Genomic DNA, 144,179 nt, shown 5'->3' on the forward strand with positions numbered 1-144,179 from the left:
TTTAGACTCTTTTGCTTTCTTTCTCTTTGAAACAGTAGTAAAACATGAGGTTCCTGTATAGATTATTACTAGTGCCTAGTAAGCAGGCCCAAACAAATAGAACATCAATGAGAGGCTCTGATCTGTTGATGGGAGAGTGGATCTACCTGGGTGTTAAATCTTCACCTGTGACAAAGACTAGCCTACTAGAACATGAGATAGCCTATGTCTGTGTAAGCCATGCAATGTCCTTATGTTATAGAAATAATCCTATATTAGCCCATATAAGATCCCATATGATGTGTACACTTGTTTGTGGGTCACTTGAAGGGAAAAGATACTTTACTATATTTAATTGGAAGTGTTAATAAATAATGCATCCAGCTCTTCAAGCAAGAGGCTCTTGATTACCTAAAGCTCTAATATTGACCCTTGAGACTTTACTGCATCCCACAGGATATCATAGAGGAAAATACTTCACTTAACACTTAACATACAAACCTGCCACTTCTACTTATAGGGTTCAAGTTGCTTCAAGTTGTTTCTGTGGTTTTACATAGACCATAATGCCTAGTGGCTCTCAATGATAAGATAATACATGCTGGAAGTAGCATCCATAGCAGGTTACGTTTAACGCTAACGCACTTCTCATTAATTAAGGCCCCATGAATTCCTTTAATTAGGCTACTTCACAAAAGCATTATAATTTCCTGCATAATCCTACATACATATTTTTCTACATGATCACAAATTCTGAAAAATAAGATGGAAGTGTGTTTGACTATTCAAGGAGTAGATGCTATGCATTATAGTCTGTGGATTTGTTAAAACCTTGTAGGCTCACTTAAGATATTACAGGAAGCTGGAAAAGTTCACTTCCGGTGTCCTGCCTGAGCCCCCCTGCAAGTGCCTGTGCAGAAATGTTTGTTTGCTCAGCGCTGTGCCTTTGTGTGTTAAACCTGTGTGTAGTTATCTTTTGTAATGGGTGCATAATGTGCGCTAAATTTACGTACGTGTCTCACATGTCACTTGGTTATGGGCGCAATATTCTTACTGTACGTGAATAGCGAGGGAAGTTATTTTTGGTGTGCCACTGCCCCCCCAGCCTCCTGGTGTAAGGTGGCCCTCTGTCTGAGGTCGTGGTAACCATAGCAGGGCTTGGAAAGTGAAATGTGATGCGGTGGACCTCTGGGCTGTGTTTCTGAATCACAACCCCATAATGAGCTGGCAGAGTACAGGCAGCATCAAAGATGCAGCACCCCGGTATCTGTTACAGTCCACAATGTAGAACAATGTGGTCTCACCTGAGCTGGGGGAGTGGAAGGGGTGGGACTAGTGGAAGGAGAGACAGAAAGCTGTTGCCCTGCCGTCACATTGTTCTGCCTCTGCTGTAAACACACATGCTCACACAAACCCAAAACATCTTCTGCACATTGACCTGCGCCTGTTCAGTTGAACACTGCAATTATTCCAATGCCGCGTCCGCTAGTCTTCTTCATGCACATTAGCTCATTCACTGCCAGATTTATTTCTGGCTGTGTGTTTGCCCACTGACAGCAATTTTCGTTTTTTTTAACCTTTCAACAGGTCACAGAAAATGTATATTCATTATGATCACATGTCCGATCGTTTGTAAACACACACGCTAATCCGTGCGCGTCGCCCAGACAACAAACATTCCAACCGGGTCGGCCCCTTCTCATGTAGCCGCATGTGAATATACCATCTCTCGCCAAAGATGCACGCTTCTCTTACCGTTTCAACTGGCCACAGAAAATGTATATCCCTTATGATCGCTTGTCCGACTGTTTGTAAACACACAGGGTACGTGTGTGTGTCGCCCAGAAAAAAAATATTCCTTCCGTGACATTTCCTTCTCTTGTAGCAGCACGCTGTAACAACGTGTCTCGCGGAACACGCCGAAAAAATAGTCAACTCGAGATAGAGACGTTTCAATGAAAAAGTGAGGGGAGCGGACGGAAACGGAAATCTTCGGATGACGTCATTTCCGTATCCGTGTGAGTTACAGTGAAAGTGGTGATAGAGAACAGTGCGATCTTTTATAAAACCACAAAAAAACTAAAATCACTTTTTTTACGTCCGGCAGTGAATGAGTTAAATACACTGAGTAGCTTGCTGGTTTTAAGTATCTGTGTAGTTCTTGTGGCCGATACTGTTCCATACTTCACCCAAGCATGCTTTTTTGGGTGTTTATTGGATGTCTTTTTTCCCTTTGAGGAAAGGATTTGCATGTATGTTTGAATAAGTCTTGTAAACTTATAGCATAGTCCTGCCCATTACAGCGGAGACTAGATGTTCAAATCCTCTGCGGTGCCTCCGGCTTGGCTGGACGCTCCACAATCACCTCAGTGCATTAGTGTAGTCCCAGGTTGTTTGTTTGATTGGCTTGGCAGCAGATTTGAACGTGAAACACAAATGACAAATATGCTGCCAAGCCAAACAAATGAAGCAATAAGAAAATGAACTGGAACAGGAAAGGGGGATGCCACCTTATGGTAGCACAGCACAGGACTACAGTTATGCACAGAGCCTATTGGCCGTGTTCAATGGTGGGAAGCCGGCTGGGGAGGACGATCTCTGTCACTGCATCAGTGACGCCTACAGAATAGCAGAATTCTAAATAGGGAGGAAAAGAAGGGGAGAAGAAAATAACTTGTAGAATAGCATAATTCATTAATAAAAAAAAATCTGGCTTTTTTCTATTTAGGCTAGATAGTAGATACACTGGAATGGTAACACAGGTCTCCACCTAGGAATCGAACCTGGAACTTGTGATGATATTGTCAACACTATCCTGTCATCTACAGGTATGCCCTGAAGCTCCTCACCATCCAAAAGTATGATCTTTACCATTTTTTATTTTCTCCAATTTAGTCGTTGAGGAGGATGTCTCCTCTGATACAGCTGACAGGAATTTCACGTAGGACGTAATGCATGGTGGAATGCGCTATCCTTCCCAGGTCCGCTCCCTGTTGAACAGGTGCCCTCCCTGACCAACCTGTTAGAGTTGCTAGTGCAGTGACAGAGATCGTCCTGGCATCCCCACCTGGCTTGCCACCCGCAAACACGGTTCGTTGGGAGTGCCCACCGCCCGGCCAAGCCGCATGTACCGTGAAGGATTCCAACCACAGTCTCCTCCACGGTGGTGTCCTTGGTCGTGGTCGGGAACTTTACACAGCCGCTGCCCACCGCCCGGATGCCCCAACTGATAGAGAGACCATTTCTCTCAAACGGTTGATGACAGTCAATATGGAATTCAACGGACCTCTCACCTTTATGAATATTTTGACAAAGAAAATAATATCGGCAATGTTGTAGACACAAGAATCTTCTCTTTCCTTTAATTTATTTTTTTGTTTTTTTAAGATGTTACCTGGAGTAGAATTGGTACTGTCAGGACTAAATAGTCAGGCTATAAGTCTGTAAATTCAACAAATAACAACCTGTGGGTGTTTTTGACTGAAGTGCTTTTGTTTTGTCTCAAACGGAAACATAGAAACCTTCCAATCAATAATTTGACTCTAATTTTCAATTTCTTCGTCCCCGTTATTTTCATTCATATTAACCCCTACTACAACCAGGGATCATGGTCTGCATATGTTTATTATTATTTATATTTTTTATTGAGTCTATTATGGGCAGTTTTATGCTTTTTCTTTCCTCCGATAGGTAAATGTACAGAAACAGGAAACCAAGGGCAGAGAGGAGAGACATGTGAGATAATATGGGGGTTGAATTCGAACCCGAGGCTTGGACTCACAAGGAGTAGCCTATTGTCTGTGCACTAAGTGGCGGAACCACCAGTCTTTATGTTATTCAAAATGTGTTATGTCACATGGGTGTAGTAAATGTCATACATGACAAGAAAGACATTGCGTTATATGGTGGGGGAAGATTTGTTGATCTATACAACGTAACAACAAGCGGTATTGCAGATCCATACTGGCTTTCAACTGTTATTAGTTATTGTTTAGTTTCCTCTGCCCTTGATTATTGTATTTCATCTGAATTTCAGTAATTTCTGTCATCCTCATTTTGTTTGTCATATTCAACCTTTTGTTGGTATTGGTGCTGCCTCTGCATTTGTTGCTACTGTACTTGTGTCTTATCTTCATGTCTAAACAGATTGCCTACTTTATACAGATGTACTGAGTTAACATGTTGGTGCCCATATTCTTTTCTCACATCTCGGTTTCAAACTGACAACAATGAAAGTGAACGTTCCAACCATAACTTCCAATCTGTTACCTACCACAAACAAAGGTAGAGATGAACGACACACTATTTCATTGGTTGATGGCAATCACGTGATTATACCGCGCTGTCAGTGATTAGTCTGGGCATGTGTTTGGTGATTTTACGGTTTGGGTGGATTTGAAGAGAGTGTTTAAAGTGCCCGATGGCTTAATAGCATTTCCTTTACCAATCCTGTGCAACGGCTTATCCACTGTTATAAAAAAAACCTTGTTGGACAGCTGCTAGTAGTGAGCAAAAACATTACTGGGAGAAATGAACTTGGTTGCACCTCATGACTGACACAGCCTTGAGTAGATAACCTGGCCTGGTGTAGATTTGCATTCAGAGGAGTGCACTTTTTCCAGCGGGCGGACCGGCAGGCGGACCTCTGACGTCACGCTCATGTCGCCAAATATGGAGTGTGTTGTCTAACCTCATGGCATCATGTCGTCATCAGGCACAAACAAATCAGTCAGCTCCATATATGGGCTCAAAAGGGGGCATGCCCATATATGGGCATTTCTGATGACATCAGGGATCTCCATATATGTGCGTAAAAGGGACAAAGACTGACAGATACAGAGATCTCCATATATGGGCATATCAGTCAGCTCGGCGGTACGTCGTAGGTGTGAGAGTTGCGTAGCGCCCTGAACTCTAGATGTTTTATATGGCCAGATATCATACATTCACAAATGTAAATTAAGACAAACCACCAAGTCCTAAAAAAAGAACCCAGCCAAACACCAAGATGAAGGTAGACCAACACTCTTCTCAAGGTGTGAAGATCAGAAGATGTCTGTTATCAGCTGAACTTAGGGACTGAAAAAAAACACACATAACAGAGCTGCAGAACAAGTGTACCTACTACCTAGGTGCACATAGACATAGACAAGGAAAAATAAAAATAGAGCACAAATGTTAAAGGAATATTATATGAATATAATATGTATAATAGCAATATGTTAGTGTTGGTGTCGTGCGTTGTCATGCATCCAGTTTGTGTGCATAAACTTTTGATTTGGCCTCTTAACTCATTCCATCTCTTGGCTGAGTAAAGGGTGGTTCACACTTCCTCTAGGTTCTAATATAGAACTCTGTGGCTGCTGATGGCAACACCTGCTGGAAAAGGCACAGCACACAACCACAACGTTGCACATAAGATACAACACCAACTGTAATACAAACACATTGCCATGAAAAGCAACACTAATATAGCTACATCAGTACATTATGGCCATTTGATACAATGGATTGAATTAGTATACAATGGGTTTGTTGTAATTATGTATTTACAAACCTCCTGTCTCGCAACATATTTCACACAGTATTTCACTTCATTCCTTGTGTTGTCTAAAGCTTGAAATATACTTCACTCAAGTGTGCAATCGCAGACACTACAAGCCACGCGATTTCATGCATGGTTGCATTCTGGAAAATGTACACAAAATGTCTTCGCTAAACTCAAGTTGCCACTTAAACCCATATATCCTTAGTTGACTGGGGTCCCCCAGGGCTCTATTCTAGACCCGCTCGTAATTACAGTCTACACAAAATGTCTTTGCTAAAAATTGTCAATCTACAAGCTCACAACGCACAGCGTTGCTATGGGTTGTGAGCTTGTAGATCTGCTACAGTAGTTACAAATGTTCAGACTAGAATAGGGATGCTAGGGTTCAAGTGGTTGAGGAACATGGAAATGAATTATATAGGCCTACCTTCGTCAAAGCCTAACTAACTGCCGGCCACTTAAATGCTGCCGCCATTTAATGGCAACCACAGGTTCTCTAAGACTAAACAACCTGGCTTTAGTTTCTCCGTGAGGTAATTTTAAGGGCAATTAAGATGGATTAGGAGGGGTCAATTTACAGTCTTACTGCTAATATCAGTCCTTGTCTAGTCCTCTCTCCTCTGTGATGGTGGCTATGGTAAAACAATATCTGGATAGCTGTACAGCGCTATACTACTCTAAATAAATCTCTAAAACTAAGTAGGCTACTAATGAATAGTATACCATCAGTTGTGTTAAGCTAGCAGGGAGGAGAACATCCTCCAATAACTAACCAAAGCTCTGTGCCTCTGTAGGTCTGTGCCTCTCTGTAGCTCTGTCTGTGCTGTGTGCAAAACAATTGCCCAGTTCTCCTCAGTGCCTGGATTGAGCCATAAGAAAGTTCAGGACGTGAAGTGTGTGAAATCCGTCCCAACTAGAAATGTCCAATGCATAGAATATTGTGACAAAGACAACTGGAATGGTACAATGTGTTTGTACAATGATCAAACTCAGGCAAGAGCTGAAGTTCCCCACTGGTCAAAGGGCAGGGGCTTTTATTGAATACCAAAAAACTAAACATATATATGTTGTTGTCATTAAAAACAATACTGTCTGGTTCCTACTGGAGCTCATGGGTGGCCAGTCATTAACTAGGCTGGGCCACTATCCAGCTTATACTGGTTAGAACAAAACTCTGTTTCCTCCTAGGCTTGTCCATCCGAGCTGAGCTGACAGGGTATCTTTCTTCCACAGCTGACACACAACTATGGTAGTTGACTGGTTGAGAAGCCTGAGCTAATGAGCTCAAGTAGAGAGTGAGATATCTGTGTGTGTGTGTGTGTGTGTGTGTGTGTGTGTGTGTGTGTGTGTGTGTGTGTGTGTGTGTGTGTGTGTGTGTGTGTGTGTGTGTGTGTGTGTGTGTGTGTGTGTGTGTGTGTGTGTGTGTGCGTGCGTGCGTGCGTGCGTGCGTGCGTGCGTGCGTGCGTGCGTGCGTGCGTGCGTGCGTGCGTGCGTGCGTGCGTGCGTGCGTGCGTGCGTGCGTGCGTGCGTGCGTGTGTGCGCGAGCGCGAGCGCGTGCGTGTAACTGTCATTAGTCCATCTGTTACCATAGGGGGGAGCCAATGAGCTGGGATTTGGCAGCCTTTCATGTCTCAGACAATCAAAATATAGTTTTCATTAATAATTACATTTAATTCATTCATTAATTTGAAAATGATTTAATACATTTCATAGCGACTCATGTACTGTATCATATTATGTGGCAAATGTTATGGACTGCTCAATAGAGCCGACACACAATTGATAATACAAATATTTGTCTTTCTATAATTATAGTTATATACATACAGAAGTCAATTATGTATTGATCGAATATGATCAAAATGCAAAATGGTCCATAAAGTAGCAACTCTCTAATAAGCTCTTGACTCTCTTTTTCTCTCCTCAGGAGAGTCTTCTGACCCAGCTGCTGACCCCAGGCAGGCCTCTACCTGGCTCAGGGATACTATGGGACCCCTCCCCTCTCCCTCCACCTCTATCCTCCCTTTCGCCCTCCTCTCCCTTCTCGTCCTGTCCCACCCTTGCAACTCCGCTTCCAAGCCCCAGGTGGTGTTGCGTGCATCACCGTCAGACGGCCAGCAACCCCAGCCCAGCGCCGGTAACACGACGGGCAAGGACAGAAACGCAAAATGTTTGACTGAGGTGGTGTGTAAGCCTGGTGTCCTTCTGCCAGTGTGGTTGCCACTCAACCCTCCTGTGGGGGAGGTGGCAGGGAGGGCAATACTGTACTTCACCTGTCTCATGTACATGTTCCTGGGTGTGTCTATCATCGCAGATCGCTTCATGGCTTCCATAGAGGTCATCACTTCTCAGGTACTGGGACTGAAACCCTTCTTCTTTTTTTTTGCACCTTTATACTTCGGTTGCAGTTTGGGTTGTGTAGTTTACTTGCCATGATGTAACTCCAAATATGGCTAGATACAGTATGTATCTAATAACAAACAATGAATCAGTATTGGAAGCATACCTGCCAGATCTTCTTCCTAATTCAAATAGAAATAGAAATTATTTGTTGATGGCAAGATACCTACACCACTCACTAGACTTCTACCAAAGTTTAATTAAACTTTAAGCCATTCCACTTAAAGTTTACCAATCAAGTCCCTTAATGTCAAGTCATTTTGAAGGTTATCTGTGAGTTGTGTTAACTAATAAACATAATAACAAAAGAGACGGAGGATAGGCAGCTGCACTGGAGTTATTGAAAAAAGAGTTGGGAAGAACTGGGCAAAAGTTGATTTGAAATGTTATTGTGGGGGGTATGGTTGTGATACCAGATTTACTCTTCCTCCTGGTGTAAAGGTCTTGATTTGGCAAGACATAAAATGTATCATATTCCTACGGCGGTCATCTTGCTTTTACATCTGATCATACCCCTCGGTATGATGTAAGAGCAAAATGTCTGCCATGTGAATATGGTCAATAGAGAGGGCTCTTGATAATGGAGATGACGCCTCTTGTCTACTTAGAATTCATAGAGACAGTTGCTCATCCAGAATGGCTAATAAGTTACATCCTATTTGCTAATAAAACATAGCCCTAGAGTTGTGATTTTTGCATAGATAATAGGGGTATTCAGTTATATGACATTTTGTGATTATATGAATAGCATTGTGGATTCCACCAGTTATGTTTTCTTCCTGAGATGCTGTATCTGCAAACGTATTTATTTCTAGGAGAAAGAAGTGAAAATCACCCAACCCAACGGAGAGGTAACTGTGACTACTGTACGAATTTGGAATGAGACCGTATCCAATCTCACACTCATGGCCCTGGGCTCCTCGGCACCTGAGATTTTACTGTCTGTCATTGAGGTAAACAGGATTCCCAGCGTACTCTTAACACTTACGCTTCTACTTACGAAAAACATCACCTTTCAGTTTCAGTGAGCAGAAATGCATCCAAGATTCTATATGAACACATGACCTCTCTCCTGCCTCACCAGGATGCAGTGTTATTAGTCCCCTCAATGTTTTGTCACCGTCAGGTAATCGGGCACAACTTTCACGCAGGGGAGCTCGGTCCGGGCACCATTGTGGGCAGTGCGGCCTTCAACATGTTTGTGATCATTGGAATCTGTGTATGGGTCATCCCTGAGGGACAGACTCGCAAGATAAAACACCTGCGAGTGTTCATCATCACAGCTTTCTGGAGCATCTTTGCCTACATCTGGCTGTACCTCATCCTGGCTGTCATCTCACCTGAAGTCGTAGAGGTCTGTGTAATGTGGTGTGTGTATTTTGTGTGTTGGTCTTAGGGCTGCAACTATTGATTATTTTCTTAGCGATTAATCTATCGATTAATTAGTATTTATTGTTTTATTATTATTTTTCTATATATTTTTTATATATCAAGGAATTGATAAGTGTGATTGACCAGTTACTTGCAAGTACTTTGTCGTAGTGTCCCGCAAAAATGTGATGTGTTGTGAACTTGTAGATCTGTATTTTTGTTAATTTTTTTAAATTAATTTCACATTCATTTTATAATCGGTTAAAACTATTAGTTCGATTAACTGTTGCACCCTAGTTCGTCTCTTGTCTGTCTCTGTTCATTCAAGCTAGTCGTGTGATATACCTGAATATCGTAACTGCTGCATTCTCAATCAAACGTTGAGACTCAATTGTTATTTTGTGGACCAGGTGTGGGAGGCTATAGTGACGTTGGTATACTTCCCAGTGTGTGTGCTCTTGGCTTGGATTGCTGATCGTCGACTGCTCTTCTACAAATACACGGGCAAGCGTTACCGTGCCGACAAGAGGCGTGGTATCGTTGTGGAAATGGAAGGTGACCTTTCGACAAAGGGAATTGACGGGGTCATGGATGGGAAGTTCTCTGACGGCAACGCCTGTGCTGGCAACTCGGCAATTGCGACTGTCTCTTCCCAGACAGACAACGAATCTAACCCCAACAAGGATGAGGTAGGAAAGGTTGAGCGTGTTGTAGTTCCATGTTGCAAAGTATTTGCAGTTATGTCTTCTTAATTACAGTATGTGTTACTATCCAGTGTCACACAGTTCCTTCATGTGGCTTTGCTTCAGCACTGTTGCGCTGAAAAATGTATCACAGTTCCATTCCCCTAAAGGCCCTGACACACTGAAAACACACTGGGCTGACACACAACAGGTTTTGAAAGCTCCAGTGTGACTACAGCCGTTGTAAACAATGGGTGTGTTTGATGACGAGAGCGTCTGATGCTTTCATTGTGTTAGGGCCTTGTGTTAGGGCCTGAGGCATGCAGTAAAATCCAGTGAGATAAGTCAAAAAGAGATTGCGCATTAGACCAGCCCTAAGCTGATCATTAATCCAGTGCAGGTATTTCCTTACTATTTATTTGGGAGCCATTGTTAAGAGGTGCGCCTACGTAGGCAGGTACACTGCTTCCAATCAAAATACATTAGAATTCAACAGAACACTCACGTTCAACATGGTAGGTGACATTTCTCGTGTACTCAGAAACAGATTTTGTCCAAACATCACGCAAATCGGTACACATTATCTCTATAGTCATGTGATCAAGACGGATCTGTCCGATTCATATTCCATCAACATTGCTGGCCCACAATAACCTACCTGACCTGGCGGAGACCTGTGCTCCGAGCAACACCTTTTCTATTTTTTTTTGTTTTTGTTTTTGGCTTTTCTGCCATTGTTAATAGTTTTCAGTGAAGATCGACAGGAAAGAGGGAGAGAGAGACGGGGAGCGACACGCAGCAAAGGTCGTCGGGAACGGGACTAGAACCCGCGACGCGCTGTCAGGCTACATTGAGCCTAAGTGCCCGGACCGCTAGACCAGATATACCATTTACCATATACTATTTTTCAAGCACTGAATTTTTTATTATTCTTATTAATAAGAAATAAAACATGTGGTGGGGAGAGAGAGAGAGGGAGAGAGGGAGAGGAAAAAGAGATGCATTTATTTCAGTAAGTAGCTTGCACTTTATGTTGCCCAAATAATACAAAAATAGGGCACAAGTTAAAAAATCTGACAGTTCTCCTTTAAATAACAATGCACAATGGTTCAGGTGCAACTAGCTCTTAAACAACGGAATGATTAGACGGCACTCTGAGTGGTCTAATATATATGTTATGCCCAAAACACACAGAGATTATAATTATACAAACCCTTTGCGCCATGTGCCTTGCTTTGCGCCAAGAGAATGCACTGCTAAACTAACACCCACAAACACATTTGCACCCTGTGCAATATATCATCAAAATAGGGCCCTCAGAGTTAAATAACACTGATAATCTGTGTCCTAATCATAGACTGTATAAAATGAATGGACAGCGTTACGCCCCTAGACTCTACAGACCGTAAATGAAGCCGATTGTTCAGCTGTGTGCAATCCGCCATCTTTCAATATCACGTCATATCGCGTCATATCCGGCAGAATGACACCAGACCAGTATCGGTTGGGTAGCTTGTCAATCAAAAGCGGGGGTGGGGAATGAATGCTACTGGTTGTGTAGCTTGTCAATCAAATCATCCCGCCCCTCGTAGAGCATAACCTACTTTATCGTCAATTTTAGAATAAATGGGACCATAGTTTACCAAAACGCATATCATGATGATTGAAAGGAGACTTTAAACTAGCGACTGGAAGCATATAGTATTTATGACAATTTTTATTAAGGTGAGAAAATCTAGTCTAAAGTTTGTCAAAAACCCATCCGCTTGCGTTAAAGTAAATTCTTTCTGACACCAGCAGGGGTAAAACAGCGAAACTACAGGCCATTCATATGAACTGTCTCTTCCATATTGGCATCAATGTAAAAATCTCAGGCTGGCCCCTTGGTCCTAATGCATATCAAACAGGGGGTACTTGAAATGACAGAGGTGGAGAATCACTGTGAATCGCAAGTTGCTTAAAATGGATGTTGCATTCTTGTTTCCCCCCTCATATTGCTGTTACTGTATTTCCATTTCTTGATCAGGTGGTTCGCATTCTGAAAGACCAAAAGGAGAAGCACCCCGATGCAGACCTGGATCAGCTTATTGAGATGGCAAACTACTCTAACCTCGTTCAACAGAAGAAGAGCCGCGCCTTCTACCGTGTTCAAGCGACACGGTTGATGATTGGCGCTGGCAATGTGTTAAGGAAACACGCCGCGGCACGACGCGCAGCCGCCAACATCGACAAAGCCAATGAGGATGACACGGCCACGTGCTCCCACATTTCCTTTGAAAAGACCCAATACCAGTGCACAGAAAATTGTGGTACTCTGAACATTACAGTGATCTGTGTGGGAGGCACCGGAGAGAACACTTTCTATGTGGACTATCGTACAGAAAATGGCTCTGCCAATGCTGGATCTGATTATGAATTCAGCGAAGGGACTCTGGTATTCAAACCTGGAGAAATACTGAAAGAGATTAAGGTGATCATGGTACGGGGGTATGTCAAAGTAGATGCTTCAATGGTAACAATAAACTTGTTACCATTGAAGCAATACAATGGACAATAAATAAAAAAAGAAATTATTGGGAACATTGTATTAGAAAACAAATGCATAATTAATTAAAGGTAGTGTAAGTGATTTTCTTTTGTTAAAGTAAGAGTGAATTGGTCTATTACCATACCATAGTAAGTAGTATATATAAAATATCACTTACACCATCTTTAAATGGCTGCAATTTTAAAATCTCTGCATTTAAAACGATATAAGCATCAACCCTTCATTGCTTTTTGCTCCAGGTCAATATCTTGGATGACGACGTATTCGAGGAAGATGAACACTTCTTTGTGCGTCTTCAGAACTTGAGGTTGGATGAGTCTGGCAATGAAACTGGGACAGGAACTCCGCCCAAAGGGCGCCTGGTGGACCCACTGCAGGCTACAGTGACCATTTTAGATGATGACCATGCTGGCATCTTCACTTTCCGCCAAAAGTTGCTGCGGGTGAGTGAGAACTCCGGTGTGATGGTGGTGACAGTGGCGAGGAACTCGGGCTCCAGAGGCGTGGTGACAGTGCCGTACCATACGGAGGACGGCACTGCCCGAGCTGGGGTGGACTATGATGAAGCCAGAGGGGAGGTGGAGTTCAGCAACGAACAGACCAGGTGAGCCAGGTCAAGGAAGGACAAGGAAATGAAATATTGTTCTTGGAATGGAGATCTATTGATTACCAGTGGCAGATATTATCAATTTCAAGGATTTACCGACCTATCAGCGACTCTCAATAGTAAATAGCAGCAACTCAATTTGTGTAAAAGTTGTCTGTCCTTGGTTGTATTAGTTCTTCAGTGCTTAGAACATCTTAAACCCAGAGTAAAGCCAAATCTATAAGCTAACAACATTGTTAGAACTATTCTTTTCGGCAAGTGACAGCGACATACAATACAACAGAGTATAAATTAGGTTTAAGATTAGTATGGGCTAGTCCTCATTTCCAAATAAGGGAGGTCCCACTGGAAAGAATGACTTGACACCCAGGGGCGGATTAACCCTTCGTGGTGCCCGGTGCTTGGACCCGGTTCGGTGCCCCCCGGGAGCTTTGTCAACGGGGGGGGGAGGGGGGGGGGTCGGGCTGATGCCCTGCTTCTAAATTTCTGCGTTTATACGCCGTTTGGTGCCCCCCCCAAGGTTGGTGCCCTGTGCTTCAGCACCTCAAGCTCGTTGGATAAGCCACCACTGTTGACAACCCATCAACTGATAATCCCCCCCAGATTAAGTGAGGGAATCTCTGAATCAGCTGGGTGATCCTTTTACCATTAATTTTTCATGGTATATGCTGTGTTTGCACAGTGTGCTAACTGCACATAGTGGGGCACTTTGTTATGTAACTACAGTACGCCCAACAACCGTTTCTGGACAGTTAAGGCATTTATGTGGTTTTGAGTGAAATAACGTTTTGTTTTCTTTTAGCAATTACCGGTACTTGTCACATATGTTATGTTGTAAACTTTAATTGAAATCATGCAATTATGGTAGCTACATTTAGAGCTCAGCTTAAATTTGAGTTTTGGAAGGCTTTTAATTAGTATTTTACGTATACCGGTTCTCATGTTATTCATGTACATACTGGTAGTGTGTGTGTGTGTGTGTGTGTGTGTGTGTGTGTGTGTGTGTGTGTGTGTGTGTGTGTGTGTGTGTGTGTGTGTGTGTGTGTGTGTGTGTGCGTGCGTGCGTGCGTGCGTGCGTGCGTGCGTGCGTGCGTGCGTGCGTGCGTGCGTGCGTGCGTGCGTGCGTGCGTGCGTGCGTGCGTGCGTGCGTGCGTGCGTGCGTGCGTGCGTGCGTGAGTGTGTGTACAGTATATGTGTGTACGTATGTGCATGTGCACACGTGCACACGTGCAGGCTCAATTATTTAGACGTCCTATGTGATTAATTATTTAGGCCACTTTAACTTGCGATGTGATTTAGATGGGACGGGAGAATGTAAATATTTAAGCGGTAGGGGATTGTTTGTGGATTATGTGACACTTTGTGAGTTGGTATGAATATATGTGTTTATGTAGCATATATTTCCCCTAACAATTTTTTTACAAATGAATTGTAAAATATTTGTCTTTACGTGTGTGCACGCGTGCCTGTTTGTGTGTACATATATGTGCACCTGTGTGTGTGTGTGTTGTGTGTGTGTGTGTGTGTGTGTGTGTGTGTGTGTGTGTGTGTGTGTGTGTGTGTGTGTGTGTGTGTGTGTGTGTGTTCTTGCATATCTCCACAGCCAGACGCTACAGGTGCGTGTTATTAATGTGGCGGAGTATGAGAAGCAGGAGAACTTCTTCGTAGTTCTGGAGGATCCCAAGTGGCTCAAGCGAGGAATCTCGGGTCAGTGCATTTCATGATCTGTAATCTATACTGTAATGATTGGTAATGTAGTTCCTTTAACCGTTTCATCCCTAGCATCCCTCTTCTAGGGGAACGTTCACAGAAAATAGCCGATCTACAAGCTCACAACTTTAGTTTTAGATTGGCTATTGTCGGCAAAGAAATTTGGTGTAGAGGTCAAATCCGGTCAACTATTTGTTTACTAAGTGGGTTTAAGTGGTTAAAACTCTTTCCCATCAGTTTCAACATTAGTTAGTGCAGAATGTCAAGCTGTGCCATTCTCATTCCTTCCTATTCAAATGCAGTACTGCACAGTCCAAACACAACCCAGCAAGATGTTGAAGAGGATCAAGTGTCAAAACAAAAGCATAATGGGGGGGCTGACTACTCTGCACCTTGTCACACGCGGTAACCCAAGATTACACACTGACACTCAAGGCTATCGCGTTTTCAGTGGTGCACAGGCGCTGCAGCCAATTATGAATTTTGAATTGATTGCCTGTTCCCTACAAACCCCCCACATGCCAAGAAGGAGATGCGGTAATTGGATATGTGCTTGTCAGAGGTGGTGAAACGGAATCGATTATAACGTTTTGTTATAAATTATTCACTTAACAAGAGGGGGAGTTAAACAAAAAAAGTGGATAGTGCGTACTGGACTGTTATCCTATCTCTTTATTTTAGGCAACAGACAAGCAGGGAAGTGTGTCCGTGGGTTTTATAAATATTTAACCAATGAAAATAATAGCTGCATTGGCAATGATACTTAATATTCTATAGTATAAAAACACAGATAGGATATCCAGACAATAGGAAAATAACGGTAGCCCAAGTGGTTTTCAGGAACGATTTGTTTGTGAGTGCGGGTGTAGGTGTAGGGGGAAGTGTTGACATACTGTAATGGTATGCATACCATTGCATTGAATCTGTCACTGTTCTTCTCCACAGCACTGCTGCTAAACCAGGGTAAGATAGATTACAGTGGTGTTGTGGTTTGAATAGATAAATATGCATCTATATCAGCCTCATTCACACATGCACTGCAACCTTGAAGTTATCTAGACATTACCTGGTGGGGCTGTATGTGAGAATGCAAATGTTCAACTCTGGATCTGACAAGCAACAGACTTGACACTTTCAACTCCCTTGAGTTAAGTCATGGTAATATCCGATATAGCCCGATGTGTGAATGGACTATTTACAGGTAGTCTACATCACTGTTTCCCAATGTCGTTATCTACATTTTGTTTTTAATTATTATTATTTCAAAGGATATTTAAAAAATCCCCCCAAAAAATCATTTTGAACGGTTTTCTAAATAATTCCATGAACCAAAAAAAACAAAAACAAAAATTCATTAATTAGAGGGAAAAAATACTTTTAAGAACTAGTGAAAATAGCAGATCTACAAGCTCACAACACGTCGTGTTGTGAGCTTGTAGATCGGCTTGTAGCTATTTTCACTAGCTTTCTCTTTTGGGTCCAATTCCTATACATATTTTACATTTTATTTTCATATCTGACATATTCTGTGGAGGGAAATTAAGAAAAAATATCACATTTTGTTTTTGAATCTCTCCCTCATGCTGTTTAACCAAACTCTCTATTACAATTATGGGAGAACACATTTGACATGGACAGTCTCCTGCTGTGTGCTACGTGTGTGAATGAAAGGGCATCACCGGACAATGTCCCGACCTGATTCCCTGCATTGTCCAAGGTTCATATGTGAAAGAGGCTATAGCGGCTGTTGTTTGGGTTTCGGCTACGCATGCTTGTGTTGTTGTGATGCATTAAAAACACATTAAGTACTTGAGTTGTATTTGTAATCACTCTTCCTCCTGACAGGCAACCCCACCCCAGAGGAGGAGGACGCCAGGAGAATCTCAGAGATGGGTAAACCCATCCTGGGAGAGCACAGCAGGCTGGAGGTCGTCATATTGGAGTCCTATGAATTTAAGGTGTGTGGATGATGGCCATTGGGTGGCATTACATTAGGAGTAAGCCAAATGTTCTGGCAAAAAAACACATTTTAATTCAAAGGTCAGGGATATAGTTTAAAGATGTTTTTAACATGTTTTTGATCCTGGTAGACCCCTGCGGACTCGCGGGGTGAAGGGCTCGCTAGTGCGTGTGTGTGTGTGTGTGTGTGTGTGTATGTGTGTGTGTGTGTGTGTGTGTGTGTGTGTGTGTGTGTGTGTGTGTGTGTGTGTGTGTGTGTGTGTGTGTGTGTGTGTGTGTGTGTGTGTGTGTGTGTGTGTGTGTGTGTGTGTGTGTGTCTCTCTCACTTTCGCGCGTTCTCTCTGTCTCATGTGTCCAGTGAAAAGGGAAGGGGCTAAAATTGTGACCTGTAGTGTGCTCTCCTCAGTTCTGCTGCGCCAGGAGTTGCAGGGTGGCCTAGCGGCCAAAAAAAAGGTGGCTAAAATGTACCTGAATAAAAATAATGTAGTTTTATATTAACTGTACAATATGTAAGTACATTGAAGGTGGGGAAAGAAGCCTAGGCATTAACCAGAGCACTGACCAATAGTCTGTGGCAAGTTTGGAGGCAATTGGAGTGCTCGTGTGCTGGGCAACCTGGGACGTACACCACAGCGTGGGCATTTTAATTAAAGTAGTAAGATGTTGTCATAGGACTGTTTTCCAGTGTATAAATGTGGATTAGCAATCAAGTTCACTGAGCATTTCAGTGTTTGAAGTAAATGTTTTAGACAGTACTTTTATAGTAATTTTGTATTTGTAGATAATACTGAAAGAAAAAACTCCCGCACACTGTCTTCAAAAACAAGAAAAAGATTTAATGGGAATACAGCAACATTTTGGTCTATTGGACCTTCATCAGGTTATCTTAATAATCCATAAGATAACCTGTTGTCTAATTGACCGAAACAGTGTGCAGAATTTTTTTCTTTCAGTGCGTTGGGGCCCTCGTCTGGTCTTCTCCTGCGCACCTGTCGCATTTGTGGTGTGCAAAAGACTTGTTTTTTATTTGTAGATCATATACATTTCATTCATAACCAAATGTGTTATTGCAAATGATAGAGGTGACTGTGACAGTGTCCAGTGTGGCCTTTTAGGGAGCAGGATTTGGAATTAATACATTTGAGCCACTTAGAGATTAAGTGTATTTTAAAGCTGCAATCCGAGACTTATTTTAATGAATAAAATGTTATTTTAACCAATCTGTAAGGTAGAGTATGTTAATACAATGTGACTAGCACATCTGCAGTGGCTGGAGGTGGTCTTCCATTGAGAAATCTTGACCCTGGTGTCAGTTAGGACACCTACTGGTTCAAGTAGCCCTGCCTGAAGCTCAAAAGCCCAATATCCCTTGCCACAGGAGGATTCCCTCTTGGACGAGCAGTAGATATTTGGTTTCTGGGAGACCTTGGTCTAAACAGTAACCTTAGAACGGATACAGTGGTATTTTTGGTCTAACAAGTGATAGTATGTAAGTTTTTGTGTGTTTACATTTCCCTTTATGACACCCATCAGATTGCACAGAGTATGGCTGCTGACGGAGTGCTAGACCCGGTACTGTTTGTGACAGCATGCAGTGTGCTCAAGATTTATTAGATAGACTAATCAACTCCTTGCCTTTGCAACATTCCCAAACTTTTTCATTTCTTTCTATTGAAATTATATTTTGTGATACTACACATATTTTTTTGTCTACTGTCTTTCTCAATGTAGAATTATTTCATGAATTGTGGTTTTCGCTCTTGCAATTCACACTGAAAATGTGTGGGCATTAGAATGAAATATAGTTAATATAGTATTTTTTTCTTGTTTTGTGCTGGATTATGTTTTAATGTTTCCCCTGTTGCTTTGTTGCTCTTTTTCTTTTGTTGTGGTTCCTTCAATGTGAAGGCATGCATGTTTTCCCTTTTGCCTCTATGGGACGTTTCATGAACCAAATAATGAAATTGTTACATTATTAATGTGCAAAAAAAAAAACTATAAAACAAAGTAGTTAATCTATATTCCATTAAAAATGTAACAATGATACATGATAGAGCATTTATTCTTTAAGTTAAGAGAACCACTTTTACCACTTTTTTTTTGGTGTGGAGTTTGCTTGTTCTCCCCGTGTTCCCTAGGGTAGGTAGGTACCCTCACAAAAACCTGCAGTAATCCTGGTCACTATACTGCCTCCCCCTGGCCAGCCGGGGCGCCTGATGGAGGGGAAGGGAACTGGTTGGAATAACGTGTTCCTTCCACGCGTTACGTCCAACCAGGGAAACTCTCCCCTGTCAGGTGACAAGAAGGTCAGTAGGCTCTCATGCATTGAAGGAGGCATGAGCTCGGCCCTGGCCTCCCTAGGTTGGCAGAGGGAAGGTAGTGCCCAGGATTACATAGACAATTGGCACTGGGTGTAAAAAATGGGTTTATAAAATCGTGGGATAAAAATTTAGTAAAAAAACAAGAAATGAAAGAAAAAGAAATATTAAGCACATTTCGGATTTAAAGTAAATTGTGTAAGTGGGTTGAACTAAAAGTGAGATGGCACCATGCATGATGTATTTATTTGAAGAACTTGTACTTGTGTATGTCTCTTTACTAACTGTGCTTTGTTCCAACAGAACACTGTGGACACGCTCCTGAGGGACGCTAATCTGGGCACAGTGATTGGCTCTAACTCCTGGAAAGAGCAGTTCATTGAAGCAGTCACAGTCAGCGCAGGTCACTGACAGTCATTTTAATTTTGTATAATTTGTATTGTGTTCTGCTGTAGTTGTTTTCTCTCTTTCACAGAAATACAGAAGATAAGAGTGTTTAGAGTTGTTCAGTGTTTGTTCAGGGCCATAGATAAAACAATATCGACAGTAGGCCAAAGAAGTAAATCCCCAAATATTTTTCTTTGTTATATCATTTTTGAAATATTTAACTTTTTAAAACTGACATTTTAAGTAAATGGAAACGTCACGGTGATATGACACAGTGTTATATGTCAGAGAGAGTCAATATGACATCATCATCAACATGACGTCCGAGATCAACATGGACACCACGTCGTTATTAGATCCCGTCTTGTTTATTTGATATAGAACACAGGTATTCAGAGCAAGAAATGCCTAAAGCAGACTGCATTGTACCATAGAATAATACATATAAGCATTTCAAAACTCATTTCAAAAGCTTACCTCAATTATCGGTTCTTGTCGGCAAGCGGCACCGTTGTACGATGGAGTAAAATTACTCTTTTGTTGCAAACATTTTTCAAGGGTAGCATAATACTAACTAACCTTGTTTAACAGGTGGTGATGACGAGGAAGGACAGGAGCAACGAATGCCAAACTGCGGGGACTATCTCCTGCATATAATATCAGTGTTCTGGAAGATTCTGTTTGCCTTCGTCCCGCCAACTAACATCTGTCATGGCTGGGCCTGCTTCGTGGTGTCCATCTCCACCATTGGCTTCCTGACGGCTGTTATTGGGGACCTAGCTTCCCACTTTGGCTGTACTGTAGGTCTGAGGGACTCGGTGACCGCTGTGGTGTTTGTGGCACTGGGCACCTCCATCCCTGGTGAGTGAGTGAGCGTGTATGTATGTGAGAGACAAATTTTGTTTCCCTGCTGTATACCTTGTTCACATTGTAATGGATTACATTTATGTTTTAACTCTTTAACTCAGATACCTTTGCCAGTAAAGTGGCTGCCACTCAGGACGACACCGCTGATGCTTCTGTGGGGAATGTGACAGGAAGCAACGCTGTCAATGTGTTCCTGGGCATCGGGGTGGCCTGGTCTGTGGCGGCTGTATATTGGGAGATCAAAGGTGAGGTGTTCCGTGTGGACCCGGGCTCGCTGGCCTTCTCCGTCACAATATTCACCATCTTTGCTGTCATCGCCGTTTTTGTGCTGATGTTTCGCAGAAAGAAGTCTATAGGTGGTGAACTGGGAGGGCCCAAATCGTCTAGAGTGATAACTACACTCTTCTTGGTGGGCCTTTGGTTCCTGTACATCCTATTCTCTAGCTTAGAGGCCTATTGCCATGTACAAGGCTTCTGAACAGCTACTGCAACATGCCCTCAAACCCACACATGTACTGTATATCTGGGAGTCAATCACCTGGGACAAAACTTAACATTACCCTTAGAGGAGAGGCGTCTGTGGTGAGTCTGCGGTGACTCATAGGAGCGCATGCGGAATTGGGTGCATGCGCAGGCACTCACTTACCTACTCGCACACATGCATGCTCTGGCACAGAGAGAGTGAGAGAGTGGGTGTCACATCCACTTTGTGATCATTCCAATCAACAGACCTGATTGTGACAAACAGACCATTTTCACCAAAAAGAAGTCAATGATGTGCAATGACAATCTTTGAGTTAAGAATGTCAAATGATCAGTGTATTCAGTTATGTCACTGCGTGTTACAGGTTTGATGCCTCATGATCCGTAGACGAGTATTAAGTTTGGTCTTGTTTCTTCTAACAGAGAGATTTTGAAACTAGGTCAAAGAGCTTGGCAGAGAAGATAGCTTATTAGCCTTCCAATTTAATGAGTAAATCAATAGCAGCACAACCGATAAACCACATTGGGAGATGATCTTCTATTGTATAATTTCTCTTATATGACATAAAGGTTAGGAATACAGTGTGCCCCTAATTTTTTTTATTTAACTCACTATACATTTTGACGCTTCAAATGACCTACAATATATACTCAATAAAGAATAACACACACAGTTGATGCTTAATCAGCTTTGGCAAAATAATGTAATTGCTATATGCCAATTGGAGTCACTGTGTGAAAAGAGATGATTCATCCTCTCAATACATTCAGTCATATTCATTTATTTATTAATTATGTAATTTAATGTCTTTGTAATTTAATGTATATGAGTTGAAATGGATAAAAAACAATATTGTAATTTAAATATTGTAATTTAAAGTTGTCATAATTACAGAGATTGCAACTGTGTAAAGGCTTCATTTGATCCATCGTCTACACAGGTCAGTGATGTATGTCTAAGAATGGCACTCACTATTTCTTTAGTACAACATTAACCTTACATTGCATTCTACCCTTGAAATTAGCTACAAAAGCTTTACAATTTATACGTCATTGCACAATGGTGGCGCTTGCTGACAAGAACTGATTTTCAAGGTATAAGCTTGAAAATCAGTTCTTGTCTGCAAGAACCACGGTTGTACTACAGAATATAAATTAGGCTAAAGACAGCTAATAGTTGCTTTTCAATGAGTTTTGAAAGGCAGATATTTGTTTTGTTTTTTTCATAAAGAAACACCTTACATTGAGGAATTTGTTCTGGTACAATGCCGTCTGCTTTAGGCATTTTCTGCTCTGAATACCTGTGTGCCATATTAAATAAAATATTAACTTTTATTTCACTTCTACAGAGCCTATGGAATAAAAAGGGGTCTTTAAAGATCTTTGAACTTGTACTAAGAATATCTGACATGATGTTAGCTTCTAAAGCAGAGAGACATATTCTATGGCTATCTGATTCAGAAATCCTTGGAGTCTGAAAACGTGGCATAGAATTTAAGCTACAGTATTACAATTTTAAGATTTTGCATGTAAGATGTATGCTACCAGACCCTACTGCAACAACCCACACTAATGACACTTCCAACAATGATGATTTTATCCTTGGCATGCGGATGCAGATGATAATGATATGAAACTGTGACTTCAAGATACTGAACCATTTACTGTAACAATGCTTTTCCAATGTAAATAGAGCTGCAGCGAAACTTGAAGTCCAATCACACCGCTAATATTACACCTGAAAAAGAGTTTTGCAACAGTTACATGGAATATTTATGATGATCCATTCCTTATGTAAACTTTTTGAGTTATCCCAATTTCAAATTAAAACGCTCATTCAAACTACATGTTTTGGCAAGTTTCTTCATTGTACTTTACTACCAAAAGCAACAGCAGCACAAATAAGCTTACAGAATGTTGGGAAGAGTCATATGAACTTGGGTAACATCTGCTCAACAGTTTTTCACAGCATGACACATTTGGTAATAGCGGTTCAGTGCATATGTAAATTTTCACAAGGTGTTCAAGTACTATAGTGACACACAGCAATGGAGCAGTGTGACAATTTATTGTGTAAGTTTTTCTAAAATAAAAGTCATCTTTGGCTATTACAAATTTTAATGAAGAATTATGTTCTGCATGAATATGTGTTCCATACTTCCATTCAATGTATCCATCATCCTTTTATTATCCACTTTTCCATAAACCCTCTTGCGCGGCTGTAACAACCAATAGGGCATAGCGGCCATTTTGTGGTGCCACATTCATTTTTCCCATAGAGATTTCCGAAAATATTTATACTCCAAGCCATTCAACATATTTTAATATTTCTTTATATAGGCAATTACATACTATATTTAATAAAACATTTTTTTTTGCTGGTTTCAAATATGTTTTTGACACAGAATCAAATGTTTTATGGTCATGATTCACCAGCCTGGATGGCAATCTCTATGGGAAAAAAATAATGGGTTTTCTATCTGTGGAACCACAAAATGGCCGCTTACTGCTATGCCCTATTATTTTCTGAAAGAAAAGGGGCAAGTTATGCTAATAGCATAGAGAAATAAAGAATTATTATTTGTTTTAATTAAGGAATATATTTTGGTAGGTTATTAATTACAATGTATAAGGGAAGCTTATGTCTCATAAAATATTGATAAATTGATATTAATCCACATCCCCAAATGCTGCATGAGCATGTATGAGAGTCTCTTCTTGTTCTAAGGTCAAGCTTCAGAGCTGCATGATATACCCGCATAAACCAAGGTAAAGAACAGAGTGCATGTACAGTACATGACTGCCCATGGCACCAGCTGTTCAGAAACTTTCTTGTACACAATGTTAACCTTTTTCTGAGGGCTACATCCTACGTATGTATTAGCTTGATCTTCATCTTTCATCAAGCATTATGTGCTATTTCTTATTACCCAGTTTTTTTTGCAAATCTTTTCAAAATCCTATGACTGAAGACATTGCGCCCTATAACACTTCTGCCACAGTCAGATTTCAAGCATGACAATTTCCTCATGTTACAACTTACAATCAAAATCTCCTGTGTTACTATTTCATTTACAGTAGCCTACAGCTAGCCTATCTCTTCCAAAAAACACAAAAGGTGCATAAAACTATAGCAGATGGCATGGAAAAAGAGAGAGAAAGAAAATGGGAGGCAACAAACTGCAGTTAAAAGACCTCTGAAGGTCTTATGTCAAAGAAATGTAACTCACGTGCTGTGCTGCACTTCTTTGCCATTCACATACAGTAGCACGTCACGTGGCTGTTACATGTGCATTGTGCATGCATGTTCGTGTATGTTGCCAATTATTAAACAGGTTTCTGCACATTAAAGGGTAAGACCACTTTGGTAGAGGTTTGGTTTGTGTAGTTACCTTGCCATGATGTAACTCCAAAGGTGGGCAAGAAATCAAAAATAATTGCTCCATTGATTAGAAATTGATAATTCAAAATATGACATTGACTTACATTGTACAGTAAAACAGCTCTCAAAGTCACTCTTTTAGCACATAAATGAACCCAAACATAGCTGATTCAGACAATATAGAGCATCACCAAACCCAGTACTGTTTGTTTTTTTAATAAAAATTTGAACTTCCTGTTGATTTTACTATTTGAAGATCTGGATCCGGATCCGCCGATCCAGTCCGGGTTTTCTACTTATTAAAAATGGCAAAATCAACAGGAAGTTGACATTTGTATTTTTAAAAAAAACAGTACTGGGTATGGTGATGTTCTATATTGTCTGAATCAACTTTGTTTGCGTTCGTTTTTGTGCTAAAAGAGTGACTTTGAGAGCAGTTTTACCGTACAATGTAAGTCAATGAGGAGCATATTTTGAATTATCATTTTCTAATCAATGGAGCAATTATTTTTTATTTCTTGCCCACCTTTGGAGTTACATCGTGGCAAGGTAACTACACAACCCAAACCTCTACCAAAGTGGTCTTGCCCTTTAAGGATGAACGCAGCGGCAGCGCTCTTTACATTATCTGGAATGCATCCTTTAGGTCTTACCGGTATCTTATGTAGTTTGAGACCCTTGAGGCAAAGTGTTCACCATCACACACTGCAGCTCATGGCTCTATATCTGACTCGAAACAGTTTATTAATCTCAGCTGTGCATGTTTCTTTTAAAGTGGTTATGCACCCTGAATGCGCACACGCCCAGTTAAGTTTGTAAACGGCCATGTTATGTTAGGGGCGGCCATAGCTGAGTGGTTAGTGAGCCCGCCTCGGGAGCCAGAGGCCCTGGTTGCCTCAGATACGATTCCAGGCCAGGCCAGCAAATGTGTTGATGAAATGAAATTTGTCCCTGAGCAAGACTCTTAAGGGCTTACAGGCCCTCATTGGAAACAAGACCGTAAGGACTTTCATGAACGGTCCTGTTAAAGGAATTATCCTTATCATTAACAACAAACCTGTCTATACTGTACATCCTCCTCTGTGTTGCCCACAGAGAGTGAAAATCCGAGAAGGTAGATGTTAGTATGGAAACTTTATAAATTATATATGTTTAAGATCTGCCATGTCTAGTTTAGGATTGTCCAGTTAATTTGCTTTGAATGTTTATATGATCTAGGTTCGGTAAAGGTCGGTCTGTACCACATGTTGACCCTATGAATACAATCTATACAATGCCACACTGTTCAAACGGTGCCACTGCCACAGAGCGGTCAGATATGCATGGCTGGGCGAAACCAAAAAACTCATGAAAGAGAGAGGTGCATTGTTGGGGTGCACCACCTAACTTTTGGTTTTTCAAATACTTAAAATGTACAAATTCGAGGGTTCTTTATGATATTTTGTGTTCTATAAACAATACACAAATGTGCATATTTTTCAATTCTTAAAAAAAGCCTCTCAGCTCAGCCTAATTGCTTGTACATTTGCTATTTTCCAACATTTTCAAAAAGATGTTTCGAGAATTTTGAATAATTTTGCATTTTTAACACAAATCTTCTCTTCTGGGGGTCCCTGGCACAAAATATTTTCAGATGGGGTTCCGCGGCCAAATATATATACATTTTGGGGTTCTTGTTGACATGAAAAAGTTTGAGAACCACTGGCTTAAGCAGCTTGCTGTGTGTGCAAATAACCGGATACGGAAGGCGGACTCTAGACCGGATCACACTGGATAATTGGGAAAAGAAAGAAGCGGGTACTAAAGGCTGGTGACGGTAGGCTGTGGGTGGTGTAGTAGAATGTACTGTACTGTTCCTCTCGGCATTTTGCGACCAGTCGCGCGCTGCTGTCGGACAGACAGGACAACAACATGGCTGCTGCTACTGCGGGCCGATACTACGGAGAAGGTGGCAGAGCAACTAAAAGACAGAAAACGGAGGACGGGGGGATGACAGCGGTGTGTTATTATTATGTTTTTATAGCTGTCGTATTTAAGTTAATAATTAAGCCAGTCTTTTTTCCCCGTTTTGTTTGTGAATTTAGCTATTTATTGTGATGCTAAACTACAAGGTGGCATGCAGTATGGGTGTGTAATGTTAGCGAGTTAACCAGAGAAGAGCTAAGCTCCTCGTGTTTCATTTGCTGTAATCAAAGCAAGGACACAACTATTGCATTGCACTGGGTAATTGATATCTAAGCTTCTGTTACTTTAGTCGTGGAAATGCATCTCTTTTTTATAATTAAAACGAGTTGCGTTCAAATAGCTTGATTTGCTACACCGGCCGGGGCTAGGTCTGGTAGCTAACCTAGACCTGGTCCACACTGCGTTTAATAGTGGGTTCCCTCTTAAGCGCACTGCTCTGCTCATAGACCGAAAATTCCACTGCCGTGCGAGGTCTCCAACTTTAGTAAAAAAAAAATAAACACCTGTTTCGCTAATCACCGGGAAAGGGCAGTTTTGTGTTGTTGAAAGTCTATTCTCCAGGGTGGAAAGCCTCTCAGCACCCCATCTTCTCTGTATAATACACTTTTTGGGCAGAAGATAAAATATGTCCGCCAGATGGAAATTATTTTATTTACTCCACTGCGCCCTCTACCGATCTGTTCAATATAAATTACCATTGACCAGATCTGTAGAGGGCGCAGTGGAGTAAATAAAATAATTTCCATCTGGCGGATATATGTTGTTTTCTGCCCCTAAAGTGTATTATACAGTGAAGGTGGGGTGCTGAGAGGCTTCCCACTCTGGAGAATAGACTTTCAACAACACAAAACTTCCTTTTCTTCGGTGATTAGCGAAATTTTTGTTTATTTTGACTAAAGTTGGAGACCTCACACGACAGTGGAATTTTCGTCTATGAGCAGAGCCGCGCGCCTGGCAGGGCATTAGAGAGAACTCACTAACGATCTGGACCAGGGCTAGGTTGGGTGCTAACTGCTGCAGCCATCACATTACCCAGGTTAAATTACACGAGTTGGTGCATTTGTTTGTGCTTCATGTGAGGCTGACGTGTTGGTTTGGTTTAAAGGAGGGTTATGATGACCCTCATAAGACGCTCCCCTCCCCCGTGGTGCACATCCGAGGCCTGGTGGACGGCATTATGGAGTCTGACCTGGCGGAGGCCCTGCAGGAGTTTGGAGCCATCAGGTACAACACCACCCATTTCCACTATACCAGGGCCCAGGGGTCTTACACGTTTTTCAGCCCAAGGATCCATTAGCTGAGACAGATAAAGCAGGGACCCCAGCTACATATTGTATAAAATTGTGTTGCAGATTAAACTTTTTCATAGATATTTGGATTCATGCTAATGTGTATTTTCAGATAGTTAAACGTTTAAACCCTGAATATTTAGTCAACTTGACCGTTGGCTCTGAACTTGGTCTGTTCTTTTTCCCAACCAACTCTCCGGAAGTAGCTGATCTACAAGATCACAAAGCCTTGCAGCTTGTAGATGGCTAATGTTCCCCATATACAAAGATTTTGCGGTCCTGCTACTCCATACATGTACAAATTCTAAATAGAAAGTGCTTGCCCTCAAGCCACAGATGTTACCCATCGGGTAACAAGACGTTTTCGGAAATAAATCAACACTGATAATTTTATTGAATATTTCCTATGTATTATACCCCAGTTTAGTTTCCATAGATCTCAATAGCTGTAATCTTAAGAATGACATATATGGTTGTTCATTTAAAAAGATGATCCATTATACTGCTTAGCAATACCCATACAACACCAATGGTTGTTATATCCACCCAACAGCCTCTCCATAGTCCAAACTAACCTCAAAAGTAACTGCCAGTGAGTGGAAAACAGCAGTGGACCTTATTATATCATCTATTCTCTGCTCCTTAAGTATTAGATCATGTGTTCTTTAAGTTAGCAGGTGATCTACTTCTAAGATAGGAGTTAGTGAATGAAGCTGACAGTTTTAATTTAGATGTTGCGCTCAATTACTGTTATTACCTTCAACTGTGTTTACTCATCAAAATGAGTAAACACAGCTAGTAGATTGACTATTGTTTTCATAATGTATTTAAAAAATCTGAAGTTTGTTAAGCGATTGTTATTGTGTGCATGACATGTTGTTTTCTAGCTATGTGGTCATGATGCCCAAGAAGCGTCAGGCCCTGGTGGAGTACGAGGACATGAATGGATCCTGCCAAGCTGTCACCTATGCATCAGAGAACCAGGTCTACATTGCGGGACACCCTGCCTTTATCAATTACTCCACCAGCCAGAAGATCTCCCGGCCAGGAGACCCAGACGACACCCGCAGCGTCAATAACGTGCTGTTGCTAACTATCATGAACCCCATCTATCCCATTACCACGGTAACACAGCCACAAATAAACTACTTAATTTTCTAAAGAAGTGAAAGGTTATTAACCGGTACAAGATTTTTGTGCAGTAAAGCAGTGGTTCTCAACCTTTTCAGGCCGCGACCCAGTGTTTGACTCAGTTCCCACAGATAAATATTGTGTAAATAGCTGATCTACAAGCTTGTAGATCGACTATTTTCAAAAGTTTTGCCTCTTTTTTTTTTTTTACATTTGACCATTTTTATAATGTGTTTATTACTGTTTATTATTGTTTATTACTTTTGATGCAGTAAGTATTTTTTTATTCATTTTTTTTAAGGTATTAAAGGGATAGTTCACCCCCAAAAATATTTTCCCCCTATCGATTAGTCACCCCATGAAGACTTGAATTCATGGATTTTTTTTTGTTTTTGTCGCATTCCTAAGCCAATCATTTGATGACCGGCAGCGATTCCGGTAGGAGAGTCTCCTTTGTGTCTCCTACCGGAACCGCTGCCTACCAGTCCACTGGTCATCACATTTTTGGCTTAGGAATGTGACAAGACAAAAGAATATCCATGAATTCAAGTCTCCATGGGGTGACGAATCGATTGTAATTGTTTGGGTGAACTACCCCTTAAAAAAAGTCTTAAAGGGATAGTTCACTTTAAAAAAAACTTTGGGTAATTTTATTGTCTACTCAGGCTTTTGTGAGCCCCCCAGACTGTTTTTAAGTTGCTTGATTCAGTATTTAGATATTTGATATTCATTTTATCAGACACGCCCCCTTCCTATACAAACCCATTATAACTTCAAACTCTATTTTTAACATGTTAAATTCATCAAAAACACATGTCCTTGGTTCTGGTGACTCACCCTGCCCTCCTAATACGCGAGGGGGCCGTGTTTTTTCGATTAATTTTTTTCATTTATTTGTAATATTTTTTTTTGGAAAATGGAAAAAATTCAATACAATAAAAAAAATAAAATAAAAAAGGAATCGAAAAAACAGCCCCCTCGCGTATTAGGGGAGGGCAGGGTGAGTTAACCTCACTCCGTCAAATGGAAGAAGCTTGCGACACACATTTTGTTTCACAGCGTACTTGCATCTGAGACTCCGGGCGTAGAATCGATGACAGACGGAGTTTCATTTTTTCAAGGTACTAGGCAGGTGATTGGATGATCCCGCCCCTAGCAGCCGCTGATTGGTTCGTATGCGCAGCGGTTCGGGCAGCTTTACTCTGTGAGCAATCCCAGACCCTCCTTCCTGAAACCAAATGCAATGCAATGCATGAGATTTCCGGAGGGAGGGGGTGTTTACCAGGCTAAGGGTGAGTCACCAGAAGCAAGATGGGTGTTTTTGATGAATCAGGGACCCCCCCCCCCCAAATCAGTTTGAGAACCACTGCAGTAGAGATAACGGATAGTTTTGCAACCGGTTAGCCAACATCATTGTCTGGTTAGTTAATGTCTAGTAGCCTAAGGGCTGGAATAAAGTTATGAACTTATGACCCACATACCTAAAACAAAATGAAACATGTATGTGTACACAAAATGAACATTTATCAGAATGGTAGCTATTTATTGTCTTTGCCTTATGTGGATATGTAAGCCATTGCTCAAAAGAGCAAATTTCATACTTGGAATACGTTGTGACCATTTTGTTTGCAAATGTGTCCAAAATGTAATATGTGCAACCTCAAAAGATAATTTGGGAGCATTTGTGCGAGTGCAAATAATTGTTATGGTGTGACCAAAATGGGACGTTGAGTGAACCAAAACGAGCGCGCCTCTTCCCCTCCGATTTGGAGTTACTCTATGACACCACAGGTGTCATAAACTATGACAGGTGTCATAAACTCTATGACACAGTGTCATTGAGTTTGTCGCCACAGGGCTGAGATGTCCCTAGGTGTTGCTACGTGGACATTCCGGACATTCCAGCGCTCCTTGATGCGATCTCACCATGTGTCAGAAAGTACATTTTCAAGTTGAGAAACGAGACTGTGTGTGTGTGGCTAACTATAACAACTGTAAACAACAAAAAGGCTTGCACACTGTAAAATTATTTAACATTGAGGCTCTTTGGATGCAAACATTTTAATTTACTTAAAGTGCAAAAAGTGACACAGAGAGTGGACGTTCTGGCCCTCAGACAGACCATCATCAACATGATTTGTTTATGGAATTGTAATGCTGGCCTCTCGCACTTGTCTTCGGTCCTAGTAAGTCTTGAGTTTAGAGCGCAAACTTCTCTACCTCTTTAACTATAACTCAACGGGACAAATATCTCGTTCACAGGGGATGAATACCCTTGTTGAATGTCCCCATGTGATTTGACCAGAATTGATTGATTGACTATGCAATTTCTATATGCTTCAACAGGATGTTCTCTACACCATCTGCAACAACTGTGGCCCTGTGCAAAGGATTGTCATCTTTAGGAAGAATGGGGTTCAGTCCATGGTGGAATATCCTTTGCAGAGTACAGCATCATAATCCATTTACAGCTTTCTTGCCTTTCCAGATGAACTTGGTGTTCAAAAAGTGTTCCTTGCAAAAATATTTATTTTCTTATGAATGTGATGTTCAAGAACTGTTATCTTTTTCTCTCGTGCTGAGACAAAAGGATAATAACGTTAACGAACTCATTCTGAATGTACAAATATCCCCATACAGCCGCCATTTTCTATTTGTGCATGTTGTATCTCTGATGCACAATATTTGCTGTTGGTCTGTTTCAGTCATTGGAAGTCTCCTAAGCAGAGCCTTATTTGACTTGTCAGTTCTGACCATGTAATTAGCACAATCCTTGACCTACTGTTGCCACATTTGACTCGGTCCAAAGTGCCCAGAGGGCCAAAGCCTCTCTAAATGGGGCTGACATCTACTCTGGCTGTTGCACACTGAAGATTGAATACGCCAAGGTGAGGTAGCGCCTAAAGCCACCAGGCCCGTCTTGCTTACTAAAGAAAGATTACATACTGTTGCTGTCGGGTAGAAACTTTGCATCTTGTTTTTTGTTGTTGATGTAAATGAATACTACATACTAACAGCGTCACACAGAAGTAGCAACGATTGTCAATCTACAAGATCTGCTTTTAAAAGTGAATAGTGGTTTGGGCGCTCGGGTGGCGCAGTGGTAAAGTAGCTGACCACCACGCGGAGTCTTGGGTTTCGAGTCCACCGTGGTGCATCTGGCTTTGTCGAGCTTCTTTGCGAACACAATTGGCCCGTGTTCAGGGGAGGGAACTCTGGCATAACTATTCAATCAATTGGCATAACTTGGGGAGAAAAAAGGGGGTCGAATTTAAGCAAAACAAAAGTGAAGGTGGTTTACGTGTTTCTGTGGGTTTTAGAAATATTGAATCAATGAAGTATTATCAAGGGCTTGTGACTAAATAACTACATGGGATCCATTGGAACACTGGTTATTTTTTCCATTTCTTGAGAAGTAACCATTTTGAACATAAACAGTTTCCACCCGACAGCGAACGATATTCATAAGGTATGTAGTCCTCATTGTTGTATGTTGTTCCTCTCTTCTCCACAGCCAGCACGCCTCAATGTGTTCAAGAATGACCAAGACACATGGGACTACACTAACCCCAACCTGAGCGGCAATGGTAATATACAGTCTTTACCCCTTCCCCTCCACTTTTTTTCTTCCTCCTCTCCTCTCATGCCACAATACGGGATGGCTAGGGTCTCCTGCCTCCTGGGGTGTTGCTTTTGAACACTACTGAATGATTCCTTTGAACCATTCATCACCATGTGAATTTGTGCTGGTGTTCAGTGGCAGCACTCCAGTGATGCCTTTACTCTCTTCATGCATTATTTCTCTTGCCACAAAGTAAGGGCACGAGGAGCAACCTCACAGGCAGCCGATTTTTATTTTATTTTATGCAAGGTCATGCATGTTAAGTTTTCAACTTTGCACCTGCCACCTGCCACAGTAGCACATGCAGTCTCACAATCCTTCACGTAATACCCCACAGTCCTTGTAGAGCATGCCGTTGCACACCCTCACATTCCTCCATAATTGAATACACTCCAGAGAGTATCACTGTTTGGTATCGTCTTTCAAATGCACAACATATTGGAGATTTCCTCATGTTTATACTTACTGTAGTTCCTGTCGATCACCACAGGGCAGTTTGCGGTCAGTGGTGTATAGACACACACACACACACACAAAATGGAAGCACCTTTGACTTTGAAATGTACTTGTCTCTATATAAACAGCAATGTTTTTAGGCCTACCAATCAAATGTAGAGCTGAAATACGCTATATGAGATTTAATGCTGGCTGATGTTTTCATTAAAACATTTTAATTGTCATGGAAACACAATCTTGATTGCTGAAACAGTAGTTCATATATGTACCAAATGGACCAATGCACTTACTCTACAATAAAAGTACTGCTATAGTTTCAACATGCAAGTTGATGCTAGTTTCAGCTAGGGATGTGACATTAAAACTATCCCCCGGTCCATTGAGTTCAATAGCTAGATGGCGCCATCTTGTGAGGTTTTCAGCTATTACTTTCAATGGTTGTGACGTCATGTTCCCTTTCTATATAGGAATTTACTTTTGCACTATAAGAATTTACTTCCATTCCCTCAAGTTGCTGCTGCTGGCATCTTGTGAGTGTGATGTGGGATGATTTTTACCCAACGAGATGAAGAAATAGTGCAGTGCAGAATAAAGTTTGTATATCTTATGTCCAGGGTTAGGTGACGTTAAATCATGCAATGTGACCCGTTGATCTTGAGATGCTGTTTTTGGCGAGCAACACCGTAAATCACACGTAAATCAGGCTTTATGGATTTAGTGTTGCATATGACTGTCAAAACGTGGTAGAGAACTGTGCAACACGTATGAGTTATGGTAGTGTTAATACTGTACTTGATGACCCATGAAGACGTCACACCAATGTCCAATGACCTCACAAGAAGGAGAGAGTTGGGTAGAAAATAACACCTCCTTCTCGTATTTAAACTAGTCTTCAATGTGCAGATAGTTCAGACAGATCAAACTCATAACTAAAACATTGGGGGGTTATAGTGAACATCTGCAGCCCTATGCAGTCAGGGAGGACATGGGATTTCCGTTTAATTGAAGTGAGCAGCAACGTGTCCTCCTGCTGACGTTGAATTGTCTTTTTTTTATTATTACTTAATTTACTTAATTATTAATGCCCCAATTAATCAAATTGCCAAACTTGGTCACATCCCTAGTTTCAGCATGCTTGCATAATAGGGGGGTAATATATATAAATAAATAAAAAGTATAACCTAAACTATCCCTTATATCAATGCATTCTAACAGCCCCTAATTACAGATACATCGCCAGGCACTTGTCACATTGTGATGAAAGAGGACTTGCACTGTCACTGTTTAATCAAAGTACTGGTATGATACTTGCTTGCTCATTAAGCTAGTGACCTTTCTTCATAATGTGCAAAAAGTCTGAAACTGTACTGAAATTCAAAAACATACAAAATGAAAAGCGCCGATAACATTGGTGTGGTAGCTTTCAGCTAACCCACTAATTAAATATTTAGAGAAGGTCCTGTGTTTTGTTAGTGCGTTGAATTTTTGTTTTTCTGGCACACATGTAATTGTTCTATTTCCTTTATCTCAGTTCTAGCCCCTTTGTAAATTTCATTTCTACTCTCGTACACACACACCATGGCCACTATATATATATATATATATATATATATATATATACACACACATATACACACACCACAGGATTCATGCAGGTGTGTAAACATCAGACCCTCTTCAAGAGGTATTTGTCAGTTTTCGGCTGCCTTACGAGAAAGAGGTACTCCTTGTGTCCTCACTGTGCACACTCATACAGGGCTCACCTCAACTCCTACAGCTAGTACAGCAACCACAGCCACAAATATTCTGTATACATCGGACACAGTGGGGCAACAGACACTGGAATCACACAACCTCAACTATCAGTACCTCCTTATCCCAACTCCACCATCACCCCTACCACCACCTGACATGGGAATCCATTTTACTGTGTGTGTGTGGTGGACAGTAGCCACCACGTTTGATCACGGTGAGGGACAGAAATACTCCATGGCCACGTGAACAGACACCCCGCATATCCACCACAGGCTCATCTGATAGATTGATAACCATCCGTCATCCTCTTACAAGTACAGCACATGCCATCGCCACCAGAGCTCTGAAGACTCCCCTTTTTGTTTTTTTTACTAAACACATTATGTGTGGTGAGGGCAGGAGTCAGGTGTGTGGGCGTTTAAGGCCACACCTTCCCCAGCCCTTTTTGGATCTGACCGCCATACACAACCACAGGACGCAACAGAGGAATTTTCAGACACACATCGTCACACGGAGACAGATGACACCACATAACTGAGGCAGTAAACAAAAACAGAGGCCACTCGTTTTCTCAGACGTTCAGATGCTCATCTCTTGACTTGGGTGTATGGGCTTCCTTTGCTATCACTCTCCCTTCCTGTGCTGAACACATGACAAAACACCTGAGCTGAATATCCACGGCAACACACAGAGCCGAAATCTCCATGACATCACACCACCATTGCAGATATTCCAGATGACTTAATGACTACAAGCACTAGACGCCTTTTCAGTTTCCCAGTGGCTGGCGGCTATTATACAAAACAAAAGCGAGCATCACGCGTGTCGCCATTTTCACACGAGGAGAGCAACCACAGGGGGGCCTATGAAGACACAAGCATCAAACACCCATCAAGCATACAAGCACAGATGCAAACAAATCTTCTCCCAATGCTTTCTCTGCATTTCAGGACTCTGGTACTCTATTCCCCCTCCCCTCTACCCCCATCCCCCCTCCTCTTCTCTCTGTGCTGTTCTTGTGTTGTTTCTACGTTGTTTTTTTTCCTCCCCACTTTATCAACTGGCCCATAGTGATGCCTTTAACGCCTCCCGTGTGATGCAGGTTTGGCTCAGTGTGTCTGTGGGCAGGCAGACACCCCAGTCTCAAACGGTGCAAATACCCTGCTTTGCGGTCAGAACACCGTAAGCTGGACGTGAGCCTATTGTTGCAACTGTACAAAAAAAAAAAAAACCCAAAGCAACCAGCAAGTCGGAACCAAGCTTGGATGTGTGGATGTACTTACTCTGGTGGGAAAGGAAGGAAGGAGGAAACGAGGAAGATTGAGTTGAGGCCAGAGTCACAAGGTTGGCGGGCAGCATCCTTGCAGAAGAGCGCCCCCTACCTGCCCACTGTGTCCACTGTGCTCCGTGTGGTGGTGCTGTAAGTACATGTAAAGACATGGCTGAATAGTATGACCTGATTGGTTGGGAATGAATGTACATGTATAAAAGTGTCAAACCATTGTGTAAACAATATACCTTTGAAAAGTTTTGATAATGAAGCCAGGTCTGGAATTCTTTAAACCTCATCATTGATATTGCGTTTACCTGTGACAGATTGGCTTCAGATTTTGAGGCAAACCTGATTAAATTAGTGTTAATAGAGAATTTATAATGAATCATTTTGAGAAATTGAAGAAAAAAGAAACTCAACAAAAACAATAGTAAAGCTGTTAAGTTCTTTACTCTTATTTTCAGACCTGGATTTTATTTAATTGTCACTTTATTTTTAAGGAGTATATCTCAGGTTATCACAGTGAGCTGTGATGCCTGAAAGTTAGATTTATGATTTAATGAACTTTTGAAATTTGGTTTTATATCCACTTCTCAAAGGTACAATTAACCCAATATTGACGTGGTAGTTTTTGTTGAACCAGGACACTACCATTAGCAACTTCTTTGGAGACTCCCAGGTATTAGAAATCCAGTTTGTCTATACTTAACCCACTTTTGGAGAGTTTCTTCTTTTTTTTTAATGTATTTTTTAAATTGACATACTGTTGGAATATTTCAACTCTTGCTTTTCTATAAGTAGCTGCTTCATTTGGAGTTCTGCTTGATACTGTAGATTGCAGGTATCTGTATTAATTTTAAATGAATACAGACTGATGCAATCTATCTGATTTATAAAGGGCCACTCGCAAAGGTTTTGAAAACGATAATGTACTTGCGCTCTGTGAAATGCAGGCAGTGAATAGGCTCAGTATGCAATGTATTGACAGATAACCGTCCATCAGCTGTTAGTTTCCTTGGTCCCACTATGTTGGCTACTACCAACATAATTGTGGAAACAAATCAAATATATATAAATGTATATAAAAAGCCTACGTGCAATGTGGGTTAATTTTCCTTTTCGGATTGTCAACTATAGTCTCCTTTGTTAAATAAAAACATGCCTAACTGTTTTCAGGTGGTACATAATAAGTGTCCATGCTGATTCTGTACAATCTTATAGATATACTTTTGTTGCAACATGTAATTATCTAGGTGTTAAAGGTAGAGGTGTACCGATACCATTTTGTCCTTCCCGATAGCGATGCCGATACCCATAACTTGCATATCGGTCGATACCGAGTACCGATCCCATACCAGTGTGTAGTTTAAACTAATCTAGGGCAGTGGTTCAAAGTGGGGTCTGGGAACCCTCAGCGTTCCTTGAGGGGGTTATAAATGGACCCTTACAGGTGTGTAACGCTTGAGAGTGCACAAATGGAACCACATGGTTCCATTTGTACACTCTTATGGGGGTCCTTGAAATTAAAAGGTTTGAGAACCACTGATTTAGGAATAAATACAAATTCCATTAATAATTAATGTGCAGCATTACAATGTAAATAGTACAAGAGTATAAAACGGTCGTGCAACATCAACTGAAGCAATCAAAATATTACTGTAAATGAAATATGTGATAAATTACGTGGTATCGGAATGGCATAGACTGGCATACTCACCGATACCGATGCCAGAATTTTAGGCAGTATCGGCAGCTTTTCCGATACTGGTGTCGGTATCGGAACAACTCTAGTTAAAGGAATGCATTGATGCATACTATCGCCAACATAAGGAATGCATTGATGCATACTATCGCCAACATGTGTGGTCTTTTCTATGTTAATTTTGGACTTGATGTGTGTACCTGTACAGATGCTGACGGTGAAGGCAATTGGAACAATTCACAAGGTGTGTGTGTGTGTGTGTGTTTGCCTTGGAATAACGGATGTGGGAGGTTATACTATGAAATATGTTCTTAACCCATTAAGACCTGAGGCTGGTTCTACAAATGCCTTCTAAATCGGTAGTTCTCACACTTTCTAGATGTTTTCAAAAATGTTTCAAAAAATAGCAGATCTACAAGCTCACAGTGCGGCACAAAGTGACGCACTGTGAGCTTGTAGATCTGCTATTTTTGAATAGCCAACGTATAAAATCAAAACAATTACGCAGATGCTTTCCCGGTTTTAAGGGGTTAATCTATCTTACAAAAACTGTATATACAAAAGAATCTCCATTATGTTCATCTCCTACATAAAAAAATAAGCAAGCCTGCAGACCTTGGCACTGAATATCTTACCCTTCTCTTGCATGTCAGTCACAACCTTGTCCCATAGCTTAAAGTGACCCGTGTACCTTGAGTTACCCATTTGGCACTTGTGAGTGCGGAGTGGCAGTTTTTGTTCTCTTATGCTTTTAGATCCCAATGCCAATCCCAACAAGCGGCAGAGGCAGCCTGCTCTTTTGGGAGACCACCCACCAGATTACGGTATGTCTCTAGAATGTATAACTTTTTAAATGTCATCATAATAGATTAAATTTCAGCACTTTGTTTACGTATGCCTACCATAATTGTCTTTAATTAGGTGGCCCTCAGGGAGGCTATCACAACTATAATGACGAGAGCTATGGGCCACCTCCACCCCATCGAATGGGACCTCCTATGGGTGGGCGTGGTGGACGTGGTGGCGGCGGCCAGCGCTACGGTGGGGGGGGTGGTGGTGGCGGCGGCGGTGGTGGTGGTGGTGGTGGTGGCCCTGGAGGATACGGGCCACCTCCCCCTGAATATGGCCCCCATGCCGACTCCCCGGTCCTCATGGTGTATGGACTTGAGCCTGCCAAGATCAATGCTGACCGGGTGTTCAATGTCTTCTGTCTCTTTGGCAATGTTGAGAGGGTGAGTTCAAAGTGGTCATCCACTGTTAACACAAAACTGCCCACCGTCAACGAGACTTGCATGGTCCTGTTTGGACAGAGTTTTGGACAGAGGTTTTTGTAACAGTTTTTTTCTTTATTCTTTGTTCAGGTCAAGTTCATGAAGAGTAAGCCTGGGGCAGCCATGGTGGAGATGGGGGACTGTTACTCTGTGGACAGAGCGATCACACACCTCAACAACAACTTCCTCTTTGGACAGAAACTCAATGTTTGGTAAGCCATAACTGCTCGTGCAAGTTTTGCAAAATGACATCCATGGGCTTGCGTCGTTTTTCGAATTGATTATTTTAATTACGTTTAAGGCTCAAAATGGTCTTGCTCCTCATTACATCTCTTGCCCCCATATGTATCTCCCTGGTAGCCTGGCATTGGTCAGAATGATAACGTGGATTCACTCTCACGTTCCTCCCCGGTATCAGTCTGGACTTCGGCCCATAGGGAGCGAGTGTGAGAAATCAGAAAATGATTTTGATGCTTTTCACTGTTGTACGGACAGCAGTTGAAACGCAGTCACTGATTGGCCCGATCATTTTCTGATTTTTCATATTCACTCCCTATGGGCCGAAGTCCAGACTGATACCGGGGAGGAACGTGAGAGTGAATCCACGTTATCAGTCTGGCCAATGCCAGGCTACCTCCCTGGGGCCTGAGGTCGTCAGGCCAGGCACTTTTAAAGGTCCCTAAATCACGCCTTGTAACTAAGGGTGATCGAGCCTTCGCCGTCCAAGCTCCTAGACTCTGGAATGCTCTACCTGAGACAATTCGCCTCACTGATTCTATCTTTTAAATCACTCTTATAAAACATGTGTTCCAGAAAACATTCCTGTAAATAACCTTTTCTTTGTTTCATTATCTTTTGCTCGTATCTTTTGCTCGTGGTTATTTCTTGTTTCATTTGTATTTGCTCATTTTATTTATTTATTTTATTTGTGCAGCACTTGTGTTTAAAAAAGTGCTGTATAAATAAAGTTATTATTATCTGCCCTGTAAACTTATGTGTGCATTTGTGCTAGCAAGATACTGCATATAATATACACTGTCCGTGTCTGGCTGTAGTGTGTCCAAGCAGCAGGCCATCATGCCAGGGCAGTGCTATGAGCTGGAGGACGGCAGTAGCAGCTTCAAGGATTTCCATGGTTCCCGAAACAACCGCTTCACTTCCCCAGAGCAAGCAGCAAAGAACCGAATCCAGCATCCTAGCAATGTCCTACACTTCTTCAATGGACAACCTGACATCTCTGAAGAGATCTTCAATCAGGTAAGAATAACAAAGGTCACCTTCTGACTGGTTATTTTTGTTGTTGATGATCTCTAGTGTCTGTATGCAGTCAGTCATTCTCAGAAAACAACTCTCTTCTTTCAGGTCTGTGATGAGCTGGGAATTAAGCCCCCCTCCAGCGTCAAACTTTTCACAGGAAAAAGTAAGTGACATTACACGTTGACCCAATTCACACATTCTGTTCAGCTACATTCCTGCAGTCATTATTTTGTAACCAAGTAAGGGTGGATCTTTGAAGTGACCTATTGATAGTTTAATACACATGGACCCATTTATTTAAGGGGAGATTTTTTTTCAGCATATGGAACTTGGTGTATTCACTCAGTAAAACAAGTTTGGCTTGTATGCCTTACCACTAGGTACATTACACACAAGGTTGTGAAAGATGTTTAATTTTCTTGTAGTTTGTCATTATTTTCTCTAGACATGGACAGTCACATTGTGAGACTGCTTGTGTGTTGAGCACTCGTGAATTAGGAGCAGGTATTGTTGTACTACTTAATCCACACATTTTTGACTGATGCAGCCAATCTCACAGCTTCTTCTACCGCGGTAGGTGAACGGAGCTCATCTGGCTTACTGGAGTGGGAATCAATCAATGATGCAATGGAAGGCCTGGCCCTGATGAACCACACCCAGATGAAAAACCCTAGTAAGTCTTCAGCATGCTGCATTTTAAAGTGGTGGTTCTCAAACATTTTCATGTCAAGGACCCGATATGTATTTGTCCGGGGACCCCCATCTGAAATGTTTTGTGCCAGGGACCCACAGAAGAGAAGAGATTTTATGTAAAAAATAAGGGAAGAAAGAGAATCCAAAATTGCAGCACTAAGTAACACGCTGTGAGCTTGTATATCTATTTTTGAATAGCCAATGTATAAAACATGGATAAAGTGGTTAAAATAAAAAAATAAAGTGATTCTGTATTAATACATTTTGCTAAGGACACCGGACCACACTGAGAACCACTGTTTTAATTGACATAACAGTCAAACAAATAAGTCATAATTGGTCTTAAAGTAAATTTTCTTAATATTTTAATTGTACAAAAAAGTTAAGAAAACAAAATGATGAACAAGTCAATATAACGATCTGCAAAGAGTGGTGGTGTTTTTGTTTATAATTTTTTATTTTCTTTTTTCCGTTTAGGTGGGCCTTATCCTTACACTCTGAAGTTGTGTTACTCAACTGCACACCATGCCAACTAAATGCTATACTCCACTTATTTGTAATGTTTTGTGTTCTTGCATAGTGTATGTTGCTGTTATGTTGTCCCTTCCATATAAAACATTGAATTGGTATTCACAAAATGTAGGTAATTGATGTGCTTTAGAGACCATTTTACATTAACTTATATAGATTTTGTATGATTATATTTAGTTTGATTCTTTAATCAGATGTTTTTGTTTATTACATTACATTATTAGCTCTTGCTATAACATTGCCTCCGTTATTCTGAAACAAACTAAATTACATGTAAAATCTGCGTGTTTTTTTTTTTTAATAAAGTAACTGGTAACCTTTTGATTTCGATATTTTTATGTAATTACAGTGGTGGTGTTCTTTTTCACTAGCCAAGAAATTGGCCATTTCTGAAGCAAATAGATGATGATTAGCCAGTTATTAAATAAGAGAAACTATAACGCTGTCATTACACTTTTGACATTTCCCACTTCTGTACTTGGTGGGCTTGAAAACAGAACCATGGTATGGTATGAAGACAAAGACGTTTCCACAGAGAATGTACGACGGACACCTCAACATCTTGATGTACTGGGGTGAAGTGTACACTAGGATGGGGTATGAACGTATAGCCCAATTTATACTTAGTCGTAAGACTATCATGCACCAAAAATAGCCGATCTACAAGCTCACAATGAGTTTGTAGATCTGCTATTTTTTAGCGTGCGACACCATCGTACGACAGCATAAATTGAGCATTATGCATCACAATATGGACTAATTGTGCAAGTATTTTGTCTGCTGAAAAAATGTGTCCAGCAGGTATGGTGTAGGAGGCAAACAGTTTGCCATGGGGAGTTATACATATTGTAACGGGAAAGCATGTATCCAACAGTGGTGGACAGTAACAAAGTACATTACTTGAGTACTGTAATTAAGTGATTTCCTGTACATATGTATTTTGGATACTTAACTCCGCTACATTTCAAAGACAAATATTGTACCTTGTCTCTACATTTCTAGGAAGAGAGAACCCACATGAATTAACAACCACTCAAGCCCCTTTTCAAATGTTGTGAGAATAGCAGACAAGCTTACAGCATGTTTCATTGTGATGTGCTGTGAGGTTGTAGATCTGCTATTTTCACTTGATTGTTTTTCTTTTCTGTAAAATCTTTGAATTTTGAAAAATCATAGAAGAAATTTGTAATTTGTACTGAATACTTGTAGTTGAGTAATATTTGACCAGTATCTGACTCAAGCAGGCTATTGGGGTTGAGTGCTTTGTCCAGTGAAAAGTTAATCATGGAAGTCAAAGAACGAAACCAAAGAACATGATTTTTGGGCAGGATCTCTTATCAACAAGAGTGCAATGATGAATGCTCATTCAATGTCATGCTTGCACCTCATGGTACACCAACAACAATAAAGTTGATTCTCTGAACATCTCAACGTCAAGAAAAGCAAAACTGCAGACCTCAAAACAAACTCATTCTAGGCCTCTCCCACAGCTCACTTTGCTAGTCTGGGTTGGCTCAAGGTAAAACACAGAGTGCAACATTTCTCAATGGGCCTTGTCTTTGAGATACTCAGAGGATCAGTGCCCAGATACCTACCAAGCTACTTCTCTAAAGTGACTGATGCTCATCATGGGCATGACACCAGAAGGAGATCATTTGACCTTGTTCCACCCAAATTCGCCTCAAACTTTTGTAAAAAATGCATTCTACTATGCTGCCACCAAAATGTGGAATGACCTACCTACCAAAAGACATGAAGGATCTCGACCCCCTATCCAAACTCCAAACTAACCTAAAAGAATCCCTGTCCTCAAAATACATGTGAACATAGTTTAACTCCTTGAACACCTTAATAGTAGAATCCTCTGACCCCTGCACCCTCCTCTCCTTTCTCTGGACATAAAGCCTACCTTTCTACTGAGCTTTATTCCTATGTTTTGTAGTATATTTGTATTGTCTGTATATGTATTATTACTGATGAATTGAATACAATGGACCATAATGGAAATAAGCCCCTGGGACTTTTTGTGTGATCCTTTTTAGCATAACCTTTGTACTACCTGTACTGTTAATAAGCATGTCAATACATTATTCAATCAATCAATGTCCACCACTGATAACCAATTTATGAAAATCCACCAGGTGGCGCCAGTGTGGTAGCACTGTGGTGGACTAATAACACAAACGAATAAGATGTCTTTTACCAAAACATGTAGAAAGTGTCAAGTGACATTCATCCATTCATCACTATATGCAGTGGTGTAAAGTAATATCAAGTACATGTACTCAAGTACTGTATTTAAGTACAATTTTGAGGTATTTTACTGTACAAGAGTACTTCCAATTTTCAGAACTTTTACTTCTACTCCATCTCAGAGGCAAATGTTGTACTTTTACTCCACGACAATTATTTGAAAACTTAAATTACTAGTTACTTTGTAGCTTTTGATTAATTATTACAAAACATACATTAACTACCTCAGCTCTGTATATATTTCGCCTTTTGAAAATAGCCGATCTACAAGCTCACTTGTAGATCTGCTATTTTCAAAAGATTTTTATACATTTTATACATTTGAAAACTTGTGAAATGGGACATTCTGCATAATGAGTACTTTCTACTTTTGGTACTTTAAGTACATTTTGATACCAATACTTTTGTACTTTACTCAAGTAGATTTTGAATTACGGATTCTTACTTGTAACAGAGTATTTTCTACATTGCGGTATTGATACTTTTACTCAAGTAAACATTTTTTGTACTTTTTCCACCACCGACTACATGTCGCTCAGGAAAAACTACATCCCCCACAATGCCCCACGCTCTGTGGCGTAGGTATATCCGGTGTCTTATAACATTTTACTTCCTTCCAGACAGACCGACACGAACAAATCCAGAAAGAAGACGTCGTTAACTTTTAAATGCTGTAAGCTAAATTCGCCTTTCATTCTTAGTTCTAGTTCGATTTTTACCATTAAACTCGAGGCATGTGGCTTTAAGCGTGTCCGGATAGTGAAGAATTCTCGCCAAAACGAAGGACCGTGTCGCTTAGGCCTCCGAAGAAAGTTTGTGCGAGGGGCCTGTAAACAACATGTCCTCCGCCTCGCAGGCATCCTCCAGACGGCAATGGTGCTACCTCTGCGATCTGCCCAAGATGCCGTGGGCGATGCTCTGGGAGTTCAGCGAAGCGGTGTGCCGGGGCTGTGTGAACTACGACGGGGCGGACAGGATCGAGCTCCTCATCGAGACTGCCAGGCAACTGAAGAGCACCCATGGGGTGCTAGACGGCAGGTCGCCCGGTCCACAGCAGCAGCAGCAGCAGCAGCAAGGGAAACCCAGCTCAGGTGGGCCTATGGAGGGAGGGCGGCAGCATGCAGAACGTTTAGACAGGGGGAGGGGGGAATATGGGGTTTCCCCTCGTCTCCCCAATGGTCTGCACAGGGCTGAGGATGTGGCCATGTCCGAGGGCAGCCGACAGAGCCCCAACACTCGCCGGGCTATGGCGGGGGCAGTGCCTTCTCTGCACGGGACTATACCCCACGCCTTGTTGGCTCAGGGGTTAGTAGGGGCCCCTCATGGCCTTTTGGCCCCGTTATCAGGCTCCAGGGCTGGAGCCCCACCTATTGCTGTCTCAGCTGGCCCTATAATGAGTGACGGTGGAAGAAGACAGGTTGTGTCAATGGGCGTAGGAGCTAGCACTTCTTCGTTGGTGGGTCTGGATGCAGGGGTCTGGAGGAATAACGAAGTGATGGCTGAGCTGGCTGAGAGCGCCCGGAGCAGGGCTGAAGGTTGGCCAAACCGCCCCAAAGCGGTTAGGGATGTGCTTGTAACCCTCAGTGGCTGTGTGCCCTTTAATGTACGCTTTAGGAAAGACCATAATCTCATGGGGCGTGTTCTAGCCTTTGATGCTTGCACAAACCCTGATTTTGAGCTGAAGGTCTTTGTAGAGTATCCCATCGGCTCGGGATTGGTGTTCTCAGGCATCCCAGATCTGGTCAGGCAGATGTTCCGTGACTCGGCCAAAGATGCAGGTAAAGCGGTGAACTCTGGACTGCGCTACATGGAATACGAGAAACGACAAGGCACAGGGGACTGGCGTGGGCTTACAGAGCTGTTGAATGATGGTGTGCGCTTTTTTAAAGAGCCCCCCATCCCAGAGGTGCTACCACAGCCATACCCTGACACAGGTATGCAAATGGCAGCTGCCGGCCGGTCTGTGCCTCCAAAGAGCACCACGCGACGACGCAAAGCATCACCTGGTTCTGAGAATGGAGAGAGTGAAGGGAGACCAGATCACCAAGCCCGTGAACCCTGGCGCGCTTACCCAGGTATGGAGCCTCTCTCTGGCGTACCTGCTGCACAGGAGGGACCACCCCGTTTACATAGCCAGCCCTCACCCATCTCAGCCCTCATGGGTGTAGCTGACAGCTTGAGCTCCAGCCAAATGGCCAGAGATAGCCCCAGCATTTCTGCGGCCCACTCTTCTACAGCCGGCCGTCCCACCAGTGGGAGTCCCTCCACGGCCTCTTCCTCCGTCTCCCAGGCAGCCACTGGGCAGGGTTCTAGTGCTGTGGGGCCAAGCAGCAGCAATCCTGGGGAGTCAGGAAACAGCACTCAAGGGGCTCTGCTCTGCTGCACCCTCTGCCGAGAGCGCTTGGAGGACACTCATTTTGTTCAGTGTCCCTCTGTCCCACACCACAAGTTCTGCTTCCCCTGTACCAGAGGCTCCATTCGCAGCCAAGGTCCAGGTGGGGAAGTGTACTGCCCCAGTGGCGAGCGTTGTCCCCTATCTGGATCCACCGTGCCTTGGGCGTTCATGCAGGGAGAGATCTCCACCATCCTGGCAGGAGATGGAGATGTGACGGTGAAGAAGGAGAATGACCCCTGACCTCTCAGTCCTGTTGTGGCAAATGGTAACATGGTGAGGAAACTTGATTTAGTCTTTAAAGGGATATAAAGACCCTCTAAAGGGATATCCCTTTAAATTAGGGTTTCATTATGTAGGCCCATGTACCTACTGGGATTGATGGTGCACAGCCTTTTCTTTAAAAAACAAACAAACAAACCATTTTGTTGCATTCAAGTGTGTATAATTTCAAGGACAAGGAAATGCTCATAGTATTCTATGAACATTTCCTTCTCAATATGCACAGTTTGAATAATCATTCAATTTTGTAGGCATAAAGTTCCAGCCCTGCATTAGAAAACTTGTTTTGGAAGCAATGGCACTTTTTCATGTTATAAAAGTGTCTTCCAATATGGTTACTTGTTATGGTTAGTCGAAAATTGCCAATTGAAACGTACCAAAGATTGTACAGCTGTGGTCTAAATGCAGGATTGATCACCCCCAAATTGTCAATCACTTGCTTATGATTAATGTGTAATGCCAAAAAAAGGGCAATCACTAAAACTTTAAAGCATTTAACTTAAAAGGATAAACAAACATGTAGAGGAAACAAAGATTTATTTTATCATACCTTAATTTACCCAGAGGAAAATTCAGTTGTCATAGCAGCACAGCAGTATGGATGAATCAAAGATACAGGTAAGCGCAGAGAACAACTAGTAGAAATAGGGTAACATTAATATAAAAGACTATAATATAGTTATAGTATAATATGACTTAACATCCGACCTGGCCCTGGTTCTGTATGAAACATACTGCTGTGCTGTTAAAGCACATACAAACAGATGTAAAATTCTTGCTTCAAGCAGCTATTTTCCATGCAAATGAGAGTGAGACAACAAATATGCCTGAATCTGGCCTAACTTGAAATTCAACAGCAGGAGTATGTCTATTTGATGAGTCAGAATGTTGATGTGATCATTTGTCCCATGGCCCACTCCTCTGCATTTGGGCATCTTACCAGTGGCAAGACCTTAACTGGCCTTTGTCTCTGTAAACATACCATAGTGATTTGAAGTCCTATGTACCACAAGGCCTAAAGAGATCATTAGCAATCAAGATTGTGGTTATGATTGTGGGTTGCAGACTCTTTAGGTAGTTTGGAAATTTGTCAATAGGGGTCAATAAAATGTATGAAATATATTGAGTACTTGCATTTTTAGGTGGTGGCATGTTATAAAGGTCATGGTCAAAGGTTCATGGTAGGTAATGCAGAGTGGGACACAGAATTGCACTCGCAAATCTGTGACATCCATTATAAGCATATTCTACATTTTGTATTTTGTATTAAAAGTATTTTCTATTGCTTTCTGATGACTGTCCAAATTGGCATTGTAGCCTACATGTAAATATTGTTCTTCCTAAGCAACCCTGATTTTAACGGGTGGGTTACAATTGATGCTATGACATGCTCCCATAGTAACACAAAAGTTGGAAGAATGCAATTATCTTTAAACAGAAGAAAGGCTGTTGATCTGTTAGTTCAGCCAGCTGCACAATGAATGCATTAGGAGCATCTGGGGATGCTCTCATTTATTACATACCATTTAATCATTGAAAGATGGCATAAATTGAAAGTTTTCAACAGAAATGGGTGTGTGATCGTTGAGAAAATAACGTTTACTGTCCCTTCAAATACACAATATTGTTTTCTTACCTGGTTATTAAAATATTGTTCATTTTTCTCCCTTCTTTCTCCGCAGTGGATCAAACAACACTTTGAAAGCACTTCCCTTATTTCTTACCCAGAGGTCCACTCGGCTACATTTCATTTTGTGCCTCTAAGGTGCATTGAACTGTCAGAATGACCAGAAACCCAGATACCCATGGAAACACCAGTTTAAAAAGAGGAACAGTGCACTTCTTCAGAGATGGCCACCTGTCTATTGGTTTGGGCCTGGCTCACATTTAAGCTAGTACTTAAGACCTATAGGCTGCCTCCCATAGAAATACCACCTTGTCCCATGCATCAAACATAGGCGTTTCATGAGGCCTTGTTTTAAAAGCCGTGGATTGAAAGCACAGCTGTGTTTTGAGAATGACAATCTGTTTTTCATTGTTTCCATTAAAGAAAAGGTTGCATACTGTGCATTCTTCAAGTGAATATCACCAATATTGATAGTATATGGTTTGACAGAATCACACAATTATTCAAACAGAAAAAGAAAAAAAGTGAATGTCCAAAATATGACAAAACCATTAGGTCCTTAAAGCCAAGGTTTGAAAATGTAATCACAAACGTCTCTTAGGTATGCTCTTTATTACATATATTGTATGTCAAAAATGTGAATTTACTTTCAATGGCTCTGTAATTTCTATTTTTGATACAATACAAATTTATATGTATTTGTTTATAGTAAGTGATAAGAAGACCAAAGATGGCTTCATGCTCCATGTAATTTTATTGTATTGTAGCTGTGTATGCTGTATTCACTGATAACCTTGGCATCAGTCACTAATGTCTTCATCTATCACAGAAGTTTTAGTTAAATATTTACTTTGGATTCTATATATGGTAAGATAATTAGCACCACAATTGTCAATGGTTAATCCACATACTCGACTCTATAATAAATGACAGAATAGTTATTGTAGTTATGGTGCTTGTGTCATTTTGCTGAAATGGTTTCTTTTGTGGGGGGGTAATTTATCCATTTGCCTCTCCGAGTGTACAAATGTACGGTACACTGAGTTAAATGAACACTGATTTTAGTGTGTGAACCTAAAATGACTTTCCACCAGGCTAGTTATTCAGATTCCACATTTTATTTATCTTAGCCCTAGACCACAGTTAACCAGTTTTGTAAACACACTGCAGGAAAGTAGCAAAATGTTAGCAATGTGCAACAATTATGAAAGCAGTGACCGATTGTTGATATAAAATGCATGAATGGAACAAGTCTTAAGCAACACCAACAAATACCACATTAAAAATGTAAACAAAACCCACACCCAAAGATATTGGACTTCTATTGCAGCACAACATACTAGTAATATATATGCATATTCTCAACATGTTTTGTAAACATCTGTACATAGAATGTGGTTTAATCCCTAGTTTACATTTCACATACAGATGGGTGACAAATTAAGTGTATTAGTAAGGTGTTGGGTCGCCATGAGTCACCAGAATAGCTTCAACGTGCCTTGGCAAGTCTCTGGAACTTTACTGGAGGGATGGAACAACATTTGAATAAAACATTCCCTCATTTCATGTTTTGGAGAGTGCTGTCTAGCATCAGTATAACAGTAAATCCCATGTTTTCAATTGGGTTGAGATCTTTTGATTGCAAAGGCAATGGCTAAGTTTTCAGTACCCACTCGTGCCCTGTGAATGGGAGCATTGTCATACTGTAAGAGACCACTCCCATCAGTATAGAAATGTTTATCTCAGGAAAAAGGTGATCACTCAATAACTTTGTATTGATTTGTAATAACCCTTTCTTATAAGGGGATAAGTGGACCCCCCCCCCACATTAAACAGTACTACCGACCCCCTCACTGTAGGCCTGTACGTGATCTTGGTGTACACCACTCATGCACTTGCCTACCTATGGAGAATATGGTTAAGGATGACTCATTTGACCACATCACATTTTTCCACATCTCTGTAGACCAGTACCTACTGCCTATGGTTTTTGCACAACTGAACTCTAAAATGTGCAATTGTTTGCAAAGAGTGGTTTATGGTTTAAACTTACTATAAACATCCCAGTACAGTAGTTGTGGACAGACAGTTCTTACCAACAGTCTGATCACGGCCTGCATTGACATTCTTAGTCGCCTTAAGAAGAGGTGCTCATCTTTTTTTCTGTACATCGCATTAATGCATAAGCATCCTACTTTAATCGTTGAATGTGCCCTTTCGACCAAAATTTCCAACCCTATTTACTGATCGTCTTTCTCATAGATCGAAATATCAATTTGTTTATGGTTCCTAATGAAGCTATAGTCAGTTGAGTAGTCTTTGTGACCGTGCCCCAATAACAAACCCTCTTTTATATTCACTATATATTTAGGCTCATGTCATCTTGATCCAAAACAGAGGTAAACTAGGCCTGCTCAGCATTTTTATACATGCCACAGTGCATGATAGCTTAATTGCATCATGCAGCACACCTGTATGGAAGCAGATACACATGCTATGTTTCTCCACTGTTAGAATTCATGTTTTTCCTTTAGTTTGTCACCCGTCTGTAGTTCACATTAAATTGTCACATAATATGTTGAGTAGGGATGCTATTTCATCTATCAGATGACGCCTCAGACGGGGCTTCCCGTTTCCCGCATAGCCTCTTGAGCACCCTTCAGCATTTCTCGCTTCACACACTTCCAGTAGCCAGAGAAGCCAGCCTGGGGCTGCACCTGCAGGTATGACAGAATTCAAATGTTGTATTACATACTGTACATAGCTGCTGCAATCAAGTCTGGAAAAGAAAATAACCTAGGTGGATTGTAGAGTCGTTTCTGCAAGCCCAGTTTATTGACAGTTCTACGGGTATTTAATAATCACTAGACGGCAGACTATGTGCAGGATCGCCAATATGGGACACATTAGCCTACGATATTCCTTTTTCTACAACTGCTGTGAAAGGGAAGACGACGCTATTATAACAATTGTTTATTCATCCTTGCCTGCACAGCATTTAGATACAGACTACACCTACAATTCTAACAAAATTATATTATAATATTGTATTACAGTTTATACAAGTTCAACTTGTTTACCTTGAGACCCCGTAGTATTCTGTCTTCCATCACATTGATGAACTCCTTGTGACTCAAGCAATTGTCTCCATCCATATCAAAGATCTTAAATACAGTGTCCAACACATTGTCTGACAGGTCATGCCCTGTTGCAATCTTCACAGCTCGCTTAAACCGGACTGCATAAAACAGAAGGAAATGCATGTGATGAGGCAAATACCTATACATTTTCCATTAATTTACGTTAAGATGCAAATGGTGGGAGAAGCCATACACGCCTGTCAATACATGGTTTTGAATTGGTGTCGTGCACTAGCAATAGCCGATCTATAAGCTCACAACGCGCCAGCGCAATGCGTTGTGCTTTAGATTGGTTGTAGATTGATTATTTTTTTATAAATCAAGCCTTACCCATTCCAATGGGACGATTGTTCTGACTGATCATTTTGATTGAGAAGGCAAAATCCTCCAGATTGTTGGTGAAGAGGCAGAATGCTTTGAACTCTTCAAATGTGATGCTCTGGAAGAGAAAATGTGTGACATCACTTTCGGGTAATGTGTGAACTTGATCAAATTCACATGGCGACCATTGTATTCTTCTTACATCATACTCAGGGCTGGTAAACCCCACCCTGATGGGATGAGGTCCCCCCCTACCGACAATGATATAAGAGCAAAATGGCTGCCACATGATGAATAATATGGTCAATAGATCAGACTTTATGGTCAAACTAAATCTGTTCCTTCTATCCATTTTTCTAACTGTACAGCAGCTCCTTGGGGGGGTGCCAAATATCACAGGGGGGGGGGGCATGAGGCCATGTCTGTTTGGAGGTAGTCCAACATTTTAAACATGTTGAACAAAATTATAACTTGCTTTCATCCACTTTCAATATGGCATCCCTATTTTGGCCATGTCATTACATTGTCAAAAATAGTCAACAACAGCATCCACTGTGCATGTGTGGATGCGTGCAGGCATGCACACACACGTGTGGGGGATCTCAGCTTGTGTCTGACATAAGAAGAAGGGGGGGGCTCCAAGGAAAAAAGGTTGGGAACCACTGCTGTACAGTGATGTTTGTCCTTGTACCTGACCAGCAGGGATCTTCTTCCTCATGTTCTCCCAGTAGGCCTCATTATCTTCCTCATTAGTGTAGTACAGTAGCCACTCGGCAAAGTCCTCCCTTCGCATGGTATCCATACCCTTAGAGAACCGGAGGAACTCCATCTCATGTACTTCAGACTGCAGGTCCTCCATGAACCTAAAGGAGAAGAGAAATGGTGATAGACATACTATACTGGTGATGCTACCGTGGCGTATAGCAGTGATTCTCAACCTTTTGAATTTCAAGGACCCCCAGTTTGATATACGTGCATATTAGGCCACGGACCCCCATCTGATATATTCTTTATTATCTCTGGGACCCCAATCTACACTGTAATATCCTCAGGGTTCATTTAACTCGGACAGTGTATAAAGTACATTCCCACTCACACACACATACATGCGCACACACACATACGTGCACACAGAGGTTTTTTCAATTTATAGCTAGACAATAACAGCAAGTAACAGAAGACTGCTCCTTTTACCTGCGGAATTCCTTATACTGCAACTTTTGTTCCCCATTCCTCCCAAAAAAGAAGGCTTGTAGTGTAGTGTACACACCATCCCCCTCATCAGCAGGTTTCTACAATAGGAGAGATTGAACATTGCAATGTCTCTTGCACCAGTTATTCTAAATATCATCACTCGTCATCATTTTTCACCATGTTAATGGGCCGGCTACAGTTCCTAGGCCTTACACTCTGCCGCCGCTGACAACATTTCAAAAAGGATAAAAAATGAACCCATTAAAACCAGGAAACCGGTGTCATTTTAGATTTTTGCGTTGGCTATTCAAAAATAGCAGATATACAAGCTCACAGCGCATCACTTCGTGCCGTGCTGCAAACTTGTACATTTGCTATTTTTGAACATTTTTGAAAAATCTTGAAAGTGTGAGAACTACTCATTTAGAAGGCATTTGTAGAATCGGCCTCAGGTCTTGATGGGTTAATTATGTTCCATGCGTTATTAATTATATTCATATGCTGATAAAATGTCACCATGTTTACGTACATCTGTGGAGTCGTCCTTTGGAACTTTGTCCTTTCTTTTTCCAATGATTTTCTTGAGCTTCAGTTTAAAAAAAGAAAAGAAACAACTTCTATTCAACGAGAGAAATCATACGATATTATGATATAATATTAATCTTAACAATATTAGTCACTTTATTAACAAATGCTTACCTTGCATACCACTTACTGAACCACTGTATTACAGCCAATGTTAACAGAAATGGAGAATCATTTGGAATGTATGATATTGATTTAAACTAAAAACACTCAACTAAAACTAGAATACATAGTAATGCATGCAGCGGCAATCTTTATTCACCAGATGCATTTAACCACATAAACCCAGGTGTCCGCATTTTGGGTAACATTTCTAAATCATTTTTTTCAAAAATAGTAGATGTACAAGTTCACAACGCATCACATCGCAACACATTGTGAGCTTGTAGATAAGCTATTTTTGTTCGTGTCATACGACAAAGCATATAGGGCTTAAGTGGTTAAGCTTGCGAACAAAGCCAGATCACAACAATGTGGTCCATATGGTAGCATGCAGTCTATTTAAAAGAAGCCAAGAATAATCAAGGCAAAACCCACACAGACATAGTCGTCACGCCAGATGGTCAGTCCTGGTGAAATGTATGCACAAATGTATGGATCCATGTCTTGATCCACAGTATTGGCGTTGTGCGAGTGGTTTCTTTTTTAAAACCAATGCACAACATCCAATATATTGATATAGTTCATATGATTTGCCATCTAATTGAGGCAGGAAAGATGCAAAGACATGGCAAATAATAAAACAGATATGGGCAACTAGCAGTAGTTTCCCTCACCTTCCAGGTGGCGTTGGCACCATCTGTCCATACTTACAATTATGGCAGCATCAGTACTTGAGGCAGCATTAAAGGTAGTAATATTTTACAATTTAAATGTGCATACAGATACTCAAAGAATTTTTGATTGTATTTACTATAATATTCAGCAATAAACTGAGCAATGTATTCTATTGTTCTCATGTCAGTTCAAAGGTTAGGTACTGAAATATATAAATTAAACTCAGTCAATACAATCGTATTATCGCACCATATAATTATGCCAAAATGTAAGTCACATTTGAGCCCCAAATAAAAATGCTTACCGTCAGAAACTCCTTTCTGTCCACCTGCTCATTGCCATCAATATCAAGCATTTTGAAAGCTATATGAAATCCAGTGCCTGGCTCTGAAAGAGCAATGCATTATCTGTTACAAGGTTTCTGCTGTAGACAGTTTCACAACAGTACACAACATGCTGGTCCAAAGAGAGTAGCAGTCCCGCGGCAGAAAGCAAAGCCATGTTGAAGAATGAAAGTACAACAAAATGCAACGTCTTGTATATTTCTACCAAAAGAAAGAGATGCTACTAGTACTGCACCTTTGAGTCACACCATGCTTTTAACAGACTAAACTCAAATAATGTTGACATTCCACAACTCCAACAAAAAGGTACAGTAGGTTTTATAACCACTAGACAGGTAAGTATTATTTAACCACATGAACCCTAGCGTCCCTATTCTGGGGGTGAACATTCTGCCAAGATAGCTATTTTCAGCTAAGACATTTGGTATAGAGGAGGGGAAAGGCCTAGAATAGACCCCTGCGGGACTCCAGTCAATGAAGTATATAGGGTTTAAGTGGTTAAATGTAGCTTCCAAGGTAAACTGCATCGTAGCACATGCAATGTTCAAAAACTTACTGGTCAGAATAGTCAGCAGGAACAGGTACTCCGTATAGGATATCAAACCTGCAAGAGACAATACATTATGCGGTACATCTTAATATTAGGGCTGCACACCCTAGTGTTTCAGCATTGATCGCAATGTACACATCTGCTACTGTATGGATGCAATGCTGCTATTATTATTGTGCTGACAAACAAAAACTAGCAAGGTTTTTTCATGACCAATCTGGAAGAAAAATGCTAAAGTCCATCTGATAATTAGTAGAACGTTTTATTGATTTCTTGGTAACTGCCTGGTCTTGCATGCACATTGTGCGTTCATTGAGGTGTACTGAACAACAAACAAAAGCCTTATTTTATGATTTCTATAGTAATTCAACATAACTTAATTGGAGCTAATTGAAGTTTAGATATAGTGCATATATGTGGTGCATATACAATATACATGAAAAACTAATAGTTCAACTCTCTTAAATAAATACATTACATAGTTGACTGCAGTTGCATTTTTTTTTCCATTGGTATTTTTATGCTGTTGTAGGGATTGCTCTTACCAATGTCTCCAATGTTTCTGAACAGATCATCGCCAGCTTTTGCTCGTGAAGCAACATTCAACATTTCCTCAACATCCTGCACATATACCCACAAGAAAGAGACACATTTAATTTGAAGACAGCTGCTCTTGTGCAGTTTAAATTCAATGTTTCACACTCTGGCAATGTAAATACACACCTTTTTAGTTAAAACTTTCTTCAGCAGCTTTCCTACAGTAAATGAGGGAATAGCAAAAAAATTAATTAAACACGAGATTATCACCTGATCTGGTCTAGAAAAACATATTTTTCTGTCTAGTAATGTTTTTTCTGTGTCCCCTTTATTATCTGGGAACGCCCTTGCACTTCCTGCTGGCATTATAGAAAATTAATCAATTTAGGAAATATCCCACAATGCCACTAATGTAACAACTTAAACCCTGTATCCTTTATTGACCCAAGTCCCCCAGAGGCCTATACTAGGCCAACTCATTTTTCCCCTCTACACCAAATATCTTTGCAGAAAAATAATACTCTACAAGCTCACAACGTGTTGCAATGTTACGTGATGCGTAGTGAGCTTGTACAGTAGACCTGCCATTTTTGCCAAATGTTTGCCCCAGAATAGGGATGCTATGGTTCATGTTATTAAAGGAGGAGTTCACCCAAAAAATGACTTATTTTCTATCAATTACACACCCCATGAAGCCTTGATTTCATGGATTTTTTTTTTTTCATGTTTTTGTGGCATTCCTAAGACAATAATTTGATGACCGTGTGTATTTCCGGTAGGAGACACATGTGTCTCCTACCGGATACATTAGCCGGTAGGAGACGGGAATCAAATTATTAGCTTAGGAATGCGACAAAAACAAAAAAGAATCCATGGATTCAAGGCTTCATAGGGTGTGCAATTGATAGAAAATAAGTCATTTTTTGGGTGAACTCCTCCTTTAAAACTGCATCAGCCACATTCCTGAAAGGGAGTGGTTATGCTTGGAAGTTGGCTGTACTTTAGATGATTAGGTGTTTTCACAGATTGAAGCAATGTGGTATGGTGGGGAAGATGGGCTTCCATCTGCAGCCCACATTTGATCTGTTAGTAGCAGCACAGTTGAAAGGTTGCCTCAGTCTCAAGAAAAAGAGCTGGATACAAAGACTATGGGGAGGGTATGACTGGTCTAATGGTTAATTTGTACTTTGTCATATACTGAAAATCTGTATAGTATAAACCGACTATAAGAACAGAAACATGTTGTTTCTTACGGTCAACATCCTCCAGCATCACTGAGAAGAGGAAGTCCCGTGGTGTCATGTATGGCTCCTTTTCATATTTCATCGATGCAAACTGGTTGAAACGAATCCTTCTAGCAGACAGCTGCTGGGGCGCTGCAGCATCCTGAAAGAACACAGGCACGTCAGGCTGGCACAACACAAAGCATGGAATACAAGATGAGTGGACATCAAAACATTGTGGGCACTTGGCAAATCTCTGCACCAAAAAAGACTGGGCGTGGGCGGGCATGGAACATGAAATTCCAAATATTATATGGGGGAAGTGGCCAAGACTGTCAGAGATATGCAAAATGTCAGGATCAATAAAATAAATATCTGACAGTCTTGGCTGACTTTGTAATTTTATGTGTCTGTAAAAGGTCTGAGTCCATGACTACACTACACCAAAAACAAAATCCACCTGACCCGTCTTCTCCCCAAATTCTCAGGTGTCCATTCTTCTGGTCACCAAAGCATGGCCTCAACATTTACAATAAAGTCAAACCGATAACTGACATTCATGATCTGAAAATGACTTAGAAGGCTGCTTTAGCTAATCTAAAAATAATGAGAAACCTTCTAAAAAATAATGACTATTTTTCATTATTTCGGTTTCTCATCATAATGATCTTGTAATCACATTGGCCGAAATATGAGCTTTCATACACAAATTCAGTCAGGCTAGAATAGCTGTGATATTACATACATAGGGCCTGCGTGACGTGTGCGTGCCGCACGCGTGCGCATTAAACGAGCGAGTACTAGTAGAAGGCATGTAAACACAGTCGGTATGCTGTATCCTGTATGTTCACGCCCTCTTTCTCTGATGAAAGTTGCGCATTTATCAGACACAGATATACTTTACTCTCTATACAACAACAAAACATCTATTAACAGATAATAACATCCCCATGAGAATGTCAATATTATAATGTACATTATGGTCACTCATATACACTTGTTTGTGTCTCTCTAAGAGAGCTAACAGTAGCTATAAACATCTACTTACAGTGAGTTCCTCCTCTGTGTCTGCATGGACGGTGAAGGGCAGGGCGTTGTGTTGATAATAATACATCAGTCCCGTTCCGACCAGTGAGCCCACCACCACCACAGCACCTGGCACCGGACCCCCCAGCACGGCACGACGCGGTGGTCCCCCCACCACAACCCCTACCAGAGCCCGAGGCCTCCTCAGAAAGTTCCGCCAGACAGCAGCAACCCTGCCCCAGCTGGCCATCTTTTTTTTAAGGTAAGGAAGAAGAAAAGTCGTTTAACGACCAACTCCGCTCCCAGACAATGGCTGCCAACCCGCACGGCAACAGAACAGAACACAACACACACTGCTTGCCTGGAACCTGTGTGTGTGGCTGCTGTGGCCTGGACTGGTCCACTTTGGTTCAGAATGGAACTGTCTTGGTCTCTGGTGGCGTCAAGTTGAAGTTGTTTAGTCGAGAAGAGGGTACATCACACAAGTGGAAACAAGGTTGTAAATCAGCGTTGCCAGGTTTAGAGAGAGAAACAAGCAACCATGTGTATGAAAACTAGCCCAAAATAAGCTAGCCCTTCGCCCTTTAAACATATACATTGGCTATTTGAAAATCTTGAAAACATTTTGACATTCTAACAACACAAATCTTGTATGGGGGTCCCTGGCACAATAAAACGTTGTCAGATGGGGGTCCGCAGACAAATACATATTAATTTGGGGGTCCTTGATTTGAAAATGTTTGAGAAACACTAGGAACAACATTAGGAAACAATTCCCAAGTAAGAAACTACAAGCCCAAAAAACCGCAACCCGCAACTACCAATATTTTACAAGCACCTTTACAGAAAAACAAGCCCAAAGTCGCTCATAATAATCAGACATGGCAACACTGGTAGAAAGGTTGTAAAAGTGTGTAGGAAATGGAATCATCTCGCTACTTGGTTTTAATGTAATCTCTGGCTCCATCTAGTGGATATAAAATGAACAACTGTCGACTGTCCTTCCTTGGTCTAGTTGTCAAACCTTTTAATTTCAAGGACCCCCCATAACTCGACTGATAGTGTAAAAAATTCGAACCAAATTGACATGTACGGGTCCGTTTGTACACTCTCAGTGTACAAATGAACCAAATGGACCCTTACAGATCTGTAAGGGTCCATTTGGAACCCCTTCCAAGGAAACCAGAGGGTCCCTAGCATAGAGTGGACCCCACCTTGAGAGTAGCCACACAGCAGTGGCTGGCTCTCAAGGTGGGGTACAGTTAGACCATGGCCTACTCTAAAAAGAACAGATCTACAAGTTAGCATGTAGGTCTGTTCTCTTTGAAAAGCGATCTAATCATGTATTCATCATTTGTTGCAAATATCAATGGGGTCATTCAATGTTCAGACAAGGACTTCATAGGATTGAAGGATTCTAATAAGCAATAGAATGTCCGTTTGCTATGAAAGAAAGAATTCCCTTAATTTTCATAATGATACACTATTTAATTTATATTTAATATGTCTGCTCATTGATAGTCATGGTAAAGACAAAAAAGTGGACTTTTTAGTGTGCAAATTTTACCAGTCAAGTTTACATTATTTTACTGGTAAAACTATTAAAGCCAGTTCTAGAACACTGTGTTTATGCTTTGGCCATAGAAAGGAGGGGGAAAAAAAGACAAAGTAGCAAAATTAAGGGATGAAGAGAGTTTATGAGACAATACCATATTTTATATATCCACAGACAGATATTGGCAGATGTTAATCAGTCATTTCAATAAACAAATCAGAATTAAAATGGACATTATTAAAACATACATTGAGTTGTGCAGACTTTGTGCAATAAGGATACATGAATGTTTTTTTCTTTCTTTTCTTTTTTTTCTTTTTAAATAGGGTTGACCCTGCATCACCACTATTGTTTTACACTGTATGGGGCGGTACATTAGTGCAAAACAAAAGGGGCATGACATTTTTTTTCTTTCCACATCATCGGTTATTCACATTTCTGCTCACATTTTATTGAAAATTGCACGTAGCTCCGGTGAGTTTCAGCATTTCATGAATAAGAAAGCCATAAATACAGCATAAAAATGTTTGTAGTGTACCAATTACTGTATATACAGAAGCAAATACCTCAAGCATACTGATCTGAAGCATTTACATAAAATAAACACAGTTTGGAAAAGACCAGCCCTTCAGTTGATAACCACCAATGATTCAGTACTGCATTTGCTAGAGCTACTGTATAAAGGCTAGTTAATTTCCATTTTGGGGGACTCCTATGCCTAATTTATACCCTGTCCATCGATCGGCTGTTTTCGATGTGACACCGTCGTGCGGCGAACTATAAATCAGGCTTTAAACATGTGTTGGGGGGAGGGGAGGGGCCGGGGGCAGACTGTTACTGTTCATGTTAAAACATTTTGATTACTAGCCTCCTTCAGGTGAGTGTGAGTACATAACAATTCCATATTCCTACACATTACACCTGACTTATAACCCACATTTGTTCCATACATTCCATACCGCATATGGAGCTGATCACATACCGTACTTATGACATGACATGAATTTTTGTGTCACTGCTAACTAATGCTATTTCTACCTGATGATAATGTTGTTATTGACAGTATGTTGTATGTATTCCTATTGTGAGAATTGTCCTAATGGTAAAAGCTGATTATTAGTTTCCGGAATGGAATAAAAAAATAACTAATTGAGAATGACACAGCTTCCTCTATAAGATCAAACCTCCTCCTGACATTCAATACAGATTACAAACACCAAATCCAACTGGAGGAGGACATTGTTTTCATGAATTGTGTAATCACTGCCAGTGAGACCAATATGGATGATAATGTGTGTCCACAGCAAGTCCACGTCAAGTTTGCATCAGCAAGTTTTGGAGGTTTATTTAATGTTATAGCAGCAAGTTGTAATGTAAGGTAACAAAGACATACACAGTGTAAGACAAAAAATAGCAAGATATCATTTCTTCAGTGAGGATTCATACTCTGTTGTTAATTTAGAACTGAAAACATAGTGGAAAAAAATAATCTCCTGTGCGTTTCAAAAAGTGATGGGATGAAAACATTTAAAACACGCATGGTGATGATGCGGCCTACACATCTTCCATGAGCAATGTAGTCTTTGAACCATCACAGCCACATGAAAATACTATAGATCCTATTTCAGTGATACAAATGTATTGCAACAACAGGCTCAAATGTCAGACTGTCAGGTCAAATAAAATAGATGTTAAAATAAGCATTTGTTTACTATACTAAACTCGTTGAACAACATTCCATGACATGGCACTTACGTTAAGCAGTTAACACAAGTTGTGAATTGACAAATCAACATAAGATTCGTGACACTTCTAATTCATTTGCTGCAGGTATAATGTATAATGACACTACAATTTCAAAGACAGTGAAATCAAATTCTGCTGCATTCCTTGATTCAATGGACTCTGAAGTATTACATATATACTTTTTTTTTTTTCCTCTTGACTGTTAAGATGCCTGATTACATAAACCGTACAGGCATTTCACAGGGTATAAATGTAAAATAAATTTTGAGGGGAAAAAACATTCAAAAGATGTGAACTGCTGTCTGTGTTTTTTCAGTGTGCATTAGTTGTGTAATTCCTGTATTTTCTTTAATATAAGTACAATGCAGCCAAGTGTTACTGATATAATTAATCGCCATACATGACAGGGAAAAAACAACAACAACCTGGATTAATGCCTATTCATCTCCGTGGTCGTAGCCTTTTATTTTAAACATGGTGCCTCTTCAGCTTGAATAACCAGTGCTTAGATTATCCACTGTTGTAAACATGTGTTTATATACTTGCTAAGGTTAGTTTATTGTTACTCGGTTGCAATCCGTTCCTGTGAGTTTGTTATTAATACATTTAGTACACTTCTCACAGACACTTAACAAATCATTCTGCTATTTTCACACAATCGGTTTGATTTGTTTTTCATTCGGGGGTGGGGGGGGGTCCTGAATTGGTAGCAATACCGCTGGCTAAATCGGCATATAGATGTACAACAAGCATACCTATAGTAGGTCTTGCTGCACTCTCTTCCTTGGTAAAATGTGTTTAATGCAGATAGATACTGGTATACTTACTGTATATATCATATTTAATTGTGATTCCTAATTTGCATATGTTTCATTTTTATGGAATAAACACTAATAATAATAATTTTGTGATGGATTCATTTTTATTCTCACTTATGTGGATTAATACAGATGTTTTAATCTTACCCATTTGAGTCCAGAGTACTGTTTTATTAGAGCATAGAATTTATTTGTATACATACAAAGATAGTTATATACAATTTATGACTTGAATCATAACACTTTTACATTTAACTCTCCTCTGACTGAGATTCCAATCAGTTATAACTTCAAATGAAAGACAGGGGTAGGGAGTTGATCATTCTTAAGCTTAATTTTTACTCTATTGCATGATGGTGTTGCTTGCCGAAAATATCCGATTTTCAAGTTAAAACGCATCATGAGAGCGCGAAAATCTGTTATTATTATTGACAAGCAACACTGTCATACTATGGAGTATAAATTAGGGTTTAGATCAACTATTTCTTAGTTAACTAGTTTGGGCACCAATATTTCCTTGGTGAAAGATTTGACCACCAAAACCACAATCCATTAACAAAAGATATTGCAGTAATACAATAAACATAAGGGAGGTCATCCAGTATCTTAAATAACTGCTCAAATCATCCCAAAGCCACCCCTTGCTCCCCATGCTTACTGTAGAGATAAGACAAGCCTTTTTTTTTCTTCTTTTTTTTTTTTTTAAACTTACCTCTGGATTTTGAGAAGTGGACCATGATAGCAAATTACATTTCCCCCCACTCACATTGAATTATTGCGTTTCCAAGACTGCTCAACTAATCAACAACATAAAAACAAAGGAATCAGTGTAACAGGCCCACTATTAGACTATTTCATGCAATGTTCCAATTTTAAGAGGTGTAACGTACACAAAGGCATAGCGTCTGTCTCAAAGACTTTGAATTTCTTAAGAGTATTGCCTGTATGAACACACATGAATTTGATAGATGGAAACCATTTTTCTGGGCATGAGTTAGGGTAAACAATGAACAAATAAATTAAATAAATAAACAAACAAACAAAACAAATGTCTGTAGAATAACATGTGTAGTTAAACTCTTTAGAACTCAAGTGGTTAATACCAGCATTCCATTACGTTAACATGATTCAAAGGTAGCCATGTAATGGGATTAAATGCCATTATGTTAAGTATACAGATGTGTTGAGAGTTAAGGTGCAGAACTGCCTGGACTAAGCTGAAATGGATGTAGCAAATCACAGAGTTCATATTTGCAATTAATCATTGTTTCCTTTTTCCTTCGTTCTTCTCTCTCTCTAACAAAGAGAAGAAATAAAAAAGTATATTGCTTCAGAAAAAAAAGTAGTTTTTTTTATATTGTGAGACATTTCATTCACCACTTCTTGGGTTTTCTAGACAGAACATTACATTATCAGTCAAAGATACATACAGAAAGATGCTGTGAATCCAAGAGGTTAATGATCAATGATGTAACGTGACAGTGACTAATTCCTGGGACCACTTGGTGGAGTCTGTCTGTTTGTCTGTTTGTCTGTTTGTCTGTCTGTCCTGTCTGTCCTGTCTGTCCTGTCTGTCTGTCTTGTATGTCTGTCTGTCTGTCTGTCTGTCTGTCTGTTTGTCTTGTCTGTTAGTTTGTCTCGGCCAACCTCCTACCTACCAGCAGAGGGGACAATGCAAGCACTGATGTATTGCCTGGGTGAAGGGGAGGGGCTGAAATATCAGTCTGTCACAGTTACAATAGTCTGTCCAAGGACTGTGGCCTCAGGGTGTTCCAGCTCTGTTGAGAGAGAAAGTGAGAGGATATGCATCTAACCTGCACATCCTCTCCCACTGCCTCTCCTGCTCACCAGCCCCTAATGTTATCAGGTCAAGTTAAAATGGAGACGGCTTTTCTCATTTGCTCTTTCCAGATGTGCTGGAGCCCCCTGCCCCTCCTTCCACCTTGTCGGCATCAGCGATCTCTGAGGTGTCTAACTTCTCGGAGCCATCACCTTTCTCTGATCTCTCCTTCTCCGACCTCTCTTCCCCCTCTACAAACTCGGATCTCTCTGACCTGGCATCAGCGTCACCCTCGGACTTCTCCTTCCTCTCAGAGTGGTCGGGCTCTGTGCACGTGGTGACTGGCTTGTCCAGTTTGGACATCTCCGCATGCTCAGCTAGACAGGTGTTAATGTTTGCGGTCCAATTCGTCAGGTCCTCCTACAGAGAAATGGAAGTTGCAATTAATGGTTCATTCACACAAGAAACCTAGCATATAATACAATTACAGAGAATAAGTTAATCACATATGTATTACTCATTACGGTGAAACTGCTGATCTACTGTACGTACCTGCTACCCATTCAGTGCCGATTCAAACAGCCATAACAGTATCAGGTATTTGACATTGATCAGGTGTGAAATGCACACTTTAACATTTTTGCTTGTCATTGTTATCGTTGATCCATTATAATTGTAATTGTGTTCAATTGTTTAGTCCCATCTCAAATAATTCAACTAGCTCTAAGTTAGCAAACCCCTTTCATTGATGGTAGTGCTACAATCTATGATATGCATAGACATTCTTATGAAAACTCAAATATCAGCCAAGAGCTTATTTCTTACATTAATTTAGGACAGTGGAAAGTGAGTTTTGATTAGATTTTTTGTTTTTGTTTTGCCTTTGAGTCTTTGTGTTTTCAAAGACAATAAAAATTATCCTGATGCCATTGTATACGGAAAATCTGTAGCTGTATTTTCAGTGCAGTTTCTGTTATCTACTTTATTACTACTGTATGTTAGCCAATAGAAAAAAGTGGTATTTCCTCTCACCTCATCTCTTGCATGGAATACATAGTTATTTCCTTCATCTATTCTGTTGCAGGGAAGAAGAGAGAGACATTGTTATCTCCTTATGCACTCATTTTACATTGCAATAAAATGAACGAGCTCTGCACTATTTTGTCTAATCACATCCTATTTCTATATACAGTATGAATAAAATGTTTATTCTTACTGGAGCACAAAGACATTCTTCTTCTTCTTGTACCCCACAGCAGCGTCAAATGAGCAGAGAGCCACATCAAGGGGAGGCTCATCATTGTAAGTTGTAGTAAGATTCCTTACATCCTTATAGAATGTGATCATTCCCTCTTTCAACACGCAATACACTTGTACCCAGGACTTGCTGTTAAACAAAAGAAGAAACATAAATACTTTTAGAATTGAATTTGAAAAGTTTTTTGCAGATTACATCCTCAGCCACCAACAACAATACACAAACCTTGAATACTTAAACAATAAAAGCATTGTTTTTGATATGTGAATTTAATTACATGCTTAGCTTATGAGTGCAGTTTGGTAACAATTGTGGCTAAATTATCCAGGCTTGTCACTTTTTCTGAAAGAGAATTGTTCCTAGTGTCCTGCCATCTAAATGTCACAGGCTGAATTTACTTGGCAATGGCAAAAGAATAAATCATGCCCAATGCTCTTGCAAAGCATTATTTAGTCAGGTACTTACTTGTATGATGCCTTGCAGGAAAAAGCATGTAGTATTTAACTTTTTAGACTATTGTATTCATCCTACCTGCAATAAGACTTATTTTGTGGGTGCAAATTCCCATGACTAGGTTGGAACTTGGAACTACAGTAAAGGCCACCCCAATTGCACTTGTAGTCCAAAATGTGTTTTTACTTAAGTAGCTCATAATAAATAGGGTGCTGTTTGATTATAACCGTTATTTTATAACCATAAAATCCACAGTATTAATTTAGCTCCTCCAGACAACCTCACCCCGTAGCACTCTTTATTTATTTGTATCATCACTTGTTGCCTATTTAGATAGATGCAAGTCATCTACAGTATGTACATAATGTTGGTTAATTGTTCACATATGCTATAGATTTATGTATGCAGTTTGCTTGTCCACAAATGTAAGCATTATTATTTTAGATAGTATGTTATTTATACAGATGCTAGGTTGGATGTCTACCTGCTATCCTACTTACTAGTTTTCTTGTCTCTCTTTACTCTCTCTTTACCCTGTTGTTTGTTACTGTTGTTTGTTACTGTGTTGTTTGCGACTAGAGTCGCTCTGGATAAGAGTGTCTGCTAAATACTTAAATTGAAATTGTGCAAAAATGTACCCAAATGGTGCTCTGTGATTTATCATGTTGGTCATACCTATTGGGGCTCCTCTGCGTGGCTTCAATGTCTGAAATGGTTGCCTTTTTGCGGTAAAGGAAGCCTTCATTTTGGGCAGTGTGGGAAGGCGGCTGGGGTGTTACAGCACCGGTTGCTGGAGCTGAGCGAGATCGTCGCGTCTCCTCTGGTTCTTTTGGACGGGGCCTCCTCCTCGGCTTGGGACGGTCTCGGGCACGGGGTCGTCCGTCAAAGCGAGTCACAGGTGCCGACAGGCTGCTGGAAGGCCGATATGGCTCTCCTCGAGCCTGAGACAGTACGCACAGGACACAATGTCATTCTGAGGTTCACCAAAGAAAGACTTTAGACAATGGCATTATGGTAGATAAGTGCTAGCCAACTCACCTGTGCTGCCTCTCTCTCTTGGGCCTGCTCCACAATCTCTGCCATGGTGGTGGATCTCTTCTCTCTGCAACATCAACAGCCATGAGTTGCCCAAACAGTGAAAATCGATATTCAACCTTAAAAATCAATAAGCTGGGATCACTTTGGACAGGGCCAAGTGGGCAAACCGTAATGACCAATTTCGTAATGAACATTTGAATTTTGCTGTCGCAGACAACACAGCTCGTTCACTCACCCCGAGCGCTTGTCTGAGGAGCCATCTTTGATGGAGCCCTCCAGGTCACTTGAGTCCTCCCGCTGCAGCCTTGGCTTTCCATTCCCCTCCTGCTCGCTTGATGACTGCCTCTCGATACGCCTCCGGTAGCGCTCCTGGCGGACTATTAATGGAAGCTCGTTCAGCCGGGCCTGGATCTCCTGCTCACTGGAGGTCTGCCGGCCCAGCTTGTACTCCCGTTCTCGCCTCAGATGATCCATCTGAGGGTCGGAGCGACTTCCACGGGGATCTCTCTGGAGCCTCCCATGGAGGAGCTCGAGTCCTGATTCTGGCATGTCTGCCATTGGAATGTCCCCATACTGTTCCCTCTGCATTCTGCTGGCCTCCAGGAGGGGGTTTACTGCCTTGTGGATGTGGTTGATCCTGGGCTGCATGAAGTCGGCTTTCAGATGCTGCCACGCATAGGCCATCTTAGGGTCCATGATCCCACCACTCTGAGGCAGAAAACTAGAGCTCCCCAGACTCCCACTTCCATAATGGTTTTGTGCCGCCAAAAGACTTGAACTACCCATTCCACCACTACTCTGATAATTCTGTCCAAGGTAGCTTGAACTCCCCATATTAGCTTGTTGTGCCAAATATCCTGTACTGCCCATATTTGGCTGTTGTGCCAAATATCCTGTACTCCCCATATTTGGCTTTTGTTCCAAATATCCTGAACTCCCTGTATTTGGCTGTTGTGCCAAATATCCTGAACTCCCCGTATTTGGCTGTTGTGCCAAATATCCTGAACTCCCTGTATTTGGCTGTTGTGCCAAATATCCTGAACTCCCTGTACTTGGCTGTTGTGCCAAATATCCTGAACTCCCCGTAGTTGGCTGTTGTGCCAAATATCCTGAACTCCCCGTATTTGGCAACTGTGCCAAATATCCTGAACTTCCCGTATTTTGCTGTTGTGACAAATATCCAGTACTCCCTAAACTAGGCTGTTGAGCCAAATATCCTGAACCACCCATATTTTGCTGTTGTGCCAAATATCCAGAACTGCCCATATTTTGCTGTTGTGCCAAATATCCAGAACTGCCCGTATTCTGCTGTTGTGCCAGATATCCAGAACTCCCCATATTTGGCTGTTGTGACAGATATCCGGAACTGCCCATATTCTGCTGTTGAGACAGATAGCCTGAGCTTCCAATACCCACAATGCTCTGCTGTTGAGGTAAGTTACCTGAAATCTCTGAGCCCACAGTGCCTTGATGACTTTGTGTCAGATGGCCAGGGCTACCCGCACAACCAGGATTCAGTCCAAGGTAACCAGAACTCTCTGCCACCATGCCAGTTTGATGGTTCATGCCATAGTAACTTGAACTCTCCCCTCCGATGCTCTGGGGGCTATGCCCCGGGTAGCTGTGGCCGTCTCCACCTCCAGCCACCTGGTGGTTCATCCCAAGATAGGTGGAACTTTCCAACTTCCCACTGCACTGCTGGTCCAGTCCATGATAACCAGATCCATTTATGACTGGGGCATAGCCAGATATGGAAGAGGCCAACCTCTGGGATGCAGAGGTGGCACCAACCTCCAGGCTTGTATGTGGGGGCTTCTGTTCAATATGCCTCAAGAAAGGCGAGGTAGCAGTGGAGGAACCACTGGGAGTCAGGCAGGACAATGGGAACATCCTACGGCTAGAGAGCGGGGTTGACTTTTTCTCATCTTCTTTTTTCTTCTCGGCCTAAAAGTTTAAACAAGCATGGTATAAAGCCAATATTATGCCAAAGAGTGAAATGGATAACAGACAATGTGTCAAATGAAGAGAGATTACAATTGGGCAGATGTTCATGTCATTGTAGTATAGTTTTGCTTAGACCATATGATAAGTGAAAGACAGCAGAATTCATGTTCAGGTCATTTTGCTCTTTAAATATTTTGCTTGGTAAAGCCTTGCTTTATGAGGCATAGTATATTATGCAGCATGACAGGGAAAATGGAAGAGATCAAGGATGCACAACGCTCAACATGCAATCAGGTCATGAGCTGGATTTGAGCCCACAACACTGCAAGCGCATGGCATGCGCCTCTTGCCTGCTAAGCCAACAGGACACCCCAAGGTCGCGCTTTTCAGTTACAGCACTAAAACCGCAGCTACAAACGCATCGGTGGAACATTTATCTACAGTCACACTTACTGCAGAGAGCTGGCGTAGCGAGCTGAAGCGTTCTTTCCAAGTTACAGCAGCCTTGCGGAAGGCCTCATGGCGGAGGATGAGCTGCTCTACCTCGTCTGTTTGTGCCTGGGCCTCGCCTCCCTCTGGCTCTTTGGAAGTGATCAGTGGCTCCTTGGCCTTGAGCCAAGCCTCTGCCCTCACTGTCTCCTGGGCAAACTGGAACATCTCTTGTTCTGGAGGGACAACAGACACCCAGCCCGTCAACACTCATTTGTTTGACCACTGAAGACTGTTTTATACTTTATTGCAGTGGTTCTCAACCTTTTTCATTTCAAGGACCCCAGTTTGGTATGCATTAGGCCATGGACCACCACTCGATGCCATTTGTTTTTTAATCCCTGGGACCCCAATCTACACTGTAAAATCCTCAGCGTTCATTTAATTCTGAGAGTTATACTGTACATTATTGTGATAATAGCTTACAAAGTATATTCATAGTACAAGTTGTCTGGACATTTTGCATCAGTCTTTGGTCAAGCAGGAACAGCTATCGTCAATATTCAATACATATAGCCCAAAACTTAAGGGAAGAATTGTTTGTACTGTATGTCACATTGTGTAATGTTTTTGTTACTCCAAAGCCGTCTGTTACTCACTGCGTAGTAGCCTTTCCTGGTGTTTGTCCCATTTTTCAGCAAGATCCCTTTGCTTAGCCAGAAGACTGTCCAATTTCTCTTTTATCTGTGGTGACAGAATGCAATCGCAATTACAGAAATAACATTACTGCAATGCTGCCATCTTGAGGTTTATTTATACTGTCGATGCATCCGCCTCAGTAGGTGTAACCCAATGGTAGTTAACCCATTAAGACCTGAGGAGTGAGGACGATTCTACAAATGTCTTCTAAATTCTTACGTTTTCTGAAAAACTATGTTGCTATATCAGTGGTTCTCTTGTCAAAGACCCCCAAAATTATATGTATTTGACGCGGACCCCCATCTCAAAATATTTAGTTCCAGGGATCCCCACAAGTAAATATTTGAGTAAAAATGTTCACTTTAAAAATATATATAGGCCTACATTCAAAGATTTGCACACATTTTCATGATAAAAAAAAGAGCCAGATCTACAAGCTGCCGTGCTATGAGCTTGTACATCTGCTATTTTTGAATAGCCAACGTATAAAATATGCCTAAAATCTAAAATGACACAGATTCTGTCCCGGTTTTAATAGGTTAACTGAGCTTTAACTTGCATGTTATGTATTTGTGCAGTTTGTTAGCCTAACCTCCTCGGCCGCAGGGTTCCCCGCCGCCAGCAGGATCTTGCCTAGGTCTGCACACTGCTGTATGGTCTTGCTGCGGCCGTCCATCTTGGCCTTCAACTCCTGGTGCTGTTTCATCATCCCCTCTAAAGCCAACACGTCCCTGAGGCAGGAGAGGACAAAGTAGAGATGTGTCGGTCGTGAACGAATCGAATCTTTTGAACGGCTCTTTAAAACGAACGATGGGATCCGGTTCGCAGTAGGGAGCCATTCCTTTTTCATATATATATATATTATAATAATATATATTATAATGTAGATTATATATTATGATATAATAAATATTGAATTAATGATGTAATATATATTATATTATTATATATTATTAAATATAATAATATATTATTATAATGTTATATGTTGTATTACAGTATATAATGTGATATAACATATCAATTATATCATATTTATATCATATAAATATAAATAATGTTATGAGATATATATTTATATATATTTATATACATTTATATATATTTTTTAAATATATAAATATACAAATGAGCCAGTCTTTTGAACGGCTCTTTGAAAGGAACGGATCGCCAAGATCCGGCTCCCTTAAAAGAGCCATAAATCCCATCTCTAGGACAAAGTGAATACAGCTTCAATGATACTCGTTGTGCGAAGGTGTCATGACTCATGACACTTGATGACCAGAGCAGATCTGCTCTTGTCGGCAAGCGACGCCATTGTACAACGGAGTATCAAGCAGGCTTACACCGTCAAAACATTACCAGGGAGGTTTTGCAGCTAAAGATTGTTCAAATGCGTCGTGTAATTTAGGCAGCTGTATTTTTACTGACCAGCTAAGTTACATTTGGTGCAAAGTAAGAACTATTGGGCCTTGTGCTTAACCATTTAAGCCCTATATACTTTGTTGTACAGTACGTCGAATCGCGGAAATAGGAGATCTACCATGTTCACAGCATGTCACATCGTGTTGTGATCTATTTCAGATTTCTTTTTAATAATAAAAAGGAAAGATATTTTTATTTTGTTTAATAGGGAAACCAGGGTTAATGTGGTTCAAATAGCATGGAGGGAGAGAGTTTAGAGTTGGAAATGCAAGGTGTTCACTGGGACTGAATTTACTCATGTCAAACCAGGAGGCCGTTATCATTACGCATTCGATCCATAGGTAGGTTGAAAGTAGAAATATTTGAGACATCTTTATGCTAAACCATTGAATAACACATGCGAAATTAGGTCAAGGTGGCATAGTAGCCTAAGCCTATTTTGAAACTATGCTGTAATGAACTTCAGTCCACAGGGATCACACAGTATACACATGTACAAGGCCACAGGGATTTGAGCTCAACTGAATATCCCACACAACGCAATTCCTAAACTAGATCACATTTGCAACGGGTTTCCTTCGTATCTTTTTTTCGTATGTTCGTATTTTTTTTGTAGGGACTGCGGATGAAAATGAGCATTATTGCTAAGTCCGGTGTATTTAAGTACATTATCACCACATACTGTAGCCACTTAAGCCCTATAAACTTAAACGATAACGGCAGATGCTCAAGCTCCCAACGCATTGGCAATGTGATGCGTTGTGAGCTTGTAGATCTGCTATTTTCACTATTTCACTTGGGCATGGTATAATCTCCAAAAATATTTAAAATTACACATTTATACTGTTCGTATATCCATTAATGCCTTTAAGGGCATCGTAAAGGATGTGATGAGGCACGTGATTGTATTTCCTGAGAGGCCGTTATGATTGAACAGCTGTTTTTCTGTTATATTGTGGATTAGATTTTTATATAACCTTGCATACGTTGTATTTGTTTTGTATGTGTTGTGATTTTAGTGATTTGTGTTGTGATTTTATATGACTGCTACCTTAGCTAGGTCTCTCTTGTTGTAAACATTTTCGATCTCAATGGGACTATCTGGTAATATAAAGGTCAAATTAAAAAGGGACGCCAGGTGTACAGAGGTTAGCTGAAGTCTCACCTGGGGTCATCCCATCTGATCTGGCCCATGATGCCTTCCATCCACATCAGGTTCTCACGCACCACAGAGAAGAACTGCACCTTGTCCGTCACTGACGTGACCTGGACACGACTGGCCTCACAGGCGCTGAGAAGATGCTTCCACGCTTCCATCACCTCCGTCTCCTTGACCATGATGAGCTCAGCCTTCTCCCCGGCATAAATTGTCCTCAGCTGGGCAGCGTTCTCCTGCAGCTGCCTTACCTGCACCACAGTGGTGTGATGGGATGGGAGTTAGGGGTGCCCTTTATGCTGCAGTCAGTGTACCAAATTACTGGGTTACTGACTGTGAGGAGACCACGAACAATCCCCTTTTTGTGTTGCTCCAAAAATATTACAGTAGAAACAGTGCAGTAGTACACGGTAATAGTAGCACAAGGTGCAGCAATAATTACTACAGATGAAAATTATATTCATTTGTGTGCAACAATCTATACAGTAATGTGGCGGGCTAACAAACATGACTTGAAACACATTGATTTTACAGTGTGCATGAAATGTGTGACTTCACTTGACTGGAGTTGTGCTTGGAAATATTCTTACAGCTTCTGTTCACATCCCTTTTAACAGCATTATGCAAAAGCTCTAGAATGAGGACCTTAAGATACAGTATAAGAGATGGGTAGTATTTTAGATGTGAATATTTAGAAGGGATTTGGTAGTGCGGTTTGTATCTTGGAAAGAAAAACAGTGAAATATTCATGTCCACTGTTTCAAATGTCCTTCATTAGAGGTCGTCCCTTTAGAGGGGGGCCACAGTTCTCACCTGTGAGACTAGTAGTTGAAGGGCATGCTCAAAGGAGTGCATGAGTCTCTGCAGGGTGGCTGGATTGGCAATGCTGGCTTGGCACGCCCTCACCTCTGGCAGCTGCCTCATCTTGCCTGCAATCTGAGCCAAGACCTACAACACAGGAAAGCGTCAGCATCACAAGGGCTTTAAAAATAGAAGCCACATATAATGGCCTAATGGACTGTCTACCTTTAACCACTTGAACACTCTATACTTGGTAAACTAATACTTAGTTGACCAGGGTCAAATCTGCACCTAGTCCGCTCTTTAAAAAAATTAAATCTCCACCAGACCGACAGGCAGGGAGGGGGACATTATATTTTTACCCGTCAAACTTTGCATGCACAAGGAAGAACGACAAATGCTACAAAACCACAAATGCTGCAAAAGTCACTGTTTGTTGCAGAAACACCATGTATCATGAATGCAACATCCAGTATCCCCAAAGTGGAATCGTATGTTGAGGGCATTTACAGATATCGCCTCCAAAAGCACTTTCACTTCTACCTAGAGGGGCACAAATGCGACATGGTGCACCTTCTGCCACACAAACTCCATTTCTTTGCGCTGTTTAATCGTATCCTGATGGCTGCACCCCACGACTGACACAATCCTGGTTAGGCAATCCAGCCTTCCCTCTGCACCAATCCCTCCACACCAATCTACAAGCTTGTGTCACGGTGCAACGGACTGAACTTGTAGATCTGTTATTTTCAGCAAAAGTTCCCCTCAGAATAGCAATGCTAGGGTTCGAGTGGTTAAAAAGGTAATGAAGACCAAGCTTACAACGCATCGCATCTTGACATTACCACAAATCTGCTCTTATGGGGGTCCCCAGCACAAAATCTTTTCTGATGCGGGGATGCAGCAAAATATATTTCAAGGTCCTTGAGAACCACGTTGCACTACTGTACCTCTTTGCAGTCTGCGAAGAACTTATGCAGCTGTTGTGATGCCGCCAGCATCTGTCTGCGGGTCTCCATGAGTTCCAGCAGGTCGGCCCAGGACTCATTCAAGCCATCCTTCCACTCTGCGATGGTCGCTGCGTCTACATGTCCGCAGTCAATCATCTCGTTCACCATCTTATTCACCTGCTCCATTCGTTGCTGGCCGATGCTGTTGGTTTCACTAGAAAACTTGGTGAACTTCTCCTGAAGCACCTGAGACACAAAAAACAACTTATAGGTTATAGGTTATAGGTCAGGCTTACAGTGGATATGCGGCATGCGGCCCATAGGTCAGGAGCCTTTTTCCTGTTTCTGTAACGTGAGGCGGCTTGATCTACAAGTACATCCCCCAGCCATGATGTACAAGTACATCCCCCAGCCATGATGTACAAGTACATCCCAGACATGACGCTAGTATGTCGCAGGGACTTACCCCCCAATCCAACCCTTGACAGTAAAGTGCCTCAAAATTGTACTCAACAGTACTTGAGTAAATGTGCTTAGTTACTTTCCACCACTGGCTACTGACCGTAACGTCCTCCAGATCGTGTCCAAGATCAGTGGAGCTGGACACTGCCTCCCGTTCAGTGATCCATTTCTCCAGCTCCTCCACCTCTTTGTGGAGCTGGTAGAGCCAGTACTGCTGCTCCAGCCTGGTCTTCCTGTTCTCCACCATGTCCTTCAGAGACACATACAGCCTGTCGATGTGCGACTGCTGCTTGATGATCGTCTCGCTGTTTAAAGCAGAGGAAAAGCACAATGATCATTGCAATTCCTTGACCACTTACTGTATGCCTAGTTGATGCATCAGGCTTTGTGGTACTGTTGTTGTTGTTGTTGACAAAAAGCTCATGGCAGTGGTTCCCAACCTTCTCTGGATCAGAGCCCACTTGAAAATCTCCAAAGCGTTTGCAGACCGCTTAACATGGCAGTCGTGGGCCGTGTGCATTTTCAGAGCATGTTTAATTTAATTTAAGGGGCAATAAATCAACGGTGTTTCGGCTTGGATGAATGGAACTAACGTAGTACACTTAATATGAAATCTTAATGTTATATTATCAATATTTTTTTTTGTGTTTTGCCAATAGTTTGGGGGCCCACTCGCAATATCCTCACGGCCCACCAGTGGGCCCCAGCCCCCAGGTTCGAAATCGTTGGTCTGAATTGTAAATTGCGATACATTAGTGTACAATGTGACCAGAAGATCCATCCCTGACTCCACTATCCACGTGTAACATGGCATGTTTCATAAATGGCACCCATAAAATCTGTTTGTCCTTTCTTAGAATCCTGACAAGCATGGAGCACAAGAAGAATGAAAAATCTGTCTCACTTCATTCCTTTCCTTCCTTCACAAGTCTCCAGAGTGTGTATTTGTGGACAGGCTGTCTGCGCAGGTTTGGGGGATGTGTGTGTGTGTGTGTGTGTGTGTGGGTCAGGACATACCTTTCTGGGTGTCCCAGCTCCAACAGGCGTTGGCACTGCTGCGACAGCATGCCTACTGACTCTGCGTACGTCTCCACGGTTTGCTCCAAGGCCAGGTGTCCCTTCAGCAGTTGCAGCGTGCTTACCTCGTCCTGTAAAACAGGGGGAAGTGCGATTTTAAGCCTGAGTTATACTTAATTTTTACGTCAGTTGCCTATAGTTGCATGCTGGTGTTGCGCACCATAAATATCAGACCTACAAGCTCACAACGCATCACAGCGTGTCACGTGTGTGAGTGTGAGTGTGAGTGTGGGCGTGTGCCCATCTTGGGCAACCCCAGTTAAAACACACCACTGCGTAGATGTGTATAAGTGTAACGCCCAGGAATTGAACCCGGGTCTCCCGCTTGAATAGTTAACATCTTACCCACTAGCCTAAAGGGGAATTTTCCCTTAACCGGAGGAGATATTAAGCTCTTGGTCATCAGGCAGAAGCTCTGAGCCACTACTGCTACATACGGCACCATTTCATTCCCTACTACGTGAGTGTCGGATTCCCCCGTACCGTTCCTTTGTCCTCGTTGGCCACCTGTAGCTTCTGCCCCGACAGCCATGACTCCACCTTAGCGGCCTCGCTGTAGTACTGCTGAGCCTGCAGCACGGCGTCTAACATCACCGACCTCCGCTCGACCTCCAAGCGCAGCACCTCCCACAGCTGACGCACGTGCCCCGCCCCCTCGCGTATGAAGTCCACCTCGGGGGTTCGCAGCGACGCGATGATCCCCGCACGGTCGAGGACCTCCTCCACGCGTGCCCGCCGGCCGGTCAGTTCCCTCTGGAGCGTCTGCAGGACCAATCAAAGGCGGGGTTTTGGGGAGGAGTTCGCCCACGGTCATATTTAGGCTGAACACAACTAAATGATACGATGTTGATGTCGTGACACTCACCTGGTTCCTTTTCACATGCTGCTGGACACTCTGGAGGTTATTTCCATAGTCCTTAGAGGAGGCCAACGGAAGCCGCTCCTGAATCCATAGCTACAGGATACGAGAGATCAAGGTCAGAGCAATTACTGTATAATAATGCCCTTTATTTCACTTATTCTTTCTGTCTTTTTTTTGTGTGTGTTTTTATTCTCACTTTTATTGCAGTGCTATATTTATTTCTCCATATGGATTATGGATATTGCTACAATTTGTACAGTATGTCAACCATACTGGCTGAAGGAAATCCAATGAATTGTGAAGATATTAATGGAGTGAGGTGGGTGGAGGGACAGAGTAAAGGATGGGAAGAGGGTCACTCACTATCTCATCCTCCAGGTCTTGGGCGACTTGGTGCATCTCTTTAGAAGCCAGCAGGATGCGACGTCTCTCCTTCAGGGGTTCAATGAGACGAACCATGCGGGTCTCTACCACGCCTGACTGCTCACCCCCTTCCTTGTCGCTCGCCGTCAGCCCTCTCTGGGGTAGGCAGACCCCCTGCAAGCTCCCCAGCTCGCCGATATCCTTATAAAAGTCCCCAATCTGGGACTCCATGGTCTGTGCCAGAGGGAAGACGAAGGTCATACAGTATTAGAGACAGATGAGGGATGGCCCAGCACACACACCACATGAGCTGTTTTCTCATCCGACCATTTCAGTGTTATGTAATGCCTTGCCTGGATATGATGCATTCTTTAATGCCAATGAGCCGATTGTGTAAAACACGGCAAAACAATAGGTTCTGTTGACACACTTTAGGGCTGAGGAAAATTACATAAACTCGAGTGAACTGGGGGGGGAAAAAACAGGTAATGGACAAAATTAACGAAATATACAGATATGCATATTGAAAATCGATATATTGTCCATAAGATGTTAACACCATTAACATCCAACCATACAGTGATAAAGTGTACATCATGACTGCCCCAGATCCCCACCACAGAGTGATTCCACAGAGGTGCCTGAGGCAGCATTAGGGATAATTTATTCTTACACTTACATGCACGACTGTGCCATTCGACGTAAATAACAGATTTTCAACTTAAAATCAGTTATTTGAACTGAGATAGAAATTAGGCTTTATTCAGCACCAAAAATGAAATAATCAAAAAACCTTGTGGCAGAATGGTGTTGCATCCTCTAAACACTTTTGTTTGCCTGCCAGTATATGTCAAATTAATGTACTATATAACCTTAACAGTCTAACTAGAAGTGCCTCAAGGAGGCTTGCTTGCTTTTGGGGGGGGTCCTTGAGGAATCTTTTTGACCTGAAAAGCTTCGTTCACAGTGGTAATTATTTGAGACACACATACAGGTATTTGGCTGGTTAAGGCCGCCATTGTCTTGGAAGTGTACAGTACAAGTTTGAGCATTGAGTTTGTGAGACATAGAATGATATCTTTATCCGTTCTACTCCTATCACAAAACTATGGTTACGCCTCTAGTGCAGGAACATGCAACAACCACCATCTTATGAAAAAAGCTACGCAAAGGAACCAAATCCTTGCAATAAGCGGATTCCCAACCCTTATTCGTACGTACTAGGGTGTGACATGTCACTGTAGCTAAAAGAACGTGAGGAACCCGAAAAGGTTCTTTGAGTCTCTTTCACTTCTAAGGAGTAACTCAGACAGCGGCGATTTTTCCAATGCTTTAATTTATGCTCCATTGTACAGCGGTGCCACACGCCGGAAAAACAACAACAAAAACAGATCTACAAGCTCACAATACACTGTGTTGTGAGCTTGTGATCAGCTATTTCCGGTGTATGACACAGTCACACAACAAAGTATAAATAGGGCTTTAAAGCGGTTTAGTTTTGTAGCTAATCTTTGGTCTGAACTAGGCTTTAAAATTGGACTAAAGGAAAAACTGACAAAGAACAGTCTGGCAGTGTCTCTAAATCACTGGTTCTCAAAGTGGGGTCTAGGGACCCCCAGGGGTCCTTGAGGGAGTCCCAGGGCCAGGGGTCCCCAGCAAAATGAGGAACAGTTTAAAGACTTTAACCCTATTTAAAGTATAATGTGTGGAATAATTTAGAGAAATCTCTCCCTGGCACAAAATATTTTCAGATTGGGGTACACGGCCAAATACAGACAGTTTTGGAGGTCCTTGACATGAAAATGTTTGAGAACCACAGCTCTAAATTAAATCCCTGAGAACATTGGGAATTACCTGGAACTTCTGCAGCTGCTCATTGAAGGTGGGCAGGTGATGTGCCTGTTCCAGCTGGGGGGGCTGTTGCTCCAGGTGGGAGAGCTGATTGTCCAGGTCAGAGTAGCTCTTGATGGCGGGCTCAGGCTTGTTGTTTTCAAAGAGCTGCCGGGCCTTGGCCTTGGTTGTACTCTCCAGGTCGGACCAGCACTCCCTGATCTCCTCCAGCTTCTGCTGCACCACCGACTGCAGCTCTGGCTTCTCCTGGATCAGATCCCGACCCTCCTAGAAACACAGAGTGGGTGGATGAGAGGAGTACATGTGGTTGAAGTCTACCTATGTCCATGGAGTGGGTGGATGAGAGGAGTACAAATAGGTGAAATCTACCTAGACACAACGGATGAAGCATAATTAATAGGCCTATTTTGTCTTACGACCATCAATATAACCAAAATAACCGATGTTCGCGATATGACATTTTATTTTTGTTGAGATGGTTATACAAAGGCGTATAAATTAGCCAGTGGTTCAATCCCCTGTTTGGAAATAATTCAGAACCACAATGCATTCACCATTGCAAATATTCAAAACACCTAATTAGGCAATTCATTTAGGATTTATCAATATCATTATCCTCAAGTTAATATCACGTTAACAACCTTGCTTTGTTTATAGATTACAGTCTCCATGCTATCATCACATTTCTTAGCCAGTGATATTATGCTTTCTACTGACAGACTTCTTTAATGTCAGCTTTTGCCTCAAGGAATATTTCTTATGGGGTGAAATAATTGTTGCTCCATTTGGTGATATTTACCATGCACATCTGTAAAATGGAGAATCACGGTACACATCAATATTGTGTGCACTTTTGATGTCATACAAATCAGCATTTCAGAGGTCATTCATGCTGCCTACAGTATGTACTTTAATGATGCTGATTGTTATGACAGGTTGGAAAGAATAAAGGTATGGGAATAATATTTGAAATGTCTATAATATGATTTAAATATACTGTATGCAAATATTCAGCAAACACCTTTCTTAAAGCATTTAATCTAAAGGAGAAATCTATAGGAACTACACCTCAACCATCACTCTTTAAGTCTCAAAGGAACACTAACCCTCAGTCTACTCCTGAACCTCACTAATATCTAATTTAAAAAATTGAAAAGAGAAGCTAAACAACATTTCTGCAGCCTCCTTCATGTATGACAACATAGAGCATAGAACTGTGACTCCAGACCACATGCTAACACGGCTTTGTCCTCAGTATAGTATAGACAACGCAGCCCTATGCCAAGGCTGCAGGTGTTTAGAGCAAAGCTTGCTGACCCAAAAATTATACATGTAACGCCCTAATGTGTTGTAATGTGCTGTCCATTGCATGTGCTCTTTCTCTCTCCATCTATAAATCTTGGGCTTTGCTCGTGATGTGGAGATGTGGAGAGATCAAAGCCTTGTGGCATTTTCCTTTGTGTCGATGAAGCTCTCAGTGGCTCCCTTCCAGTTCCCTGAAATAGAACCTTCCCCAGTCTCCACCCATGGTTAGACTTAGTGGACTAAGGAGGTGTTTTCCCACTATGAAGGACCACTTAACGTTCGATCTAACACATAATACAGTAGCCCTGCATAGCCCAACTAGAATAGTGATGTCACCGATTTCAACACAAGTGATGATCTTGATCTGCAAAATATTCTACGGTGTAATGATAATGAATAGTGTATTTAAAATTGTGCACTTATTATTCACAATGCCTTGCATTGGAATAATAACCACGAATATGACAGATGTTATCTTGTAAATCCTGCCTCTTTTCTTTATCTTTTTGCTGAGAGCTGGAGCCATTCTGTGGATTTCATAATGCAGTGCTGCATTCCTCCTCTTGGCACAGGCTCTCTGCTTAACTGCTGCTAGCACTCACTCTCTCTCTGCCTCTCTCTCACTGCTATCTTTCTTCAGCCTCTCTCTCCCTCCCATAATGCAGAGCCAGCAGAAAGCAGGTCTCTCTCGCTCTCTCTCGCTCTCGCTCTCTCTCTCTCTCTCTCTCTCGCTCTCTCTCTCTCTCTCTGCTTCACTGACACAGAGGGAGAGGGAAAGGAAATCAGAGAGTAGGTGGAAGACAGGAGAAAGGCAGAGTAAAGCCTACAGTGATTTATACGTCGACGTACGACCATCGTCGCTCACTGAAAACGTTCGTTTTTGACTGAAAAAGGCGACGCAACACGGACATCTGTCGTTATTAGCGAGCGACACAGCCGTACGATGAAATGTAATTTAGGCTTGGGTAGAAAAAGGACCGGCAGAAAAGGGAGAATGAATAAAATGGTTGGGAAGCAGAAAAGAGGCTGCGGGCGTGTAGGGCCATGCGGGGGTGTAGGGCGTCTGCGGAGGGAATATCCCAAAAGGCACATCACTCACAGTAGTGATGGCCCAGTAGGTTACTACATACAGTAGAATCATGCTAATATAGTAGCATTGGGTGACCAAATTCTGCAGGGTTGCTCACTCTGCTGATACAGCACAGTGAAATGGTGGGTGGCATTAAACGGCTTGTTTTATATTGTTGGCACAAACAGGAGTGCATTCACAGTCATGCATAACAGTAACAGTACGGGACCTATGCAGTCATCTATGCTTATACTAAATCCACTGTGTTATAAAGCCACAACACACTAGAAGACGCTGATGCACAGCAGAATCTACATTCATTATCCTGATGAATATCTAAATTGAATGTCTATACTAAAAACAGGCATAGTGTTTTTAAAAATGCTCTAATTTGACACTAGTGAATGTTAGGGCTGCAATTATCGATTATTTTCTTAGTGATTATTCTATTGATTTCTTTTTTGATTAATCGAATAATCGAGATACAGGGTTTTTATATATCAACAAATCAATTAACCACTTAAGCCCCATTTCATACTTCATCTCACAAGGGTTGCATTGTAAGCTTATAGATCAGCTTTTGAAAACGTTTTACATGCCCAAAATACAGTGTATCAAAGCATTAATATTTGATATCATCTTAGTTTGATGTCATGGCCCATCCGACAATGCAACACACACACATCTCAGATAACTGTGAGGTGGTGGATAATGATGCCACATGACAAAGCTATCACCTTTTGGTGCTGTACTTGTGCCATTATCTGCAATCCTTTAGAATGTCCATGTTTATACAAACAGTGGCATTTTAACCGTGAATTAGTCAGCAAAGAATGTTTAAGAAGGCACAAGCAAAGCAGTAAGCTTTGTCCTGGTATTTAATTACTTTACTGTACTGTACTGTAGGCCTAATTTTATCATCCTTAAATTTGTGTCTTCAGAGTGAGGTTCTAATCTACACTATTCACAGTTTGAAATTCTTACAATATGGCTCATACCTTTAGAATTGCTGCCCTTGTATTTACATTATTTTTTAAATTTATTTAATATTTTACAGAATAAAGGTTCTTTCTCCCCCCACTATACCGTTAAGTATCTTTGAGTACTAAGAAAAGTGCTATATAAATCTGAGGTATTATTAGAATAACGTATATCCTATATTAAAATTATCTTGTGGGTGGACGTTGGGTTGACGGACATTACAAACGTTAACATGTACAAATGGAGATTTTCAGGGCCCCATATATATCATGCAGTCGGATCAGTGGTGTGACGTAGATGTGAGGGCCACATAGCGGCCCAAACTCTAGATGTGAGGGCTCGCCCCGAACCTCTAGTGGTCAAAATAAACACTATAATCTGAGACCACCCCTGTTCTTTATGGCGTGGTTTTAGGCCTATCTAATTGGTCTGTCTTGTGTGTGTCTGTGAGTCCGGGGCTAATCTCACAAACTGCTTGAGCGATCAGCACCACATTTCTCATGCACACTGCCAGCATATCTTATTCACATGTGTCTTTTTGAGAGTGACGTCAGAACCGAGCACCGAGTTTGAAGTCGATTGGTCAGACGGTTCTCGTACTACGTGAACTACAGATAAACTCACACACGCACACACATTATGCAGAGATATCTCACATTTATAGTATGATAATGGAAGTCAATGGCAGTCGAATTGGGCCCAAGCCTTGCCCAACTATGGAGTCACAGAGTACATCATAGATACGTCATGATGCAGTCCCTGTCTTATTGTCTCCACCAGGCCGAAAGGCATGGCGAGAGAGTATGTTTTACCCTCCGTCCGTCCGTCCTGTCCGTCTGTGTGTGTGTGTGTGTCCTGTCCGTATGTTACCAGCTAATCTCTGGCACTGTTGGCCCGGTCGCTGTGAAACTGCACACACACTCCCTGGATGCCAATTCAGAACCTCTGCCTCAAATTTTTCCACATGGGTCTGTTATAGCGCCACCTGGAGGCCGATTTGTGCAAAACCCATTTTTTTTACATTACTCCTACAGATTTTATCCAAACGTCATGCAAATCGGTACACAGTATCTCTATAGTCATGTGATGAACACAAATCTGTCCGATTTCCCATATTCCATCCTCATTGGCTAAGGTTCGCTTCCAAAATTTGCAGGATTGGTCCGTTTTGTTCAAAGCGGACCAATCCTGCAAATTTTGGCTGTGAAATTTCACAAACACATTCTCATTAGGCCAAGAAAGAAATGCCACCCTTTTTCACATTGGCCTGTTTAGTTGGCCTAATTTAGCATAACACATTTTTGGAACAAAATGCCTCAAATCATGAATGCAGTGTCTGATTGCTGTGAATGACCTAAGAATAAATGGCACCTTTTTCACATTGGCCTATTATAGCGCCACCAGGAGGCCACAATAACGTACCTGACCTGGCGGAGACCTGTGCTCCGAGGAGCACTTTTTCTAGTTTACTTATATTTTCTCCTCTTTTTCTCTCTTACTTCTCTTTTTGGGCGGTGAAACCGCCCCTATAAGTGAGGTTTGGAAATTTGTACAATTATCTTGGGCAGTGAAACCGGCCCTATAAGTGAGGTTTGGAAATTTGTACAATTATCCTGCGCTGTGATTGGCCAATCACAATCTATTCAGGACTGTGATTGGCCAGTGTCACATGACACATGTGCATAGCCATATATAAGAAACCATAACTTTAAAAAAATAAAACCATAAATTTGTTTTTTTTAAAGTTATGGTTTCGTCCATCATAAAGAGTGTTTCAATAAATGTATTTATCTTTTGTACATGATTGGTTGACTCCATTCAGTATTGTGATTAGCTAGCAAGACACCGCCCACTTCACACCCTCACTGTTTTGAAAAAGGGGGGTGTACAATGGTGACTATAATCTGGTGCTTGAGCAGAAAGATTATGATGAAATGATAATGTCGCCTTGTACAGTACATGAACAAGGCAGGGTCTAATAACCTATAGCGTGGCTTCCATGTGAATCGCTGAGTCATATTAAGTCATGTTGATGATGTCAGTCCTGCCCAAATATGGAGGGAGGGCGGGGCTGTGGATCTGAGATCATGAAATCAGAAAATGTGAAAAATATTCACAAATAAACAAGATGGGGTCTATTAACGGCGTGGCTTTCCTGTGGATCTGCACAAGAAATATGGCACTGATTGATTGGTCCAGTGGTTTGCATCATTAGCTGCGGACACACAGACAAACAGACATGTGAGGACGGACAGACACACACACAGTCTGACCCAGTTGGTGCCATCTATCTATCTATCTATCTATCTATCTATCTATCTATCTATCTATCTATCTATCTATCTATCTATCTATCTATCTATCTATCTATCTATCTATCTATCTATCTATCTATCTATCTATCTATCTATCTATCTATCTATCTATCTATCTATCTATCTATCTATCTATCTATCTGGCATGGTCAGGACTAATCACTACTTGAAAAGATTTAGAGCAGGGATTCTCAACCCCTGAATTTGATTTCAAGGATCCTGGGACCCCAATCCCAAAATCCTCAAGAGTTTAACTCTGAGAGTGTACAAATGGAACCAAGTGGACCTGGAAGGGTCCACTTGGTTCCATTTGTACACTCTTTGAGTTTCAGAACCCGTAACTCCTCAAGGACCCCCGTGGGGTCCCTGGACCCCACGTTGAGAACCACTGATTTAGAGTGATCACCGGGGCTGTCTATATTTGATTTGGCAGTGGAAACACAGATTTTATTCTAGAATCCATACTCAATTACAATTTTTATCTATTTATTGAGAACCCTTTTGACTTATGACTAACCTCATTGTAATGTTCTACAAACCACGTAGTAAAAGCTGCTTTGTAAATGGGAGCCTTTTCCTCCCTGAATACTCTGGAGGCACGTGGCCCACGTGGTTTTTGAGGGCTATGGCTAATGTAATCAAATATCCTTTTATATGCTCGTAATCCACTTGACATGTTGCTGTATCCCCCCTAAATGAGACTTGGAAAGGCAGGAAACACATACAGTACTGTAATGCAGTGGTTCTCAAACCTTTTCATGTCAAGGACCCCCAATTTATTATGTATTTGGCCGCAGACCCCCATATATATATAAAAGAATATTGTGCCAGTGAGGTTCAAAATATTTCAAGATTTCTTTGAAAATAGCAGAGCTACAAGCTCACGTTGCGATGTATTGTGCGCTTGATCGTGCGCTTGAGGACCCCCTGCCCTGGAACCCCCTTAAGGACCCTTGGGGCTCCCCGGATCCCACTCTGAGAACCACTCCTGTAATGTAGTCAACTGCTCCATGCAACACATGTGACATCTAGCAGTTCTCAAATCATTTAGGGAATTTAAACTAGTTGAGAGCATGCTCTCATTCAAGTCTTTAGACAACATTGATATAATGTTTCTAAATCATATGAAATGAAGGTAGGCAAAATGTCACGTGTGTGTGTGTGTGTGTGTGTGTGTGTGTGTGTGTGTGTGTGTGTGTGTGTGTGTGTGTGTGTGTGTGTGTGTGTGTGTGTGTGTGTGTGTGTGTGTGTGTGTGTGTGTGTGTGTGTGTGTGTGTGTGTTGTACACAGGGAAAGCTTAGGATAGTTTGGTGTCAGGTACTGCATGGCTCAAGTCAAATGTAATTAAGTATACAGAACTAACAATCAATTTAGCATTATAATGTCTATCAAGTGCAATAGTGTTAAAATACATTTCTGATCAACTAAATGGTGTTCTTATTATCTGTTCTTTTTGTCTTTTGTATGACTGCCATGCGACTAAATTTCCCTCGTGGGATCAATAAAGGTCTGTCTGTCTGTCTGTCTGTCTGTCTGTCTGTCTATCTATCTCACTGTGTCCCTTAGTTGTAGGTGAATGTTTTTTTTTTGTTTCCAGCTCCTCTTCACATCATCACACTATCACAGTATCAATCATGATTCCAAATGAATCTGGTTGATTAACCTTACAGTAACTAACGTTATTCCTTGGCAGTTGTGCAGTCTTAATTTTTTTGTTAGATTTTTTTATGGATAGTTTGTTTCTTTTAAATGATATAGATTGAAAAATTGATGTTAAAAGTTAGTTTCAGTTATGAATGGAGAGTTGTATGCATCAAATCTGGAATCCGTAACATTCATGTCCAACCTGGGTCGCGCGCATGAGAAACCAAACTTCTACCACTCATTCAAGAGCAATCCCCCTTGTGTAAGGGGAGATACAGCTCTTATGAGCTGCAGGCAGTACTAGTTGACAAGCAGTCTGTGTCCTACCTCCTACGCGACACCAGGGTCTACGTTTCTCAAACGAAGAGTAGTGAGACCACCTCCAACCACTGTAAATATGCTATTAATTATTGTTGTAACATAATAATGTACCATACTGGATTGCAGCTTTAAAGTTAGCATCATTAGCCAAAAACTAAACAAAAACTAAGCAAGTATAATCTATAAGCTCACAAAGCATCACATTGTGAGCCTATATTGTAAATCAGTCCAAAGGCAAAGTATACATCGGGTTTAAATGTTCAGCAGCTACTGATGTAAACCATGGCAAATGAAAAAGTCTCTTCCTCTCTTCCATATCCATCCATTTGCATTTTGCTGTCTGTCCACAATGACCAATGATCTATGATTAACATTTAGGACATCACTATGTTAATAATTAGTACAGTTTGTCCAAAACCAGCACATTTCCATTCATTATAGTATACTGACCTATAGGAGTTTCCCCTATTTTGACTGTATCCTGTATATACTGAACATTACACATACGTATAGTTGAATCTGCTGTAGAAAGAAAAGAGCCAAGGGTCTCTTGATGACATTAAGGCACACAGCCTCGGGTTGCTTCATTGGCAGTCAATAGGAGTCTGTCTGGCATAAACAGCACCCAGGGAAATTACAGTATGGAGATATAGTTACATTTTCTGTTACATTAACGTAAAAGCAAAACAATCTGCGAGACCACAATAGAATTATTATTATTCTCTATAACTGCCAAAGACGTTTATAAACGTCTTTGGGCGTTTCTAAAAAGATTCTCTAATTATTTAAGATTGACACCTTTTCGATATTCCAAACGAATAACGAGATAACAATTCCCAAAGATGTGCTGCTCCATCCACTTCAATGTTAAAATTGAAACGGACAAACAATTCACAATGTTTTTTGGTTTGAAACTACTGGTTTTGAGCTATTTTCAAACATCAAACAACACATGACAACAAGGTCAAATTGACCTCGTTGACATTTGTGAAACCACACCTGAATCTCATCTGTGATTAGAAATTATCTGGGATCAATCATACTGGAGAAAAATATTCTGTGGCTATGCGAAAAGGTACCAAAATCGGTCAAAACCCTGGCAGAGGCTACAGACTTTTTGAAAAAACTCTGGCAGGGTAAGAGTTAAGATTAATATATAATAATAAAAAATCACATCACAGGTTAGACTCTTGATTTTTGGTCGTTCTGTATCTTGTATTATTATGTTTCACATCGAGGGAGGTTTCTAGTGATAAAAAAGCTAGAAGACCAACAAATTCTAAGTTAACTACTATATCATACAGTTACGCCTACAGTAGTTTTCAAAGAAAATTATAACATTATCGGGGCAATTTGGCAATTTATGTGTAATGAGATCCGAGGCAATGCAAAAATGTCTTTAAACTGCAGTAACATTTGGTTGAAAAGGCAGTCTGTTCAACTGAAACAATAAAGTTATGACTGACTGAAACAAATAGCAAGCTATAGAGACAATAGACAATACAACAATTCTAATACATAATTCTCACAAAATAACAATATCAGAATTCCAAAATGTATACTTTACAAAGCCAAGATATGACATCAACAATGCAAAGACGTCAATTAAATAGAGAGTTAAGTTTAGGATTGGGTAACTTGGATGTGCATTGGGCTTCTTTCCTCACTACAAAAGTGTAGAGCAGGTGTATGTTTAGAAAAATGCACTCACAAGGCATATCAAATACCCTATTCATGTAATTAATTAACCACATGAATCCTTGTGTCTCTATTCTGGGGTGAACATTAAGTGAAAATATACAATCTACAAGCTCACAATGCGTCGCGACACTTATTTTGGGCAAAGATATTTGGTGTAGATGGAAAAAAGTGGGCCTAGTAGCCTGGGGAACTAAGGGTTTAAGTGGATGAGAATATAAACTACTCCGTAGGCCAACTAATGGTTTAAGTGGGTGAGAATATACTACTCCGTAGGCCGGTTTGATACCAAAATGTGAACAAGACCAGTCTCATAATCATCCTTCATATAAGACACAACGTCCTTTTATGTTTCAATACTTTCAAGTGTGAAGAAGGTGCTACATTTTGAGTAATAGAACAATGTTGTTTCTTTGAAGATTTGAACATTTAAGTAGTCAAAGTGGCGAGCATTTATGCATTGTCTCTTAACAAATCCAGAAGACCTTCAAGATGACCTTTGTCTACTAGGCTACTAAAATGTTAAATTGCACAAAACATTTCCAAAGAGTCCAGCAAATGTGCTTGAGTGTAAGGCCTGACTTATACGTTTTTGTATGACACATGGCTCACTGAAGATAGCTGATCTCTAAGCTCAGACCATTATTGTGACAATAATAGTCTTTTAAGTATTGCTCGTTCAGAATTTTTGTTTGACACTCTGCATGCTACTGTAATTACAGAGCAAAAACAGGGTTCTTGTAGGAATATGTGACGTAACATACAGTAACTCAGTGGTTCTTGCAGGAATATGTGATGTAGCATACAGTAACTCAGTGGTTCTGGTAGGAATATGTGACGTAGCATACAGTAATTCAGTGTTTCTTGTAGGAATATGTGACGTAGCATACAGTAATTCAGTGGTTCTTGTAGGAATATGTGACGTAGCATACAGTAATTCAGTGTTTCTTGTAGGAATATGTGATGTATATGAGGTAGCATACAGTAACTCAGTGGTTCTGGTAGGAATATGTGACATATCATACAGTAACTCAGTGGTTCTTGTAGGAATATGTGATGTAGCATACAGTAATTGAGTGGTTCTTGTAGGAATATGTGATGTAGCATACAGTAATTCAGTGGTTCTTGTAGGAATATGTGATGTAGCATATAGTAATTCAGTGGTTCTTGTAGGAATATGTGACATACTGTAGCATACAGTAATTCAGTGGTTCTTGAAGGAATGTGTGACGTAGCATACAGTAATTCAGTGGTTCTTGTAGGAATGTGTGACGTAGCATACAGTAATTCAGTGGTTCCCGAACGTTTTAGCTCGAGACCCAAAAATTACATTTGGCGTCTCCTCTGGACCCTCCTCTGGAATAAATCACTTAAGGCCTATTTCAAAAGTAGTGAAAATAGCCGATCTACAAGCTCACAACGTGTCGCATCCCGACCCATTGTGAGCTTGTAGGGCTGCTATTTTCACTACTACGTTTTTTACATTTATGAATTATTATATTTTTTGGTGGAAAATGTATCTAATGCTTTTGAAAACTTTTAGATACAACGTAACAAAGGGGATATTCACTCGTGACCCATACAAATGTTCGCGTGACCCAAAAATGGGTCCCTACCCATTGTTTGGGATCCACTGCAGAAACTGATTCAAAGCTCAAGCCATGAAACTCTACTGACCTAATTGTCACTTTGAAAAATACACAAGCTCAAACACAAGCAGCAGTTGGTCTTTTTGTTGTAGCCTAAATACATACCCTATATACTAGAGGTAAGGCTAGGCAATATTATCTCACCTATATCAATCATGTTGTACAGTATATTAACTATTATTAATAAAAACAGACCTTAGTAGCACTGTACTTGGTGCGTTCTATTTCTTCTTCTAACTACACCAAAGCTGTTCGCGTTGTGAGCTTGTAGATTGGCTATTTTTGGCGAATGTTCTCCCCAGAATAGAGATGCTGGGATTCAGTGAAGAGAATATTCAAAAAAAGAATTCATGTACATTATCTTTTGTTTATACAACAGTGAAAGGGAACTTCATTCACTGGACTCATCTCCTCTCTGTCTCTGTGCTGCTTGCACTTTAACTCATTTTATTCACAGTTTGGACTACATTAAATAAAACACTTAGAACAAGATCAAGATCAATCAAGATGTATTGAATGCTAGTGATGTTTGGCCATAAATATTGTAACACGTTTAAAACTGCAGTCTGTACTTTCATATCCTACCGAGTAATTACGAACCCGGCCTGGTTCCCAGCGCAAGTACTGAAATTCTTACCACTGAACAAACAAAGCACACCTGCTTGCTCAGGGGAGAAATTAAATGTTGACCTTCAGGCAGTACCACTCGTCAACCAGTAGTGGTCCTACCAGACCACAGGATCTACATCTCTCAACATAAGAGCAGGGAGACCAAATACAACCACCACAGTTGTGTTGGTTATATTGTATTAACGTACATTGGTCAAAATAAAATTGTATTCCCTAATACAAAGTTACATAGTGTAGCTTTAAGTAATAGCACCCAGATATAGGCCTAACTAGTGGTTCATAACAGTCCAGAATCATATATAAAACTGGTGTAGACCCACCTATTATACCTGACAATAAATTAATACCATAGCCATATGGGACATGGGGCCATTAGCCCATCATGTGCCAGCAAGACAGGCTCAGGGGGTGTTTGTGTGTTTACAATGCATTTGACCCCTGTGCTAATGGTATAGCTTGGCACAAGGTCAGCTGTGAGTCCTCCTGTCGTAACAGAGAACCAGCCCCAGATCCTCCACAGACACAAGCCCATCATGGAGACTCTGTGCTCAGCCTCATGTGCTGAGTAAGTACAGAGGGAGAGTGGAGGTATGGGGCTGAGGCGGGAACCCTTCCAAAAGGACGCAGAGTTCTCCAGTCGCAGCAGGACGCAGCGTCATCTTTTCTCCACGTCTCTCAGATAACGGCAGAGAGAAAACGGTGGGGGCAGATTATGTGATGTTATAGCCGGCCGCCTGACACACAGGTGTCTCTGTAACAATCTGTGTAGAGGTACCGAGACACAGAAACCTTAAAGAACCCGGCAAGTCAGCACTGTAAGCGACATCTTTAATGTAGCGGCCATCTTCAGCAATCATTTTTTGCCTTTTCCTGTTTATGTATCTGGTATTTGGCATGAGAGGTTATACAAATACGCTGATGACTCAGAATCAGAGATGTATCTGGTTTCAGTTAGTTCCCATTTCGAGCTGAGATGTCATTCTATGTGGATGGCCTCCCCATGTCACCCTTATGCTTAATTTATAGTCGTATGAAGGTGCAGCAGATGGAATAATAGCACATCTACAAGCTTGTGAGCTTGTAGATCGGCTATTTTTAGGGCATGACGCCGTCGTACGACAAAGTATAAATCAGGTTTTTGCTATAGATGTCCATGATAAGGAGGACATGATTGGATTGTAAAAAAAAAACTATGGTTTACGACCCTGGGATCCAGGATGACGGGTGAGCGCAAGGTTACTTCCTTTATTCAACAGAGGAGCAATTTCTGCACTGTTGTGTCCAAACGGCACTACGGTAATTAATAAGTGAACACTACTCTCAGCTATTATTTAATTACATGTCAACAATAAATATTGAGGATTGTAAAAGGAATTTAGGCATGCTATGATGTTTAGAAGGCTGTTAAACGCAAAGGAGAGAGAGAGAGCAAAGGTTGCAAGGGGCACAATTACTGTCATTAACCACTTAAACCTACAGTAGCCTATATACTTAGTTGACCGGAGTCCCCCAGGGCTATATACTAGGCCCCCTCAGGTTTTAACTCGACACTAAATATGTTTGCTGAAAATAGCCAATCTACAAGCTCACAACGCGTCACAACGCAACACGTTGTTTTGCAAAGGTTTGCCCCTGAATAAGGAAGCTAGGATTCAAGTGGTTAAAGTGCACACTAATACTACATACTACATGCACTTTAAACCTAACCTATTCCTGGGTTAAGGTTATTTGATTTTTCTCCTTTCCATGCTCTTAATAAAATTAATATAATTTGTGTGTGTATATGCGCGCACATAGTGTATTAGTTTCAATCTCTGAGACTGGCAAGCAGGCACTGCAGGGAATCTATTACACGTGTACTACTACATGTTGATTATCATACTTTGATTGATGTCTGACTATACAGTGGATCCAAGCACTGTACATATACGTGTAGGTAAACCTGAAATCATTCCTTCAATCCTGACTATCTATTAGTAGACAAAGGGCAGCCATTACCATTTTGCATGGCATCTCTCACTTCCTCATGTATGACACTGGGCTTTTTGCTACTGTATCTGACTCCTACATCAGTTCTACCAAATTATTCATGTAATGTAAATTAACTAGTTTTAACCCATGTTTGAGATAAGTGGAACATGTTAAGTTTGTTGATAATGGGCCTTCCCATTTTCGTTTTACTTAAACACATGAAAACAGTCCTGTTTCTCTCGCTCTCGCACACACACACACACACACACACACACTCTCTCTCTCTCTCTCTCTCTCTCTCTCTCTCTCTCTCTCTCTCTCTCTCTCTCTCTTTTTCTCAGTGCCAATAACTCAGCTATCACACTTTGCACCATGCTACATTTTCCACCATTTTGAGTTCTGTGAAAAACTGTTAATTCCAAATTCCTAAATACAATCTTTTGACCAATCACCATCAAACCATCCACTTATCTTATATATCTATGGTAATGAAACTGGTAAATAAACGGACTATAAATGAGTCAATCTGACGTTACTGTCGTAATTAACATGTGGCACATTCCAAAATAGTTCCATAACAGCGTATTCATTTATTAGGAAACTTTACATGTTTAAAGGGATCAGATAATCTTAGATAGCCTAAAAGGATTTTGAACATATGTAAAGATTAAATGACCACCTGAATTTGAAAGACTAATATGACATTTATTGTTACAATATACAGTATGGGACAAATAATGGGGTTGTGAATGGTGAATCTTGTAAAACTAGACTGAATTTCAAGCAAATCCAACAAAACAAAGCCAAAACGTCTTTACCCAGTCACAGTCATTCTAAAACAAATACATAGATGTAATGTAATCTCAGTACCGCCATTTAAACTCACAACAGTTATCAAGTGTGTTTAACAGCATGACTCTGTAGGCAGGGCCGTCTGGAAGAGGGTCTGTGTGTTCTGGGGCTAGTTTAGCACAGTACAGTACTTCCAGGCATTGTGGTCACATATGTATGTTTTATATTTCTTGAAATATTGAACTCTTATTTTATATAAATGAAGTCAAAGGTGGTCGGATCGGGCTGAAACCTTGTTGAAATATGGAGGCAGCATATGTCACAGATACGTCATAGAGGACTGAGGTCATATACTGGCCACATTGACGTCAGAGATCCACATGGGAGCCAAACAATTGTTAGTCCCTGTCTTGTTTGTTTTGTATTGTTACACAGCTCTTAACCTCTGGGCAGCCTAAAGTCTTTATCATTCCCATTCTGTCTTGATCCATGGAATCACTTTTTTTCTTCTTTTTTTTGTTGCTGTATGTGGTTATTGACTTGCATGCAATTTACTTCCCTCATATCCCCCCAACTGTTTGCTAGGTCCCAACAAAAAGCAACAACACCCCAGTTACAGTTACAGTATATTCAACAATCAACAGCTGGACAGATACAGTATAATAAGGTGCACAATTGATCCATACTGTGTTGTGAATAAGGATGAATATGAGGATTGTGAACATGCATTCCCAATTCAAACTATTACAAGCTTGAACAGATGTACAATCAAGGGATGTGGATTGCCATTCTATACTACATGTTATAGTAATACTACAATAATTGTATAGTAAGTAATTAAACCTGTCTCCCCTGCCCGTGTCCATTTATTGACCATAGGGCCATACAAATAATGTAATATACATTTCTATCATTAAGAGCACAAGAACATAAAGATTATAGCCAAAACATTCTTATATTGACAACTGTACATGTCAAATGCTTTACCATATCTCTAGATGACTTCAACCAGGCAATTTAGTAATTTTGTTTAATTTGTGATGTCTCCAGATTACTTACACCAAAATGTGGTAATTTAATTTAATTTGTGCTTGATTATAATTTTGCCATTAAATTCTCCACCATCATAACATCAGCTAAATGCTTCCTGATTTCCCCAGAATGCATTTGTTTGATTTCAAGATGGTAGCCAGCTGAATAAGGGGTACTGAAACAAAGTATAGCCAGTAGGTAGTTTAAGCCAAATTGAAGTAGCGCACCAACATAATCAGGGCACATTACATCTGACACAGGTATACGGTATGAAACATGTATTATACATAATGTTGATTGTTTAGCCCTGATCCACTGAGACTCTCCCTTGTTTTCTACACCTTTGCTTTCTACTGTTTCTGTAAACACATCTAAAATATGCAAAATGCAGTTACATTTACAGTGCTGTTTTGTATATCTCTCGTTGTATATCTCTCGTTTACAGGTTGAAATAATTGAACTGTGCATCCAATCCTTCTGGACATGAACAATGTTTTGGGTTATGAGAGACACATGCCATGTGCAAATGACTGAAATGGAGCCTCATTAGCTAATTTACATCTGAAGGGCCTACCTGAGCTACACTAATGGCAGAGGCCATAACAATAGTGATTCGCAAGGCATCAGGGGTGCATTTGCATTCAGTGGATTCATATTAAACCAGTTTTGTGTTTACAAAATGGTACTTAACGTTGCCATGACAATTATTGGAGTCTGTATGCTCTGTATGTTTGGCGTATTCAGTCTAGCAAAGGTTGACTTGCCCTCTACACAACTCTCAGTAAACTATGCTACTGAGCAGTAATGTAAAGCTTCTTCAAAAGGACAATGCCAAAGAACGATACATTACGGCCCTTGTGACGTTGAAAAATCAACAGCTCAGCCTCCATAAGATTCATAACCTTGAGCTGCAAATGCAGGATGCCCCCTGTAAGGCTGAATGGTTTACCCAAAGCCAAGTGATGAAATGACAGCTGCGTGATGACATCTCTTCTATGTTCACCTATCTCACTCCACTGCCACCGCACCCACCATGCACAAGGTTTCTCAGTCATGTGTTTCGTCTCGGGCATAGTACACAACCCCCCCCCCCCCTCCCTCCCCCCTCCCCCCCGACTAACCTGCCCTGATTACAGTATCTGACTTCCCTGTTCACCCGTCCCTCCGTCTGCCTCCCTGCCCAGTTGCACCTCCATGCACTTACCTGCTCTATCTTGGCCAGCCATTCTTTATTGCGGGCCAGTTCGGCCATAAAGGCCTGGTGCTTCAGCCACTTCCTGTGAAGCTTCTGAGCCTCATCCCGCGCCGTGTCTCGGGCCATAAGCATCTTCTCTTCCACCCGCTGTCCCCAATCACTCAGCTAGGGGAGACAAAAATAGCCACCATCAGGAGCCCAAGCCTGAGCCAACCACTCTTCCCCTCTCCCACAGGACGTCCTGCCTGCCTCTTCTACGCAAGAGCCACCCGCTCCGCTCTGCAGGGGCCTGGGTACCTGTACTGTCACCACCCACCCCAACCCCCACCAGACACCCTTTTCTGGAGGAAAAAAAAATCAAGATAAGCACCTCAGCAGCAGCGGTATAGCAATGGAAGCATTCAAGCCCTTCCACTGGGTCGCCCCTGGGTCCTCATGCCCTACCACTTCACAGGTCTTGCAGTCCTTAATGCTGCAGTGCCTGCTAGCCAGTCTCAGAGAGAGGGATAAAACAACCAACAAAATACAGGAAATGCGCCAATGACAGCGGCGTTGAAGAACAACACAGACGTCCAAGATTCCTCTCGGTTTTTGGGGGGATGGGGGGGGTTGGGTCTCGTCTCTCCGCAGCTCGATTAGTATCCAACCATTAATGGAGGTGTAGATGTAGCCTAGCCACCACAGACTCCCTCAGCCGGGGCGAATCTGACCATCCACCGATCGCCAGTCCCGGACAATCTGTAGTCCTGCCTAATGATGCCGTAGACGGGAGGAGGAGGAAGAGTTGGGAGTGGGAGGAGCAGGGAGAAAGGATGCAGAGGCAGTGCAGAGGAGGCCAGATAACATAAGCTATCCGCTCTTGAAATGCAATATTGCCACCGCTGCAGAGATGCACACGCTGGCTTCAGTGAGATGCTATAGCCTACTATATTCTCTCCCAGCTCCCCTCTTTCCTCATGTCCCTAAACAGATCAGACGCGGTTGGTGCATGCTGCTGCAGTCCTTGCCTCTCAGCTACACTGCTCTGTGTGTGTGTGTGCGTGTGTGTGTGTGTATGCGTGTGTGTTTGAGTGTGTGTGTGTGTGTGTGTGTGTGTGTGTGTGTGTGTGTGTGTGTGTGTGTGTGTGTATGTGTGTGTGTGTGTGTGTGTGTGCAATCACAATCAGCACTGCAGTGCTGGAGCAGAGAGCGAGAGAGAGGGAGAGCAAGTGAGAGAGAGGGAGGGAGGGAGGGAGAGAGAGAGAGAGCAAAGAAGGAAGGGAAAGTGGGGGGTGGCAGCAAGGAGGAGAGGGGGAAAGGAAATGGAGAGTGGGGAAACGCGAGAGCATGAGAGATGGGGAGGAGAGGGAGTCAGAAGAAGCAGAGGGAGGCACAGGCTAAAAAAAATCTCACGTCGCCGTACGACCGTGTCGTTTGACGAGGAGGGTAGCTGACTTCCGACTGGAAAAAAACGTGACGCATAAATAACTGGGAAGCGGTTATTTTTGCCGGGTGGCATGGCTGTACGACGAAGTATGAATTAGGCTTGAATCGGAGAAGGGAAGGGAGAGCCTGCGTCATCCTTCAGTGTCACCAGGGACATTTCTCTGCACAAGAAATGACTGCACTTGGAGCGGGAGCGGGATTTAGCAGGGAGGGGGGAGGTGTTGTTTAAAACAAGCTGAATGAGAGGGGAGGACGCCAGAACACATGGCCAACACAGTGCAGCTGACTGATTTGGATCACTCACTGCTCACTCTCCCTTTTTAAGGGGACCTGCATGCAATTTTCCTGCAGCAAATTTGCGTTTGGTTGCAAATGATTTTCAAGTGGCAGCTACTGTAGGGCTGTCATGATCATGAATTTTTACTTGGACGATTATTTGTCATACAAATAATTGCGATTAACGATTTAATTGTGCCTTTTGGCATTGAACTTTAGAACGTATGAATGAAAATTACATTTCTGTTTGCCTTTTAGGCTTTGCAAACAGAAATGGCAGATATGACAAATAACTTAAATATAGAAATGACTGCCATATTTAATAATTTTACACTTTCAAAATATTTTTAAAATAGCAGAAATAGCCAATCTACAAGCTCACAAATCAGTGTGAGCTTATAGATCGTCTATTTCCGCTATTATTGGAAAATGTTTGAAAATGTATGAACATTTTTCAACATAGAAAGGATTATGACGATTGTGCAAAATAATTGCAATTATCTCAAATAATTGCAATTCGATTATGTAATAGTTGTGTAATAATCTCTGTATCTGATTACACATAAAAGACTGCATAGAAATTCTGGGGCGAACATAGTATGCATTTTAATGTTGCACATGCTCTGCTGGATTTTTTTATGAAAAATCATCAACGTTGTTCTTACGTCAGGAGGAACTGGGAACACTACCCCCCAAATACAATAGTGCTGTCACGGTCATAAAAGCTTAGTTGACGATTAATTGTCAAACAAATTATTGCAATTAACGATTTAATTGTGTTTTTTTGCATTGAACATCAGAACATAGTATACATTTAAATTACATTTCTGTTTGTGTTTTTGCTTTGTAAACAAAAATCACATAAGGCAGGTATAACAAATAACTTAAATAGATAGCCTACAAAGAAATGACTGACAATGACATATATATGATATGGTGCCAATAACCAAAATAAATCATGATACTTAATAACGTTATACTTTCATAGCCAATCTACAAGCTCACAATGAATTGCATCGTGACACGTGAGGTTGTAGATCAGCTATTTTTGCTACTTTTCAACAGATTAATTTATATATGGAACCATTATGCAAAAAATAATCGCAATTGTGACAGGCCTAAAATACACAGTAGCAATATAGTAAATTATAGTTTTCTTATTCAAGCTAGCTGTGGTAAATAACCTTATATTACGTATTAATATTAATTAGATTCACAAGCTTAATTTCTGTTTGTTTGTTTTTTAAATGGAAAGCCCAACACATAAAGCAATGTAACTTTCCTCTTCTACCCCAGATTTGAACCCGGTTTGCTGCGCAAGTGCTGACATTTTTACCATTGAGCCAATAGAGGCTGCCTGCTTGCTCAGGGGATAAATTGAATCAGGACCATCAGGTCCAAATTTGTGTATCATCCTGTGTCTAGGCGAGACATGACCTTTGACACAATCTAAATGTGTCAATAGAAGAGGAGGGAGACAAAATACAACCACCCCAATTGTATAAGTTATATTGTACTAGTCCATATGTGCGCACTCAAAGTATTTGCAGACTTTAAGTTATTTATGGGCAAAGCGTGTGTTCCTATGATTCGATGTCTGCATGCGCACACACACACACACACACACACACACACACACACACACACACACACACACACACACGGTGCAGATCCACGCGTTGTGATTTACAGAGAGAAGTTTTTCTCCGCAGCCCTGAGGCCGGTTGTCGCGGACCCCCAGCGAATACTTCGCGGACCCTTTTGAGGTCCACGGACCAGACACTCTTTTGCAGGTCGCCGCAGACAACCCCTTGGGGTCAATGAGTAAACAATAGGCTAACGCTGTTAGCACCAAGAGCTGACAGCCCGTAGCCCCGTAGCTAAGTCTACCCAGGGACTGGCCACTGGTTGGGACCGTGACAGAGTACATCCGGGGCTGTAAGTAACCATGACGACGACAGATCCCATAGGCCGAACTGGCAATCTCCGGTGATTACACAAAAACGATAATAAACAGCTTACATTTTGGTGAAAAACGGGCGTCGGCATTTTGTGCATATAATGGTCAATGGCCGCGTTTCCCAAAGAGATTCGTAGAGATGCTGCGTAGAGATGCTGCGTAGAGATGCTGCGTAGAGATGCTGCGCAGGTCCTACGTCTTACGTGCGTCCACACAGGCTGCGCAGTACCTTAGCAGGCACGTAGATTTCAGGTCATGCGTAGCCTACGCAGCTTGCGTAAGAGCCTCCTACACAGCTGGGACTCCGGCGAAACCTACGCTCTACCCTCATTAGTAGCAGCTGGTTGTGCCCTACGTGCTATCTAAACTGGCTTCGGGAGACACCATCGTCGTAGGTTCTCCAGTGCACAGAGTTACGTGTCTGCTAAAACTACATTCGGGAAACAGCATGCACGTATCCTACTCCTGGGAGAGGCGTAGCCCTGAGTGCTGTCCTACGCAGCAGTTTGTTACGAGCGCCCTGGGGTGCTCGTAACACCCATCGTAGCGAAATAGATCTATGAAAAGACCGACCACACACACACACACACACACACACACACACACACACACACACACACATGTATACTTTATATATATATATATATATATATATATATATATATATATATATATATATATATATATATATATATATATAGCGCTTGTATGTCTGTTGTTTTGGGTAGACATCGCACGTTATATATATATATATATATATATATATATATATATATATATATATATACATATATATATATATATATATACATATATATATATATATATATAGGTATATTGTAGATGTAATCTAATGCATAAATATATTATTCAAACGTTGTATTTAGAGTGGACTGCTTCAGGACATCTGACAGTTGGCTCTGTCACCGACAGTATTTTTATCAGATGATCGGATCATGCTATAATTTATAAACGCCGGGTTCATGCATATAGTGGAAGCAGTGAGCTGGGATTGAACCCAAAGCTCCCACTCGCCAGCCCGACGCGTTACCAGTCATGCCAATAAGCCTGAGCCCGATAGTCAGGTCTTTTGCACGCCACTTCTCGCTAATTTGAGTGTGGGGGCTACACATAGAACCAGCGCAGCAGTTCCTCCTAACAGCCGCTCGCCCTACCCAAAAGAACAGATCTGCAAGCTATCAATACGGCATGTCGCAGTGTGTTGATAGCTTGTATGTCTGTTTTTTTGGGGAGGCGTCGCCCGTTACGCGCCGTTATATATATATATATATATATATATATATACACACACACACACACACACACACACACACACACACACACACACACACACATACACATAGGGGGGTGTATGTGTGTGTGTGGTGTTTTTATGATCCATTTCACTGTATATATTCGCAAAGGGTGTTTAAACTGCTGTGTAGCGTAGGACAGCACTACGTAGTTTACGTAGGCTTCGTCCAGGAGGTCTTTACGTGCATGATGTCTCCCGAATGTAGTTTTAGCAAACACATAACGCCGTGCACTTGAGAACCTACGACGATGGTGTCTCCCAAAGCCAGTTTAGATGGCACGTAGGGCACACACAGCTGCTAATAATGAAGATAGTGCGTAACGGGGTTGCTACTGCGCAGCTGCGTGGAGGCTCTTACGCAGCTTCTAGCCTACGCACGAGCTGAAATTCGTTTGGGAAACCCGGCCATTGCCCGTGTGCAAGTTCAGATCAATTGGTCAACCCGCTGAGGAGAAGCATGTCTACGACAGTGCTTTGCCAAGGACCGCCCATACCTTCTTCTGATTAGTTGAAATGAAAGAACAGGAACTGGCTGTTTCTACCAAAAAGTTTGAGTGACGGACAGAGTAGGATTAACATACTCTAACATACAGATTACAAAATTTTATTTTATTAATTTAAAAGGTTTACATAGCGCCACTTTAATAATTTGAACTGAAGCATTACAGTTCTTCAATAGACATCCCAAAGTGGAAAAAGAGGGGGAAAATCCTCTAATTAAAACTGCAAATGAAATTATTGCGTGATCAAATCTGCTGACTACTCTCATGAACTGATAAGGGCAAAGTAGAGCGAGTCCCATCAAGAAAGATATAATGTTGTAGTGTGGGGCCGTCTCACTGCAAAGGTCTCTGGAGTGTTAGAGAGCAGTGCACAGGCAAGAAATTAAAAGCAGTTGTGCATCCTCCAAAGCGTACTATACTCTAGAGACAAGTCTACCAATAAACCGCACTTAAACCGCACTACCGCAAGACTGTCTGAACCGCTTCACCATGACATAGCCAACATAGCCAACAGGCTGACCCTCCATCCAACTTCACGTCATTGTTCAGAAACTCATTGTGCATAATACTGTATGTGTGTGCATGTGTGTGAATGTGCGTGTCTTACATTCAGTCAGAAGTTAAATGTAGTCAGTATGATGACCCTTATATTGATGACATCCGGGATCATATGGTGATTTGTGGAAAACATGGTGGTTCTTCAGCGGTTCCTCTGCCTATTATAGCGCCACCAGGAGGTCGATTTTCGCCCCCAAAAATTGCTAATTTTGTTTAAACATCACGCAAATCGGTACACAGTATCTCTATAGTCATTAAACGAAACGGCTCTTTCAGATTTTTCATATTCTATCCTGATTGGCTTCTAAAGTTTGCAGGAATGCTCCATTTTCAACAAAATGGCTCAAATCATGAACACAGCGTGCGATTTCCGTGAAATTTTGCACACACATTCCCCTAGGCAGAGGAATAAATGCCACTTGAACATTTTCAAATCAGCCTCATGGCGGCGCTATAACAGGCCGCTTCGTGTTTTTACCAACTGTAGATCTGTGTAAAACTTTGTATGCACACTCCCTAGAGGCCTTTTATAGCGCCACCAGGAGGCCGACTTAGGTAAAATATTTTCTTGTGTATTACTCCTTCAGATTTAATCAAGAATTCACGCAAATCGGTACACATGATCTCTATAGTCATGTGATCAAGACGGATCTGTTTGATTTTTCATAATCCATCCTGATTGGCTAAGATTACCATCTAAAGTTTAGAGGAGTGGCCTGTTTAGAACAAAATGCCGCAAATCATGAACGCAGCATCAGATTGTGGTGAAACTTTGCACGCACATTCGCACCATGTTGAGGAACAAATGCCACCGTATTAACATTTCCCTATTATAGCGCCACCAGGAGGCCGCTTTTTGCAAAACATGTTGTTTATATCACTCCCGCAAATATTATTTTTGAATAGCCAAACTAGTACTTGTACAGTACCTATTTTAGCTCCACACATGGACCCCGTACCTCCTAGCCTGGTAAAGCCCCTCCCTCCGGAAAATCTCATTTCCATTTGATTTCAGGAAGGAGTCTGGCATGAAGGCTTGTATGGGCGTTTCTAGCGCATTACCAAAAAAACGAGCCTATCAGCGTCCGGCAGCCATTGTTGTTTGTGCGTTGTCTTCACTTCTTACTTTCGGTTTTAAAACGCTCTCAAACTTCTTTTTTGAGGCACGGAATTTACTTTTAAGATAATCGTTTGGATAGAATTTAGTTGTTTAACTTCTATTTAAAAATAAAATTCAGAGAACCAGCAGGGGCGGGCAGTGACACGCATGTATCCGAATAAGGCAACCTATTTTGGGCATGGCCGTCTCAAAAGTCCCGTTGCGTCACATTAGTCTGGAGGTGGTAAAAATGCACTGCTGGCTGATTGGCTGAAGGGGAACACTGCAGATTGGCTGCAGGGGTTGTCAGTCAACGGTATTACTCCCGCCCAACTCCAGCCCACAGCCAAAATTGCAGAATGGGCGATCATGCCAGACTCACTCCTGAAATAAATGACAAATAAGATTTCCGGAGGGAGGGTTTACCAGGCTACGTACCTCCTAGTACATGAGAGGGGTCAGGCACAATTTTCTTAGCCTGCCCGATGGTGGACTGCTCAAAATGACCTGGGGGGTGTGGACATACCCATAATCTTCCCTGCCATTTTGACCAATCTAAGGATCTCAGATTTATACTTTACTGTCAGGTTTCCGAACCAACTGGTGATACCACATCTTACAATTGACTCTATACTAGCTCTATATAAGATCAACATTATGTTTCTACATACACCAAAGAGTCAAAGCCTACTTGCCACTTGTCACATGAGCGTGCCAGCTCATTTCACAATCAATCTGTACTCCTAAATATTTACAGGAGGTGACCTGTTTGACGTCATGACCATGTATGGTGATCATGGTGTGGTCTCCTATAGACCTGGGATCCACCACAATCTCCTCGGTTTTCCTTACATTAATTTGTAAATGATGTTCATCACACCATCCTAACCTGTCCACTCCAATTGTATGGCTACTGATGTTGCATTCACTTGTGGGTAGACTGATACATTAACTAATTTAGCTGGGGACCCCCTGGTACCCCCCCAAGCACACCACTTTGAGAACCAATGTCTTAAGCTGTTCCTGGTCAATTCTAAGTTGACTGTACTGTGTACAGTAGTTTCTGAATTCCCTTGCGTATTGATGACTCACTCACTGGTGTCTGCTCAGAGGAATCCTCGCCCCTCCCGTTTGTATGCGAGAGCTGGCGAAAACTTCTGGGAACTCAGATTAGCTCAGAGGTGACATCATTCATTCCCATGTGAATGTGCCAAGTATTTAGTTAAGTTATAATGGCAAGTGGGGTGCCAGATAAATTCAGTTTGAATGCATATATTTTCATTAATCCCCCCCCCCCCCCCAATTAAAGCAAGGAGAGGAATGAGGGAAGAGAGAGCGCTGACAGACAGAACATTTTTTAATTTAAGATCTCTGATTGTCTGAATAAAATATTTGACTGATCTGTTGATTCTGAACCGCTTATAGCATAGCATTAATGTTACAGTATGATTCCAAATAAATGGTCAGTTTTGTAAATCCTTTAAGAGCTGTTCATCTCAATTATATACATTATGCAGTGTGCACATTTCCTATATATAAACATAAATAACTGAGCTTTTTTGACTAACCTGGTTCTCAAAATGAATTATTATTAGTTCAACCAAATCGTTCCAGCCTATAGTGGCTACTGTGGCTATAATGGTTTCCGCCCACAGACAGTGTGAAAATTCCACTTTAAAGTTGTCATGTACAAGTCCTACTCACTCACTGTTGAGCTATATCATGCCCAAGGCCAAGGCCTTTGCACTGTGAATCCATTTTTCAAACTTTGGAATTCCCTGAAAGGGATTGTTCTCTCTTAAAATGTCTGACAGTAAATGCTGTGAAGTGACACTACCCCCTACAGCACGTTGAGGTGAACAACACTTTTAGCTCAATATGGGCCTGCAAAGCAAATGGTCCAGCTTGCTGTTTATTTACTATTTTTAAATAAACTGGAATTATGACCCTGAACTATTTAGCTCTGGCAGATTTGTTTAGTTTTCAGGCTAACCCTGATCATGGCATTCAATGAATGTGGCTTCATTCTAATAATATTGTCATGGCCATGGCCATATGAGGGACCGTTATGAAACATCTGCTATGATGTATTTAAAATGTCATATACAGCATTGCATAGGCTACTGTAGCAAATATTAACAAAAGTGATAAACAAATGTATCACGCAAATATATCATAGAATGTAGGCCTATAGCCTTCATAAATAGGTGACAAAACAAAATACTATATTTAATTATGATTAATGTCTTGAGTTTCCAACATTGGCAAACCTCCTGCACTTCAGATATTATAGTTTTGTAATGTTTGGGGCAGGCTTAGACCCAAGTCACCATTTTGTGGTTCCACTTTAAAAAGCCCATGCATTTTTCCCATAGATATTTCCCAAACATATTTATATCAATTATTTTAAACATTTGATTTGATTCTGTGATTATTTATTTTTTTAACTGCAAAACAAGAAAACTCACAGAATCAAATGTTTTATGGTCATGATTCCCCATTCATGGCTTGATTCTAGGCTTAAAATAATGTATACATATTTTAGGAAATCTCTGCGAAAAGGGAATGGGCTTTGGGCCACAAAATGGCCGCCATTACTATGCCCTATTCGATTGCCGCTTGTGAAAAGGACGTACAGTAATCATAAGTGATGAAGATTTGATTTCTTACTTACATAATGCCGAGTAGCCTAAAAGTGGTTTACTTTCAGTCCAGCAAGCGACGCTGATGCAGGCAGGTCTTTACAGATCTCCTGGGTCGAGTCCACAGGGTCTCTCTAGGTAGGTAAGATCCAGTTTTAAAGAAAGTTCTTTTTTTTGCTGGGGTTATTGATCAACACATAGGCCTACCAAGATGAATACCAAAACTTATGTAAAGACAATCTGTTCTGGTAACCCCGCATCGGCAAAAAAATAAAATAAAAATAGAAAAGAAATGTTGAGATTATTTTAAAGCCAACAGGTTCATCTATTTCTGAACCTGTGTTGTCTGAACATGCATGACTGAAATGTGCTTGCTTTCACATTTATTAGCGAATCCGTGTTAACATCGCATCGTAACGTGCAGTTAATTGGTCACCTTTAAAGGTTTCACCTCGCAAAATTAAAACATTTTGAGTTTTCGAGTTTTGACATAGGCTAAGCCCTCCATGTCAGTTTGACATATATCTCATGCAAAGGCTAGAATTAACTAGACAGGCCTTTGTGAAATATATCACTCAAACCGTTCACCCTGTAGCCTATTACAGGAAGCCACATGGCTCGATCCTTTATGATCAATCTTATCTCACCATTTAGTTTTGGGACATTTTTGTCATACAATGTTTTACAGGGAGGGATCCCTGCGTGCCGATGTCTCAGTCCAGACTGAGTCCATCCTGATTCCTGGGTCCATCCAGACAGCCATCGTCACAGCAGAGGTATAGAGTAAGTAAGTAGGCTACATGTAGGCCTACTCAAGTACTGTACTTCAATTTTGAGGTATTTTAACTTTATTGGATTATGTCCAGTTTTCAGTACTTTTAGTTCTAGAGGCAAATATTGTACTTTTACCCCACTACAATGATTTGAAAACTTTAGTTAGTTACTTTGTAGATTTTGATTATTACAAAACATACATTACCCACTTCAGTCCCATTTCGGCCATTTGAAAATAGCCGATCTACAAGCTCACAATGCATGATGGCGATGTGAGCATTGTGAGCTTAGATCTGCTATTTTCAAGATTTTTATACATTTGAAAATTTGTGAAATGGAACATTCAGCAGACTGAGGACTTTCTACTTTTGGTACTTTAAGTACATTTTAATACAAATACTTTTGTACTTTTACTCAAGTATTTTTTTAATTCCGGACTTTCACTTGTAACAGAGTACTAGTATATTCCAGTATTGATACTTTTACTTATGTAGCCCACGTGAGTAGCCTACTTTGTCCACCCATGTGTCACAGAGAGTTCAGAAACGTGAAACAAAACAAGTGAAGTGATGAAGTGAGCTGGTGTTAATGATGTCAACAGACAGTTCTGACAGTGAGTGGTGCTGTTGTGCCATTTGTGTTATTTTGTGTTAGCTGTTCAGGAATCTAGTAGTGAGTATAAAGTTTCAAAACACCCTTTTCATCAGATCAGATATCATCAGAGAGCAAAACTTAATAACAGTCACTCTTAAATATCATTAATAACAAGTATGTCTTCAATAACTCACTGAAATTAATAATACTTTATTCTTATTATTATTATTAATAATAATAATAATAATAATAATAGGCCTATAATAATGTTATTAGGGCATTTTTGGCAAATGTGTCAGTCCATCTTGTAAGTTGTTTGTGGTATCCTTCCAGACAGATATTTATTCATACTCATAGTTCTGCAGTGAAAATATTATTATGTCCATTATAAATAAATATTCAGACATTTAACAGGTACATTGCAGGTTTAATAGTCTGCCATTCTTCCAAAAGGGAGAGAGGTTAATAGCCAAAGGCAAAGGAAGGTTCTGACCTCCACAGGACTGACCTAATAAGCAAAGCAGCAATTATGAAGATACTCTTTAGTCTGATGTTAACTTTCGTTTCTTCTTAAAACAGATAGACTTCTTGCCATCCAAATTGTCTGGCTGGGCAGCTGTCTTAACAGAATGTATGTTCACTAACTCGAGACTCCTGAATCGCTGCCTTCCACAAACCCTCCTGTCTAGCATCAGGGTCTTGAGCACTGCAGTGTTGTTAGCTCCGCTGTCGTGCCGCAGTGTCTCTACGTAGTTGGTGCGCCTCTTTCCTTTCCTGAATCCTGGCTGAGCCCTGGTTAGCTCCCACAGTGTCAGTTTGCTTACCACCGGTTCCGGGTAGGCCTGTCACAATTATTACAAAATCGCCTAATCGCAATTATTTGAGACAATTCCAATTATTTCGCATAATCGTCATAATCGTATCCACGTTGAAACAATTTCATACATTTTCAAACATTTTCCAAAAATAGTAGAAATAGCAGATAGCTTGTAGATCAACTATTTCTACTATTTTGAAAATTATTAAATTAAAGTAATTTCTTTGTATGTTTCAGTTATTTGTCATATCTGCCTCAGGTGTGCAATTTTTGATTACGAAGCCTAAAAGGCAAACAGAAATTAACGTTTTTATTCACATGTTCCAATGTTCAACGCCAAACACACAATTAAATCGTTAATCGCAATTATTTAGTGACAATTAATCGTCAACTTAAATTTGTAATCGTGACAGCCCTAGTTCCGGGTGCCTGATGCTGTGCCCAGCCAGCCTCATCCTTTTCTCTCTTGTCTGTGACCTGTGGTAGGTCCCCATAGAGGTCCACCTTTCTGATGTGGTGCCATTTGTAGCATTCTTGTGCAGCCGCCATCCAGGGCCCTTTTAGTCAGGGGATATTAGCAGAAAAATGTCCAATCTTGGAATAAATTCCTTACCAAAAAAAAAATCTTCACCAATGTGTTTGTAAAAGTGTCTAGTAACACATCTCACAAAGACTGAAATGCAGTTTCCCTAGGGGAATTTTTGACAGCTGCTGAAAGTTGGGGTACCCACCATAACCTTATGCAGGGAATAAAAATCAAATTTTAATTCGGTTTTAAGTAGCGTGTGAGGGGGCAAACTAGGGTGTTTTTATGATTCTGAATCCATTGCAAGCATTTGTTTTGCACCAAAACACTCCTTGGGCTAAAAACAGCCCAATCTCAATGGGCTTTTTACACAAAAAGTATACCTGGAAAAGGATGGCTATGGCCGTTTTTAGCCCAAGAAGTGGTTTTGGTGCAAAACAAATGCTTGCAATGGACTCAGAATCATAAAAACACCCTAGTTTGACCCCTCACATGCTACTTAAAACAGAATAAAAATTTGATTTTTTCCCCGCATAAGGTTATGATGGGTACCCCAACTTTCAGGAGCTGTCACAAATTCTCCTAGGGAAACTGCATTTCAGTCTTTGTGAGATGTGTTACTAGACACCTCTACAAACACACTGGTGAAGATTTTTTTTGGTAAGGAATTTATTCCAAGATTTTTTTAATATCCCCTGACTATTTCCTGTTGTGCTGTGAGCGTCCGTATAAACGTCCTAGAACGCATCGTATATTTTCACTTTTGAAATGGATTGTATTTATTCTGTCAATCAAATTAATTCATTCTATCAAATGTGAATCACGTCAGCTGTTGTAGACAGACACCACATGAACTCAGGAACAGAACCACTGAACCTTCTTGTGCTGTATGCATGCATACAGCACCTCTGTGTTAACCGCTTGAATCCCAGCATCCATGTTCTGGGCCCCAGAATATGGATATATGGGGGGGAACATTAGGTAAAAATAGCAGATCTACAAGCTCACAACGTGTCGCGATGCGCTGTGAGCTTGTAGATCAGCTATTTTTGGCGAAGAGATTTAGTATCGACGGAAAAAAAGCGGTCCGAGTACAGTTGCAACTCAGGCCCGTTTGACTAAGAATAGAGGTTTGAAGTGATTAATTTATCCATTTGTAACTCAGAGAGTGTAAATGAACACTGAGGATTTTACTGTGCAGTGCCGGTTGTGTGGGAACCAGCCAGCCTACAGATACTTAACCTTGACCACAGGTTCCAACAGTCCAAATGGACCCTTTAATGATAACCCAGTATAATTACTGAGTGAACTTCCAAAGGAATGTGCAATGAACATTGCCTTTTTGCGTCGCCTTTTTCTGTGCATTTTTCACTAAAACAAATCTATTCATGAGCATAAAAATGAGGCAAATTGCTTGCATAACGCCATTATTAATGTTACACAACGTAAGTGATATATGACTTGAAAGCCGCAAAGTCGCAAACGTATTTGAATGAATAAAATGTCATATTAACCAATCTGTGTGGTACAGTAGGTTAATTCAATAACTGGCACATCTGCAGTGGTTGGATGTGGCCTTCTCTGAGTCTTTCATTGAGAAATGTAGATCCAGGCAATACATGTACTCAAGTACTGTACTTAATTACAATTTTGAGGTATTTTTACTTTCTACAGTATTTACAAATTTCAATACTTTTACTTCTATCCCACTGCATCACAGAGGAAAATATTGTACTCCACTACAATATGAAAACTTTAGTTACTCTGTAGATTTGGATTATTATTACAAAACACATTAACCACTTCAGCCCTATATATATTTTGGTCATTTGAAAATAGCAGATCTACAAGCTCACAATGCGTTGACGCATTGTGAGCTTGTAGATCGGCTATTTTCAAAAGATATTTTATACATTTTGAACTCTGCACAATGAGTACTTTTACTTTTGGTACTTTAAGTATATTTTGATGCCTATACTTACTCAGGTACATTTTGAATAACGAACTCACTAACAGAGTATTTCTACATTGTGGTATTGATACTTTTACTCAAGTAAAACAGGTGAGTACTTTTTCCACCACTGGATCCAGGTGTCTGGTTGGCTACCTATACCGATTGACAAGTACTGCCTGAAGCTCATAAGCCAATATTTCCTAATTTTCCTGTGGCCAAGAGGGGATTGCCTCTTAGATGCGTGGTAGATATTTGGTCTCCCATGCCGGAGTCCCGGGTTTGAATCCTATCGGTAGTACATAAAACTTAATGGATTGCAGCTAAATTAACTCTTTCTACAACGTTTTTTTTTTTGTTCATTCATAATGACACAAAAGATAGTAAATAAATCCTTTGAAAATCAGCGATTGGTGTCGTAACAGAACGTAGTGCTCGTGTGCCTTTGATACAGGTATTTAGGGCAGGGGAGGAAGTGTGCTTTACATTCCTAGAGTGTAGTATGTAGAGGAAACATGTCATGACATTATTACTGATAGATTTGCATGGCCTTGGTGTAAATCACTACAAGCAGGGGTTATAGTAGCGTGCCAATGTCTAAATTAAAGAGTGCGGGATTGTCATTGCTACATAGTGCATACACTTTTTGTCTGCCACATCTTTAAGATTACTTTTACTTTGATCACCTATTGACACTCAGTCACATTACCTGTAGACTTAAAGCTGAATAGAATTGGCTCCTTATTTATATATTTATTTATTTAAGAATAGGCTAAACATCACTTGATTATTTGCTATAATACAAAATATGTAGATTACAAAATTAAGACAATGGCCAGCTGGTGTTTATTCAGCCGCACATCTACAGTAAATAACTTTAATCCCTTACACATTTTACCTATAAAATTGATTTTCCTTGAAATATCTAAGTTACCACATTAAAACAATTGAAAGTAGAACATTGAATTTTATTTGTCAAGATGACTCTATGATAAATATTTAACTTACAGTAGTGACAGATACTTAGAATAAGACTTTGGGTGTTTACCTCTGTGTGCTGAAATACCTGAGGCATTTGAGATTTTATTGCTGGTGCGCAAGCTGACAGGGACTACAGCAGCCAAGTAGACGTAATTGCCAGTAATTTCAGACAGAATGATTCACTATAGTGTGAGTGAGCTTTCTGTTTTCACATGTTGTTTTAACACATGTTGTTAAGGATCTTTTTATGTACTGTAGTTTGTGCACACAATGATCCTGAATCATCAGCGGTTAAGTGTGGTTTTGTAATACATGACAGGGTACAACAACAGTAACTTATTCCAAACTTCACTAAACCACATAGCAAAGAGACAATTTCTTTCTATCCGAGTGTAAGAAGTATGTGAGTGTCTAATGATACGTGTCTCACTATCCCCACTCATCAAAGAGGAAAATGTGACACAGTCTAAGCTTGACTCAGAGATGTAGAGTGATCTCCTACATTTGTTGGTCTCTGGTACGGGATACGTAAGACATGATTTTGTCAGCCACAACCAATCAAATGGTAAAGTGGAAATCTGTTGAGGAAGACTGAGTAATGCTGGCGGTCACTGTCTTGCTGCACAAACCAGAGCCCAGGTTTCTGAAAGGCATGATTGTGTTGCACGGATAACATGTCTATAGGCCTCTGAAAATATTTGTACACATTTGTGCAAATTGATGTTCACTATAGTCATGCATTTAGTGGTTTATTTTTGTGCAAAAGCAAAACCTTTTGTAAAGAGATTTTTTTGGAGATATTGTGTCAAATAATTAGAATTTCTTTGTAAAACAGAAAATGTATATTAAATGTATTGAGGAAATTATTAAACCCCTAATCAATAGCCGTTATTTAAAACCAAAATTCACATCCCTTAATGTTGCTTTTTCCCTTCTTCTTCTTGAAGTTGTACAGTATTTCTCTGTCTAAAAGAAACAGGCATTCATAAGTGCCTTTTGCAGTGATATGGTAATAATGGAGATTATGATTATATGGCTATTAATAGAACTAACACTAACTGACCAAACAGCATTCAGTGTACAATTGCTGAGATTAAAAGATAACAATTTAACAATTCCATCAACATTGTGGTGTGACACATAATGGAAAAGCATAGATAACGGGGAGCCCTCCCTTTGACTGCAGGCTTTTTTATTGAGGTGAGAAAATTCCATGGCAAACACCAAAAACATGCATTAACATACCACTGCAAAGCCAAGGTTAGCGAACCCGGACCTTACTCACTTATTACCCCTAACTACCCCTTTGGAAATATACATCTATAATGCTTGGTACACAGACCTCTAATAATGAACAGGTAACAACCGGTCATTAAGGGGGCTTGAGCAGGAGATTTACAAATCCCAGGTTCAGCGGCATTGGACAGGTTCCCCTTGCTTGAAAATTGTTATTCCATCAAGGGCATGGCAAGGTACGTGATAAAATCTTGTGATTTATTCCCGGCGGCTGATAATTACTGGTGTCTTGTCACCTGTCAAAATGAATGGACAGGGAGAGTCCGAGGCTGTAGTCTTCATGCTCTTTACACCACAGCAGTAAATCTGACATGTTTGTGAAGCCATAAATCAGAGCGTGCGCTATAGGCCCGTTCACTCCTTGGAGCTGGACGACTACATTCTGTTATGGGTTGAACATTTCAAACACATAACCACTTAAAACCTATATACTTTGCTGTACGTTAAATGGCAAGAATCTACAAAGAAGAATCTACAAACTTACAATGTTGTGTTGTGTGATGTGTTGTGAGCTTGTAGATTGTCTATTTTCACCCCAAAAATGTACGATATGCCCAGAATAGGGATTCTAGGGTTCATGTATGGAAATGACTTTGTTTCTGAGGAGGACGATTGAAGGTGTGTTCTTCTGCTAAATATAATGGTTAAAGGCTTGACTTCTAACAATTGTAGGAATGGACAGTGGAACAGTTGAATGCAACAAAGCAAAAAACACCATTCCCTTTCGAGATAAAAAAAAAGAATATACTTTTTATAAGATTTGGCTCCGCTCTTTCACAAGCTGTTAGACTTCAAGCAACCCACGGCTATGGTTAACTTACTGATTCAAATCTTGCCTCTCAGGTCAATAGTTGGACGAGTTAAAACACTAGGCTGTAATTGGTCTAAATGTTGGCGTCTCACAGACGCAACATAATAAAACAAAGAGGGGAGGAAGGAAGTAATGCTTCTCAACGACCCCCAGTTCACGGTTTGAGGGCCTACCCCTACCCTTTAGTTACCTGATCCATTGCACTTGGCCAGAAGCTTAGCTAAAGGTGAGATGCAATCACCTTTCACTGTCCACTTCAGTGTCTGACATGTAGACCTCATGCAAAGCTTTCCTATTCCCATCAGATGGTTCATGTAGGCACTTTATGTAACACCTTGGCATCTCATTCTAAAACCTTAATATGGAAAATGAATCTGCAAAACCGTCATTTTATAAGTTGATTTTGATTTAGATTCTTTTCCCCAAAACAGTAATTTTACACAAAAAATATATGAGGGTTCGATGACCTAAGCAGCAATTGCAAGTTTTCTTTTTTTCCTTCTTTTTTTCTCTTGCTTTGAAGTCCAGGGCCTGCTCCGCTCTTGTCCTCAGGTGCTGCCCAGGCCTGATTTATGGGGATGGATTCCAGGGAAGCTACCTTAAATTACATGGCCCTTAAACCAGAGCAGAGAGAGAGAGAGAGAGAGAGAGAGAGAGAGAGAGAGAGAGAGAGAGAGAGAGAGAGAGAATGGCCACTCTGGAGACAGCTAATTGCAAGGACAAATCTAACCCATGGTAGATAAGAAGGTTCCTTTCCCCCCTAGACCTGAGAAAAGGGGAAACAAGTGTTAACACCGATCAGGCTGATCGGATAAATGTTCAATTTGTCATGGATGTCCAGGAGACAAATATTCATAGAACAACCTTTTAGATGATTATGATGAAAATGAAAACCCTTAACGTTCATGTCAGGACAAAGTGAGAGAGGAACACAGCACACATTAACAGAAGGCCCAGCAGCAATATTATTGTTTGTAGTGAAAGACATTACAACACATAGAACAGGTTAATGCCAGACAAATATCTGGCATGGTGGAAAGAACTTTCAGCCACAAAATGCTGCTAATGCTAAATGCTAAATGCTGCTATTAAAAATCTTCAAAGACTCAACTTGTGTATAAAGCATTGTAAGGGTACTGTCAGTTGTCATTCCCAAATAATTAGTACGGTTTTGCTCATGTATTATACAGAGACAAAGTGTTGAAACACTCAACAGATCCTGTAAGGGATGGATGGGAGTGTCAGTGGTGGAGGAGGAGGTGACAGTGCCATTTGCCTGGAGGGCACTCATAAACTTACAGAGAGAGAGAGAGAGAGAGAGAGAGAGAGCGTACCATACCATTCCTCACAGGCGATTGCACCATGTGACTACAGGAGCTACAAAAGCAGGCTAACCTGTCTTGAGGAGCTACAAGTAATCACAGGGCATCAGAGAAGTGAGTAAGACGAGGAGACCAGGGCTGTCGGCGCAGCAGCAGATACCGACAGCCCCGCAACTACAGTACCTACAGTAGGGAGTACTGGGAGGGGAGGTCTTGCAGGTATACATTCTGCAAAGTCAACACAACTTTGCAGCCTTGGACGAAAGAGATCGCTTTAAGACTACAGCACCTTGTAAGTCAAGAAACTGTACTGTGCTTACCGAGAAGTGTCTACACATCATTTGTACAGCCGTTGACGATGAGCTGCAGCAGTGTGGCGGGATCGGAGTTCTCTGAGGAAGAGCTTGAGCTTGGTGAGCTGAGCCAGGTCAGTGGAGAGGACGGGGACCCGAAGGAGCCCTTCATAGACAGCGACGGCTCAGTCAGCAGCCCTAGTGAACCGGAGGAAGGACAGACCAAGAAACGCAGTCGACCCGTCCGATCGAAGGCTCGACGAGTGGCTGCCAACGTCCGTGAGAGAAAGCGCATCATGGACTACAATCAGGCATTCAACGCACTACGTCTTGCGCTCAACCATGACCTCAGTGGCAAGAGGCTTTCCAAGATCGCTACTCTGCAAAGGGCCATCAACCGCATCTCCGCGCTCTCTGTATTCCTGAGCTCCAACCCCCCCAGTAAGCCATGTACTCACCGGGAGTGTAACAGGTCCGCTGTGGGTGCAACTGGAATGGGATCTTCTAGGCTCGAGCAAACCAGGGTGACAGTGCCTCGTCTGGAGCCCCAAGGTTATGTCCCCTGGCACACATCCATCTCTCACCCAATGCAGCCACAGCAAAATCCCCACCTCCAAAGACTGCCCACAGAGCCACATGTCTACATGGATAGCATAGGCTCTTCTTGCCCCCCGTCTCCACACTACCCTTGTTATCCCTCTGAGGGACAAATTTACGCCTCGCACGGACACTGCAGCAGCCCCCCTGAACATTCGCCAAGCCCACTTCGATACCCTCAGGTGGGTGAAGGGTTGGGATATCAGCCAGGGATGTGGGGTTCCTGCGCCCAAGGCTACATGGACACTTTTGTGGACACTTCTCCAGCGCTGGGGCTCCCCTGGCAGGTGAGCTATCTACAGGAGCCAGGATACCAGCACAGCCTCCCCTTGCTCTGACACAGCATACAATAGACTCTGCACAACGGACCAGCAAACTGTCCAATGATCTCAGGGAGAAGAATGATTTGAGGTTTTTGTGTTTTCACAATTGCAATGAATCAGTATTATTGTACCACAGTTCTCTCTTCTTCAAGAAGAGAGATGTGCAAATAGCGTTTACCTAAATACAAGTGCAATGGCAAAACTGCTGAATGTTATATGTTTACTGACGATAGTATTCGGGCCATGTTTTTCAAGTTGTATCCAGAATCACCCAAAACATGTTCACCATCTGATTCATATGGCTGACCTCTACAGAGCAAAGTCTTCATAAACTACAGTGATTCTGTCTAAGTGCAAGTTAGATTCTGGGATTTTCTGGAAAATTGTGGTAAATGTTTATCCTTGTGAAAATGGGGTCACCCATTGCATTTAATTTTCATTTGATCTTTGTGTTTATCATACTATGTATGTCACTGAGACTGTGATGCCAAACAAGAATTTCAAGGGAATGATCCAGTCAGTATAGAAATAGTTGAGCAAAACCCACAAGGCTAACTACTAGTAAATAAGAATGCCCAGCCATACTGTACTGTACAAAGTTAACACATGCTAAACGGAATTTCACACATGCACAAAAAGCACACTTCTTCCATCAGAAATGTTTATGTTAACATTCAAAAGTTTAACATTCAAAAGTCGAGTGCTCAAACTAAGGAAATGTGACAACAATTTGATGGAAACACTGAAAGTCTCCTAGAAAAGTTAATTCATACAAGACAACTATGGTCCAACCTGAGATAATTTATTTGATTGTTGCATTGCATAGAATTAATGTAAATATAATCTGTATATTGTTATTTTCTGAACTTTCTAATTAAACATCATTATATATTAACATTACTTACTCTCCTGCTTCTTGGTTTTAACTGTGTGTGTGTGTGTGTGTGTGTGTGTGTGTGTGTGTGTGTGTGTGTGTGTGTGTGTGTGTGTGTGTGTGTGTGTGTGTGTGTGTGTGTGCATGCACGCTTGAGCGTGCGTGCGTGCGTGTGTTTGATTATAGCCTAAGGTCTGTAGCTTCTATCGTTCAGGGGCCCCAGATGACAGAGGTCCTTCTTTTGGTTGAGAAATGTCCGCACAAGTCCATTCTTGTCATTTTTGAAGAAAAGAAAAGTCAAAGGGTTGTTTACATGCAGCAAAATTAAAATGTGTCCCAACGGGTGGAAGCAAAAACACAAACACTTGTTTTTCCATGTGACAGTTATATCAAGAGGGAATACAATGAGGTTGAAATGTGGTATGAGGTGAACCTCGGTATGGACGTATTTGCGGACTTTCTTGCCTACTTCGATTTGTGTTTTGAGATTCAAACGCAAAGTGCTGTCTGTGTACCTTTTTGAATGATTGCATCGCTATTAGGTCAACTGGCATTTGCACGGATCGGGAAAAGTAAATTCTAACCACAACCTCCTCCTCCCACCACTATCTAAATCGGCTCCTGTACCCAACAACAGCTTTCCCTCCCATGCCGAGCACTATGTCATGGAAACAGCGTTAATATTAGACTATAGGACAGAGCTCACAGACAGATTTATGTGGGCTCAGGAAGGAAGCCCATGCCCCGTCATCATGGTGAAATCCCCTGTCGGGGCTGCACTGGCCCGCAGGTGCAATGCTGTGTGTGTGTGTGTGTGTGTGTGTGTGTGTGTGTGTGTGTGTGTGTGTGTGTGTGTGTGTGTGTGTGTGTGTGTGTGTGTGTGTGTGTGTGTGTGTGTGTGTGTGTGTGTGTGTGTGTGTGTGTGTGTGTGTGTGTGTGTTTGCCCCCCCCCCTTTTCTTTTTTAACATCCTGGACGTCTCCCAACATGGGCCTTGCAACGCTGCTGAAAAGCCTGGGGAAAGCTACTGCAGGCAATATGGTTTAAATAAATGGTGTGCTACCACAACAATTAACAGGCAGGAAGGAAAGCGAATGTGTAAAAAAAAAAAAAAAAAAAAGATGAATAGAGGGGAGGGAAATTAAGGGTATGGGAGGATACAGATAGGTACAGGTGACTGTAACTTCAGCCCATCGTTCAGCTCCCTCACAGACGTGAATCACTGGAAAACCTTGACTCACCACTCATAGATGAGTGTGACTGACTGTGACGGCATGTCTCTCTCCCTGCCCTCTGTGGCATAAAGCCAGGCCTACTCTGGCTCCAGCTCCAGCTTATCTTGCTTGCCTGGGTTATCCAAACCCACCGCAGCGAAAGTAAGTTTGCCTGTACGGTACAATACTTATTTCTTATTCCGCTGCTCCCTTTGCAGACGTACATTTTTGACCTGCACACTGGGCAGTTATAGGTCAGTTATTCATTTTGCCTCAGAAAAGTGTTACATTTGTATACTGATTTTTTTTTTTTTTTTAACTATGAGCTCCTTTGCCAGTCAGGTCGGTCTGTCTGTCTGTCTGTCTGTCTGTCTGTCTGTCTGTCTGTTTTTTTTTTGTGCTACAGTAGCTACAATCTTGAAATGGACCGGATCCTACAAATATTGCATAATCATTTCATATTATTCAATTTATATTTCAGAAATGTAGATGTCCTAAAATGATTAGGGACATAAATCTTAAAACTCTTTGAATAATGTCAGAATGTATTAATTTCACTCATTCAAAAGAAAATTGTTTAGATTGATTTTATTAGTCTTTGTGGAGAAATTGTACCTGCACCCTCAAGAGTTGTCAGATCAGGCTTCCTACATTATACAACACATACTGTAGGCACACACCTTATCTACACCATGAAGACTTATACTGTACCTGATCTACAACAATCCTAATTACAATAATTGATTGCCTGTACTTTATAAAATAAAATAAAGCATCACACAAGTTGCTGATAATAACCCTTGAGTATTCCAGCCAAGCCATAGTCTATTTATACAACTGTATAGTATATGCTGTTAACCACTTACACCTATATACTTAGTTGAACGGGGTCCCCCAGGGCTTTATACTTGGTCCACTCGCTTTGAGGTTGTAGTTTGGCTATTTTCGCTGAATGTTTGCCCCAGAATACGGATGTGGTCACTGTGTGGAGTGTTGTCATAGAGTGTTGTGGAGTAGAGTGACTCATAAAGGTTTGCCTCACTTTTCTGTCATGTAAAGCTGTCAGTGATGAATTGTTGTCGGTCTGTTCCGCCTCCTTGAAATGCTTTTCTGCCAAGTTGTTGCAAAAGAAAACAAGTAAATATGTGCGAGAAATTATGCCAAGACACTACGGTGTATTTAGTATTATGTGTAATATACAGTATATTGAAAGGGTACACCGAAAGAGTCAAGACATACATACACGCACGCACACACACGCACACGCACACGCACACGCACACGCACACGCACACGCACACGCACACGCACACGCACGTCACACACAACACAGACAGTAATGCAGACACTTACTATGGCACAATGACATCATAGTCAAGTCAAGATGCCAAAGGATGATGATCTGACACACTTGATTTGTTCCCACGACATGTACAAACAAACGGATTATACATGTATCATTGCTGACTTTCTCAGGTGCACGCAATACGCACATTGTAAAACAGCAATAAATCAAATTAACTCTCAAGTCAAGTAGTAAACGTAAGGTCTCTTAAAACGATATAGCACTAAATAGATCAACAGCCGTGACGTGACTGTCTGCACCCATCGTTTTGTCTGTCTCTCTGTCCTATTACAGTATATTATGCATACTGTATATCCGTCTGTCTGTCCTGTTATATATATACCGTATATCTAGTATATGTATTTGTCTGTCTTATATACAGTATATATATATATATATATATATATATATATATATATATATACTATATATATATAAAGGGCTAAAGTGGTTACTGTATGTTTTGTAATAATAATACAAAGTAACTAGTAACTACATTTTTCAAATACTTGTAGTGGAGTAAAAGTACAATATTTGCCTCTGAGATGTAGTGGGGTATATATATACTGTACCACTGTATATATGCACAGTGGTGGAAAGCATACTGTACTTAATTAAAATAAGGTACTTATATTTTACTTGAGTATTTCCATTTTCTATACTTCTAATCCACTACATCTCAGAGGCAAATACTTTACTCTTTACTCCAATGCAATTATTTGACAGATGTAGTTACTAGAAGTACAAGCTTGTAGATCTGCTATTTCCGTTGAAGTTTTTTTTTGTTTTTGTTTTTTTGAACACAGACCTTTTGCTTGTAACAGAGTAATTTTATATTATGGTATTGCTACCTTTAGCTTTTTACTTTTAAGTATAAACAAATATCAGTACTACTTCCACCACTTCCTGTCTATCTGTCTGTCTGTCTGTCTGTCTGTCTGTCTGTCTGTCTGTCTGTCTGTCTGATATAATATAATATAATATAATATAATATAATATAATATAATATAATATAATATAATATAATATAATATAATATAACCTTGACCCTTGAATCCTATTCTTATTTATAGTCTACTGTAGTTTTAACCTGCATAAGCAAAACAGGATTGCAGTATGAGAAATTAACACTAGATGGAGACTGAAGACCATATCCAGTTTGCTTTACTATAACGTTGCAATGTGACACAATGTGTTACATTGTGTTACAACATTGTGTTACAATGTAACACAATATTCTACCCAGGGACGGCGCCAAGGGGGGTCTAGGGGGGGCGTGATCTGCATGGACTCTCTAGTTAGACACCGTTGTGTGGAGAAGTATAATTCTCGGTTAGACACCATTGTGTGGAGAAGTATAACTCAGTTAGACACCGTTGTAGTTTCAACTAGGCTACCCACCTGGCTACTTCTATTTCCAGTAGTATGTATCAAAATAAAACGTGTGTTGAATTATTTATAACATTACAAGTATAGATTTTAAAAAAAAATTCCATGAAGGCCCCTTGACGACGTGCGTCAAGCCTACGTTCTCCCATCAGTAAGTAAACAACACAGACGTGGACGTCGGACATTATGGAATATAAAGACTTTGGGGCAATATTTACCACCATGCTTTCTGAAACCAAGACCATGTGGGCCTGTGGAACAAAAGTGTGTTCTCTTTCGTCATCTTTGCAGAAGGTGAGTAAGTAATTAATCTAATGCTGACAGTGGTGGAAAGTAACTAAGTACATGTACTCAAGTACTGTACTCAAGTATAATTTTAAGGTATTTTTACTTGACTGGAGTATTTCCAATTTGCAATACTTTTACTTCTACTCCACTACATCTCAGAGGCAAATATTAAAGCCTACTTTTACTCCACTACAATTATTTGAAAACTTTACTAGTTGCTTTGTAGCTAGATTTTAATTATTATGACAAAACATACATAAACCACTTCAGCCCTATTTAAACTTCTAAAGATCTAAAGATCTACAAGTTCACAAGCGTTGCAACGTGTTGTGTCTACCCCCTCCAACTGTACATACTTTCCCCATTTTTGTCTTAAATAGTTTTTATGATGTTTTGACACTTGCTTTGGCAATGTAATCGTATCATGCCAATAAAGAGCCTTTGAATTGAACATTGAATTGTACTTTATGCCCATATACAGTGATGAACAGGACCTGTAATGACATTTTGTAAACAACAGATGGCAGTACCACATACATTTCCTAATTTCCACCTTGAGACAAATAAAAGTCACAATATATTATGTAATCAAATCATTTTTGTATGAGATCTGAATTGGTGTAGGATTTGTTATTGGTATTAACATGCATTACAACCTCCACTGTATAAAATACAAAAGCATGCATCCACCAGTTTACTAAAATATCATGGGCCTTGTAGAAACGCTATCTCTAGTTTAGATAAGATTGTTAGGCTAAATAATTATATGTAATATTTGAGAGATTTTTTTATTTTGGCAGCTGTCATGTTGTCATCTTAAAAGCACATTTTCAAAGCACTGTCTTGTTTTCTTGTTATAAAATGGAAAATTCACCAAATGCAGCTCTGCTCAAGCCAGGGCAACAATGCATGTGCGTGTGTATAAGAACATTCTTGTGAACATGTATTTCCATGAAAATCCAAGATACAAGGGTGAAGGGAAGGATAAGCAAACAGAGGAGGGAAGGGACTCTCTCATGCCGTGTCAATATGCTTCACCAATCAATCTCTGTGTTCCACTCTCCTCTTACAAGAATCCCCCCGCATGTCAGCGTGCATAAATTATCAATGACAGCTAGTCAGTAAAATCATACTCCTTCATGTCACCTGAGCAATACAGGGCTTGGGGGGTTTCTTATCGCAGATGTCAGGCAAACCAGTGTATCATTCTTCAGTCTCAGAGGAGGTGGTGTGTGTGGCCAGTGGGCACTGGGCAGTGGTGGGGAAAAAGTACTCAAATTTTTTACTTAAGTAAAATTATCAATAGGTACTACAATGTAGAAATACTCTGTTACAAGTAAAAGTCTGGAATTAAAAATGTACTTGAGTAAAAGTACAAAAGTATTGGTATCAAAATTTACTTAAAGTACCAAAAGTAGAAAGTACTCATTAAGCAGAATGTTTTCAAATGTATAAAATGTTAAAAAAATCTTTTGAAAATAGATCTTGCGTTACATCGCGATGCATTGTGAGCTTGTAGATCGGCTATTTTCAAATGGCCGAAATGTATAAAGGGCTGAAGTGGTTACTGTATGTTTTGTAATAATAATACAGTAACTACATTTTTCAAATAATTGTAGTGGAGTAAAAGTACAATATTTGCCTCTGAGATGTAGTGGGGTAGAAGTAAAAGTACTGAAAATTGGAAATACTCCAAGTAAAAATACCTCAAAATTGTACTTAAGTACAGTACTTGAGTAAATGTACTTGGTTACTTTACACCACTGACCGTGGGCCACATGGAAGAGTTATGGTCTTCCATGATTGGGGCCATGCCCTTCAATAATGGTAAACCATACCGTTTTTATCCTCAGTAACTGTAAAACACCCTTTTCTGATTGTGACTTGCAGCAGCATCAGCAGCTAGTCAAGTAGCCTCAGTCCTGAAGTGGAAGATGCCAGGAACATACATGATGGATTGTGTGCAAAGGTGATACCATGACAAGTTGACACACCTCCCAAAGCACCGGCCGCGAATGACTCATTTCTGTGACATTGAAGGAATTACACTACACAATTTATGAATGTTGTTCCATAGCCTACTTATCCAAAGACACAGTGCTAAGCTAAAAATGGACACTGACTGTTGTAGTGCTGTGGGTGAGTTAAGCTGTGTGGCAACAAGATGGTAACAGGGTAGTTTAGGCCAACATTTATTACAACCCCATATACTGTAGTTACACAGTAAAATCCTCAGTGTTAATTCAACTCTAAAAGTCTCTCAGAATTAAACGAACACTGCAGATTTCGCATTTCTCACTGCTTCGTGCTTGTGTTTTTTATTCTGACTTGTGCTCAGTGGATTCATTCAATGACTCCAGTGACAGTCTTGGCTCTTACATCTAGGCTGTCAATATTTGCTTCCAATCCACACAGTGTTTATTTGCTTTGAGATGGAGGGAGGCATTAAAGTGTTCTGTTATGGAGCAGGAAATAATTAAGTGCTGCCAAACTTGATGAAACAATGTGTTGGTTTAAAAAGGGAATTGAAGTTTAATATCAACTGAAGTTGCCTCTCACACACACACACACACACACACACACACACACACACACACACACACACACACACACACACACACACACACACACACACACACGTTTACTTAGCAAACATTTGGGGACATTGCTTTTACTGTATCTCCTTACCCTAACTCTAATCCCAACGCTAACCCTAACCCCTTCAAATTTTGTGAAATCCAATTGGGACTACACACTCTGCCCCAATTTAACAACATTTTGGCCCCAAATATGGTCTAGGTCAGGAATGCACAAACACAAAACTGGAGATTGCCAAATAAGCTATTTACTGGCTGTGTACTTTTGCATATGAGCGCAATTCTTGTACATTTTCACTGAGCTCCCTCTTGAAATTTTTGGTGGTAAACTGCCTTGTGATCGTCTATTGATTGTTAACCACAGATCATCCGTGTTAGGAAAGAATCTGATCACACAAAAAAGACAAAAAAGACAAAACTAAATCTGCGCACACCTCTGACATGCCTTTGCAAAGGCTGCTGAGTCCTATATTTATTATACCGTTAACTACGCTGCCGCACTGAATGAGAGTCCGAAAATATATTCATCCATTATAGTATTCATAAGATAGTCTCATTGAAATGTACAGCATTCCTTTTTCAAGAGCTCCAACTCGTCTACATGGCTATCGAACTGGATATCATCACACAGCCACAGTATGCTGCCGCATGCCTACCGTGATGTCAGTGTCCTGTGTCCTGTTGCAGCCTGACAGTACAGTGTAGTGCAGTACAGTACAGTACGGTATGGTACGGTACGGTACGGTACAGTACGGTACGGTACGGTACGGTACGGTACGGTACAGTACAGTACAGTACAGTACAGTACAGTACCGTACCGTACAGTACAGTGCAGTACAGTGCATGCAGTGCAGTGCATTATAGTGCAGTTAAGAGTGCAGTGCCGTATAGTATAATGCAGGCAGAGTGCATTGCAGTACAGTATACAATACAGTGCATCCTGCAGACCTGCGTTGGTGGTTCTGCAGGGTTGATATGGCTCTTCTTCACGTTCTTACATGTGAAGGTTCAGAGACGTAAATAAGCCTTTATTAGAGAGAGGAGATACTGGGTGCATTCGGCTTTGTCGAGCGTCTACACGAACACAATTGGCCCATGTCCGAGGGAGGGAAGCCGGACGGGGAGGGTGATATTGGTCATTGCATGTACTTCTACGGGCTGGGGGCGGGATCTGTCAGCGGGGAGTGTTGGGTGGGAGGAGTAGGACGAAGGCTCCATGTCCTCCCGTTAGGGGCTCCTCACTGGCAGGTGAGTCAGTAGGATACAACACACAGAAATGTGTGTGAGGAGGAATCAATTGGCATAACGACTAAATTGGGGAGAAAAAGGGGTAAAAAATATATATATATATATATTAGAGAGGAGATACTGTACGCCCAGCTTCGTTGTAAATTAATGAAACTGTCTAATATTTTTCCGGCTCTATGAGATGTTTTGAATATTTCTCTAGGATACATGATTATTAGAAGATGATTAGAAGACACTTGAACCCCTTAACTGCTTCAGACTGGTGCCTTGCATGTGAATTTGTTCCTCATGTAACAAGTATAATGTGTAATGGTGTTCTGCCATGCGTGTGTGCGTGCGTGCGTGTGCGTGTGCGTGTGCGTGTGCGTGTGCGTGTGTGTGTGTGTGTGTGTGTGTGTGTGTGTGCGCACGCACACAGTAAAAGTACATTGTAAAGCACATTTGAGTGCTATATAAATGCAGTCCATTACATTAACCACCCAAAGCTTATATACTTGTTGTTGTACGTCACATAGTGAATATTAGCCGATCGACAAGCTCACTTTGCGTCACAGTCAGCTATTTTTGCGTAATGTTCAGCTATTTTTGCTGAATGTATATTATGACATGTGGAGATTTGTCATGACTACAAGAAATTCTTCCCTGTAAACACTGTAAAAAATATTATTTTAATTGCAGAACCTGTGGCATTTGTGATATTGTCACCTCGTGTTGACATGCATAGTATGTCAAGTATGTAAGTTTAACAGGGCACAAAAAGGGTAGATCATTCCAAGCTGCTTATGTAGCTAATAGAGAAAGTCTAAATAATTGTGAAAAGTAAATTGGTCTTTTAAAGTATCTGTATCCTGACCCCAGGGCACCCCTCCGTAATATTAGATGGCAGCTTGGACAGGTTCATTTCAGCCGGTGTTTTCACTGGTGAAACCGTAATTGTTTAATTTTCATCTCCTCTTGGAGACGAGGTTTAATGGATTGACTTCTCCCCCAGGGAAACGGCTTCATAAAAACATCTATATAGGAGGAGAGGAGAGCTGACAGGAAGACATTAGAGAAAAGGAGAGAAAATAAAGAACCCCCCTCAAGAAGACACAATTGTCAGTAAAGTAAAGAAAAGGGTTGTAGTTCAAAGTCATGCTTGAGCCTTAATAGGCTCCCCAAGCAATTACAAACCTGATATACACTACTGTGTAGTATATATCATGCAAGCCTATTCTAACCATTAAGTCAGATGTATACTTCGTCGTAGGATGGTGTCGCACGCCAGAAACAGACGATCTACAAGCTCACAAGATTGTGTGCTTGTAGATCTGCTATTTTCGGTAGACAACACCGTCGTATGATGGAGGGTTTGAACCTATTTCAAGTTTGAACCTATTTCATCATGGTCACTGCAAAGTAAATTAACATCATTGCCACAACCTAAAACACCCTGAGTGTTGGAATTTTCATCCACATTTTGTTCAATTTCACACAAATTAGTCTCACTATGGAGAGTTGGAAAAGGGGGCTTGCTGTAATGAGAATGGATAAAAATTGGTGTCATTAGTCGAAGATAAATATGCATTATATGCCAGTCTTCATTGAGCAACTGTTGTTCTGTACACTGCCAAGATTCACAATTTAATCAATTCCCTTCTCTGAGTCTGAGAAACAGAAAGAAAGGGAACAGAAAAGGCAATTACTGAGGCATAAAATATGATAAGGGGAAATATTGAACCTCAGCCTGCCAAAAGAAGATGGAGTATAGTTTTGTGGGGTTAGTCCCTGGGGTTTAACACAAATGTTAACCCTAATGTCTCAGACTCAACTGAAGGTTTACCCTACGGACTACTCATTACAGGGATCTGCATGGAGGTTAGTGGCATTCAAGACATTCAAATGTCAACATTTACCTACCGTATGAAACTAAATACTCAGTCAATTTGAAAATCAAACAAGAGATTCATAGCAGCTACATGGAACATGCCATGCATACTAATTCAGTCCTCCTGTCAGCTTTCCTTTGGTGTGAAGCTACTAACTCTGCACAGAAAAATCTAGAAGCAATGACTGCATGGCAGTGCCATTTTTTTATGAAGATGATGTCTTGGAATAAGCAATGAAGATTTGTTTTATTGTGATTTTCACCTCTTCCTGGCTGTCATCACTATGAAAGCCAGGATGAAACTTGCCAGCTGCATCTAGGCAATCGCCATTGTCCATATTAAAATACCACCGTTTGATGGCAGTCAGTTACTGTGCCAATTTACCATTCATAGCAGTGTAATAGATAACAGATAGTGAGTGGTAGCTGAATTCAACATAGTTGAGCGTAGTGAAGGATTGATTGAATATTTTATTAGACAGAAATGTAAAACAGCACGAGTACATTCAAACACTTTGTCTAAAAGGATAACAAAAAAGGATATGTTAGAAATAATAGGATATAGGAAATAATGATATCTAGGAAAATATCAGAGCCTCTACTGGGGCCAGAATATGTGGGAGTGGACTCAGTGACTCTTTATAGTGGCAGCCATTCAAAAATGAGTGAAGACATTTTTGCTGCTAGTGATCTCATTGTAGCTAATAATGCTGTTGCTGTGATTCTAGCTGATAATTATATTTGACAGAAGAGAGGGGTTGCCACAGGTAATCTGTGAATGTGATTGGACCTAGTAAGTAGAGGCCATTATAATGGTGGAATGTTACTAAAAAAACTATACTTTTCAGAGAAAGGGTCTGTATCAAATCTGCAGTCATATCAGTAAGATGTTAAACCTGACAATAGACTGCAGAGGACAATAGTGAATATAGCTTGTCTTGCTAATACGAGTAATTTACTAATATTATCAAGCTCTGCAAGCTTCATTTGACTCTGCTTAAAATAGCCGGTTAACGAAGTGACATAGTTTGACAGATATCTAAGCAGATACAGTAACAAGCATTACGATATCCAAGATACCGTATTGTCGGGTTTATTAATATCAGAAAGTTACTTGACTTCAAAATAAGTTATCCTCTAAGATAGAGGTCACAAAATTTGAAAAAGTTGATGGATATGTTAGTGCATGTGTCACTAGAAATAAGAAACAGAAGTATGATGTAATTAATCAAATATATATCAAAGGATTGCCACCACTAACAAAGACAGAACTACAATATTGGAACAAGTAACACTAAAATTATAAGAGTATAAATAAGTCGAAAATATATAAAGATGTCAAAAATGTCAGTATTAATAGGCTGGTAAAAGATGTGTTCTTGCTATGCCATGTAAGCATGAATTAAGTAAGTTGGTTCCCATTGGCTACTTATGCGATTCCCAAGACATGTGGCCCATAGAGACACACGGCCGGAAGCGGAAGGCCTACAAATCCACGCCCACTTTTGACACTCGGGGTCCGTTAGAACGATGAACTGCAGCTCTCAATGCAATCTCTATGAGAGGCATTGTAAAATACCGTCATTTCACTGGTTAACTACTGAGGCTGTAGCGATTTTTTTGGTGTTCTAATAATCTGTCCCATTTGTTTAATTTGTCCTTTTTAATGTCCCATATCTTTCATCTCGATATACTACCCACAATATACTATAATATACTCCATCAGTATGTCAAAACCGCTAGCATCGGAGATCCTGAGTTTAAGTGGTCGCATGGTATATACGTCACGGACGCATCCCTTGAGGTTTTCAATACCCAGAAAACTGGCGAAAGTGGCCGTTTTCAATATGTTTTGGTCATTATCTCTGGAACAGAAGGTCCAATCTGCTCAGTTCAAAGCTTGTTGGATGCGTGACTTTGAGGACATTAAGCACGTTTTCAGGTTATTTGTTTTTTTTAGGGGAGGCGAGATCTTAGTTGGGCAGGCGACCGCCTCTCCTGCCTCTACAGTGGGTACGCCACTGGTCGGCGCTCGGCACTCGTAAAGACAGTGATGTCACTGAAATGCCCGTCTGCTGTCTACCCTATGCTGTGTTAGCATTATGGGTAACTCGTTAAAGTGGCAAATTAAATGTGAAACACATCAACTATTAAGAAAACAAGAAGATATGTTGACAAAGACACTCCATACATTTGGAAACATATTTTTATTTAAATCAATATCGTCTTCAGTTAAAGGGGTAGTTCACCCCCCAAATAACTTTTTTTCTATTGATTACTCACCCCATGGAGCCTTGAATTCATGGATATTTTTTTGTTTTTGTCGCATTCCTTCCTTTATTATTTGATTATAATAAATTTAGCCCCATTGATTCCGGTAGGAGACACAAATGCATTTGTGTCTCCTACCGGAATCAATGGGGACACATTTATTATAATCAAATTATTGGCTTAGGAATGTGACAAAAACAAAAAAATATCTATGAATTCAAGGCTCCAGATGGTCAGTAATCAATAGAAAAAAAGTTATTTTGGGGGTGAACTACCCCTTTAATGCAGGATAATTTTAAAAGTAGGCTAACTCTCATATCCTCTCATAGGGAATGCATTGGCAGCTGCAGTTCATCGTTCTAACGGACCTCGAGTAGCGGCGCTGTCTCAAAAGTGGGCGTGAATTTTGTAGTCCCCGTGTGTCTCTATAGTTCAGGAGTATATGTCCTGTTTCTGTACCATGAGGCAACTTGATGTACGAGTACACCCCCTGGACATGACGCTAGTATGTCACAGGGACTTACCCCCACCCCCTGGACATGGACATGATGCTAGTATGTCACAGGGACTTACCCCCACCCCCTGGACATGGCGCTAGCATGTCACAGGGACTTACCCTCAATCCTACCCTTGACACTGACTGCAAGCAGGGAGGCATTGGGTACCATTTGTATAGTCTTTGGTATGACTAGGCTGGGGATTGAACCCAGACCTACAGTACAATCTAAGGCTGACAACTCTAACCACAAGGCCACTAAGCTGGTGACTTTAATGGTGTTCCATTCTAAACAAGTGTTATCTGATGATCATGATCATAGACACCTCTAACCAGTTAATTAATCAAAGCCAAGGCTGAACTCGAGGCAGACATAGATGTGATTAACTACATGAGCCTTATTTTCAAGAATAGTGAAAATAGACTTGTATCGACTTGTGGGTGTTTCATTTAGGTGTTTCTGTGTGCCAGCAATGGCCCAGCATTAACTTAACTGTACATGAGCTGTCCACAGTGTGGCACAGTAATACGTAAATCAAACATACTTAAGCAATAATACCAGAAAGGTAGTGCTATATCATGATTATTGGCACGGCTGTGCTGCAGCATAATGTACGCACCACATGAAGTAGAATCAGCCATGTATGGCTGATTTTATTTTTATTTATTTTTATTGAACTTTAAATAGTTGCTATAGGGCCGCCAGCAGGGAAAATGGCACCATATTAGAGTTGGTTGGACTGGACCAGACTGCTGTGCATTTTCATTCATAGGAAGGCTGTTTACAGTACGTAAGAGCAATAATAATATTGACATAAATAGTATTGTCTAGTATTGTCTTGCATAGCTGCCTGGCCCCTAAATTATCAGGAAGAGCGATACCTACTTGATATTGCAATGTGTTGCAATACAGAGCAGAAAGTAAAGTAGCTATAAAACATGCTGAAATTTGACCATGGTCAGTGTCACGGTCCGCTCCTCGGGCCGTGGACTTTGACTTTATTATTTAGAGCTTGAATGCCCGTATTTGGTCATGGACACTTTAGGCCGGTTAGGCTGACTTTATTATTTAGACCTTGAAGATGCCCTTTTATGGTCGTGGACACTTGCATTTTGTATGTTCTGCATACTGCGTGTTCCATTTGTATAATTGTATCTGTCATTCTGTTGTTGCCTTCTGCCCTGATGTTCTGCACCTTTACTTTGTAGTATTGTTTCCTGTCTGCCTTGTTATCGCTTCCTGTCTTGTCTCACCAGTCTGTATTAGTTATGTTCTCCACCTGTGTCCTGTTGTGTCCCAGCCAATCCCTGTGCTGATTTGTCTTGTGTTCACCTGTGTCCAGTTAACCCTGTCTATATATATTCCTCTGTTTGTGCAGTTCCTTTGTCAGGTCGTCGTTTATTGTCAAGTGAGTTATGTTGTGTTGGCTACAAGCCTTTCTGTATTTGAGCTGGTTAGTGTGTAGTAGGCTGAAACTAAGCCATCTGTTTGTTGAGTCTTTGTTTGGACACCCCCATTTTATGGGAAGTTTGAGTTTATTAATAAACCTCCACAACTCTGATTCCTGCCTTGTGTCGTACTGCATTTGGGTCCTCTGAACTCGCACCCTGACAGTCAGACCTTGAAGAAATATTATCCACACTGGGACAGGTGGCACATACATGGGTGAAAAGGTATTTGGAAACCTTTGGAATTCTTCTTCAATAACAAACAGCAAGGGTTTATCCATGTGTAAAAAATACAAAAATAAATAATAACAATACTAACACTAATACTAATACAATAGTATTGATTGTACATAGATTTTTTAACACCTCTAGCCATAAGTTATGTGATAAGGATCTGCATGCATTATGTATGTTAATTAGGTTGCACATATTATGTAGTTCCTCTAAGCTTAAAGGAGCTCTGATATGAGTCACAGTGCAAAGCAAAGGAATAGGGTTTGGTGGAAAAGAGAGGGTTGAGAAATAATAGCACCTGTCACCCGCTCTGAATAAGGGTGTAAGCCGCAATCACAAAGCCTATGGAAGAAATACAGTTTTAATAAACTGCCCTTCCCACATAATCAGATCTGCTTTATTAAATACAGCCTGGGATCTATTGAAGGTATTTACGACTGGGAGAAGGCATTAAAACGGAATTGAGTTTGCATGTGGAGAGGCCTAGAGTGAGCCTTTGTGCAGTCTATGTAGGCTATACTTAGCCTGATGAGCGGGTTGAGTTCTGTGATGACTGAGGGTCGATCCCTTAAGCTCAATTTATACTCTTACGCTTAAATCAGGTCTTGTCGGCATGTGACATGGTATAAATTTAACTGACATTAGTCCAGTCCAACACCACCACTAATTAGATAATAATTTTGCAATTGAATGTCCGTTAGCAAATTGGCCTTCCTTTTGTTCTCCTATGTTCTAATTCTCAACATGTCAGAGGCATCTAGAGCTCATTGCAATTGCAATTCCCGAGAAACATTACTTGAAGCTAAACAGTTTTGCTGCAAATGCATGTTATGATCAGAAAACTGACGCTTTCACTTGCGGGAAACAGCATTGATGAGCGTTTTCCATGGCAATAATTAAATGGAAATCTTTCCATGAAGATTTCTCAATCAACCATGAGCAATTTGACTGGTTCATTTGACAATGGACTATATTTACCAGCACATACTATTAATCTAATTTTAACCTTTTTTGTAGGCTAAATTATCACCGTTGCCAGATTATGTTAGAATATATTTAGCATAATCCAGTTAACACACCTCGATTTCTATTTTGATCTTTCAATTTATTTGGATAATGCAATCAGTCACCATATTCTGATGTCATGCAGTCATTCTTTTTCCCCCCTGCATAATTGCAGAGGAATGTGAGCTAGATGAATTGGCCACGCATTATTAATTGTTCACATGAATGACAATTTGGCAGCGTCAAAACAACAGATGAAATATTCTCCATATATTGAGATACAGTAGATTTCAGTCTTCTATATGGTACAGTATATACATCTTGTCTGGTGTATAATCAGACTATGAAATGAATATGCGTGAATATTTTGACCCATGTAAATTACCATACCTGATTGCTTACAGCTGGAGTATTGTTTGCAAGTAAAGGTACTGAATGTCTTGTTTGAAACATCTGTAACAATGACCTCAATAAGTATAAATCTGAGAGATTCATTTGTGCACTGTTTCAGACGGCAAGGACACTATTTCAATAAATCGTACGTTGCAGGCTAATAGATTCAGTAAATGCAGTAAGTTACATCCACAACCACAACCTGTTATGGTGTTGTGTGCAACATTTAACATATTGGCACTGTACCTGTAGGCTTTTAAGTATAAACCGATGACCAAGTCCCATATTCCAAATCCATAGTTACCAAAGTATTTTTATGGGGTGGTGCCTAGGGTTACGGTACAAGCCATCTTGAAGAGTGTGTGTGTGTGTGTGTGTGTGTGTGTGTGTGGTTAATTTAGCAAACAACTGGGCCAATCAGTGCCACAGTTTTTGTGCATGCCACGGAATTAAATACCCATTTTTCACATATTGAATATTTTCAAATACACGTGATGTAAACAAATAACGTATTATTCTAGTTGAAAACAAACGGTCAAGAAGTTGTCTTAATTTAGACTGATATAAAAATGGCAATATAATTGGGGGGGGGGTGCATATTTGTAGATTGTGTCAAGGGAGGTTTAAGGTATAATTAAATAATTATCAAAAATCCAAAACAATCTCAATAACTGAAATTGACCACAGTGACAAAAAAGGTTGTTGGTCATGTAAACTTAAATCAAGAACTGAATCCATTTGTGATCTAGACTTGTCTACAGTACGTTACAGTATGTGTTATGATGTTTAAGTGTTAACCATTGGTGTTGAGGTCTTTTGGCAGCATTCTTATAGGTGTAAATAAGCCTCCCCTTTTAAGCCCTGTGAGACAGCTGAAGTCTACAGAGAAATATGGCAAAGCAGAAACATTTGTCATAACTGTCAGCAACTGAAAACAACCTGAAAATTAATGTCCTGCTGTAATTAGCATGCCACCACTCAATTTCTGTTGCTCTGCTGTTAAGCAGACATAGCCTGGTTCCAAACCATAGAGCAGACAGTGAATGAAGCAAAACTTAGTATTAGTAAGGTATTTGAATAAGTAAGTAATTCATAATAAGTAGTTGAATAAGTTAAATCATTCAGCATGTCTTAAATTACAGAAGAAATTCCATATATTTAATTTACTACCCAGAATGTATTGGACCCTCTAAATGTAAGGCATACAGACGAGTTTGCATTGTAGCCTGCAGACGTAGATCATCAACTTGTTTTTATCCAAATAAAGCTACAGGTATGTTTTATTTATCTGTATCTGAAATTGAAATATAAATGTGACTGCCTCAAGCTACAGTACCTGTACCTGTAAAGTACTATTAGGCTACATGTGGAACTCGCTGTCATACTGTATGTCATTCATTGTATCAAAAATATGATTTCTAATGTGTTTATATTGCATAAAAAGGACTAGGAAATACTACATTAATGTTAGTTCACATGCATCTGTATACTCATCTCATCTTGACTCTCTCAGATTGCATTTCTTATTTAGTGTAGGTCTGGCAGAGCATGATGGTTTTGGCCACTTCAGAAAACTCCAGGGATTCTTTGCTACTTCCTCAATAGATTTTATTCACCCCACTCAACATTCCGCACCCCTGTCATCATATTGAACCTGTGATAGGAAATCATTCTGCAAGCACACTTAATCAGACATGACTAAAGCCAATCTGAAAGGCAAAATAAAAGCTGGATTTGAAGTTGTCCAAATGCCAGCTGTGTTTTGTGGGAGACCAAAAGGTAGAGTTGGACTGACCAGCCTTTAACATTATGACACCAATGTAATTCCCATCCATATGTATCCATATATATAGCTCCATAAAGAACCTCTCACTCCGCTATACAGCTCCGAGATGAGGTTCTATGTCGTTACCTTCCAGAATCGGGTATACGTCCGCCAAGGCTCCGCTGTTTACCCTTTTGTATACGTCGTATCCCAAAACTAATGGTAGATTCCAAGCCGCACGGATGTTTAAAGTTTGGAACGGAATGGAAAATTTTAGGAACGGAGCGAAACTACCCATTTAAATCGCTTATTTAGTCAGCCTGTGGCCATGTTTCCCATTGTAGCCAAACCGGGAGCAGTACTGGCAGCGGACGTAGGGGGGTTTTCCGGGTTGAATGGGAAACATGGCCACAGGCTGACTAAATAAGCGATTTAAATGGGTAGTTTCGCTCCGTTCCTAAAATTTTCCATTCCGTTCCAAACTTTAAACATCCGTGCGGCTTGGAATCTACCATTAGTTTTTGGATACGACGTATACAAAAGGGTAAACAGCGGAGCCTTGGCGGACGTATACCCGATTCTGGAAGGTAACGACATAGAACCTCATCTCGGAGCTGTATAGCGGAGTGAGAGGTTCTTTATGGAGCTACCATATATACACATGCATCCATATACGTGGATTACATGTCCAAACACATACTTGCACAAAGGCATATTATTTGTCTGTCAGGGGAGAAGAGAGGATCATACAGTATAATAGCTGAGTGATTAATTGGCTTGATTCTATGCTTTATTCCCAAACTGATATGCTTGATGCATGTTGGGTGCAATTCTCAGTGTTTTCTGAGACCACACACCCCCTTGATACGAGTTGTTGGAATACACAGCAGCCTGTTGTTATCCTATTATCTCTACTACTGCAGAAATTAGATGTACTTTACTTTATTTACTTCACAGCTGAATGCAAAATCTGTTGGTCAAAAGTTGGACCCTGGAATAAAATAGTTACATTCAGGATTGATGCTTGTTTAGTGGTTCATTGCATCTGATGTATTTTCGACAGTCAGGTAGTTTTGGATTCCAATGCCTGTTAAAAGAGGATATTTCGTTGTGCTGGGATGAGTGGAAAGAGTGTCATTATAACAGAGATTGATTGACAGAGAATGCACTTGGTTTTCACAAGTTGATTCAGCCCAAGGCTAAAGAACGCACAGGCTGAATAGCTGAAAGCATTGATCATGATTCCCAGGGAGGTCATTTCTTGAAGACACTTTCTGATAACACTAGCAAGCGCGTTTCTGTGATACTTTCAAATATATCCCCTCAATCTCTACACAGGTTCCCCTGTCACAGGCATTTGCTTTGGAGAAGATTATTAAAGCTGCGTGCATTGCGAGATACGTGGCCCAGTGATGAACACACACCAAGGGATTGCAATGACAACCTATTGTTTATCAAAACAAGCCACCTCTCCCAGTCTACTATAGCATTTCTCCCTGGCTCCCCATCTTGTCAAATTCTAAACATGCTCCCAACAGACTACAGTGACCGAAGTGAGACAAACCATACAAACATGTTTTACTTTTGTTATATCAAATGATGTTCTGTAAGCAAATGTATCTAGCAAGTAAAATATTTATTTCTGCCTGAATTTCTGCCAGTTAGAAGTCATTTTATGCTGTAAAATCCGCCACAACACAGTAGTGGGCAACATGGATATGGGTTGTGGGTAAGCAGAATGCAAGGAGACAAGGAGATGCCAAGGCGTTTCAACAAATCAGGCAGGGGCTCAGGGAAGGGAGTGTGAAGTCTCAGGAGGACCGCAAGCTATATTCAGACTAAATCAGAATTTTGGCTTATCCAGATTGGAATCAGATTGTTTTTTATCAAGTATGAACCTCAAAAAACAGATGTAAAATGATTTGTGAATCTAATTTGAACCACATTCCTAGGCGCTTTGCGATTAAAATCTGATTTCTAAATGTGTCTCAGTCTAGACACTCGGACGCTGAAGCTTGATTTATATGTAACCCCGCTATCCTATATTCAAATTGGCTAATGGAGGCCGACCGACGGTCCAGCGGATCACATCGTCACACTCATGTCACTATGACTCAGCCATAACCATATAAGGAGTTCCCAATGCAGCTATGCCCAAATATGGAGTGTGTTGTCTAGCCTCAATGTGTCGTCTATATAAAAGCTCAGGACCAGTTGATCTCCAATTTTGCTGCCTTTGTGATCTTCCATGACCTTTTGCATTAAGGCACAAACAAACATAACAAACACATCAGTCAGCTCCACATATGGGCACAAAAGGGGGCATACCCATATATATGGGCATATACTGATGACATTAGGGATCTCCATATATGGGCATACTGTAAAAGAGACAAGGACCGACAGATACAGAGATCTCCATATATGGGCATATTGGTTGGATCGGTGGTGTGATCTAGGGCCACATAGCGGCCCAAACTCTAATACAATTAAAAAGCAGGACTCCTGAATAGGATATTAAAATATAAATCTTTATGTCCTCATGCTCGATACGCACATGGACTGTGGGTGCTGAGCTTAGCTTCAAAGAGGTAGAGCCCGCACACCAAAAACGGTAAAAAGTCTTTATTAAAGAATTTACAACGTTTCGATCCGCTGTGGATGATTGTCATTTTTCACATTAATTACACACTTAAACACAGGAGAAGGAGGCGCACATACACCAATGTTTAGGTGCTACACAAAAGTAAATGTAATAAAGTAAATGTAATAAATGTTTTAATTAATGTCTGTTTAATGTTAAAGTAAACGCAATAAAGTAAATGTAATATAGTAAAAAACATTGGTCAAACCAGCTAACCAATTCTGCACTCTACTTATCACCATAAGTCCAGGAACTAAGGGCATAAACATGCTTGCTTGCGGTAGCCGGCCAGCTGATTTGTGCCATATACTCAAACTAAACAGGAAAAACGACCAAGAAAAAGGACCAGCGGTCAAACATCAGCCGCTCACTTATTATAACCCTACATAACACAAAAACACTGTTCAGATAATTATACTAGACTTCAAAGTTATCAAAATAAAGGTTGAATGATAATGGTACCATTCCTCAAGTCGGCACAAAAACCTTGCCCTCTCACAACGTGTCACATTGCGACCCGTTGTGAGTTTGTAGATCTGCTATTTTTGGAAATTGTCACCTCAGACCTTGGCATGCCCAAAATAGGGATGCCAGGGTTAAAGTAGTTGAATCCACAAGGTCTGCAGTTATGTAAGATGACAAAACCATAAAGCTCTTCACTGATACTAGCTTAATGGTATAACATCACCTTTCTCTACACTCTCCAAGCATTGGAGCTTGACTGATTAATTGAAATGCCTTTTGGAGTAGAAAGCTGCTGTGGCCAAAGATCATAGGCTGATTTAGCAACAGCTATAAAACTCATCCTTCACCTCATTGGTGCTTTGTTTGACAAATGGAAATAAATAGGAAATAAGAAGGATCCATTGACAGGGTTCTTAAAAGCAGGATAGTGTATATTTGGGGGGGGGGGGCAGATTGGTCTTCTCTTAGTATTGGGGAGACAGGTCTCCCCGAAAGTATGCAATGGTTACATCCATGCATTATTTACATTGTCAACCAGTCTGTGTCCTATCCGGTCAAAATTTCTCAACGGAAGAGTTCAAGAGTAGGAAGACTACCTCCAACCACGGCAGATGAGCTAGTTACATTGTATTAACATATACCATACATACAGAGTGGTTAAAATAACGTTTTATTCATTAAAATACGTCCTGTATCGTAACCCCTGTTTCAAAAGCACACTAGTAAACAACACAGAGATTTGGGGAAATTCACTTCATGTCAGTGAGAAATTGTTCCTTACATCAACTAATGTCCTTCTTGGACATTTAGTTCAAGACAAGAAGATTAGTTAAGAGGAAAATAATCAGTATAATCTAATCTTATGATTGTAAACAAATTAAAGCATGATATATTGGATTGTGAATCCAATGTTCTATCATGAATAATATTTGTGTGCCCTCCTCCTGGGTGCCTAATGGGAGCAAAATAAGGATAGTTCATTATGATTTACTGAAAGCATCATTCCCCATTATTTGATCATTGAGCATCATTTAAATATTAACCTAATAGGTTGTTAGGATAAAAACTGTGTCGCTGCTACTTATATCACCGAGAAGGGTTGGCATGTTACACTGTAAAATCCTCAGTGTTCATTTAACTCGGGGAGCGTACAAATGTAACCAAATGGACCCGTAAGGGTCCATTTGGTTAAATATGTATGCTCTCAGTTACAAATGGATAAATTATCGCTAAGGATTTTACTATGTAGAGTATATAGACCAGAAAGAATGTGAATTAGGTTTGAATAGACCATAATGAGGTACTAATTTTAGACTCAATGAATGATCTGTCTCATAAAATAATCTTTAAAAACCAATATATTTGAGGTAATATGGGTTTGGGAATCCCATTCCCATGTCCGTATATTGGCTAATTTAACAATGCACGGCTGGCATATGATGACAGAGGGTCATCATACATTTTATTTTACCACGATCTAACAGCCTTTTTGTCCAATATAGATTGTACATTGAGGTTGTAGAGGGTTGAATGTGTTTCATTTCACGACTAACACTGGTGGATAGAGAGAACCCTGAATGGTAATAACGCTTTAAATTAGCCCCAATAGTATGCCACACTGAGGTTGTGAGAGAATATGAAACCTGACAGACACAGGCAAACGGGGCTGTCAAAATTAGGCACCTGAGTTCCAAATAAAAAACATTTATCAGCACAGACCATTTTGTGCTTGAAAAAGAGTGAAAAGGGGTTATTTGAACTGAAAGATGGAATGGTGGATCTTTTTCAGCTTCTCATTTCCTGAATGGTGACACAACAGTAATGTATTGATATCTTCTCTATCGTTTGCTGTCATTCCAGATAGACCATCAACTATTCTGCTATAGAGGATATCTTTGTAACATATCTCTCATGTCTCACCCTCCGCCATTTGTTGGTGTTTACTGTCTTGTGTTGTCATATTTGGTTTTATTGTCACGACAATAATATTTTTCCTCATGTTTATTAGTCTCACACCTCCTCAGTTCTTAAGGTGTTATGATTCTAGTGCAGTGGTTCTCAACCAGTGGTCCGGGGACCACCAGTGGTCTTGGGGGGGTACCAGGGGGTTCCAGGGGGTCCCCAGCGTAATAGCGTCACAATCATTTTAACCACTTAGCTTTGGCTATTCAAAAATAGCAGATCTACAAGCTCATAGCGCAGCACCGAGTGCTTGTGAGCTTGTAAATCTGCTATTTTTGAAAAATCGTGAAAAGGGTCCCTGGCACAAAACATTTTCAGATGGGGGTCCACGGCCAAATGTATTTCAATTTAGGGGTCCTTGGCATGAAAAAGGTTGAAAACCACTGTTCTAGTGCAATGGCTGCACGCTCTCACTGAAATGTCTCTTTATATTCGAATAGCAGATACCATACCTGATGATTCCACTGTCTATAAATGTGAAGGGGCTAGTGAGGTTTCTAGAATCAGCAGTCCAAATCTATTTGATTAGGTGTTGCAGAGGAGCCATGCCTGAAGCCCAGAACCCAAATATCCCCCCTCGGATGTGTGGTGCTGTAGATGTTTGCTTTCTTGGGTGGGAGACCTGGGTTTGGAGCCAGGTTGTCACATACATACTGTAGTGGTACCAGTGGTTCTCAAGCTTTTCTGGATCAGGGTCCATTTGAAAGGTTTGTGTCCCACCCGTTCGGCTGCCTTGTTAAGTGGTCAGATGGGTGGGCCACGTGCATTATCAGAGCATGTTTATTTTGATGATCAATCAATCGATTGTGTTCCAGCTTGGATGAATGAAACAAGCATAATATACTTTAAGTTCCTATGTATCAATCACAATGAAAACATGTGTGTGTGTAAAGGATCTTTTATCTGTACATAGCAGATGCCAGGCACATTGAATTGCCCCCAAATACATTTTCTAGTATAAACCTGAATCTGGGGGAAAAAAGACAGCAAATGATTAGAAAAGCAAAAACAACAACACACAAATGGCCAATAGATCAGTAGTTCCGTCTGTTCTAGAGACCAAAAGCCAGATGTTCGTTATGTAGGCCACTTTGAATTAATGACAGTGGAGAAAAAAATGATGATTTAATTTACTTACTTGTTGTACAGTGGTGGGAAACGTATTAGAATGGACGTGAGTAAAAGTTTCAAAGTATCTGATTTTAGCTGTATTTCAGTATCAAAAGTTAAAATAAATGCTGCTAAAAGTTTTTTTTTAAATAAGAACATATATACACAGTATACTGTATATAGAGAGAGATGATAATGTTTTCCCCCCACTCTCTGAGCTTTATGAAGTTTATTCTGTATAAAGATCAAAGTGAGTCATTCGCCTCAAATTTGAAGGACAACTATTGTGTGTCAAAACTTCATTCACCCACAGCAGACAAAAGCATTTCAGCCGATAAGAAGCTCCCCTCATGAATTTGAACATATCCCTTAGATATGGTTATGAATAATAATTGTTTGAGGCAGGCTGAGTTGCATCTGCTGCAACCATGGTAGTAACACCATGCTGACCAGGCTGAATGTGCTAACAGCGGTAGTTTGCACACTACTTTCTTTTGAAAGGAAACCTACTATTTCATTGAAAGCCACAATAAAAAGTAAACCTTTTATTTAAAATTGTTGCTGAGTAAGAGTGAGAGTAGACATAAAACATATGCTCATGTAAAATACAGATCATATTAATGTAAAGGATAGATTGGATTTGATTACAACAGTGCAACAGTTAATCAAACTAATGAATTTAATCGATTTTACTAATCGAAAAAGTAATCCATGGAATAATCGCTAAGAAAATAATCGGTAGTTGCAGCCCTTCTCTGCTACTGTAATGACTCTTAAGAAAAAGTAACCAGAGGTGAGTAATGGGGATATTGTTATGTAAATATTGTGAATATTTTCTCTGAGAAACAATAACATCATAGATGTGTGTTACTTGGCTATCACATTAATGTCTACAGAACATACAGCTTAGGATAAATAACTTGAATCATAAAGCAGCCTCTTACAATGCATTGAAATTTTCATTACTTATTGTTACACCTGGGCATACAGTATCTTTCTGTTCTTGAATCAGAGCAGCAGTGCTTGGCTGTTTCTTTTTTTTTTCTTAATTTTTATCCCGCGATTTTTGTAACCCATTTTTTTCACCCGGTGCCAATTTCCTAAGTGATCCTGGGCGCTACACCAGCCCTACACCAGCACTACACCAGTCCCCCACAGTAGGGAGGCCAGGGCCGAGCTCATGCTTCCTTCAGGCATGAGAGCCAACTGACCTTCTTGTCACCTGACAGGGGGGAGTTTCCCTGGTTGGACGTAGCGCGTGGAAGGAACACGTTATTCCAACCAGTTCCCTTCCCCTCCATCAGGCGCCCCGGCTGTCATGGGGGAGGCGGTATAGTGACCAGGATTACTACATGTTTTTGTGAGGGTATTAACTACCCTAGTGCTTGGCTGTTTCATTATCAGAGTGTGCATAGAGATTCAATATTTCAGTTCAATATCCCATTGTGAAATAATCAATAGTAATTCATTGTTCTACCTATAGTACGCTGCCACTGTATACTACTGTGTAATGTACATTGTAGAATGCATTTTGTACAGTATATAGTATCTAGCTTATTTTTGTCTTATCTTTATGTCTTGAGTAAGTTGTAAATAATTGAGATTGTTTCTGTGTGAAAGGCAGCAACCACACTGAGACAAATCCCTGGTATGTGCAACCATGCCTGGCTGGATTCTGATTTATATTTCAAAAGCATTTATTCTTGTCTTGTTTAGATTGAGATGTGCCAACGTAATGGTGATTTATACTTTGCTGTGCACCGGTGTTGCACACCGAAACTAGTCGATCTTTAAGCTTGCAGATTGGCTATTTTCAGTGCTCGACTGCAAGTGCTCTCACCGAAATGTAATATATGGACAACAATGAACCATTCACACCTTGACAACTATGTAGTTACTGTACTGTTCAAATTCTTTGAGGTGGATACACTGAATTCATGAATTTAGTTTTTATAATACTTTGCAGATGTTATATTTGCACAACTAAAGCCAAATAGTAAAGAATTGTTGAACTTCCAGTAGAGAGAAAAACCAAATGGCCTTGTGTTTGTCGTGTGTGTGTGTGTGTGTGTGTGTGTGTGTGTGTGTGTGTGTGTGTGTGTGTGTGTGTGTGTGTGTGTGTGTGTGTGTGTGTGTGTGTGTGTGTGTGTGTGTGTGTGTGTGTGTGTGTGTGTGTGTGTGTGTGTGTGTGTGTGTGTGTGTGTGTACAGTATGCACATCCATGTACAATAACAATGTTGTGCATACACATAAAGAGACAACTTAAAACACCCAAATTACTTCGTTAGATTCAGCTCCCAAAGTGCAGTAACTAGGCAAGATATTTTACTGATAAAAAGGGTTTTAAAGTCATTCAATTGGCCAGCCAAATGGGTTATCTGAATTTAAGTGAGATTGCACAATTGTTATATCTGTTCTTGAGGTAATTGTTTATCCCGCCAAAACATGAAGTCTTATTTGATATTTGAGACAAATATATAAGTCAGTGTGTCCAAAAACGTAGTTACTGCACTTTGGCTTTGTAGGGCAGTGTAGGTTGGAGTGAAAGCAGTGTGTGCACGGGTTTGCACATGAGTGAAGATGAAAAGGCAAGAGTACTGGAGGGATACCAACGACAGACTGGTCTGTCGTTGGGTGCCGTGAGAGTCCCTAAGATGAATAAAGTGTATCCTCTTCATGTATAAGTCATGCAGTATGAAGTGTAAACACTCTAGGCTATCACTGAACAGCATGGGAGGAGGAGGGTGGAGGATTGGGGATAAAAAGAGTAAAAGGGTTACAGAGTCTGAGAGAAGGAAAGAGACAGAGATGTAACCTTCAGTATTCATCCCACGAGGACAGGGAACAACCCTGAGTTCCCTCTAATGGCTAATTTATACTTTGTTGTTCGATAATTAAAAAAAGGACATTTTTCAAAGGTTCTATTCTACAGTATGTGAGCAGAATGGTATTTTACATAACCTTTGAAGAACTTTTACTGTTATTTATAGTGTAAACTGTATGGTAGCACTGCATTCTGTGTAGAACCAATTGTTGATTATTTTGTATACATTTTTTATTCAATACAGCATAAAACAATGACTGGACAATATGGAAAATAATGTCACTTTGAAAAGTATGACTTTTCCAGCAGGTGCAGTGATGTGCCGTGGCAGACCTGTCACTCTTGGTTCAATAAAACCCTAAAGTCCAGTTTATAGACGACATACACAGAAATTACCTTTTACATGCGCAAGGCATCTTTATTGACAAACAAGGGAGATTCCCTCTATACCAGGGCTACTCAACTTAAGATGGCTAAGGGGCCACTCAGCAAAATACCAAGGGGCCGCCATAAAAATTACGGTCCTATTTTGGATTTTTCGATTTTGTAACACACAATAAAATGTACATTTTGACATCATATTCAGGGGTGCACATAACTTTCCGTTTTGTCAACGGGGGGGGGGGGGGGTTTCAGCACGGTGCCCACCGGGACAGTTTTGTCAACGGGGGGGGGGGGGGGGGGGGGTGCTGCGCGAAAAAAAAAGGATTTCGCCGTTTTTTTTTCACTCACGCTGTTTGGTGAACCCCCCAAGGTTGGTGCCCTGTGCTGCGCTGCTTTTATCCGCCAAATTTGGGACGTTCACGGCATATTTTTGCACCATTACGGTACGTTCATCATCGGTGACTGACGAGTGCCTCTAACAGCCGCTGCGTGCAGCGAGCTTTTATTTTTTAGTTTTGCTAAAAAATAAAAGCTTGGAAATTCCGGTCCCAGCTGTTGGTACGCAAAAGCGCCTCGCGTCGTCTGATGTGGTGCTCATTATTTATTTTGGGTGCGCATGCGCACCTGCGCACCAGTTATGTGCACCCCTGATCATATTCTTTTCACTGTACCAGTTTATTTTGTGTGTATGTCCAGTGGCATCAGTTCAGCAAAAGCTAAGGTATGGCAAGGTTAGGGTTGCCAACTCCCAGAGATTGAAATAAGGGACACCTATCCTGGGCGGGAAAATGTGGGGGTCAAACCCCCCCAAAAACCCCAAATGCATAGAAAACTATGCATTATACCTGTAACAATTGACGCACCTGTATGTATGTCTGTCTGTTTGTTTTTGAAAAATGTTTTAGCAACCCATACATTTGAACGGAAATGTATATTATTAAAATGTATATTTTTATTTAAAAAAAAAAAACCATCGGGCCGCCAAGACGCGGCGTGCGGGCCGCATGCGGCCCGCGGGCCGCGTGTTGAGTAGCGCTGCTCTATACTATGTGAATAAAAGAACAGCAAATCAATGATATTAAAACAATACGACCTGATATATCACGAAGGCAAATCGCTCCACATCTAAGTCTGCATGCAAACAAGCGTTCGGTTGAGCGCCTGGAGAATTCTGAAGTTCTTATCTATTACATTCAGTATATCAACGCTGTGGCTATCAAGGCCTGTCTTCTGACTGCACTCTATAAAGTAAAGGTTGACGGCCCAAGGTTCCACAATGGACCATCAACCCCTCCTTGGGTACGAATTTAGTACCCACAACAACACAAGATTAAAATCTAAACAGTACTTTATAGAAATTATCCACTAGCATAACATTTTTCATGTTTAAAAAATCAGGTCCCATTTTTTTTCTTTTTGAGTCATGTGAGCCGAGAAAAACCCTTTTCTTTGAAGGGGAAACTCTGAACTAGGCTGGGGCAGTCCCAAACCTACCATCTGGACATGAGCTCTTATTGGGGACAATTACATCATTTGATTCCATATCGCAAAACTTAGGGTCCCTCAGTGGGGCATTCCCACTGAGT

General features: G+C 40.9%; 5 protein-coding genes across 7 annotated transcripts; 4 read left to right on the forward strand and 1 right to left on the reverse strand.

Annotated features, from left to right (window-relative positions):
- The first annotated feature begins 7,703 nt into the window (after nucleotides 1–7,703).
- slc8a2a (solute carrier family 8 member 2a) lies at nucleotides 7,704–22,683 on the forward strand. The gene is made up of 12 exons (XM_080435029.1): nucleotides 7,704–7,879; nucleotides 8,743–8,880; nucleotides 9,054–9,281; nucleotides 9,709–9,987; nucleotides 12,008–12,451; nucleotides 12,769–13,133; nucleotides 14,740–14,843; nucleotides 15,792–15,809; nucleotides 16,692–16,804; nucleotides 19,427–19,526; nucleotides 20,102–20,371; nucleotides 20,479–22,683. Exons 1-12 carry the CDS (start codon nucleotides 7,808–7,810, stop codon nucleotides 20,853–20,855), a joined length of 2,508 nt encoding a protein of 835 aa, XP_080291155.1. The 5' UTR covers nucleotides 7,704–7,807; the 3' UTR covers nucleotides 20,856–22,683.
- Nucleotides 22,684–26,051: 3,368 nt separating this feature from the next.
- LOC308091195 (heterogeneous nuclear ribonucleoprotein L-like) lies at nucleotides 26,052–41,509 on the forward strand. 3 transcript variants are annotated; one of them, XM_080436628.1, is made up of 14 exons: nucleotides 26,052–26,240; nucleotides 27,313–27,431; nucleotides 28,384–28,621; nucleotides 30,974–31,059; nucleotides 31,419–31,515; nucleotides 32,142–32,214; nucleotides 37,644–37,679; nucleotides 38,191–38,259; nucleotides 38,357–38,667; nucleotides 38,797–38,918; nucleotides 39,762–39,963; nucleotides 40,069–40,126; nucleotides 40,511–40,636; nucleotides 41,134–41,509. In XM_080436628.1, the coding sequence occupies exons 1-14, from the start codon at nucleotides 26,154–26,156 to the stop codon at nucleotides 41,190–41,192; spliced, it is 1,683 nt and encodes a 560-aa protein (XP_080292754.1). In that variant the 5' UTR covers nucleotides 26,052–26,153; the 3' UTR covers nucleotides 41,193–41,509. The 3 variants fall into 3 exon arrangements, with proteins under 3 accessions (XP_080292754.1, XP_080292756.1, XP_080292755.1); XM_080436630.1 differs by having other exon boundaries at nucleotides 26,053–26,240; nucleotides 40,541–40,636; XM_080436629.1 differs by having other exon boundaries at nucleotides 26,055–26,240; nucleotides 40,523–40,636.
- A 2,514-nt stretch (nucleotides 41,510–44,023) lies between these two features.
- On the forward strand, nucleotides 44,024–48,682 carry LOC308089897 (interferon regulatory factor 2-binding protein 1-like). Its single transcript, XM_080434852.1, has 2 exons — nucleotides 44,024–46,108; nucleotides 47,797–48,682. The coding sequence occupies exon 1, from the start codon at nucleotides 44,279–44,281 to the stop codon at nucleotides 46,073–46,075; it is 1,797 nt and encodes a 598-aa protein (XP_080290978.1). The 5' UTR covers nucleotides 44,024–44,278; the 3' UTR covers nucleotides 46,076–46,108; nucleotides 47,797–48,682.
- Nucleotides 48,683–48,840: 158 nt separating this feature from the next.
- Nucleotides 48,841–57,937, reverse strand: micu2 (mitochondrial calcium uptake 2). Its single transcript, XM_080434853.1, has 12 exons — nucleotides 57,461–57,937; nucleotides 56,443–56,575; nucleotides 55,376–55,407; nucleotides 55,198–55,273; nucleotides 54,659–54,706; nucleotides 54,063–54,145; nucleotides 52,926–52,982; nucleotides 52,397–52,494; nucleotides 51,894–52,065; nucleotides 51,212–51,320; nucleotides 50,822–50,979; nucleotides 48,841–50,458 (listed from the first exon to the last, which is right to left on the reverse strand). The coding sequence occupies exons 1-12, from the start codon at nucleotides 57,686–57,688 to the stop codon at nucleotides 50,357–50,359; spliced, it is 1,296 nt and encodes a 431-aa protein (XP_080290979.1). The 5' UTR covers nucleotides 57,689–57,937; the 3' UTR covers nucleotides 48,841–50,356.
- A 55,791-nt stretch (nucleotides 57,938–113,728) lies between these two features.
- Nucleotides 113,729–114,832, forward strand: bhlha9 (basic helix-loop-helix family, member a9). Its single transcript, XM_080436320.1, has one exon. The coding sequence runs from the start codon at nucleotides 113,916–113,918 to the stop codon at nucleotides 114,783–114,785; it is 870 nt and encodes a 289-aa protein (XP_080292446.1). The 5' UTR covers nucleotides 113,729–113,915; the 3' UTR covers nucleotides 114,786–114,832.
- The last annotated feature ends 29,347 nt before the right edge of the window (nucleotides 114,833–144,179 follow it).

Source organism: Gymnoscopelus braueri, assembly GCF_963280865.1.
Source record: "Gymnoscopelus braueri genome assembly, chromosome: 8".
NCBI lineage: Eukaryota > Metazoa > Chordata > Actinopteri > Myctophiformes > Myctophidae > Gymnoscopelus > Gymnoscopelus braueri.

What these genes read in the sequence shown, in the direction of transcription:
- slc8a2a (XM_080435029.1), top strand. Translation starts at nt 7,808, where the DNA reads ATGTACATGTTCCTGGGTGTGTCTATCATCGCAGATCGCTTCATGGCT. An exon ending in CTAACCCCAACAAGGATGAG is followed by an intron (nt 9,988 to 12,007) that starts GTAGGAAAGGTT and finishes TTTCTTGATCAG; the next exon opens with GTGGTTCGCATTCTGAAAGA. An exon ending in ACTGGGCACCTCCATCCCTG is followed by an intron (nt 20,372 to 20,478) that starts GTGAGTGAGTGA and finishes TCTTTAACTCAG; the next exon opens with ATACCTTTGCCAGTAAAGTG.
- LOC308091195 (XM_080436628.1), top strand. Translation starts at nt 26,154, where the DNA reads ATGGCTGCTGCTACTGCGGGCCGATACTACGGAGAAGGTGGCAGAGCA. An exon ending in AGACCACCCACCAGATTACG is followed by an intron (nt 38,260 to 38,356) that starts GTATGTCTCTAG and finishes GTCTTTAATTAG; the next exon opens with GTGGCCCTCAGGGAGGCTAT. An exon ending in TCTTTGGCAATGTTGAGAGG is followed by an intron (nt 38,668 to 38,796) that starts GTGAGTTCAAAG and finishes TTCTTTGTTCAG; the next exon opens with GTCAAGTTCATGAAGAGTAA.
- LOC308089897 (XM_080434852.1), top strand. Translation starts at nt 44,279, where the DNA reads ATGTCCTCCGCCTCGCAGGCATCCTCCAGACGGCAATGGTGCTACCTC.
- micu2 (XM_080434853.1), bottom strand. Translation starts at nt 57,688, where the DNA reads ATGGCCAGCTGGGGCAGGGTTGCTGCTGTCTGGCGGAACTTTCTGAGG. An exon ending in GATGCTGGAGGATGTTGACC is followed by an intron (nt 55,408 to 56,442) that starts GTAAGAAACAAC and finishes CATTTACTGTAG; the next exon opens with GAAAGCTGCTGAAGAAAGTT. An exon ending in CAGTATAAGGAATTCCGCAG is followed by an intron (nt 52,066 to 52,396) that starts GTAAAAGGAGCA and finishes CTTCTCCTTTAG; the next exon opens with GTTCATGGAGGACCTGCAGT.
- bhlha9 (XM_080436320.1), top strand. Translation starts at nt 113,916, where the DNA reads ATGAGCTGCAGCAGTGTGGCGGGATCGGAGTTCTCTGAGGAAGAGCTT.